General features: G+C 37.6%; 2 protein-coding genes across 4 annotated transcripts; one reads left to right on the forward strand and one right to left on the reverse strand.

Moving 5' to 3' along the window:
* Positions 1-6,634: 6,634 nt before the first annotated feature.
* On the reverse strand, positions 6,635-26,176 carry UBLCP1 (ubiquitin like domain containing CTD phosphatase 1). Its single transcript, XM_032337156.1, has 11 exons — positions 25,903-26,176; positions 22,482-22,679; positions 21,620-21,711; positions 21,134-21,219; positions 20,935-21,050; positions 19,832-19,930; positions 17,244-17,281; positions 16,636-16,734; positions 13,544-13,660; positions 9,305-9,432; positions 6,635-7,730 (listed from the first exon to the last, which is right to left on the reverse strand). The coding sequence occupies exons 2-11, from the start codon at positions 22,633-22,635 to the stop codon at positions 7,703-7,705; spliced, it is 957 nt and encodes a 318-aa protein (XP_032193047.1). The 5' UTR covers positions 22,636-22,679; positions 25,903-26,176; the 3' UTR covers positions 6,635-7,702.
* Positions 26,177-66,447: 40,271 nt separating this feature from the next.
* RNF145 (ring finger protein 145) lies at positions 66,448-120,930 on the forward strand. 3 transcript variants are annotated; one of them, XM_032337157.1, is made up of 12 exons: positions 66,448-66,561; positions 68,455-68,489; positions 72,376-72,578; positions 81,065-81,173; positions 93,011-93,102; positions 99,216-99,451; positions 102,153-102,328; positions 105,804-105,944; positions 108,907-109,089; positions 115,659-115,806; positions 116,685-117,041; positions 119,311-120,930. In XM_032337157.1, the coding sequence occupies exons 3-12, from the start codon at positions 72,395-72,397 to the stop codon at positions 119,692-119,694; spliced, it is 2,010 nt and encodes a 669-aa protein (XP_032193048.1). In that variant the 5' UTR covers positions 66,448-66,561; positions 68,455-68,489; positions 72,376-72,394; the 3' UTR covers positions 119,695-120,930. The 3 variants fall into 3 exon arrangements, with proteins under 3 accessions (XP_032193048.1, XP_032193050.1, XP_032193049.1); XM_032337158.1 differs by lacking the exon at positions 66,448-66,561 and adding an exon at positions 66,679-67,551; XM_032337159.1 differs by lacking the exon at positions 68,455-68,489 and having other exon boundaries at positions 66,466-66,561.
* Positions 120,931-144,179: the final 23,249 nt, after the last annotated feature.

Here is a 144,179-nt window from a genome sequence, read left to right on the forward strand (position 1 = left end):
ATCACAGATAACTGGTTTGATGCTATCCTTTGAAAGACTCAAGTTCAAAACTCAAAATTATCTACAGTCTAAGGAGTTCTTAAAAGGGCCATGATTTAGAAAGATTGAAAGTAATTATAAGGCTATTCATTGATTATCACCAATGATTTTGACCAGGATCATCATTGACATTCACTGCATGCTCACGATGTCCCAGGCACCATGCCAATATTTCATAAGTGTTATTCATTTTGAATCTAATCACCTTGTGAAGAATTTTGATACCAACCTTACAGATTAGCATCAGGGATTGTGGCAGAGAAACCATAAAATAAACCTCAGTGATTCTATCATTCTATCTCCTGGTGTTCACACCTTTGTGTAATTCCCTCCCCGAAGGGTGGGAGGGATTTGTCACTGGATTCTAACAGAATATGGCAAATGTGATAAGATGTTGCTCCCAAGATTACTTCATATTATGTAAGACAACTCTGTTCTGGCAGACTGGAGTCAGAGACTCTCCTTGAAGGCTGGATGAGGTAAGTAGCCATATTGGAGAAGCTTGTGTGGGAAGGAATTATGGGAAGCCTCTAGAACCTGAGAGCTCACAGCCACTGAAAAGTAGGGGGGCCATCAGTCATACATCCAGCCATATAGCCTCAAGGAAATGAATTCTGCCAACAACCCGACTGAGCAGATTCTTGGGAAACAGATTCTCCCCCAGGCAAGCGTTCACATGAAATCCAGCCTGGCCAGCACCTGATGATGCAGCTTTGTTAGACCCTGAACAGAGGATCCAGCTAAACCGTGCTGATCATGGAAATCGATGAGATAATCAGTGCATGCTGTTTTAAGTGCACTGATTATCAGTGCAAGCTTGTGGTAATTTGTTATGCAGCAATAGAAAACAAACACGGGGAGGTTAAGCTTTTAATCCTAGATTCCCCCAGAAGTTATGGGACTGGCTGTCTAACCCAGACCTATTGACTCCCAAGTCCATGCTTATGGGCGCCATACCCCCACCTACTGCCCCCAAGTGCTGCCTTCAAGACTGCATGAGATCCCAACCTGCACTCCAAAACGTGACTTCGCTGAGTTCCTCCAGTCACTCAAACCACAGGATCATCCGGGGCCCAGATCCCCCAGGATATCCATTTTTTCTCATATGCCAAAGCTGCCTGATGCAGCAGCAATCATATGGGGCCATTTCGGGCCCTATTTGAGAAGTGTCAGAGCTCAGTGGCCCTGGAAGGACTTCCTCAACACGTGGGCTCCCATGCACATTCACAGCCCTCAGAGTGCGGCTGGCTGTGTGGACGCTTAGTTAGTTACTCAGTGAACTGGACGGTGGCAGGCAAATTGCAGCACTTTGCTTTCAATGATTTGCTGTTCAGTGGCATCAGTATAAAACCTACCCATGTCCTATTAATCAGAACAGACAATCATCTAGTCTTGAGCTCCCAGAATTCCCTGAGAATATCAGTGTATGAGAAATAATTATGACATTAGATATGGTGCTCTGCACTTCTATTACTGTCTGGTGAAGGCATCTGTAAACCACATGAATCAATTTACTACTACACTAAAGGCAAAATGTTATCTAAGAGACGGATGAAAATATCTCTCGTATATCACGGAAACCTAAGACTATAGTAGTTCACCCACCTAACATCACTGTATCAGTAACCAGAACTTACAAATTTCTTCTTTACAGTAAGCTTTCATGAAAATATTTTCCTTATATCCTCCTATATCCTCCTATTAAGGTAGATGGAAAAAATCAATACAGGGATTGATTCTTTTGCAGGGATACAAAACAAAAGGGAAATAAATACATGTATTCTATTCCATCATGAGTCGTGTTATAGTTGGAAGCATTTAAAGAAGCAAATGTTAAAAATAATGACATTAAATAAGTGCATATTTTATGGTTTGTTTATTTACACATCTGTTAAATTCTTATTTGTCACAGGTCTGCCAAGTTCAGAAATTTACTACGTACCTGGAAGGAATACAAAAGCAATAGAAATGCGATCTCTGTTTCCAGAGCCTTTTGATTATATGTACCTAAAAATAACCACACAGGCTAATTCAAGCACGAAGAGCCACTGAAACATGTCTAGCCATTCCTATACAAATATTTCATCAGTACACATGGATACAGAGAAAAGCCTGGAAGGAAGTGCATCACAATGTTAATTGGGTCACCCCAAGATGGTGAGATTATATATAATTTTAAAAATTTATTTGTATTTCTCAAATAAATAGTCCTTAAAAACAAAAACAAAAAGTCTTTTAATTAGGTCTAACATTGACTAAACAGATTCACCAAATCCACCAAAACAATGAAGCACACTCATCCTTCTTTGAGCAAAGAACCAATTAGGGGGAAATAAAGAATATTCACAGTCCCATATTCTTTCTCTTTAATTGTCTTCTTAAAACAGTAAAATCAGCAATGGCGCTTAAGTGTTCATTATTGCCCCCTCCGCAGAAGCTCCGGCTTAGTTTTTTATTTTGTTTATGCTTTGACTAAAATTTCAAAGATTTTACAGCAGTGATGCTCTGAAAGACTGGATTGTAACGCAGCACCTTTGAACCTGAGTGTTGGAGGAAGGGTGTCTGGGACTGAGAGTTGAGGAAACATCTGGCAGCAGAATTCAGCCACCGACTGAGGGCACCCATTGAAGCCCCATTAAATGCTGGGGAGGAAGCGGTTATGTTGAGCATAAATACAAAGTCCTCCGTAAATGACTTTCTCTGCTGCCCATGTACCAAACAGTAAGAAGGATGTTCTGTATTCCCTGCAACACTCCCTAGAGAAATGGGAAGGGGTCTTTGACCTTTCCGCCTGCCTGCTCCCCTCCACACCGTCCCAGGTCATGCATGCTCACGCTGTCCGGGTCACCACAGGGCCAGCCTCTACCCACACTACTCTTCTCCATAATATTCTGAGTGATGCCTCTTTGCATTCTGGTCTTCCCACTCTGGCCCATGCTATTGACAATCACCAACCTCCTACTCTACTTTCTATCATATTGTTTTTATAGCACTTCTCACTCTCTGAAAATTACTATATCATATTGTTCCCTTTACTCAAAGACAAATTCTGTGAGGGAAGAGAATCTTTTTGTGATTACCTCTGAAGAACGGCACTGACACGCAGTAGGTATTAACAAATGTCTGTTAAATGTGGACTGCCTGGTTCCTGCAGTTTATTCTGCCAAGCCTGTCCAGAAAAAACTAGTATCTACCTTAGTACAGCTTTACAAGAAAAATGTTTAAAAAAATTCTTATTGCTTTGGAATTATTATTTTTTATATGCATAGCAAAATTAGTTAGCTTCTGTCTGCAAACAGCTGTTCCCAAAATTTTCCACTATCACAAATAAGTGTGAAGTGTGTGATTTTATATATACACATATATGTGTATATATAAAATATATAAAATTATACACTTCACACATATATACGTGTATGAGTATATATATACAAACACATATACATGTGTATATATATACACATATACGTGCGTGTGTGTGTGTGTGTGTATAGTGTTAATATTCCACTATACAAGCTGTAATTACCATGCCCCTAATGTTTCAAACATACCTATTTTGAGGGGGTTAGGAACAGAGCTGGCAGATCTTCTAGTCCAGACAATTACTAAAAGCAGCTGAATACTTAGAAAAACATGTAAACTGTAAGAAGTTGTCCTCATTCTACTTTCCTTGTTTGGAACTCTCAGAAAGCCATGGTGATATTTGTAAAATATACGTATTTACAAAAACATATACATATTTACAAAAAGTTTTCCTTTTACTACTACACTCTTGGTAATTATCACTTCAGGAATGATGTAACTCAATCACAGTTACATCCTCTGAACCACTTCTAATAACATCTAAGATTCACATAAGCTCGATCTCCTTCAAAGTACTTCCCCATGAATTCTCATTTGACCTTTGCAACAGCCTATGGCAAAGAAAAGTGTTATTACTAGTACTTTTTTGAGGAAACAAAAGTTCAAAGAATTAGAGACTTGTGCAAGATCCCACTCACTGTTAGGAGGGATTCTAGCCAAGGGTTTTTCTGACAAATCACTTGCCTTTTCTTCTTAAGGCCTCATCTGGGAAACTATAGCTGTTGCTACATATTATGTAATAAGTATTAGCAATCAAAAGTGCTCCAGGGAATTAAGATTTGGTAATAGGATTAAGACGGATTTATGGGGCGCCTGGGTGGCTCAGTGGGTTAAAGCCTCTGCCTTCAGCTCAGGTCATGATCCCAGGGTCCTGGGATCGAGCCCCATATCGGGCTCCTTGCTCAGTGGGGAGCCTGCTTCCTCCTCTCTCTCTGCCTGCCTCTCTGCCTACTTGTGATCTTTGTCTGTCAAATAAATAAATAAAGTTTAAAAAAAGAAGAGGGATTTATATTCAATTAAAACTGTACACTTCATTTTAATAATCTGTATTTTCGTAAAAAGTCCTCAGCTTGGCCTTTACTCTCACAAATTACACACATACAATGTAACTCTTTGTTGTAGCCATACTGACTTATACTGACTTATGGAAATAGCACTATGTTTAAGCAATCTGTTTTTGTTATTTTTAATGACTGTGTTCCCACTGTTTACAAATGGTTTTATAAACAACAGGTTGAACTTTTAAAGGAAATAAGGTTTTAATAAGTAACACTTTATATCAGAAAGTTATCTTTATATCAGCACTTGAGAAGTACTTGCTTACTTCCAAAGAGTTTTTAAAAATCATTAGTGTCAGAGATTTTGTAAGTTTTACATTCTACATGGAAACTCATGGATATTAAGTAATTGACAGTCTTTTTTTTAAAACCCACAGGATGTTTGACATTTCTTTTCTAGTTCTTATCATGCATTAATTTCTCATAAGTCTTTGATAAATCTGTCAAACTAATCTTCAAGGATTTCTCCTTAAGCTCTAAACACTTAGCATTCCCATCAAGACCGACACAGCTTCTCCAAAGCAATTCCAAAAACTAGTATATCCTTACATAAATTTCTAAGTGTTTATCCTCTAGAGATAACTCTTGGGCTGTTATTCCAGTTAATAAGAGTAAATTCTGATGTAAAAAATACTTCAGGGGAAACTGCAACAATTTCCACCTTGAGAGTTCTGTTGATTACTTGGGATGTGAAAATCCCTCAACCAATTTAGTCACTATTTGCGTGTTTTATTACTATTCTTGGCAACCAACTGTCATTTTAAAACCAAGCAATAACCTAAGTAATTTCCGTTTTCCTTTTTTCCTTTTTGCATATCCTTCTTTCCCAGTCCCCCTCTCTCTACACAGCTCCACCTCCTCCACAAACTGTGAGTCATTTCACTTTCTGTGAATTAAGAACATTTCAGTTGCTCACTGTAATGATCCATGTATCTATTCTTTGCCTTTAAAACGGAGTAACCCCTATGGGTATCATTAGTCCAAATAACTGATTTTCATAAAGGACTTGAGGAGCTACTAGATCTCAAAGTGCTCTCTGAATCAAAGTTTTAATGGTGTTCTGCAATTTTTAGATTAAATATACTTTACTAAGAGCCAACTGCTTAAAAGTTTGGAACGTAATATATCATAGAACTAACTTGCTGTTTCATCAGCCTATGAATCTGAATTAAGTCATCTCCTGGTTCTGTGGTATGAGCCACATACACAGAGATAGACTGATTGATCTGCTCAGTAAATCATGAGATGCAGAAAACAAAGTAAAACTCCAGTACTCTATTAGAAAACACGTGATCTCAGTAAATGACAACATTCCCCCAGAACTGCTAAATTGTGCTTATCAGCTAATAAACTTTGGTTTGAGCACCACCTAATGGCAGAGGATGTTTTTTTAAAAAATCCTACTTTGCTTTCTGAGGCTTGCTCACCTTTGTATTTTTTTTTTTAAAGATTTTATTTATTTATTTATTTTATTTATTTAAAGATTTTATTTATTTATTTGACAAGTAGGCAGAGAGGCAGGCAGAGAGCAAGAAGGAAGCAGGCTCCCTGCCGAGCAGGGAGCCCCATGCGGGGCTCGATCCCTCGACTCTGGGATCATGACCTGAGCTGAAGGCAGAGGCTTTAACCCACTGAGCCACCCAAGCGCCCCACACCTTTGTATTTTATATTCATTTAGAAAACGTTCTGTTCTTTATTGAACTGAAGAGTTCTAAGTGTTCAGTTTTCTCAACAAGATTAAAGCCCTTTCCATGCCTACCTTGGAATGATAAACTGCCTTTTATAATGGGAAAATGCCCCAGTGAAAGGAATATTCCAAAAAATTCTACTCCATCTTTAAATATTTAAATTTAGCCTCATAATTTAGTAATGTGTTTTTAATTGAATCATTTTAATTATTTAAGTGTTCTCAAACTCTTCTGCACCGTATATCTTTATAATAACTTGTCACAAAGAAAACAGCTTATCTTCTGGAAAACATGGTACTTACTAGAACTAAGTAATTTAACATATCTAAGTAGCTGCTAAAACCAATTCTGAATGAATAATGATAGGCACACTTTTAAACCATACACGTTCAGTTTTTTTTAAGAGGTCCTGCTTCAGCCTAAAGTTTGTTTCACTTTGTGATTCAACAAAGAGGCAAAATATTTGGGACAGTAGAGAGCAAAACCAACGTTTTAAAAAAAAGTATTTATTATTTACACCACTGAAATAGTCCCGTAAGAACAATATACACCAAGTTTATTTGAAAGGGTCAGATTCCTTTCAAATACAAGAACTGTATAAAGCAATACTGTCAAGACAAAACAGTGGTCACATTACATATCTGCAGGCGTAAGCATTGCAAATAATTTTTTTTAATCTTATGGCTAAATATTTTCACTGAGACACCGTGTTTGCACTTAGACAAGATATAGGTGGAACAGAACAAAAACTTTTTGTTCATGCTTTCTAGGGCTGAACCAGTGAGATGTCCCCTTAAAAATGTATTGCCTTTAATTGCTCTTATGACAATGGTTTTAGGCAGAAGTGCTTCTACTTAGCCACCAAAAAAATAACTTTTGTTCCTTAGTTTTTATTCTTCAGTCTTATGTTTTCTATTTCTCATACTATGAGACACACTTGTATCACAGCTGACGTTTTCCAGTTTTACTCAAAGAACACAGACACACATATAGACCAAGCTGAGACAGCTCAAAATTTAGATATGTAAATAGTGCACAGTAAGAAGAGAAACTGTGTCTATGACAAAAGAATAAAAAATTCTTGGTGATTTTAAGCATACCAAACTAGATTCCTTACACACAAAAAATTTTTTTTGGTTTTAAAGGGAAAAGCAGTAGTTTCAAGATGGATTTGGTCTTAGATTAAGTCAGACAATAACACAAGGAGACAAAAAAACAAGACATAACTTGTTTCCAAAGCCACAAAATGACATTGTTGAGTATACATTTTTGTCGACTTGTGTGTGTGTGTGTGTGGGGGGGGCTCAGTACTCAATGCTGGAGAAAATATTTTTTAAGAGTAACAGTATATTCATATAGGGGAAAAAAGGATTTTTTTAGCATATTGCTATGATCTTCAAAAAATATAAAATTAAATTTACAAAAAACTGGAAGACCAAGTATAAGCAGTCTGATATTCACTGCAGTGTCCAGCACTATCATAATGATTTCTAGCATAAAAGCAGGAAGTTCGTGATCTCAAGTATCCTCAATAACTGCCAGTACAACTTGTAACTACTGTCCTTGCTTCTTTGACAGATACCTGCAAGAAACAAAGATGTCTTAGCTGTATCATGATATATTCACAATAACAATCTAACTCTCCTCCCAAAAGCAGAGGTTCATTTTAATAATAAAAGTTATCCAGATGAGTAATAATGGTTAGTAATCGCTCATATCTGCTGACTGTTTTTATGTGCCCATCACTATTTTAAGTACAGGTATTAATTCATTCATCCTCACAATAGCTCTATGAAGAGTTTTCTTTTAGAACTTATTCCTATTTTACAAGCACAAAGAGGCTAAGCAATTTGCCCAAGTTCAACCAACTAGAAAGTGGCAGAGCTGAGATTCAAAACAAGGCTCTGAAAACTGCGCTCCCCTCCCTTTGTACTGCCCGAATTTCTAAAGTGAAAGTGATCTATCAGCAGTGTAATATCTGAAAAGAACCTCAAACTCATTTAAAGATCTTATTTTTCTTGAGTAAAGATTGTGGGAAACAGACACTAAAGGACTCTGATCAAGAGTGTAAAAATAAAAAGACGTTTATTTACTAAGTAAACAATTTTTCCCTCATATTATTTTACAGGAATCTACCATTAAATTCAAATTTTTACATTTCTATTTCTCACATTTACAAATTACTATACTCAGTAGTATGGGGGGTGGAGAATGAGGTCTTAAAATCAGAAGACCTGGACATGTTTTAATGGAGCAAAACTTGCTTTACTTTGTGGCATTTATTAACTTCATGCCTTTGTTACATCATCAATAATAAGATAAGATAATAATAATAAGATAAGATAAATAATAAGATAAAATAAGGATAAAAATGCCTGCCTTACCTTCCTAATAGGATTATGAGAATCATCTAATAAGAAGCTATCTATCAGTGATCTGAAAAGCTAAACTGTTGTTATTACATGAATAATTTCTTTTGTTGCTGTATTAATGCAAGCAGATCTTTAAAAATCAAATTCCAAAAACTGACTTGCAGTATACTATAACCCTGTCCACTTCCCCAGAGGTATTCCCTGCTTCAGAATCTTGATGTTCATATGCATGCTATATGTAAATGTGTGCATATGTTTGTGCTTAGAAAAAAGACTAGAAGACCACATATCAAGATGATGATGGTGGTTCTCTTCAGAAAGGAAAATCATTAAGTAATTGTTTCAATACTGAATTACAGTTTTGTAATTTTTCTGCTATACAGAAAGGTTACCTGTAGAGTTATTTTAACAGGAAACTTTTCAGTCTGTTTTATTGTGACTTTATTTTATAGTATGAGAACAGGGACTACCTTCCCATATGATTCATAAAAGTGACCTATCCAGTGTCACAAAATACTTTGTAAGTAGCAACACAAATGTATACCAGTCTCAAATCCTCTCTCCTTGAAGTATTAAAGATCTTAAGAGATGCAGATTTATGAACAAGGTAGAGAATAAGATGAAAGGGAAACAAACTTTTAGGAGAACAGTTACTGCATTAGAAAATAGTTTTAGAATTCACCCATCTTAAATAAAAGTTCAGAATTATGTGTATACCAGGGTCACCAGACAATGTTTTCATTCACTACCGTGAAAGGGAAATGAATAAGCATTTAGCACTTACCTTTCCCAGTATTTGTGATTAAGGTCCAAAAAGTCATCTAATTTTGCTATCTCCTTGAGGTACTGAGTTAACTTTAAAAGTTCTTTGTCTTTATCTCGATTTAGGTGCGCTTTCATAAAAGGCCTTATCTGTTAGAAAACAAATATTCAACACTTCACATTGCAATAAGGAAACTAGCACAAATCTACACTATCCTCTCATTCAAATTCAGTTAACACGATGAAAATATTACTAAGGATGTCAGTACTAAAAATGACTTATGCACTATCTCAGTGTAATAAACTGATAGTCCATGTACAACATTTACAGTGCCCACTTAAGAACCCTTCTACCTCATGTACCTTATTGTTATCTTTGCAGTTTGAACCTGACAACACCAACTTTCCTTTAGCATTTGAGCCCTATGTGGCTTCTTAGTTTACAAAACTGCTAGATTTTTTTCTCTTCTATCAACTCAGCTGCTTCTTACTAAATAAATACCTTAAATTATGTCACCCAGTTTATAAAAAGTTAACCCAAATAGAAGCATGATCCAACAGGGGAGTGAGATAAATTTTAAGAATAATGATCTTCATTTCAGTATTTTTCTATAAAATTTTATACAGTTAATATATCACACATTTATACAATGTGTCCTCTCACATTTTATCACATGATCATTAAAGTCTCCATAAAAATATTTTTTAATTATATAAGAATTTTCCCATAAAAAGAAGTCTATTTTCCAAATTTTAAAGGCTGATATATTTTATGATTAAAAGTATTCATTTCAAAAGCATGAAAGTCAGGATGGTAGAGCAGAATTGTAATTAGTAAGGGATATTAATACCTTGACTTGAGTATTAATTATAGATAGATAATAATCATTACCTTCATAATGATTTATTAAATTACAGATTTTTTTAAAAAGATTTTATTTATTTATTTGACAGAGAGAGAGAGCACAAGTAGGCAGGAGAGGCAGACAGAGAGAGAGATGGAGAAGAAGTCTCCCTGCTAGGCAGAAAGCCCAATGCAGGGCTCAATCCCAGGACCCTGGGACTACGACTGGAGCCAAAGGCAGAGGTTTTAACCCACTGAGCCACCCAGGTGCCCCTTAAATTATAAATTTATATATATATATAATTTTAAGCACTTTTCTTTATGTCACAGTTCAGTTTTGCTTTTTCAGATATCAGCTCAAATATGTTTATAAAACTCAAGACAGCCTTCCAAAAGTTTTTAATTAATTTCAGATAAAATGATATTCTGGGATTTGCTTCAAAATATTAGAGAGGGAAGTAGGTAGCATACTGAGCAAACATAATCATCTGTGAATTAATAAGTCGTTTACGCTGAATGATGCATAGGTAGGAGCTCCTTGCATAATTCCTATACAGTTCTATTTATATTTGGATTTTTTCATTTTATAAAAATTATTTTTTTATAATCATGCTCCTAAAACACACATATAAGGACTAAATAAATCATACTTAGTAAGGCATTAATATATCCTTATTGTAATTTAGAGAAAATATAAACTGCCTATTAGTTATTAATTTTACACAGTAACACTGAAAAATAGATGACATTTAATTCTGTCTCTGGTTGAGAACAATGAACCTAAAGAAGTCCATACCCTATCAAGAACAGGAAAGGTTTTAAGTATTTCTTATATACTTTTCTATTATTGGAAAAACACACCACTATTCTTCCACATGTTCTACTCCCATCAGAACAGCTTGGTGCCAGGGACCTCCACAGCTATCAGTCAGCCAGGCTCCCATAACTTTAAGGGCACCAGAGTGAGTCTGTGCAGAAGCAAGCATCTGTAGGAGATCCTGCTTCCAAATAGGGAGAGTGGGCAGTGCTGCTTCACAGCAGCAGCAATGCATGTGGGAGATCAAGACAAGGTTCTCTTGAAGAATCAGACCCTGCTTAAGTCCTGGGGCTGGAAGTAAAGAGGCATGATATCATGATTTGTGAAATGAGCTTCTACATAATCCTGAGTAATATTATAAAATTTCAAAGTATTCCTTCATTCAAATAAAAACTGTAACGACAACATGGTAACTTTTAAACTATTAAGATACAATGTACAATGTGATCCCTAATTTACCAAGGCCCTGCTAAGTTACTTTTACTTTCTATACATTTGGTTGTAAGCACTATAAAATTGCAAAACTAAAATATTCCTATGACTCTGGATTCAAAAGTTAAACTAGTTAAGTGGAAAAAAGTCTACTATTCACTTAACTTCACTTGTTCTAGCATAATCACTTATTACTCTATCATTCTTTAAAAACCATCTCACTAGGGGCGCCTGGGTGGCTCAGAGGGTTGGGCCTCTGCCTTCAGCTCAGGTCATGGTCTCGGGGTCCTGGGATCGAGCCCCACATGGGGCTCTCTGCTCAGTGGGGAGTCTGCTTCCCTCTCTGCCTGCCTCTCTGCCTACTTGTGATCTCTCTCTCTGTGTCAAATAAATAAATAAAATCTTTAATTAAAAAAAAAAAAAGATCTCACTAGTAGGGCAGAATATATATGACCACTGTAGTCTCATATCAAAGAAATTTTTTTTTATCTCATATCAATTTTTAGGAACTTAAGATAGTCTAGATTATCTGCATTCTCTTATATCATCATTTCCTTATATAAATAAAAATGAAATTTTCAGGGTGCTGATTAATCCACGACCAAAACTGAAGTTTTTTTTAGTTCAGTACTGTGCTCATAATTCACAATGCCTTCTATATTCTGTGTCAAACTTTAAGATTAGCAAGTTTATATTATTAGAAGTTTACTGTTCTAAAAATAAGCAGTCATCTTTAAGATCTCTGTGAAATCTCTTCTATCAACATTATGAAACCATGACAATAAAACACAGAATAGTTCTCAATTTCAAAACTGCTTCTATGTCAATGTGGGCAAATCATTAATAACTACCTTGTTAAAAGAGGTCTTCAAAAAGAGACATGTGAGAGATTATCAGTGAAATGTTTAAAAATACCTCCCCTGAATTAAAATTTGGGGGGATTGTAGACATGTATTTTTAGAAATTCCTTCAATGATTCTATGGAATACCTAGTTAAAAAAAAAAAATCCTGCTCTAAAGCAATATGAAAAACTAGACATTTATATCACCTCTACCTCCAGAGATAAGTAGTGCCTAAATATGGGCTGGGAAAATAAAGTTTGTTCTAAACACATATGAAACTAATGACTTTTTTTTTTTTTAAGATAAAGCTTTCCTCAAAAAATCATCCTTGAAGATCATTACTTCATCTCTTTTCCTGAACGGGTATTAAACATTAGTTTCAGAGAGAATTTGGTTTCGAGCAATTGAAACTTTTCTCAAGAATTTATTCCTATACCTCACACCTGGTAAACTACCCACAAGAAAAACACTTCTCCCAAAGCCTCAAACAGAAACCATTTTTAGAGAGCAACATAATCACCAATCCACCTCAAGTTCTCTTCTTCCAAGTCAGCAGCTTTCATAATGGTGGCAATTCACTACAAAGATCAGCATTGTCTCTAATCTTTCCTCACACACTGAAGACGACATCCAGAAATGTCAAGTTTCAAAAGTTTATCTTACCAATTTTATGATGCTACCAGTATTAAATATTACTATCATGCCTACACAAGATTGCATATGACTTCTTGCTAAGATCATCATTGGCCTTAGGAATCAAGTCACTTAAGATTCTAACTCAGATTCTGTCACCAACCAGTTACATACATGATTTTGGGCAAGTTACAAATTTTCTGATCCTCAGATTTTTATATAAAGTTAAGAAGGGAGACAAGGTGTCTGAGATTCCTAGCTCTGGCATTTTATAACTCTAAGATATCCAACTGTCCTGTATGAATTTTCAAAAACCTTAGTTTCAGTTTAAAAAAGAAATAATAAACCCTTACTGCCAGCTTTCCAGCTAACCAGAACATCAGAAATCCTAAGATTTGTATCCCTAATAAACTGTCTGCTGCTTTCACTTGAGATGCTGAAAGTCAATGTGAGTAAGCCTATGTTGTTCCACAGACGTAACTAAACAGAAATAACCTGGGTGAGTTGGAAAACCAAGAAGATATCAATGTGGGAGAGAGAATGTTCAACTGTACATGAATTTTCTAAAGATGTAAGCTTTCTTGCCTGTGACCATAATACAATACTTCTGAAAACGTATGAAATTCAATAGCGCTCAAGTTCTAGTATAAACTCCAGATTACACAGGCATAGCAAGCAAAATTATGTCTTACCTTTAGTCCATTCTGTGGGTTCATTAGAAAATTTCTTCCTATGTCATCAAACATTATGGTGTTTTTTTTGCTGTAAAACTCTGAAAACTTCCCCCATATAACACCAAGAGGCTTTACCTTAGAACAAAAGTTTAGATTTAACTCAAATTTTATCAATAGTTCATCCTTTCTTAAAAGCAGATATACTTCAAAATGCCCAAACTACATCAGAGGACTCTGTTCCTCCTGCAGGACCACTCGCTGTGTGAACAGACCACAGCTGAGACGCAACACACCGGAAAGCACAATGCATCTCACAATGTTAACTTCTGAAAGGTCTCCTCACGTCTACCTAACTAAACCCACTACAAGACTTCCCATAATTTTAACATGAAGATTTGGGGACAAAGGAGGAGTAATTATTTAAAATATAAGAATTTAAAGTAATTGTCTAATTGTCTGCTGAGCAGTCACATGACTTCCTAGGCTAATACATGCCCCTCAGAGCTTGAGTGTCACATGCGGGTGTGTTTTCAAAACTAGCAAACCGTTAATAACAAACAATGTGCCCGGTTCTATTAATACAGAACTTAATTATTTTGTAGAGGAAAACCGACTGTCTTAAATTCAGTGGCACAGGTGCACAATTTCCACAGGGCAACTGGTTAACTTCAAAAGCACTATAATTTGCAAATTATTACTTCTATTTCTGAGTTGTTAAAATGAGCCTTCAAAAAGATAACTCCTTACATATTCTTACCTGTTGGTACTTGCATAAAGTCTCTGTAAGACCACACAAGAACAGTAGGAAGAGAAGACTAAGTGGCTAGGACCAGGGGGAGGAAGACTTTTCATTACATACTTTATTTTTATTTTTGAATCATATGAGTTTATTTCACACAATCAGACAATTTTTTTTAATAAAGTAATTCTTTTAGAAAGTACTTTTTGCTGAAGACAAGAGTCTATTTTATGATAATATGAAGTTATATGAGAATAATAATTATAGGAGATTAAATGGTAGTAAATAAATGGTTAAAAGGTTGTCATTTAAAAATGTTTCTTTTTCTTTCTAGAACTTATTTTAATATAGAGAGACACTTTATTCTTAGTGTCCTAGCTACCTTAAAAAATGTTTTTTAAAATTATTTTATTATTCTAAAATATTTTCATTTGCCTTAGTTTTTACTCTGTTTACTACTGAAACAAACCCCCCAAATACTTCAAGATAAATATGGAACTGACACAGTAAACCAGAGTCTTCATTTTCTTAGCTAACAAAAGCTTCAAGAAATAGGACAAGAACTTTAGTTTATGACACCCAGGGTTAAAATCCTACATCCTCTTAAATAGTGCTGTCATATTCTAATTATGCCAAGTGCCAAATGTGGACTACTTTGTTCTCAGTTAAAGAAATAATACTGCTGACTGTTAAAAAAACAAAACAAAACAAAACAAAAAACTGAAAACACAGAAAAGCACACAGGAAAATTTTTAATTACCTATAATCCAGTCATTACCAAGGATATATTTACCTCTGGTCTTTTTTTTCTTTTATTTTAGAGAGAGATATGGAGAGTGCAGGAGCAGGGAAACGGGTAGAGGGAGAGGAAGAGAGAAAATCTCAAGCAAACTCCATGCCTACCACACCCCTGTGGGGCTGGAGCCCAGAACCCTGAGATCATGACCTGAGCCAAAACCAGGAGTCCAAGTTTAACTGACTGAGCCATCCAGGTGCCCCTCCTCCACTCTTTTTTATAAACATCAATAGCTTAGAATTCATAGATCTTTTGTTAAGGGGAAACCAGAATGGAATAAAGGTTAAAAACTACTTCTAGGGGCACCTAGGTGTCAGTAAGAGTGTGCCTTCGGCTCAGGTCATGAACCCAGGATCCTGCAACAGAGCCCCGCATTGGATTACCTGCTCAGAGGGAAGCCTGCTTCTCCCTCTCCCACTATCCCTGATTGTGTGCCCTCTCTCACTGTCTCTCTCTCTCTGTCAAATAAATAAAATCTTTACAAAACAAAACAATTTCTAACAGTCTGCAAATATTGCTAAGTACTTCTTTATGAAGAATCATGAAAAAATTTTAATCACTAAATATTCTGTTATATCAAATGGCTTCATTCCATTTTATGGATGAACAAAAATTTTTATATCCAACTCCCTACTACTAGATATTGAGGATTTATTCATTTTTTTCTTTAAGTATAACAATCATACAGTGTTATATCAGTTTGAAGTGTACAACATAGTGACTGGACAATTCTATACCTTACCCCATGCTCACCATGATAAGTATAGTCACCATCTGTCATCATACAACGTTATCACATTACTGACTACATACATTATTCTGTACTTTTATCTCCATTATTTATTTCGTAACTGGAAATTTATACCCTTCATCTTTTTCATCCATCCCCTCACCTATCTGCTCTTCAGCAACCACCAGATTTATTTTTATTTTTCTAATTTTTCACTATTATAAACACAACTACATTTAACATTCCCCCAAAAAACAGTGACTATCACAACACCTTCGAGTAAGAACTCAATAATAGGACTGGTTACTTGATGAGGAGTAAGAACTCAATAATAGGACTGGTTACTTGATGAGTAAACAAAATAAAGAACCCTCATCTTTTTAGCTCAACCCTTTTCTCTGATGGTTATTGTTGCTCTTCTCCAGGGTTACACATATATCACACCATGCTTTCTGCTTTTACTTATCAGTTTTATATAGGACAGGGTGAGTATGTTTTGGTTTGCTTCTAGTATCTTCCTTGATGGTATTTCAGTATTTTTTCTCACCTACTGTTTTGAGCAACACTGTGCTACCATCATCAAGGGACAATTATCCATGATCATTCTTGACAGTCTTGCTCAAGATCCTTAATTCTATCATTAATATTCCAATCTATTAACCTTACATACATCTTTCCATGTCCAACTCAACTGATACTTTACTATCCACTGATAGTTAACTGATACTTTACTAGTATCCAGATGTACTTCTCAACTTTTTCTGTACTTAACTGCATCAACATAAATACAAAAAGTATACTAGAAAATAAACAAGTCTTTAAACAGAAGTAAAATGATTTCTTACATCTATTAATCCTCTCCTTGGAGTATGCACGGTTATCATAGCAGCACTGTCCAACATGAAGGTAATCTTATAATTTGCATTTGTGCTCACTCCCAGCTCCTATAAATCCAAATATCCATGTGGTTAAAATATAGTATGAAAAATTCCAGGTTTTCTGAATATTCCAGCTATAATTTCCCACAATGCCAACTTCTTACCCAACTGGCCACCACACCTTGCTCAACAACTACCAAGTTTGTTAGTTTTGTTTAAGCCAACAAATCACAGTCCAAAGAATATAAACTAGAAATAGATTACATCCCATTATATATTTCAGAAGAACATCATTTCTTCATTACACACCAAAGCAAAAGTAGGGGGAAAAAAGGCATTGTTGTAAAATGGGGGTAAAAAGGAGTGGAGCTCTGCTGTACTTTTTGTTGAAAAACACTTAATTACACAATACATTCCACCATTAATCAGACTTTAAACACACCTCTACTCCTGGTAATGGCAACTGTTTATCTATTAAATGCCCTCCAATGAGAATGAGATTAATTCAACTTGGAACTTCTAAAAAGACATACGCAATTCCAAAACATTCTTAAATGGATTGTCTTAACACTTACTTTCATTTTAGCTTCAATCCACTTCATATTTGTTGCGGCTAAAATATGAAGAATGATAATACGATACAAATGAAAAGCTTGAATTTCGTTTAAAAACTTTTTCTTCTGTATAAATAAGTTTTCTAAGCAAGATTAAAAGTTCAACTGCATCACAAATAATAATTCCTAATATATTTAGGATATAATTAAATTTTATTTAGGGTAAAATATATTTATATATAATTCCTAATATATTTATGATAATTTTAAGTTTTTATAAACTTACTTTTAGTGCATCAATGCAGAACAGAATGTTAACAACTTTCAACTAAAAGATACAGGTAACCAACGTTCAAACAAATTTTGAATCTAGGAAATTTATAAATCAAGACCTAAATTCCTGTTTAAAAACAGCCCTGACACAATTCTCACCAATCCACATATATATAGGGTGCCTGGATCTTCGATTTACTTCCATGTCGCCACGGCCACACAATGCACTGGCATATATGTCAATATAAGCAGATTAATGTTATGTGCCAAAAGTTGATGTTAAATATCACTAGGTCCAGGGGCACCTGGGTGGCTTAGTGGGTTAAAGCCTCTGCCTTCACCTCAGGTCATGATCCCAGGGTCCTGGGATTGAGCCCCGCATCAGGCTCTCTGCTCGGCAGAGAGCCTGCTTCCCCCTCTCTCTCTGCCTGCCTCTCTGCCTACTTGTGATCTCTCTCTCTCTCTCTGTCAAATAAATAGATAAAATCTTAAAAAAAAAAAAAAAATCACTAGGTCCAGTAAAAATCAACATTTTGCCAGGCTCAGGAAACTTACTCAGTCTAGGAGCTTTAAATAATGAGACTGAGACAACTAAATTCATAAATTCTGTTACATACATATCTGCTCACTGTCAGACACCACGGAGTTTTGAGATCACTGATATTAAAATTCAACCCTCAGTTTTACATACCCTTCTGGTCCCAAGTTACTGGATTAAACTACATAGCTATTACCAAGTAAAATGTTTAAAAACGGAAAAGGAGTTAAAATGTTTACAGCATGTTTATGTGTGCATCTATTTTTTTAAGGATGAGAGAGGTACACGAGTTCTCAAAATAAAAATCTTTAGTACACAAACACAAACTGAAAGAATCACATTACACATGAAACTGGTCAGTTGAACTAAAATTTTAGAGACTAATATATCTATGATGACAAGTCATGAGATAGCAAAAAACAATTTTTTAAATTCACTATCTATTTTAGGTCTACAATTTCCAGATGAAAAGCAAAAATATTCATAGCTAATAAAAAGGGTTTCCAATTAAGTAATTATTATATGTCAGACATAGTACTAGTTGCTATACTGACACTTATTTTTAAAATTACCCTATAATACAGTTTACTTATCTTCATTTCTAATGAGGAACTTACGGCTCAGAGATAATAACTGACCTGTCCAGTATCGCAAAGTAAGGACAAAGTCAGAATTAAAACTTTAATTTATTTAGCTCCAAAGTGAAGTGCCCCTTTTCAACATACTACCATAAGATATCATAATTTACACAAATAACTTATTTTAAATATAAGATTGTAAAAAATTTTCTAAATTTCTAAGTCTACTTTAATAATATTTAGAAGAAAACTTTTTTCTCAAATGTTATCTTAGGTGTCAGCTGAAGAAAAATTTGTTCCCAAGAAGCTTTCCTCCCTTAAATTAAAAACCAGAAAACCGGTATTTATTCTAAATGGTTGTGAACTCATATTCATACTGAACAATGGAGATACTCTGATTAAAAAGAAAAGTACAAAGAAAATTTAAAGACTGAAGTATTATCTTTGTGGTCACTCATCTAAAACCTAGTACAACTAAATGTAGCATTTTTCATGAGATTTTATTTAATTCACAATCAGGATAGCTCTTTTCTGCCTACGGCTTGCCAAGAAGCAACTTTAAATGTCTGTGGGTAGGTAAGATATAAATTAATGCACTGTTTTCCTTCTCAATAAACTCTTGCCACAACAAAATGTCCATTGAACTAAACAGTGTGCTCAGCAATGTAGTAAATTTAGTTTCTGGAGCAAACTCATGATCTTATCACAGACCTGTTAAGTTCCTGGAATGGTCCACAGACCACAATTTGAGTAATACTGCTTTAGTCCGTTTAATTTTCCTTAAGTTAATTCATATTCCTTTAATTCTGAAGAACATCATTGTGATTTTTTTTTATACATCTTTCTCCAAGTGTTTTGAAACTAGAGTAATAAAGAAAGGATAAAGCAACAAAATCCTGAAGCATCAAAGATTCTATAGTAAAGATAAGAAAGAAAAGGTCCTAATCAAGGTGGGGTTTATGAAAATAAGATCATTTTTATTCTGACACCACAATCTACTCTTTTCCCATATTTATCTACTTCAGTGGTACTGGCAAATACATGTATAAGTTTATATTGTGATGCAAGAAAGTCAAATATGTTTCATCAGCAATTTGCTGAGACAAACGAAAAATTTATCATATTTAACCACAAGTCATTTTAAGTCATATTTTACATAGCAGAATAATTTATAGAACAAGTTTATTTGCATGGAAATCTAAACAAAAACTATAGCTTACACCAAATAACAATGTCATAATCCTCATATGCAGATGTTAGGAACTCGTGAAGATATGGCCGCATTAATTCTACTCCAGTCTCTGCACAAGACCTATGGTCTAAAAGAAAACCAGTCATAGATGATTACTAGTTTGTTATCCTGGACAAGTACCTGATATATGAAAATTATGAAATGTAATATAAACATTCAAATGCAAACTACTTGAGACTGAATTATATTGGTTGACAAACAGAAGTCTTTGAAAACATACAATTTAATATCACTGTGATTCAATTTTAATTAATCAATTTTATTTATTTTGGAAAGAGCAATACCCAGAATTCAGGCTTATATAGTAAATTGCAACAGTAATAGTAAATTGCAATAGTAATAGTAAATAATCTATAAAATATAGATGTTATTTTGTGATATGAAAAACAAACTGCTTGTGTTCTGTCAAATAAATAAAATATTTTAAAAAAAAGGATCTGAACATAATTAAATGAAAAATCAGTGGAAAAATATATAAAATGTTTTTTAAATAATCCTCAAAAAATTTAAATGTTAATCAACCAAGAATGATGTGGCTAAATTAAGATACACCCATAAACTAGAGTAGTGGTGACCAAAAAATATGTAACTTTAATTCATAATGAATTAATATTAAATGACTGAGATACTCAAAATACGATTAAGCAAAAGTAAAAAGGATATACATACAAACACACCCTAGAAGATACACTTCAGAATATAAGAATAGTTATTTCGGGGGTTTGGGATTACAGCTAACTTCAGTATCTTCTACTTCTCCTTCTATATTTTTGTAATAATGTATTAATTTAAAATATAAGATATTTTATAATGGAAGGAAAAAGATGAGCAAAATGTACTTCAAAATATAATATACATATACATATACACTTCAAAATATAAGAATAGTTATTTTGGGGGTTTCGGATTACAGATGACTTCAGTATCTTCTACTTCTACTTCTGTATTTTTATAATAATGTATTAATATAAAATATGAGATATTTTATATTGGAAGGAAAAAAACGAACAAAAGGAAAAAAGAGAATTGTTATGGGTAACAGAAGATGAAGCACAATTTTAGCTGACTTACCAAATAATGTATAATCAACATCTAGTACCAAAAGCTTTTTTCCTTCCCTGGGAGGATTCAAAATTTCCACTTTATACTCTTTTACTCTGCGAGAAATTTTCAGTAGGTTTTCTTCCCTAATGGAAAAATAAAATCAGGTGAAACATTCACTTTTTTATCACACTACAACCCATTTCCTTTTATAGTATAAAGCACTTACCTATTTTCTACTTCAACTACTTCATCTTCAATATCAAAGTCGTTAACAACATCATCATTGTCAGGAGGTGGACCTAAGACATCTTCCTATTAAGATGAAAAAAAAAAGTTTTGTTTTACTAGATTGTCTCCAACATAACAAATACATGCACAACATAAAAAGCAAATAAAAGATACAGTCTGAGTTCAAGAATCTTTCAAACACACACTATGAGAAAATTTCCATATTTTGTAATTCACCGTACACATTTACTGGGCAGATTAACCACGTTAAATTTTACCATTTGTACTACTACTATGCTTATGGCTAACTATATAGTAACAAGTTCCCTAGTATTTATTTTCTGCTGAATTAATACCACGTACACTGAAGTTTTTTTCACTGACTGCCAAACTGACAATTTTACCATAATTAAAACCATGATACAACAATGTAATATAAATCATATCTTCAAAGGGACAAATGGTAACAAAAGTAAACATTTACCAAGCTCTCCTCACGAGTTCCCATCATCATGATTTTAGTATTTGGTTTCAGTTTGAGAGCTCCAAGCTTAACATCATTTTCTGCAGGTTTGCCTACAATACAAGCAAATGACTGTTTTCTCACTAAAGTTCAGGTGCTAGTTTCACTATCCCATTATACAAAACCCTAACATTAAAAGTTTTCGTACAGATTTCACAGCAGTTTTTTTTTCCTTAAATTAACAAACGGTCACTGCTGAATTAGCAATGCCTAACACACTAAGAAGTAGCAACTAATACAAGATTTGTTTTTTCCCCAACTCCATCTCAGAGGAACACCTTTATTCAACCAGCTAAACAAAATAAATCCATGTTTTATTTTGTTATTCAAGATGAAGATGTTCTCCAGAAAGTCTGAACATTGAGCACAAGATAAAACTAGAATTTACTGCTATCCAAGATTCACCTTTCAGTGATATGACAAACACAAACACCATGAAAGTCCCTTTCAGACTGGATATGAGCACTACTTATAATTTTTAAATCATCATTTTAAATCATCATTACTTCTGAAGCAAGAACTAAGCTGTAATGAAAAATCTGTGCTAGAACACAGATGTCAGAAATTACACTGTTTTACCTGAGACTTCGTGGGCCAAAGATTTAACCAGCAAACACCAACTGTCACAGGAATCAAAAGTAATCTTAATAGTGGTGATATTTTCAAGTAATTTTTAATATTCTGACTTTTATCATAAAACAATTTTAGGAATATCCCTAACAAAGAAATCTCCAAGGGGAAAACTTAATAAAGAGAAAAAATAACTAACATAAAAATTCATAAATATATCAATGCAAAAAGTTTAAAGTGAGGAGAGAATTACCTTTAACTTTAAGTCCAAGTAACTTTTGGCGTTCTGGTAGCACTCCTGTAAGGGTCTTCAGAAACTGCTTGAGATCTAGCACGGTATCATCTTCTGAAAGTGTGGTCACTGAATATTCCTGTCCACCCCATTTTACGATGATTGGGAGGGCCATCCTTGAAACATATGATCAAGCAGCTTTCCCTCAGAAAAAGATACCTAAAAAGAAAGGGACATAGAAGTAATTAAGTTAAAATAGATATAGCAAAGGTGTAGCTAAACTTGTAATTAAGTTTTAGGAGCAATGCAGTTTGATGGTGGAATTTACAATTTGATGGTGGAAAAATAACATTTTCTCCTTACAGAAATGCTACTAGAACACCCAAAGTACTTAGGGCTCAAAGTTAAAATAACTCTACCCTCCCAATTTTTGGCTTAAAGTTACTACTTCCTAAAGATCTGTCCAATTCTCCCTGTTCGATTGTTAAACTGCAATGATCAGCTACCTATCCCTCCCTCTCTGACCAGGTTTATGCTATAGGTAAGTTCCTCCATGATGGAACTTTCATACCCATTTAACGCTTGAGAAGTGGCACAGTGAGTTGTTAAAACTCTAGAGCCAGAGTACCTAGGTTCAGATCCCAGCTACCCCACTTATTAGCTATTTGACTTTGGGAAGTTGTCTAGGTTTCCTTATCTGTAAACTAAAGATGAGAATACTATCCACTTTGGAGTTCTTACGAAAATTAAATTAGCTAATATTTTAATTGCTAATATTTATAAGTCACATAGACCTGGCACATAGTAAGCACTACATAAATAAGTACTGGCTAGATAAATTTTCTTAACAACTTGAGCAGAAGTGTTCCAGGCACTGTTCTAAATGAAAAGTACAGCCATTACGTGTTTCATATTTAACAAACTGGACAGTTTTAATACAATGTCATTTAACAAGGTTGATAAGAATTGTCCCTCTTTTATAATTAAGGAAATGGGACTTCAGAGAGGTTAAGTAATCTGCTCAGGGGCACACAGCTGGTAACAGGTCTTCTGACTAAATCTCATGTTTCTTCCCCTACATCACAACTGCTTTTAAATTGGGACCTACAGGAGGCAAGGTGTCAAAGATCAGTAAATACAAAACCCACAGGCACAGATACAAGCACAGATAAGTCAAGTCCTGGGTGTTATACTCATCAACAATAGCATGTAGGTCTCTTCTTCCTTGAAACTTTCTATCAATTTTCCTAAATCCATTCCCCCACCTCCAGTTCAGAGAACTGAATTTCCTAATCTCCATTTCCAAATGTTATTGCTTGTTTAATGAAATATTTGATGGCACTCTCCCTGGATTATGACCAGCTGCAGGAAGGCAAATTGTGAATCATAATATGCAAAAGTAACTTAGAAACTTAAGATGTCTTCAATATGTCCATTGGAAGAGAACACCAGAAAAATCATTTATACTTATGCTCTTATGTGTTTGTTTGTTTTTAAATATTTTATTTATTTGACAGAGAGAAACTAGGCAGAGAGGCAGGCAGAGAAAGAGGAGGAAGCAGGCTCCCTGCGGAGCAGAGAGCCCGATGTGGGGCTCCATCCCAGGACCCTGGGATCATGACCTGAGCCGAAGGCAGATGCTTTAACCCACTGAGCCACCCAAGCCCCCCCTCCCACCCGATACTCTTATGTTTTATATGCTCTACTGAAATTTACATAAGGGGTTAATTTAGGGCAATGTATTGTTAGAGATAACTTTCCCTAGCAAATGTTATGATTCTCAATAAATAGCCAAAGAAGCCTTTTGAGCCAAACTAAAATATGGTTTAAATATTACTTCTCTGTGAAAGTGGAAATAAAAATGAAAATCTCTAAGAGCTGAGAGTACAAAGAGCACTTACACAGTTTATTGGGGGCGGGGGGGGGGTTGGAGATCACTTGAGCTCTGTCTGGGTGAGCCTGGACAAGTCATTTCACCTCTAGACCAGTATTCTCAAAGTGTGGCCTCAGATCAATCAACAGCATAACCCTACACGGTAACTTGTTAAAATTACAGTTGGGGTTGGAGAGAAAGGACCTAGCAATTTGTGTTTTAACAATCCCTGCCCCAGCCTCCCCCTCACCCACATCTCGAGACATACTAAAAGTTTGAGAGCCAGTGCTCTAGACTTCAATTTTCTCAGCAAAAAAAAAAAAGAAAAAGAAAATATGCCAGATGGCGTGGGCTCTGCATGCTTAGTAAAGTAGTACACAAATGTTATACATTGTACACCTACACCTCTAGTGGGAATTCCAAGTTGGCAACTGCCCTACAGGACCAAGCATAAAAAAAAAAAAAAACCCACCCAAATTTTAAATGCACAGTCCTTAGAACTGCTTTTGAATCTCCTTTCTTCAATATTCAGATCATTCACAACAAAACACACAAAGCAAATCCCTGAGTCCTTTTATGTTTTCACATTTGACCTTCTTACTCACACAATTCGAATATTTTGTATCATTCTAGACCGTATCAGATTTATAAACGGAAAACTGATTGGGGGAGGGGATGGGAGTGGTTGGCAATTAAACCCACACAAGTAAGGATCTCATCTTTACGGTGAACCTCGAGTCAAGGGCAGCTGCTTGGATTAGTACTTCTGCCTACCATACTGTACTGACTTGCCTAGTCCATGCCAAAACTCCTGCCTCGAAATGAGGCGACTGATAGTTACTTAACAAGAAGAGTTGCTAACGCGCGAGGTACCACCCGTGACAGCACTTCGCAAACTCTGCAGACGAACGGTGGCGGGGACGGAGGAACGACAACATGCTCAACAACCTATCTCCCTTGGTTTTCGCAATCCTCATCTCATGACTGCTGTGCGCATTAGACACGTTAGAAAACTGAGAAAGAACACAACTTGTCCCAGACCACACGACTAAAACGTACAGCAAAGGCGAAAATTTGAAAGTAACAGCAGCAAAAGTTAACAGCTGGGGGACTGAGAGGGTAAGTTCTCCACAAGCCAGCAGCCCGCCGCGAGGTAGCGCAGAGACGACAGCTGTGGGGAGTGAGTGGTCTCGGACAGCAGCATAGACGCAGGGGAGAGGCTCAAAACCCCCGAGGCCGGTGAGGGTGAGGACGACGGACGCACAAACCCCAGAAGGAGGGAGGAATGAAGTTAGGGGATGCAAGACCCACTGGGGATCGAGAAGCCCACGACAGAAGCGAGAAGGCCGGATGGGCGGGCGGAGGCCCCTGCGACGAGGGGGCCGGGGCCGGACGCCTGGGCCGCAGACTGGGTCGGACGCGGCCCAGGGCGCCCAGGAGCAGCCTCCAGCCCGCCGCGGCCCGCCGCAGTGGTGGCCGCGTCGCGCGAACAGCGGTACTGCGCTGCGGTCCCCCGGCCCCAACGGCCTCTCCATGGGCAGCGCCCCGGGGTGTCCTGCGTCCCCTCACCTGGAGCGCGGCGGAACCGGCAGCAGTGGACGCAGGAACCGGCCGCAGCGGAACCGAGGGCGACCGGAAGTGAAAAACGGGGCCCGGAACCGGCTCACGAACCGGAAGTTCAGGTTGGAAACGGAAACGCGCTGGAGACCGCGCGGCAATTTCCCGCGTTGGTCTTTGGTGGGGGTAATCCTGGAGAGCCGCTGCCAGGGATCTCCTCACCGGGCGAGGGAGCCAGGCCTTTCCGAGACTTTTAACCACGGTGCAGATAGCTAGGGCCCCGGCCGGCTGCCGGACCGCCCCTGTTTGGCGCATGCGCCCGGTAAGGGGCGCCGAGCTGGGCGGGTGCTTCAGGTGTGTGACGTCTCTGGTATTGTTTCGCCGAAAGTCGGAGGTGGGTCCGTGGCGGTACCTTGGCTTCTCAGGTGTGCGGAGACCTTCGTAGGACTCGTGTGGCTTTGTGCTGTTCCGGATGAGGGATGAAAGGTGACTTTTAAGACTGAAGACTTCACACACACACACACACCACCGCCACCCTCCCTCCCGCCCCCGCGCGCCGGCACCGGGGCCTCCAACATGAGTAATTTTAGGAGCTTCGACTTCTACCCATTTTAAACAAAGCAAGGGTAAACTGAGGACCTGCGGGGAAAGGGAAGGGGCCCACCTAAGTCACTCAGGAAACCAAAGACGCAAATCTCAATACGGCAGCTGCCTTCGAGATCACTAAAGTATTGTATCGAATTTTATCTCCCCTTGCCCATCCCCGCCTCACCTCTGAATTTGAGGAAGCCAGTTACAAACCCTGACGAAAGAATTGTAGACTTTAGTGGAAATTCAGAGCAGTCCCCGTCTGATTCGTACAGCAAGCTTTCAACGTGTATCACTTTGCCTTTCGGCAGAAGAAGAAAAAAATCATGGCAGCTAGATTGTTCTATATGGCACCAGACAAGACTTCGACTTTGAAAAGGAAGAGGAAATGCGAACATAGTATTGGCTTCAGATATGCACCCGTCTTTGAGTTACGTATATTTTTCCTTCTCCTGACGGTGATGTAACTGATTCATGTTTCCCTTTTGGCTGTGATGGAAGGGAAGCAAAGAGCCAAGTTTTGTGTCCTAACAGTTTTTTAGTTAAGACAAACACTATTTTATGTTCTCCTTACCTCTGTCCGTTGGTAACTTTTATTGCATGAGTAGTGCATGAGAAGCTGCTCATTTTTTAAAATGAAACATTTTCAGTGAAAATAAAAAAGCACCTTCTCCTTAAAAGGGGCGGGGGGTAATGTCTGAGTGGTTCGGTTGATTAAGCATCCCAGTCTTGATTTCAGTTTAGGTCATGATCTCAGGGTACTGAGATAGAGCCCCCCACCCCACCCAACCCTCTTGGCTCTATGCTGGTCTTGGAGCATGCTTAAGATTCTATCCTTCCTCTCCCCCTCCACCTTGGCTCCCAAGTAACCCACACAGATACAGACACACACACACACACACACACTCACTCTCTCTCAAAAAAAAAAAAAAGGAAAAACCCCAAATTAAAAGAATTTGTAGAAAAATCACACTTTAACAGTCCAGTCAAAAGATTGTCAAAAAACAAGGGACTGAACTTCAGAATTAATTGTAGTTTTCTTTCAACCCATTCTGTTCCTTGTTCATGTGCTAACCAGCTGCTTGGCCACATTATATTTTTTAATGTTACTAGAGAACCTTGGTTTTGTTAATCATAAATGTCAACTAAGACCATTTAAATTTTAAATTAAGCAAAAGAATACATAAAAAATTCTTTTTAATTATAAAATAGCCATTGTGCAAAGAATCTGATAAGTTTGATGTTACTCAAGTGTAAATAATTTAATGATTGCAAGTGTTGAACAATGATATTTCTTAGAGAATAATGGTAGCAGCCTATTTTGGACAAATCATCCATTTAACAGATGATTTGTCCCTATCTCTGTTTTTCCAAGTCCATTTCTGCTTATCTAAACATTCATGAAATAAAAAATTATCTTAAGAATAAAGGAGCTGGAAAATTACGAAGAAAGAAAACAAATGTTGGTGCAGATGGGGAGAAATGGGAGCCCTCTTACACTGTTGGTGGGAATACAATCTGGTGCAGCCACTGTGGAAAACAGTATGGAGGTTCCTCAAGAAGTTAAAAGTAGAGCTACCCTATCGCCCATTCTACTACTAGGTATTTACCCCAAAGATACAAATGTAATGATCCAAAGGGGCACGTGCACCCCAATGTTTATTACAGCAATGTCCACAAGAGCCAGACTATGCAAAGACCCGAGATGTCCATCAACAGATGAATGGATAAAGAAGATGTGTTACATACACACACACACGCACACACACACACACACAATGAAATACTATTCAGCCATCAGACAGGATGAATACTTAAAATTTACATTGATGAGGATGGAACTGGAGGGTATGATGCTGAGGGAAATAAGTCCCTCAGAGAAAGACAATTACATCGTTTCACTCATATGTGGAATATAAGAAACAGCACAGAGGATCATGGGGAAAAGGAGGGGGAAATGGGAAGTCATCAGAGAGGGAGACAAACCACAGAGAGTTAACTATAGGAAACAAACTGAGAGCTGCTGGAGTGGAGGTGGGTAGGGGCTTGGGTGATGGGCATTAAGGAGGGCATGTGATGTGATGAGCACTGGGTGTTACATGCAACTGATGAATTACTGAACTCTACATCTGAAACTAGTGTAATATATGTTGGCTAGTTGAATTTAAAAAAAAAAAGGAGCTGGACTCCTGGTAACTAGTAATAAATACAAAATGAACTTTAAAAAAAAGTGCTCAGAGCAACTCACAAGTGTCGTTAGAAAGAGAATAATTAAATTTCTGCCTCCTGTTGCTCACTAGATCTTTCCTTCTAATGTGTGGAGAGTAATATACTTATGCCTCACTCGTAATTCTTTGCAACAACTAAAGATGCCTAGGAATTCTTCCCTAGGTTTCACTAAGTTGTTAGTTCTAAGAGACTAGAGGAAATATGGAACTGATATAAAGCCAGATGATAAACTGCTGACATCACTTTGATCATGTTTGGATTAGAAGGCTAAAGGACTTTTCCTGCACACAAACCAGAAATCCACCACCACCTTACTTTTATCCCCACGTTCCCCTAACCCATTTATTTCCTTACCCTTTTCTCAGGATATTTTCACTCTCCTCCCTATTGAAAAACTATCCTTTCTTCCTCCTTCTCTTTCTTCTCTCTCTCTCTTTTCTTTTTTTCTTCCTTCCTTCCTTTCTTATTTAGTTACTATAGCGCTTAGTTTTTCCTGATACCTGTTCCCTTGCCTTTTCTCTGACTGCAGTCAATGTGCTGAAAATGATTAGAATCTGCCCCGTAGGGCACACTCTACAGGCTCTTAATTCAGCCTGGCAAGTTTACTATCTTTCTCTTTTTAGCTTGCTTTCCCAAATGACAACTTAAAACCACAACTCTCTTTAAACCTCAGATCTTCCAGTTTACATCCTTGTTCTTGGCAGATGACCTTGTCTCATATTTTTTTATAAGAAAATAGAAGGTCTCTGGGCACCTGGGTGGCTCAGTCAGTTAAATGTCTGACTCTTGATTTCGGTTCAGGTCATGATCTCAAGGTCATGGGATTGAGCCCCATGTCAGACTCTGCACTCAGCAGGGAGTCTGCTTGAGGTTCTCTCCTTCTCCCTCTTCCCCTCCCCGCTCAAGAAAAAAAGAGAAAGAGAGAGAGAGAGAGAGAGAGAGAGAGAAAATAGAAGATTTCAAAGAGGAATTGCCTTAACTTCAGACCTCTGAATCTATGAACTAAGTTACATCCTGCACCGGTCTTTGCTTATTTTGCTTCTGTTTTTATATGGCAATTTCCTTCTACCTGAAACCAGCCCTTATACTCGTGCTCTGGCTCCTTCCTTGTCAGCCTTCTTTAAATCTGGCACCTGTATTTTTAATCTTTCTACTGGCTCATTTCCATCAATGATAAGCATGTGATGGTATCTTGCCGTCAAGATATCTTTCCTTTCACAGTTGGACATTTCAAAACATTGTTTACCTTTGTCTAAACTTGACACAATCTGTAATTCCGTGTTTATTTCAGAAGATTATTTTTAGTGGCAGTCTCTCACTGTACTGTAAGCTTTGTGAGGAACCAGACCATGTCTGATTAATTCACCATTATATTCCCAGAGTCTAGCATGATGTGGGTTAAAGCAATGGATGAATGTTCTTGAATAGAATGTCAAGTAATGAGAGCTTGTTATATAGGGTGCATATAATAATGCATATCCATGAATGATTATAATATGTATATGGCTCCTGATGCACAGGAGTTCTGAAAGTTCTGAAATATACACCAAAATATTAACAGTTCATGGCGCCATAGGATACATTCAGTATTCATTAGTGAGTGAATTGAAATTATCTCTTGATGGTATCAGAGCACGTGTTTTTTCATCTTGTTTATGTTTTGCTATATTTGGATTTTCTACAATAATTTTGCATTCTTTTTCTTTTTAATATAAAAAAATTCATGAAAGCATTTTTTTTAAAATTCAAATAATACAGATATATCCTTAACACATAATTTTATGCCTATCTTGCAAATCTTTTTTATACTTTAGATATATGTACATTTGTATATACAGTTTGTATATACTTTTTAAAAATAATTATAGATTTATAGGAGGTTGCAAAGAGAGAGATCATGTGCACCCTTCACCATTTTTTTTCTAATTACTATGTCTCTCATAGACTTAGTATCAAAATTTGGACATTGGTACAATAGTATATGCTTATAATTCTATATCATATGTTATCAGACATAGATTTACAAAGCCACTACAATCAACATACAGAACTCTTCCATCACTACAAAGATACCCTTGTGCTACCCATTTATACCAACCCCCACCCCCATTCCTCTTACCATTTCTAACCCTTGATCAATAATCTCTCTCCCATCTTTACGTTTTTGTCATTTCCAGAATATTATGTAACTGGAATCCTACATATATGCCTTTTGAGATTTTTTTTTCACTCAGTATAAGACACCTGAGATTATTCAAACTATTGTCTGTAGCAAAAGTCCATTCCCTTTTATGGCTGAGTAGCATTTCCTGGTATGGATTTACCACAGTTTGTCTAATTATTCACCTGTTTGGATTTTTTTTTCAGTTTTTGACTTTTATAAACAACATAGACCGTTTGTATGTAATATAATTGATATGTTAAGGCTTCCAATTCATTGTTTAAGTCTGCCAATTGTTTTCTATTTGTTCCTTCTGTTTTTGGTTTTTCTGTTTTCTTTTTCATGTCTTTCTGTTGGTTATTTCCACATGATTTTGCAATTCCACTTTGATTTGTCTGTAGTGTTTTTGAGTATATCTCTTTGTATGATTCTTTCAGTGGTTGCTCTAGGTATTCCATTACATATACCTAACTTAGCACAGTTTACTGGTGATGGTGTTTTACTAGTTTGAGTCAAGTATAAAAACCTTAACTCCAGGGCGCCTGGATGGCTCATTTGGCTAAGCATCTGCCTTTGACTCAGGTCATGATCCCAGAGTCCTGGGATCTGTCCAGGGATTGGTCCTGGGATGGGGCCTGCATTGGGCTTCCTGCTCATGAGGAGCCTGCTACTCCCTCTCCCTCTGTCACTCCCCCTGCCATGCTCTCTCACTCCTTCTCTCCTTTTCTCTTTGAAATAAATATATAAAATCTTTAAAAAAAAAAAAACCTTAACTCTATGTTTCTTTACTCTCTACGGTTTATAATTGTCTTAAACATTTCTTCTACATACATTGAAAGCCGTATCAAACAATATTACAATGTTGGCTTCAATCATCGATTATAATTTAGAAAATTTGAGAAGCAAAGTCTATTTTAGTTACCCATATTTTCACTCCTTCCATTGTTCTTTCTGCCTAATGTCTCAAGTTCCTTCTATCATTCCCTTGTTGTTTAGAGAACTTCTTTTAGCCATTCTGTTAGGATAGGTCTGCTGGTGAAAAAATGCCTTGAGACTTTCTTCATTTGAGAATGTTTTGACTTCCCCTTTATTACTAAAGGATAATTTCACTGGATTTAGAATCTGGGTTGATATTTCTTTTGGCACTTGAAAAATGTGCCACTCTCTTCTGGCCTCCAAAGTTTCAGAAGAGAAATCTCATGTGAACTGTCCTTTCCTAGTCTTTGTAAGCTGTTGTTTCTTTCTTACTGCTTCAGGGTTATTATTGCTATTATTATTTTTGTCTTTAGTTTTCAGAAGTTTGACTAAGATGTGTCTTGGTGGAATACAAACTCATATCCCTGCTAGGCCTTCTTTGTTACCCCCAAGTGAGTAGGAAAGGGCACCTCATTACTGTTGTGTAGGAGTGGGAGTTCAGGTTCTCCACCAGGCTTCCACTGACGCCACCCGCCTAGTTGGGAGATTGAAGGATGCCTCATCATTACTCCCTACATGGCCTCCACTGACATTATGGGTAGTGTGGGGGAGGACCTCATTACCACTGGAAGATGGTAAAAGTTCTGGCTTCCCACTCAGCTTTCTCTGACACTATCCTCATAGAGGGGTTGGGATAACTCATTATAGTATGACATGAGTGAAAGTCTATGTTCCCCCAGGAGCTATTGCTGACGGAGGTGTGGGTGGGACCATGACTTTTTCTGTGATACTTGGTTGGAGTATGGCACTGTGGTGGGGGTCTCCACGAACACTCTTGTGTACTCACTGGACTCAATGTACGGTTGTATTCACTGATGACATTTTCAGCAAAAGGTTACAAAGCACAATCAACAAAGGGAAAAGTTTTATAGAGTGAACTCGAGCCAAAACCAGGCACAAAATTCTAAGAGTTCTCTCCCAATAGAATTGCCCAGGATGCACTTAATTTTTCCATCAGTGAATTGGGGCAACAAGTATTGAGTATTGTATTCCAGGGAGGTTTTTATTTTTAATTTTTTGGAGGGAAGTTTTTATTTTTTAAGATTTCATCTGTTTATTTTACAGAGACCACAAGCAGGCAGAATGGGCAGGCACAGGGAAAGGGAGAAGCAGGCTCCCTAGGGAGCCTGATACAGAGCTCCACCCCAGTGATGCCCTGAGCCAAAGGCAGATGCTTAACTAACTGAACCACCCAGGCACCCCGAGTCTTGCAGGAAATTATTAGAGACTCAGTACCAAAGGGTGTTTAGTTTTGTTTTGTTTTGTTTTGTTGCAGTGTCATATATATACCCACTGCCTAGCACCAATCCCAGACCCCCAGAAGGAAAGCAGGTGTACAGCATAAACCATTATCATTTGCATGAATAGTCTAGGCATAGTGAGACATCCATATCATTTGGAGAAAGTTTAGTATCAATGTAGGGAACAGTTTAATCAGTGATGCTTCTAGACTGTCTAAAGGCCAACCTTCAAGCAAGATTTTCTATGGCTCAGGCCTCCCCTGTTAATTTTTTTCTGCATGAGTGGTTATTAAACAAATGTTTTTGTTTTTGTTTTTCCTTGGTAGGCTGTGCCTTTCCCGGTCCTTTGTCTAGAGAGAGCAGGCTTTTGGGAGCATTTTTTGTCGGAGCCTGCTGACATTTCTAGGATGCCTGCATCTGTAGCACCCAGTCTGAGGAATATGAAGCAAAAGGAAAACCTAGGGAACTCACTGCCATGTCTTTTGAGGTAACTAGCCAGTCTGCTTTGTCTCTATCTTTCAGAGTCTTCATGTTTTTGTTTCCTAATACCATCCAGAGTTTTTAGTTGTATCTAAGAGAAGGAATGGGGAGAAGAGCGACAACTCCATCTGTCTGTGACCCGCAAGTCTCTGTATTACTTTTATAATTAAGAAAAAAGAGATTTTAAAAATTTTCATTGAAAACAAAATGTGTATATGACATAGATTTAATTTTTTTTATTGAATTAAGAACACTTAACATGAGATCTCTCCTCTTAAAAAAATTTCAAGTGTACTTTATAGTACTGTTACCTATAGGCATAAAGTTGTGCGGTTGATCTCTAGAACTTAATTTTAAACCTAAAATTGATAGGCTTAATTTAATATGGGGTCTAAAAATTACCAGCTGTAGGAAAAAAGTCATGATTTGATTCTACTTATGCTAATAGTAAAGTTTATTTTTCCCAATTATGAAAATCATACATATTCATCATAGAAAGTTGATTTTATTTTTCTTTATTTAGTAAATGGAATGAGACTTTTAAAGTCAGGGTGACAGATGATTCAGATTCATTTAACTTTGCCATCATCTTATAGGGAAAATATTAAGAGGAGTTGAAGTATAAAAGTTGAAGTATAAAAACTTAAACACAGCCCCATAGTTGACTCTGCAGACAGTTTCCTATACCAAGTGTTAATAGCAAAACCTGTGCTTCTTGTTTATATCCAAAGTTCATGCATAGGAGATAATACCTTTTCAATCATGGGAGAAATAATTATAAATGTCCGTATCCACCAATTCTAGACTAATGAACTATTTCTGAAATGAAAATTTTAGTATGATATATTGCTAACTAATCAACATTCAACTTGAAATCTTAAACAAGAACATCAAATTGTCATTATGTTGTAGCATATCACATTATGAGGACAATTTCATTTATTTGTTTTTTATATCCATGGTGACTCATAAGTGGATAAATTAATATCTCCCATTCTTCAAGATATATTAATGAAATGTCTAGACTGTTAAAATCTAAACATTTACAGCATGACAAAGCAAGCTTTGATCACCAATAAGCTATCTGTAATGAATAGGCTACCATTATTTTATTCATTATAGTCCTAATTGTCAGGAAACATTTCTTTAGCAATGTGTTTATGTCCAAAGAGCATTAGACAGGGTTCTAGAAGCATCCTTGCCTAAAATTATCCTCCTGACCTTGAGGTAGTCAATTTCCCCTGACCTCAATCCCTGTTTATAAAAATGAGCTTATTGAATAACCAAAAGATTTTTTAAAATTCTGTATTTCAGAATCTCTAGGGTTTAATTCAATAGTTCCCAAACAAGTTATAGACCTCTACTAGATTTTAACATAGTTTCCATCAGTCTTTCACTTACAAAATGAGAAAAAAAAGATCATGTAGTGCATTGGTCATAAAGCCAAATGGAAAAACCATGTTCTTTCTTTTTACTGATAACTATTATTACCTCTCTCATCCACATTTATCTTTCCTGGAATTTCCAGAACTTCATTATTCATTTTGAAATAAACTTCATAGAGAATCTATATTTACTATTTAGAATTTCATTGGTAATGTAAAAGTGGTACATTTTTTGATGCTGTATATTACTTCAAATGATTTGTTTTGAAATATTTTTTTCTGATTTTAAATAATAGAAACTTAATCAGCTAGCTTGGGCTAAAAAGATGGGGCTGGAGAGAGAAGAGAGGTGTCAGGAGGGCACAGTACCCGGCATAGGGAATTCACTGAATGTTGTTGAACCAAGAGCCAGGGCAAGTTTAAGGTCCTTAACAATAAATCTATATAACACCTGATTTATCCTTAGAGTACCACTACTAATATCACTCTGTCACTCTCTGTCACTCAGCTCCAAATCCCTAAATCCTGAGATAAGATCTTAGTAGCCTAACTTAGATCACACTGTCTCTGAACTGATCACCTCCTCAAAGTGCATCCGGTTCTGACTGAGCCTGCCCCTGATTACTGGGGAGGGTTTTTGGGGAAGAGCCTTCTCTGCAGGCCAAACAGCCATTCCTGAAGTGGCCTCTACACTGACAGTTAATGGGGTCAGTTCTCTTCCTGACCATTCTCAATATTATTCTTTTTCTCTTCTTAGCATTCTAGCTAAGTCAGTATTCATTTTTCCATTCTCTCGTTTAATGATAGTTACAATTTATCGATAAGCAAATCATTCATTTTCTTTCTCTCCATCCATATCGCAGCTTTTGGGATTTACATTAATTTTAAATTTGCCACCTGCAAATGTATTTTATGCTGTCACTTACTAGCATTTATAAGAATTATTGAACCATTCCAAATTAATTCATGGTTCTCAAATATTAAAATGTTTCATATTTTAAATTAATGTGAGTCTCTCCGTTAACTCTTTCTTAGAATTGTGCCCTCTGAATTTGATTACATTTTAATCACTTCAATTTTGCCATGAGTCACGATTACTATTCTCTTTTTGGTATAGTGAATCTGACCTGTAGCTTTTTTCTCTTCATTACTTTCCCATAATAACATTTCTAACAATGATAGATCTAATAATGATATTCCTGCAAGCACCATATTTGTGTTATTTCATTTAATTATCACAGCAGCATTCAGATTAAATTTTTTTTGTCCCAAAACAAAAAAAGGCGGCAAACTATGTTCTGAATTTGGCTATGGTTTGAGAAAATCATTGGCAGCAGTCTGTTTAAAACTAGAATCAGTTGCTTGGTACTCTGCTTATGACCTTGGTTCAATTCAGTTTCTACTGGGGAATGCAACCTTAGGACTCCAGTTAACATCCACAGATATCTCATTGGCATTGCTTTTTACATGTATTGATTTTTATTTACAATCAGCTGTTAGCACATATGATGTTCGATACCATTCCTTCCAGATTTCTTTCATAAAGAACTAATATGGACATGGTACTTTTATGACCATATTACTGGGAAGTTTAAGTTAAACAATTGAAATACTATCTTCAGACTATCTAGACACAGAAAAAATGACATTCACTTTTAAATAAAATTATAAACACTATCTTAAAAATTACAGTTCTATTGAGCTTCCATTTGCACAGTTGTGTAATCACATAATGACAGCAGAAAGACTAAAGAAGGGAAAATTGAAAAATACTTTAGGAGACAAAATTATTGTGTTTTTCTGAGTCAGTAGAAGAGGCTTGTTGAGTAGCAACATCAAAAATACTATACTTTATGTAGAAATTGAATAAAATGCAAGCAATTTACTAATGAAATTCCCATTTATGTATTGTATATTTGTGAAACACTGTCCTAAGAATTGTAAGTCTATCATGTTTCCACTTGAGCACTTGTGTATCACTTAACTAATGGTAATAAAGCTAAAAGAGAAAATACTCAAAATTATTGTATAAGATAAAATTCTTGCTGTGTTCCTGGATTATTTTAGTGGACTTGTCAACAACAACAACAAAAATAGTGTAATAACCATACCTACAAACAGAATAAAATGGAAGCAATTTCCTTTTAAGATTCATGTTTACATAATCTACAGTGGTAATACAGTATCTTAAGATTGGCAGTTCTCTCCATCTTCCACTTGAAGGCTGGAATGATCACTTAATAGCAGTGAAACTAAGAGAAAATATAAAAATTACTTTAGGAGAAATCAAAAGTGCATTTTTCCTATGATTCTGATTTTCAGAAATATTAGAAAGCTAGATAAATTATGATTTCTGTTTTCATGTAGTGTTGGCAAAAAAACAAAAAACAAAAAACAAAAAACAAAAAACAAACCCAAATCCAGCACTTGTTTAGAGGTGTTTCTTGTTGCCAGTGGAAAATGTATAGGCTATGACTATCCCTCTGTGGAAAGGATTCTTGGGGAGACCCAAATTGGATTTCCAGAAAAAATGACCATGAACAGGAGGTCTCTTGTCAGGAACCGTTAACTGGGACCCACCTGTGATACCTGACCTCTGATAGGCGGATGACTTAGAAACTGGGTCAACTGCCTTCCATTCAGGTGAGAGGATTGAATTTGGCATATTTAAATGGCCAAAATCATATGTGTTATCTTTCTATTGGCCTGTATTTCTGAAAATTTTATATTTCTTAGAGTTGTCCAAGGAAGATCTTGAGCTTGAGGCCAGCATGAGGAGCACCAAGACAAGTTTTTTGTCTTGCTGTTATGTTCTGTCTTGCTGTCTTGCTGAAATGTGTCAGGATGGAGCTGGCCTGATTTGAGGAATGTGATCCACACAGGCACAAGATTCTGGATCTTTGAGCCATCATAATTTAAGGACATCCTTCTTTATACCAGGGAATTCCAGCACCTCTTTGAACCTCTTCGAAGTCTTCTTTTGGAACCTCAGGGACATAAAGATACTTTTTGCAAAGTTGAGATTTAAATTCTTCCTAAATCATTATTGCTCTGAAGTATGGATTTTATTTTCTTACTGAATTTTTTTTTAGCTAACAGGTACCTCACCAAATATCATGAGCCTTTTTTCTCATGATAATTGATAGTCAAAGACTCAATGATTCCTTCTGGTTTTCTAAAAGGATTTGACTTATATTCTGTAGGTGTCCACCTCTTCGCATGCATAAAGGATATTTTCCTCTGCTTTGGACAGATTGTTTTCTTCCTTTCCAAAGTAAATCACTTTAGGTGGAGTGCTCCATAGTCATTTTACTTTATTGATACAGTTTAGAAATTACTAAGTTTCTGCTGAAGCTCTGGAATCTCATTTTTCTTTCTTTCTTTTTTTTTTTTTTAAGATTTTATATATTAATTTGTTAGAGAGAGAGAGAGGCACATAGAGGGAGAAGCAGGGAGCCTGACACAGGACTTGATCCTAGTACCCTGGGACCGTGACCTGAGCCAAAGGCAGATGCTTAACCAGCTGAGCGACCCAGGTGCCCTCCAAAACTGGATGTTCTGACTGCAGTGAAGCTTGTGAGTTTTTGCTGACTACTTAATATGATCTCTAAGTACACTTACAATTTTTACTTCTTTGGATAATTTAATGTATATTTTGTTGCTTTTTTTTCTTTAAGTCTTTCAAGTCACATTTACTTTAGCCACATAAATCCAGTTTATTCAAAACTCCAGTTGGCCAACATAAATAAATCTTCATGACCTTAGATTAGGCAGTGGTTTCTTAAATATGATACCAAAAGTGCAACCAACTAAAGGAAATATTGGTAAGTTTCATTTCACCAAAAGTAAAAACCTTAATCAAGGACAGTATCAAGAAAGTGAAAAGATAATCTACAAAATGGGAGAAAGTATTTGCAAATCCTTTAAATCCTATATCTCATAACAGTCTAGTATCCAGAATATACAAGGAGCTCTTACAACTCAACAGCATAAAGACAAACAACTCAATTACAAATGATCAAAGGAGCTAAATATTTCTTCAAAGAAGACATATAGATTACCAATAAACTTTAAAAAGATGCTCAACATCATGAGTTGTTAGGGAAATGCAAATCATACCTATAATGAAACTTCACGCCCATTATGATGGCTATTAAAAAAAAAAAGAGGTGCCTGGGTGGCTCAGTGGGTTAAAGCCTCTGCCTTCGGCTTAGGTCATGATCTCAGGGTCCTGGGATTGAGCCCCGAGTCGGGCTCTCTGCTCAGCGGGGAGTCTGCTTCCTCCTGTCTCTCTGCCTGCCTCTCTGCCTACTTGTGATCTCTCTCTCTCTCAAATAAATAAATAAAATCTTAAAAAAAAAAAAAAGATTAATGTTGGCAAGGATGTGGAGGAAATGGACCCTTGTAAACTATTGGTCAGAATGAAAAATGGTACAGCTAGGGAAACAATCTGGCACTTCCTAAAAATGCTAAACATAGAGTTACCGTATGATCCAGTGATTACGCTCTTAAGATGTATACCCAAGAGAATTAAAAACATATTTTGAAACAAAAATGTATATGTGAATGTTCATAGCATTATTCATCATAGTCAAAAAGTGGAAACAACCTAAATGTCCATCAGTGGATGAATGAGTAAACTGTAGTAGATCCATGCATTGGAATAGTATTTGGTCATAAAAAGAAATGGGACTGATACATAGATAAACCTTGAATGCATTAGGTTAACTAAAAGAGGCCAAATACAAAAGGCCACATATTGTACGATTCCATTTATATGAAATGTCCAGAGTAGGCAAATCCATAGAGATAGAAAGCAGATTAGTAGCTGCCAGGTGGTGGTGGGGGCAAGACTGGGGAAGCAGTCGAGTACTTATTGAGCCTGGGGTTTCTTTTTGAGGTGATGAAAGTGTTCTGAAATTAGAGAGTTGGGATGATTACACACATTGTGAGTTTAGTAAAACATTGTAAATTGTAGTGTTGTAAATTGTAAACTTTAAATTGGTGAATTTTGTGTGAATTTTACCTCAGTTAAAAAAAATTGTTAATATCCTATGAACTCTCCATTGTCCGATGCATTCATTATATCCAGTTCCAAGATCTTATTCATGTTCTTTTTTCTAAGAACAGCAACCCTATCTCCCATCTTTTGCAAGTTTTTTTTTTTTTTTTAAGTTCATTCACTCTTTCTTTCCATCCTTTAGCTTCTTAGGGAAGCAGATTTATGCTTTGCTGCAGGTATGCATTTTCATCCAAATCATGCTTTATTGCCACTTTGAGTTGTTCATTAGCTGTTGTATTTTTAATATTGTTTTGGTTGCAGCTACTTGAAACTGGATTCGTTCTGATGCATTTTTTTTTTTTTTAAAGTAGGCTCCATGCCCAGTGTGGAGCTCAACGGGGGAGAGTAGGGGGACCGGGGGTGATGGGGAGGGCATTGAGCTCACCATCCTGGGATCAAGATCTGAGCTGAGATCAAGAGTCAGATTCTTAACCAACTGAGCCTTCCAGGTACCTTGTTCTGGTGCATTTTTAAAAGATTAAGTCTCTCTTATAATATCAACCATCCGCTTAACTTGTTCCAAATGCTTCGATAATCTCTTCAAAGTCTCTCTTTTAGCCCCAAGTAAAGAGTTGGTTATTTCCCGGTATTAATTAGTGGCCACCAGTTTTTGTATTGATGATCTTGTTGTCAAGCCGGGTTTACAGTAAAAAAGATTGAAGATCCCCAAATTCTCTGTGAATAAGGCTAAGCTTCTGAAACTATTGATGTCTTTTCTCCATAAGGGCAGGAACTCTGATGGGCAGTCTTTTGTTTTTATTTGCATAAAACTGTATTTTTAATGAAAATCTGACTATGACTAGAAATACCATTATATCTCACAGTTACTGGTGGAGATCTGTGAGAAGCGTTGTTCTAATTGACTTTCATTCTTCAGCTCTTAGCTCAAATCCCTGTTCCTCATGTAGGCTTTTGTGAACTCAGAGACTAGGTGATTATGAGCTCCAGAGAAACACAATCCTTTCCTTCAGAAACTTACCATAGTTCATAATCACATGCCCCATCTCCACTGAGAGATAGCCATCCTCCTGAATTTGGTGTTAAGCATGCCCTTCTTTGCTTTAGAGCATGCCACGTATGTATGTACTTCTAAACTATTATTCAGTTTTGTCTATTCAGCTACATCAGTTAAATCGTGTATGGCATTCTCTGACGACCTTTACTCTTTCAGGGTTCAGCCATTTTATGGGTGTGCTTGTATTAATTTTCACAGCTGTATAAAAAAATCCATGACATTGATAGATCTCAATTTTATTGTTTATTTTATTGTCCATAGAAATTTAAATCTTTCCAAAGTCTTTGCCTATTGGGAACTATTATGAGCTATTATACACTGGAGTTTCTTATGGTGTCTTTTGCTTTACATGTAGATAGATATTTTAAATTGATACTTAGGGAAAGAATTGCTTGGTATATGATCCGTGCTTATTTGACTTTACTGGGTGATGCCACATTGCTTTCCAAAGTTGTTCCAACCTTTATTTCCATGGAGAGAATATGAGTTCATCCTGTCCTAAAAACCTTGGTAGTGTTCCATTTGTGCCAGTCTAGTGAGTTGAGTGGTTTCTCGTCATGGTTTTAATCTGCACTTCCCTGATTACAGATGGGATTAAGCTTTTCCCCCCCCATTATTGACATTTTGATTTCTGCTTCTGTGAAGAATCATTTTGCCTATTTTCTATATGGTGGTTTGTCTTTTCCTTATTGGTTTATCGGAGCTGTAGATTATGGATACTAATATGTTGTGCATTGTATGTGTTGTGAACGATCTTCTTCCAGTTACGCTTTTCCTTTTCATTCACTTTATCATGTCTTGTTGAACAGGAGTTCTTAATTCTGAGCATGTTCAGTGTTTTACCTTTTCCATTATGGGTTGTTCTCTTTGTATCTTGTATAAGAAATTTTTCCTTAGCACAGGTCATAAAAATATTCCCTATTTTCTTTTAAAGCTTTTAAATTTACCGTTTATATTTGATCCATGGAAATTAAATTTTGACTATGGTATTAAGTAGGAATCCATTTTTACATGGTCTTGTTTCTCTCTCATGTAAAACAAGTCTGAAGGTAGGCAATCTAGCAATGCTACTCCAAGGTATATACCCTGGAGAGAGAGAGTACTGGACAGATGGACCAGGAGACATGAACAAGTTCATTGCAACATTATTCATAGGAGCAAAAAAAAAAAAAAAAAAAAACCCTGGAAGCAACAGAAAGAATTTAGTATTTAATATGGAGAACTAGTTTAGAGCAAAGGCAGAGCTGAAAATGAGGTGAGGCATCTCCAATATCAACAACTGCAGGGAGCTGCAGTCTTCCCTAGGGAAGAAGAAAGACAAAAGGAGAGAGAGCCTAGGAACCAGGGTATATGGCAGGATATGGAGGTTAGAGGAAGAGCCTCCAGCACCACTGGAGCCTAACTATGCAGTCAGAGTTGCCCCCAAATGCAGGAGCCATGGTAGGGTATGGACAGCAAGAGCTGGACTGTGGTCACTGCCAGAGCTGCTGCCCAAAGCAGAGAGGTAAGGAGAAATACTCTGCCTTCTCCCCCTCGTTCTGCCATCTCTTACCTCTGTTGGTCAAACCTAACCAGAAGCTAGTGGGTAAGGCAACCCGAGAAATGTGGGCTATGAAAGTCAGCACCCTGTGATACAGAGGTAAGCAGAGGGACAGGGAATGGATCTGAGCACTAACAGGCCCATAACAGGCACAAGAGACCTCTCACTTCTGGCCCTGATGTATCTTCCTTCTCATTTCTATCACTCCCTGCCCCCTTGTACTATTGTCTCAGTCATGTCAGGTTACTCAATGTTTCTAGGCTATTCTGTGCACATTCCCATTCTCTAGCCATTTGTTCAAACCATTCCCTCAGCTTGGAATGCTTCCTTGTTTCCCTTGAAGTCTTACTCATCCTTCAAATATTAGTTTATGTCCTCATCCTTGAAACCTTTCTTCCCAATCACATTTCTGTTTCTCCCCTTTCAAACATTTTTTAAGTATTGGAGTTCCTAGGATTCTGTCTTTGGTCCTCTTTTTATCTCATGTTACTGGGTGACCTTAGTGAGTGATTTCATCCATCCCCATGACTTTCAACTTCCACTAAATAGTGATGATTCACAGATTGTGTCTTTCCTAAACACCAGACCCACATATATAGCTACTGATTAGACATTTCCACTTGCCTTTTTAAATAATGCCTCAGACTCAGTATATCTAAAACTGAACTACCAAATTTCTTCTCCTTGTATACTTCTACTACATTTTACTCAGTAGCCCATGGCCAATATTTAGAAATCTCCCAGTGCTACTCCTTTCCTTTGACCCTTCCCCAACTATAATCAGTCATACCAGGTTCCATCATTGCTACCTCATTTACATTTCTCAAAGATGTGCTCTAAAAATTTGGCAATGTATATTAGGGGTCTTAAATATATGTCATGGGTTGAATTTTGTCTTCCTAAAATTCATATGTTGGAGTCCTAACATTTAACACTTAAGAATATCATTTTTTTTAAAGATAGGGTTATTGTAAATGAGGTCATACTGGAGTAGGGTGACCTCCTAATACAATATGGCTGGTGTCCTTATAGAAAGGGAAATTTTTGACACAGAAAGGCAAATAGGGAGAATGTCATGTGAAGATAAAGACAGATTGGGACAAAGCAATAGAAGCCAAGGATGGCCAAAGATTCCCAGCAAACCACCAGAAACCAGGATAGAGTCATGGAACAGATTCTTACACACAGCCTGCAGAAGAGATCAACCTTCTGACAGCTTGCTCTTCAATTTCTAGCCTCCAGAACTATGAAACAATAAAATTCTATTGTTTAAGCCTCTTGGCTTGTGACACTCTGTTCCAGCAGCCTAGAAAATGATTATAAATATGTGTACTCTTTGACTAGAATTATCACACCTAGTAATTAATCCTTTGAAAATAATTGCACAAATGAACAAAGGACAGCAATAGTGTTCACAATTGTATAATGGGAAATAAGTGTCTTAACAGTGGGACACCAAGTTCATCAATTATAGTATATTCAAACAGTGGGATGCCATACAGTTTTTAACAGTAAAGTACATATAATGGTTAAGAGAAGAAAATATTCACAATATAATTAAGTTAAAGAGGGCTACAAGAGCTATTATGAGGCTCTTGTGTTTTTGTGTAGCTTAAGTGTATGTGTGTTATAAGTGCATAGGAAAAATTCAAAGTATAGTAGACATATTTGTGTCATTTAGTATAGACATTATTTAGAGTAGTAGAATTTCAGGTAATTCACATTTTCATCTTTTTGTTTATCCACCTTCTCTTAAGAGACGTGGTTTAAAAATTACCCAGTGTTTCTAGTTTTCTTTCCCCACTAGTCTTTTATAAAAAGGATGTGGTCTTTGCCTGGTTAGAGTCATAATCTCTCCCTATCTTGGGAAGGAGGAAGGAAGAAAGAGTAGGAGGGAGAGGAGAAGGGGAAGAAGGAAAGGGAACTTAAATTGAGTAAAGAATTAGGATACAAAGATTAGGGAATTTAGAAAGCAGACTTGTCAGTGTGAACTGTAGGAGAAAAAGTTTTGGGGAGGTAGAGTTATGAATGAGAGAATCCAAAGCAATACAGGTTGTGGGAGAAATGTGGAAGAAAGAAAAGGGACATAGGAAGAATGCACCTGGGGGTCAGAAATGAGATCCTCTGAGGATGCCTGGGTGGCTCAGTTGATAGAGCACATGACTCTTGATTTTGGGGTCATCATGAGTTCAAGACATTGAGCCTAGAGCTTGTTTAAAAATGAAAACTCTAGAAGAATAATAACAACAAAACATCAAAAGGGGGGGGCGATCCTCTGTAAAGATTTTTGAGCAATGGCAATTAAAGCTCAGAATTTCATTTCATTTTTTAATCATTCTTAGCTGTTTAGACTATACTTTTTTTTTTTTTTTTAGATTTATTTATTTATTTATTTGACAGACAGAGATTACAAGTAGACAAAGAGGCAGGCAGGGAGAGGAAGGGAAGCAGGCTCCCCGCTGAGCAGAGAGCCTGATGTGGGGCTTGATCCCAGGACCCTGGGATCATGACCTGAGCCGAAGGCAGAGGCTTTAACCCATTGAGCCACCCAGGTGCCCCTAGACTGTACTTTTTTGAATGCAATGTCCATTGAGAGAAAAGACCCAATGAGTCTAGGATTTATAGTTTATTATCTTCTATAATAAACATACAGACTCCAGTTCACAAACTGAAGTATGCAAGAAATGTGACTTTATTTTTCTTTATCTGAGCTTAATTTTTATTTTTTTGTAATTATGCTACCAGTGGGAGATGTTGCAAGTTTTCTGTGGTAACATTTAAGTGGAGGTAGGGGGTAATCACAGGCTTAATTAGTGTGATCATATAGGAGGCCCACCTGGCCTTCAGTTCTTAGGACAGTGGCATCTTTGAGATGGGCATCATCCCATCTTCTCTTTGGTCATCTGTCCACCCATGTCTTTTCTGGTCTGGTGAATCTCTTTGCTAGGGACATGCTGTTTTTGAGGCAAAGAGGACACTCACTGGCTCTGCTTTATTCCCTGAACCACACTGGGCCATTTTTACTTTACTCCTTACCACATTGGGCTGTGGGTAAACTCTGGGGTCTTGTCACATTCAGAGCTTAATATGGGACTGGAGTAGAGGCCCATAAATCCACTTAAGTTACCAAATGAGAGTCTGTCACTCTCAATTCTTTCTAGGGTTTCTGCCATTACATCTTATACTCCCTAGCAACCTCCCAGCACATGCCATGAGTCCTTCTGACTTCTTTCTCAAGGACACTTATCAATATTTATCTCTTTTGCATTATCTCCAATTCTCCCCTGCCCCTTGGCCCTGGGAAGTCTTGTCACAATTTGTGCTTTCTAAATTTGTCTTAAGCTTCTGAGCATCCCTTCAGTGTCTCTTTCTTAGACTTTTATTCTGTCTTCTGTCCATTGAATACTCAGCTTCCTAGCATTCCATCATTGGCCCACCATCTCCCTGTTTTTCCAGGTTCCTCTTCCACTCCCAGAGATTTAACTCCTACTTCTATGCTGACTCCTGAACGTACAGTTCCAGCCCAAAATCAATGTCCAGTTTTTATATATCTCTTCTTGATCTTCCACAAGCCAATAAAAACTCAACTTCTTTCTGTCTTTGTCCTGCATATTCTCTCTCTCTCTCCCCGCCCTCTCTCACTTGGATATGATTTTAAACGATGAGGTTATTAAGGAAAAGTGCTTAGTGCTCTGAGGGTGTTCAATGGAACTATTTGTTGGAGACAGGGAATGGGGATACAAAGAAAGGATTTCTTACTTAGATATAACTGCAGCTGGAGTTTCTGTACCTGCACAGCTCAGGAATCTGGCCATGTAATTTCTTTGCTCTATAACTTGAGGAAGAACATACAGTGGTCTACCCAGGGGAGTGGCCACTTGACAGGCTATTTTATCTTGTTTAGAATTGTTGGTGATGTAGTCATTCTTAGTATTGTTTTCAAATATTCCATAGACAAATCACCCCATTTTTGTCTTTTGGTCCACCCAGGATGGACCATTCTTTTTTTTTTTTAATATTCTATTTATTTATTTGACAGAGAGAGAGAGATCACAAGTAGGCAGAGAGGCAGGCAGAGAGAGAGGAGGAAGCAGGCTCCCTGCTGAGCAGAGAGCCCGATGCGGGGCTTGATCCCAGGACTCTGGGATCACGACCCGAGCCGAAGGCAGAGGCTTAACCCACTGAGCCACCCAGGTGCCCCAGGATGGACTATTCTAGTTGCCTTCTCTTTGGTATGCCATTGAGAACCTGGAGGTCTCCAGCCTCTTCTCCTTATTCCCTTCTGCCTTTCCAGTAAGGATCTGAAGATTGCTTTGCTATTTCTCATTTCTCTGGTTTTTATCATGCTCTATCCTCTGCCTGAAACTCCCCCATTCCATATACATACTTCATCTGGTTTCCCCCTACTCTTTAAGATTAAGTTCAGTGTCACCTTCTCCAGGAGGCTGCCTCACTCAAATCTGAGCCCCTTCTTGGGCTTCCATAATACCTTCTAAATACTGAACTCCTGCATTGTCCACATTGTACTCTTATCTGTTCATGACTCTGTCTTCCTTGGTTATTATGCACAAAACCAAGACAGTCTTATTTATTTATATCTCCAAGATCTAAGGAAATACTTGTCACTTAGTAGGCCTTCAACAGAGGCTTACTGAAAGAATGAGAAAATGAAATTTTTTATGTTTCACTTTTTTATATTGATTAAGAGTTAACACATTTAGTGTTTCTGAACTATTAGATGTACAAGCTGACAAGAAAGGGTGTTCAGTATTATTCTTAGGACATAGGTTATAAATTCTACAGAACACTTATTTTCATGGAAAAAAATGTTTGGAGCAGTCTTAGTATCTTAGATACTTCTTTTCCTGATGCCTTTTTAAAACCCTTATATGAACTTTCCACATATCTTTTTAAGGCCTGGGTCAGTCTTTACACAGGCTTCCTTGATTCTGCAACATTCACAAACTGGAGGACATTTTTGAGTTTTAAAGAATGTTCTCTAGATCTCTACAGAGCTTTTGTTTTAGCAAGACAGTTATGCTCAATGACTGAAAGTTTGGGATTTAATTATTATTCCATTCATTTAACTATACCAGTAAATGGTGATAGAATTCAGAATTCTGAGCTACAATAAAGTGAAATTTTAAAGAGACACTTGAAATCGACAGCTGAAGCAGGGAAATTTAAAATACACATGTCAGAGAACCAAATTTTGAAATATTCTCTTTGTAATCTTCTCCAAAGAGATGTGCTTGGAAATGACTTCTTTCTCCAGGGGAGAAAATACAATCTGCTTCTCTTTCCCTATTGCTGCCATTAAGAAACCACCAAGTCTTAGAGATTTTTTTCTCCCAGTGTCCCTCATAACTATCTCATGTATTTTAACTACAGCAGCCTTATGAATGTTCCACCACTTACCATATTTTATGTAGTGATTCTTTAGTGTTGAAATATTTTTAAAAAGCTGGAAGCAGTGGTGTTCTAGTAAATATATCACAACTGGCTCTTTGGGGAAAGAAGCTCTGTTTGTAGCACTTGCCAATTTCCATGGTGTAAACACTCCCACCAAGGCAGATTTCAAGCTACCAACTTAATGTCATTGAATGAAGAGTTGGAGAGAGGTGCAAACATTCAGCTTTCACGAGCCAGTGCAAGCCGCTACAGGTCCATTCCAGCACACCACTGTCTGGAGATTAATTTTTCTCAAGCACCATTTAAATCAGGCTACTCTCAAATTCAGGAATCTGCCTGGACATCTAATGCTGATTGTGGAAACTGCAAATATGGTCTGTTCACTTTTCTCTATCACAAGTCCTATGCAGGCCACTTGACTGAAGATTGCATTAGCCATTTAGATGACCCCTCCCCCCACTCTGGCTATAAAATTCTCCAGACAGCACCCAGAGTGATCTTTTAAAATGCCTTATTTGATTATGTCACCTGCAGGGAGGCAGTGTTGTGCCAAACCAGGGACTCTGCCAGCTGTGTTCCGTGAAGTTCTGTAGCCCCCAGGCTATACACTCAGCTTTACTTAGCACCTCTGGCCTCTGCTTAAAATCCTTGGTGGGTTTTCTTACCTTTGGGATTGTGTAATACTTGTATTTGTGTAATAGATGGTGTAACGTGGCCTCTGAGGAGCTATATGATCTGATCTAAGGCGCCTCTCAATCCAGCTCCGTCTATTCTGTTCCAGCACATCAGGCCTTTCCCAGGACTCCACCTGGAACTCTCCTCTCCTTGATCTTCCCATGGCAATTCCTTTTTCTGAAGTCTCTGCTCTTGAGACACTTTCTAAGGGAAGCCTTCCTTGAAGCCCTAATCTAAATTAAGTCCCTTTAATTAGTTTCCTTTTTCTTCTAGACAAAGACTATTTATTAAAAATATGAATAATTTTATTTTCACAGAAGAAGGCTTTGTAGTTTACTGTTGTCTGTTCTTACATGTAAGTTAAAATGAATGCAGGGGCTCCTGGCTGGCTCAGTCAGTGGAGCCTGTGACTGTTGATCTCAGGGTTGTGAGTTGAAGTCCGATGTTGGGTGTAGAGATTTCTTAAAAATAAAATCTTTAAAAATAAAATAAAATACAATCTAGGATTTTTTTTTTCTATTAGTCTCTTCCATGACACTATATTCTTTCTCTTCCAAGACACTAGAGTGGGTACTGTCAGTGTGAGTTTTTTGGTGTCAATGGCAGTTATGTCCCGAAAAGATTATATATGATTAGTTTTTTTTAGTATTTTATTGATTTGTTTGACAGACAGAGATCACAAGTAGGCAGAGAGCCAGGCAGAGAGAGAGGAGGAAGCAGGCTCCCTGCAGAGCAGAGAGCCGGAGGCAGGGCTAGATCCCAGGACCCTGGGATCATGACCCAAGCCAAAGGCAGAGGCTCTAACCCACTGAGCCACCCAGGTGCCCTGATTAGTTTGGTTTTAAAAATTAATATTCTCCTTAAGGTTATAAGATCAAAAATCTATTCATCTATAAGCTTTTAAATTCCAAATTAAAATGACATCATTCTATTTATAAGTAAATAAGACTTTTAACATTCCCCTTTATTTAAAAAAAATTTAATAGCCAATACACAGTGAGTATTACATTAGTTTTAGGTGTACAACTTAGTGATTTGACAAGGTTATATATTATTAACATTTGCTTTTAAGAGGGACTTGATTAATGTGTAAGCCCAGTTACAAACTTAAGTTTCTCAAACATCTAAATTACATTTATAAATTTAATGTAATTGTTTTTACTTGAAGACATTCAGTGCCTAACAAAGATACCTTAAGTAGCTGTAATATATTAAACACATAGATATGGCGAATATGAGGTTCTCTTAAACATTCCAATGCTGTCTTTAATAAAATTTTCTTATTAACTGAACTTAAAAATCACAAGTCTAATCAACTGTTCAATTACATAGTATAAATTGAAACCACAATTGTTTGATTCATTAATATACTAAATTCTCTAAAACATAACAAGTATTCCAAATAGTAAGCATACCCCTATTATTCCTCTACTTACCACGGATATATAAATACAAAGGGTATGAATTAATCAGTCATCATCATTTATCCCATTATCTTTAATCTCAATTCTAAATCTTGCTGGAATTAAAATGGACATATAGAGCAGACAGTTATACTAAACCACACAATTTAGGGTTATCTTTTGAGGAGGAGGGCACTGGAGATACTTTGACCCATGATTTGCCTGGAACTCGGGACTTTGTGTTCTCCCAACACGCCAAGGCCTGAGTTCACAGTAACAGGGATTCCATAGCCAGCAAGGGTCCCATGTGCACTTCTCTAATTCTTGTCAAATCTGAATCTATAGCCCTTCACCTAGGTTGTTTCACTTAATGATTGGATTCATTTAATCTCTTAAATTGTTTTCTAAATTAAGTTATTTCTAAATTCTTATTCTTCCTAGCATGCCAGACTCAGCTCTTTCTGATATTTAAATAGGATTTTACCTATCTCCTGTAGTTTTGTTCACTATTTAGTCACAGGGTTAGATCCCAATCTACAAACTCAGGTACGCAAAAAGTCTTACTTTTTATATATACATAACACCTTAATCAATAATTTGACTCTTCATTCAACCAGGAATTGAAAACAATATTTGAGTCAGTACTCACCCCTCCTTTTCTTCCTGGGGTTTTATCTAGGTTCCTGGGAGCTTATTGAGTGCCATGACATTAGGGAAGAGGAATCTAGTCTCTGACAGCCATCCATTCAAGCTCATCTCTGCTGTGAAGTCCCTCGTCCCCTCAGTTTCACAGGAGCAGCTCTGCCTTGCTCCTTCCAAACACCCTGTAGACCTGAGACGATCCATTCTGCTGCTCCTGCACCTTGCTGAGCTATGGAAAATTCTTTGAAAATCCTTCTAACAACCAGTGTGTGCTATGATAAATAAAAGTATATGTATTTGGCCTTTGTTTCTGGTTCCTGGCACAGTGCTCCTAAAACTCTAGAAATTTCCTGATAGTATTTAGTGTCTTTTGTCATTCATAACAAACCCCTTTCCACCATACCTGAATTTATTCTAATGAGATGATTCTTGGCCTTTAGATAGCTCCAGGATGGGGGCTGTTTACCAGAGGAATCAATTACATGATTAGAAGGTTGGAAATTTCTGCTGCAGCCCCAACCCTGGTCAGAGGAGAGGGGCTGGAGATTTGAGTTCAATCACTAATGCCCAATGATTTAATCAATCATGCCTCATCATTAAACTTCAGTAAAATCGCTAGAACAACAAGTTTGGCGATCTTGCAGGTCGGTAAACACATCATTGTGCTGGGAGGGTGGCAAGACTGGAGAGGACATAGAAGCTCTCCTTGCCCTATGCATCTCTTTCATTTTGCTGTTTCTGAGTACATCCTTTATAATAAAACTGTATTGGTAAGTAAACAATAGTTTCCCCCCCTTATCTGTGATTTTACTTTTTGTGGCTTCAGATACCTGTTGTCATCTCTGGTGGTAACCACAGTCTGAAAGCTGGTCTTCCTTCTGATGAATGATCAGGATGGTAGTAGCCTAATGCTATATCACAATGCCTATGTCCTTCACCCCACTCCATCTCATCACATAGACATGTTTTCATATCACATGATGACAAGAAGAGTGGTGAGTATAGTACAATAACATATTTTGAGAAAAAAACCACATTTATATAACTTTTTTACAGTATATGGTAATAATTGTTCTATTTCATTATTGTTGTTGCTCATTTCTTACTGTGCCTAATTTATAAATCAAATCTTACATAGGTATGTGTGTATAGGAAAAACACAGTATATATAGGGTTAAGTATTATTTGTGGTTTCAGGCTTCCCCTGGGGGTCTTGAAAAGTATCCCCATGGATAAGGGGGACTACTGTAGCACTTTCCTGAGTTCCTTGAGTCATTCATTCCAGTGAATTAACAAACCTGGGTGGGGAGGGTTCATGGGAACTCCCAAACGGGTAGTGCCCTGGGCAGGTGCAAGTAGCGTGGGGACCCCATTTGTGGCAGGCATGTGAAGTAGGGTCATTTTTGTGGGACTGAGCTCTCAACTTGTGAGTCTGGCTAACTCTAGGTAGTTTGTATCAAACTTGAGATGGATTGTTGGATGGCCAGTGAGTATTAGAGAATTAGAGAATTAGTCATCAGGAAATAACAAGAGTTGCTGTCAACAAAACAATACAATGCTTCTTTGGAATATTACTCCTTTTTAGATCACTTTGGGTTTCTGCACCAATGGGCAGCACAGGTGATTCTGTGGGGCTCTAAGGGTCAGGTGCTTAGACCTATCACAAAGCCATTTCTTCTCTGAGGGTCAACTTTCTGAGAAGGGGAGCATTGTTCTTCTCCACTCTCATGTGCCAGAAACCTATCTTGGATTTCTGTCACTCAACGAAGTATGACATGGGCAAGGAGATAGGATTGAGGCTCCCTTTTCCTGAGATCCAATAGCACCTAAGCTCTAATGACTTTCCTTCTGACCTACCTCTCCTCCAGTCTTTGGAAATATTTCTAGTCTGTAGACCCAGAAGCCTTTCTGACTCATCAGGTATTTTCCTAAATTGCTGTTCATCCCATGTTCTGTGCCTTCTGAGACTTAGATTTTGAAACTCAAGAGCTAGGACAAGATTCCTGTTAGTTGTGTATTGTATTCCACTGTGTCATACCTTTTTTGAGTCATTACATACAGAACACTGGGCTGAATGAATGGCTAAGGGCCAAAAGGAAACAGATAGTACTAGGGATAAAAAACACATTGATTAATGTTACAAAAATATTAACTTAGCATACACTTTGGCAGTTTGTTTGGCAATTCCAAAAGTTCACAGAATACTAATATTTGATGTCAGGGTTACACTAGATTATAAACATTGTGAGGGCAGAGATCATGTCTCTTGTTTATTATTGTATTAAAAATACCTAGAATAGTACCTAACACAGTAGAAATTCAATATTTGCTGAAGTCATAAATAAACTTAAACCCCTTAGGTTGGTATTCAGTATGTTTAACCAAATGATGATAAATCCTTGCTTTGATAAGCTAATTTTACTTCTGTATTGACCAACTTTCCATGTCATAGTCTAGTTATAGCCTCTGTTTGTCACTTATTCAAGACTACCATCACTATTTTGTTTTCCTTGCTAAAATTATCTCTCCTCTTTAATAGTTAATCAGCTTTTCTTCTTTCAAACTATGCCTTAAAACTCACCTTCAAAAAACTTTCTGTGATTGACCTTACTTGTCTACTAACTCAGTTTCATTCATTCTTCCTTTTAAAATATATATATTAAACAGTTGCTATGTATTAGACAATTTGTGGCCTTAGAGACAAATATAACATGGAGAAAGCCTTTGTTCAAATAACCAAATACATAATTAAGGTATTTCCAAATAGTAGTGAATGCTTTTAAAACAGAAACATAGGATAGCGTGTTAGAAAGTGACTGGGCATATAGCATTAGGTCAGGATTTAGGTTGAGAACTTCTTGAGTGATGTTTGAGGTGATATTTGAGCTCATGGGAAGATGTGACGGTGCAGCATTTTCAACAGCATTTCTGGAGTGAAAGCGAACAGGTGCAAAGTGCCTGGTACAGGTGTAAAGTGCTCCTGGGAATGCAGGGGTGAGATCATGACTGGAGCTGCATAAGCAAGAAAGGGAGTGGTAGGAGTCAGGGTAGAGAGGCAGACAGTGCTGGATCAAGCAGGGACCTGTTGGTTAAGAACAGGAGTGTGCATTTTGTTCTCAATATAAGCTGGCATTTTGGACTCTTTGAAACTTGGGCATGTCACGTTCTGATTTATGTTTCAAAAAACTCATTTGGCTTTTGGGTTGATTATACAGACTGCAAAAGTGGAAGCAGAAAGACCACGTAGAAGATACTTGCAGTCACTTGTGAGATGGAACTAGGGTGGTAGCGAAAATGGAGCAGACAGATTGGGGACCTATTCTAGAGGTAAAGCAAATAGGCTTCCTTGGAATTGTTGGGGGTGGGTGGGAATGGAGGCTGGGATGGATGTGGAAAGAGCAAAATCAAATTTGATTTCCAGATTTTTTTTTTTTTTATTTGAGCAACTGGGGGTTGGTACCATATACTAAGATGTGGAAGCAGGGAAAGAAAGATTGAGATGGAAATGGTGGGGGGGCGTGTCAAGCATTCTATTTAGTTCATGCCTATGATGCATATTAGACATGTAGGAGCAGATGTCAAGTTTGAAGTTGAATGTATGAGCCTGGAGCTCAGTGGAAAGCCAGAGTACGTAGCGGTCAAGAGAAACAGCTATGGATCCTGCCTACCAAGTTTTAAATCCTGGCTCCTTTTATGTGGGCTTGAACAATTTACTTAACCTCCTTATGCTTCCCTTTCTTCATGGGGGATAAAATAATATGCCACAAATTTGTTGTAAGGATTAAATAATTAATATACGATTAACTACAAGCTTACAAGCGGGTCTGGCACATAGTAAGTATTCAATAAGGGTTAACTACTATTAACAGTATGGGTACAGGTAAGGGCCAGAACATAAATTTGGGATGATGGAACATAAAATTCCATCAATGGAATTTTAAAACTGTGGGATTAGATGATATCCCTCCAAGAGAGAATGTATTTAGAGAAGGCAAGGGGCCCTGAGCCAAGTCTTATTAGGTACCTACAACATTGCTGAGATAGAGGAAGCAAACTAGCCCCAGAAGGAGAATGGGGAGGAGCAGCCAGGAGGAAGGAGGAAAACCAGCAGTGTGCAGTTACGGAAGTTATATTGAGCTGAATAGGGCTTGCCCCAAGTCATGCCCATCTGGAATCTCAGAGTGTGACCATATTGGGAAATATAGTAGTTAATTCAGATAAGGTCATATTGGATAATGGGATAATGGTGACCCCTGAATCAATGACTGATATAAGAAGGCCATTTGTGACAGGCAGAGATTAATGTGTTGTCTCTAAGTCGAGGAATGCCAAGGATTTCTGGGAGCCACCAGAAGCTGGAACAGGTGATGAGTGGTTCTTTCTTGGATCCTGGCCCAAGAAAGAACATGGCCCTGCTGATACCCTGATTTTGGACTCCCAAGTCTCCAGAACTGTTGAGAGAATAAATTTCTGTGGTTTTTAGCCTCCCGACTTGTGGTTCTTTGTTACAGCAGTCCTAGGAATCCACTGCAGAAATCAAGAACTGGAAGTGTTTTCGAAAGAAGATGACAGACTCTCTGGAATGCTATTGATAGTAGAAGTGAGTAAGATGAGGGCTGGCCAGGGACCACTGGGACTGCTGATGAGGAAGTCTTTCATGACCATGCTGGGAATGGCTTCAGTGAGGTATTTAGGGTGAGTCCACCCTAAATTGAGTTCACTTCAATACCAAGTGAAGTAGGTTGAGAGGCAAATGGAAGGGGAGGAAGTTGACACAGTGCCTGTAGACAACTTCTCAGACAACTTTGTACTGTTTTTGGGGTGGTGGTTGTAGGACATGAAGTTAAGGGAGGGATTTTTTTAAAGCTTGCCATCCTAAGCACGTTTGTATGCTGGTGGCAGTAATCCATTAGAGACGAAGAGAAGTTCATGGTACACGGAAGAGGGGAATTATTGCAGGTTCTAAGTCCTTGAGACAGCAAGAGAGGCTGTGAGCCAGATGGCTAGCAGAGGGTATGACCTTTAAAAGGAGCCAGGAACCCTCTCCTACAGAGGAGAAGGAAGGCCTAGAATATCACCACAAAAGCTGGTCAATCATAGCAGAAAGACGAGGAATTTGATTGACTGTGTCCATCTTCTTAGCTACTTACTAAGCTACTACTACTAAGCTACTTACCACGCTACTACTTGAGTGGAGGAGAATGGGTGATTTTGGAGGTTTGAGAAGAAAGCAGAGTGAGCCACTCTGAGGAGTAGAGAACAGTCTTACCAAGGCAATGCAGTGGGTTTGTAGAGCAGTGCTGAAGGATAAGCCTTGAGATTCATGGTTGCTTTTGTGGTTTATCCAGAAATAGTAGCCTCTCAGGTGCAGCTGCCCAGCAGATGGTGGGGAAGAAAGTTAAGGACCTTTATAAGTGAGAAATTTAAAGGATACACTGTAGAGTCTATGCTGGGTAAGGAGAGATGTAAGGACATAAATGTATGTAAAGAGTTGGTAGGGCCAGTGGATTAGAAACTTGAGGCTGAGAAGAAAACATGAGTATATATAGAAAAGAATCACAATATTTATAGGAGTGATCAGAGAAAAAGATGCTCAAAATTGAGGGTTTGGAAATTGATGTTAATGACAGTTTAAGACATAACTATGAGAGAAAATGAAAGGGAGGAAAAGATCATTTAAGTGAGAGGGTTAAAGGAAGAGATTAAGAAGGGGAGAATGAGAAACAGCTGCTTAACAGGCATGGGGTTCCGTTTGGGGGCAATGAAAATGTTTTAGAACTAGATAGAGGTGGTGTTTGCACAACATTGGGGATATATTAAATCCACTCAGTTGTTCACTTTAAAATGGCTAATTTGACGTTAGGTGAATTTCACCACAATCACAGCCACAACCCTTTAAAAAAAAAAAAAAGAAGGAAAAGAAAAAACCCTATATGAATTATCTATGTTGAAGTCAATAGGGTAATTATCTTCATCCTAAAAATGAAGGAATATAGAAGTCAAGTCACTTGCCCAGTGTCACACAACTAGTCAAGAGTAAAGCTTAGGGGCGCCTGGGTGGCTCAGTGGGTTGGGCCGCTGCCTTCAGCTTAGGTCATAATCCCAGGGTCCTGGGATCGAGTCCCACATCGGGCTCTCTGCTCAGCAGGGAGCCTGCTTTCCTCTCTCTCTCTCTGCCTGCCTCTCTGACTACTTGTGATCTCTGTCTGTCAAATAAACAAATAAAATCTTTAAAAAAAAAAAAAGAGTAAAGCTTAGATTTAACTGGAGTTAGGGTTCTAGACTCCAAGATGTGGGGGCACCTAGGTGGCTCAGTCAGAAGCATCTGATTCTTGGTTTTGGCTCAGGTCATGATCTCAGGGGTCCTGGGATTGAGCCTCCTGCATTGAACTCCCTGCTGAGTGCAGAGTCTGCTTGTCCCTCTCCTTCTGCTTCTCCACCTACTCATCCTCTCTTCTCTCTTTCAAATAAATAAACATCTTTTTAAAAATTAAAAAATAGACTCAGATGCGACTCTGCAAATAAACTAGTTACTTCTTCTGGTATGGTTAGTCTGATAGGAAGCAGGGTACAGTGTGGTAATTCATGTGAACCACTTAGTACAGAGCCAAGAACACAGTAAATCCCCAATAACTATTAAACTCTCTGGCACAAACTCCTCAGTATTGCTTCATTTCCAGTTAAAGGCAGACTCCATATCATGGCATGGAAAGTCTTTCCCCAGGTTCTAAATAGACACCAGTTTCCTTCATCTCTCCTTACATTCCCTCTGTATACAAAATCTTATATCTGGTCATAATTGTATAGCTTTTCATTTCTTGCATGTACTTTACACTCTGAGGGGTATCTGACTTTGTTACTTGCTAGCCCTTAACATTTTTATTCAGAAAATTTATTTTATTTTCCCTGCCCTCCAGTGCAAACTTGGACAGATTCCAAGACTTCTTAATTAATAGGCAGTCCTACTCACTTTAAGTTACAAACCACAGTCTTGATTTGGTAATTAGAATGTGTCCAGTCAAGAGATTAATTAAATGCTTCAATCTCCCTTCAAACATTGAGGGTTCTCTCCATATGTGAAGTGGTGGACTTCTGCTCTGTCCCTACCTCCTTCCTTCCTTTGTACCAGCAGCCCCATCAGACCCCACCTGGGTGGAAGTTGCCCCAAGCAGGGCAGGTCAGGGATGGGGAAGTTCACACTTGTTGGTGGCCTTCAACTTCTCTGAATCTGGCAGGTAGCTAAACTTCAATCTTTCTCTCTTGGTGCCTGGTACACATTCTTCTTCCTCCTTTTTTTTTTTTCCCCACTAGAAGCTGATTGAGAAGGATATATGGATAATACACCAGGAAGTGACATAATTGATGAGAGAGGACCCACAATATCTCTGATTTGCTAATGGCTCCAGGATGCTAGCCCATGCAGTAACTTAGAAGGAGGACCTGGTTGTAAGTGTACTTGGGTTGCTTCCAGAGTGGTTACTAGTTATTTTGTAGAGTTGGAACGATCAGTGACTGCTACTGATATATCAACTAGGAGAAGCTAGCTTGTGTTTTATAACTGATCAACTAAGGCAAGAAGCTGGTGACAATTCATGGGTTGTTTGAAGATTCCTCATTATAGTATCAATGACCTCGGTGGAAGCATCTCAATTCTAGGTGGTCACATGTGACCCTTGAAATTTTTTAAAATCTCTATCCAACTTCTTACTGTCAGGCCCCTCTTCTTTTTAGTCCTGTTGTACAGGACCCCAAACAACTGGGGCCAAACCTGTTTCCCATGTGGTGCACATCTGTCCCATGGGAAACACCCACATACGTCTTGCTTCCTTTGACAAACTCTAACAATGATCATCTCCACCAAGTCAGCCACAGGTTGCTTTCTCTCTCTCAGATGTGCAGGAGGCACCAGCCCTTTGCAGGGGACACCTTTCAAACTCTGTGAATGGTCCCATTGAAGATCTCAGCATCATTAGACCAGAGGAGGAGGCAGTGTCCCCCATGATGTCTCCTTTGCTTGGCAGTACTGAGAGCAGTAGCTCTCTCCAAAGAAACCTTTACCAAAAGTGCTCACACTTTTACACCATTTAATAACCTCATCTGGCTAAATCGGTCCAGGAATCTTGAAACTAGCTTGCTCACATTCCTTTTATAAATTATGCCCACAGGAGAATTTGCTTCACACCCATGCTGACATCTGATTCTATTGTTTTGGCACCTCACTTGACACCAAGGCAGGAAGTGTCCCATGCTAACATCCTGAAACGTGGATGTGAAATATGTGCTCTTCCCTTCCTTGCCTCACTCTTTCCTCACCAGCTGATTCCTATCTATTTTTCAACACTTAGAATGCCTTTCCCTTCCTTCCACCACAGGACCCCACTGAGTGGGCAAGTCCATCCCATTTGCATTTCCATGGTCACTTTTGCCCACCTTAGTATAACCAGTCCATTTCACCTTATAGTAAAACCATTTATGTATCTGTCCCCAAGCCCAAGAGATTGGAAGTTGTTGGGAACAGGGACTCTTGAGATTTATTGTTACATATTCAAAGACTAACATAAAATGTAAATTACCATTAGCAGTAGCACCCAAAACATAAAATTCCGGGCACCTGGGTGGCTCAGTGGGTTAAGCCGCTGCCTTCAGCTCAGGTCATGATCTCAGGGTCCTGGGATCGAGTCCCGCATCAGGCTCTCTGCTCAGCAGGGAGCCTGCTTCCCTCTATCTCTCTCTCTGCCTGCCTCTCCGTCTACTTGTGATCTCTCTCTGTCAAATAAATAAATAAAATCTTAAAAAAACATAAAATTCCTAGGAATTAATGTGATAAAAGGTAATATAAGATCTCCAGGTTGAAAACTAAAAATCTCAACTAGATCTCAGGAGACTTGACAAACTTGACAAGCCAAAATTCTAAATTTGATTCTAAAAGTGACAAGAAAATGAAAAGAACCCCTTCTTTCTCTTGAAGAAAACAAAATAAAACAAAAAAACTCAAGGGAGAGAACTTGCTTTACCACTTCTGAAGAATTCTTGTTTAGCTATAGTAATAGAAACAGTTTGGTATCCACACAAAGATAGACAGAAAAACCTGTGGGATGGAATATTAAGTTCAGAAAGAGACCTACTGAAATATACACACCAAACTTGGGATGGCACTGTGGAGCTGGGGGGAAACAGACTCAAAAGAAGCATTCAACATAAAAAATACATTAAATTAAGAATTTATGTTCATTAAAAACACCATATAAGGAAAGAAAAGGAAGTTATGGAACAAGAGATTTCTGCAGTGTATATATTTGACAAAGGGCTTGCATTCAGCATATAAAGGCTTATAAAACAAAAAGCAAAAGACAACCTAGGAGAAAATTGAGCAAGAGACCTGAACAGTTCACAAAAGAGGAAGTCCAAAAGGCCAGTAAACATATGAAAAGGTACTCAACCTCATCAGCAATTGGGGAAACGCAAGTTTAAAACCCCACTAGAGTGTTTAAAATTTGGAAGACTGACAATATCAATTGTAGGTTAGAATATAGAGCAATAGGAACTCTGAGGGATTGCTGTTTGGAGTGTAAATTGGTGTAAGCACCTCAGAAGACAATTTGGAGTCATGTAAGAAAGCTGAATACCTGCAGACTATGGCCCAGCCATGCTCTTCTAAGGAAATGTGTGCCCATGTGCACTGGAGACAAGTGTAAAAATGTTGATAGCAGTGTAATTTGCAGTAGCCCCAAACAGGAATTTGGGTGTTCGTGAACCCAAATGTTCATATATAGCAGAATGAATCAATACATAATGTTCTCTGTGTGTGAGAGAATTGTATGGTGTGATGAAAATGACTGAACTACAGTTTCATATAAAAATATAATTGACTATCAAACACAAGGTTAAGCAGAAAAAGCTGGTCACCAATCATACATACTGTGTGAGTCCATGTATATAAAATTAAAGTACACGCAAAACTAAACAACATTGAGAGATTCACACTTAGGTGGTTAAACAAAGAAAAGGAAGTGACTATATTAAAGTCACTTGGTGACTTTATGGTTACCTTTGTGGTGAGATATTGTTATGGGAAAGAGTATGTGGGGGATTTTCCAGAGTATTAGCAAGCTTCTATTTCTGGAGAGTGGTTAAATAGTTGTGTCTTATAATAAATTTGTTAAGTGGTACAACTGTGTTTCTACTTATCATAATTTTTTAAAGTTAAATCCTATGTAAGAGCATATTACTCTAACAAATTAAGAGGATTGAATGCCTTAGGATTCTTTTAACTGCAAATAACAGAAAACACAACCCAAACTGACTAAATAAAAAAAGGTAATTTATCAGCTATTATAGTTAACAAACAGGAGGGGGGACATGCTGGCTTCAGATGAGTCTTAGAACAGGACTCAAGACACTATGACCAGGTCCTGGTTTCTTTTTATGTTCTTTTACCTGCATTGAGACATTTTCAGATTCTTACCTTTTGGATCCAAGATGACCGCCTGTAGTCCCTGAAATTATAGGATTCCTTTTTTAGATCTAGCAGGAGAGAGAAACTTTGTTCTCTCAATAGTTCAGTCACAAGTTCTGGTGTTAAGTCTTGCCCTGAATGACTCAGTTCATGGGTCTTTCCCTGGACTAATCCCAGATGGGATAAACTGATTAATCCACCAAGAGATATGGCTAGAATCTTCAAGGTGGTGTTAAAAGAGAATAATAGATGTTGCAGAGGCAACTACAAATGTCTATGACAATCAGTATCCACTTTATTTAACTGAATATCATCATGCTTGAAAAGCAACACACAATTTTGTATTACTACCCATCTCAATGTCCATCAGAATCAATACAGAGAATGTGTCTGGGTTAGGATAGAGGTACAGCAGCAGAGCTCAAATCTGAAAATAACAACATACATTTTCTGCCCTGGTGATGTTAGTGATTCAAAACAGTGACAAGCACTCACGTTGACTAAAAGGAAAGCTGGTTTGTGTAAGGCGTACCAACTTGAAATGAGCAAAACTTAATTGGATCTTGGTTAGGACAAAAGTTAACCTTTAACAGTTATTTCAGGGAGAGCTGTGGTAGATAAGTAGTTAAAAGTAGTAGGAAATTAGTAAAAGATTAGGGAATTCTAATTCATTTTTTTAGGTGTGGTAAGGTCATTTGGTAATATTGGAGAAAGCTGTTATTTTTAGAAGAGGCAGGCTGGAGTATTAAGGGGTACGGTGTGATGTCTGCAACTTACTCTCAAATAGCTTAACAAACAACACACACATACAGATAAAGCAAATATTCAAAACTTACAATTGTAGCATCTAGATGGTGAGTATATGAGTGTTGATTGCAATTTTAAATTTGCAATTTGAAACTCTTTAAGATAATAAGTTGCGGCAATAAAAAAAGTTTGGGGGAAAATCTGAAAAATCCAAACCAAACAAAAATAGGACCTGTTTCTGTATATTTTTTTCTTCCTGTAGTCTCGGGCTTTAGGTCTACAGGAGGTAGAAAAAGATAAGTTTATTTTGTTATTAAAACAGCATAGGGGCGCCTGGGTGGCTCAGTGGGTTAAAGCTTCTGCCTTCAGCTCAGGTCATGATCCCAGGGTCCTGGGATTGAGCCCCACATCGGGCTCATTGCTCGGCAGGGAGCCTGCTTCCCCCTCTCTCTGCCTACTTGTGATCTCTGTCTGTCAAATAAATAAAATCTTTAAAAAAAAAAACCCAACAACAGTGTAAGTTCTATTGCTTTTCCAGTTGTCTATGGAAAGTATTTATTTAGCATCAACTGTTATTTAGCATTTCTTACTGTTAATAGGGAGTTATTTTATCTCTATCTGATTTTATTACAGAATAAATGTTGCCAACCAGATGCCAAAGACAGAGGGAGCCACTAATAACATATATTGAGGGCTTATTTTGTGCTAGGAATATTAGCATACATGGTTTTATTTTTTATTGTAATCCTGTGAAATAGTCATTATCCCTGTTTTACAGATGACACATGGAAATGTTTGTAAATTATGAACACTTGGCATAACACTTGGGTCCCATGTCTAACAGGTAGGGGTATATGAATCTAAGAGTAAATCTCTCCTCATACACTGCTGGTGGGAATGTCAACTGGAGCAGCCGCTTTGGAGACTAAACAGTTCCTCAAAAAGTAAAACATAGAGTTACCATATGAGCAGGTAATGCAGTTCTACTCCTAAGTATATATCTAAGACAAATGAAAACAGGTGTCTGCACAGAAACTAGTACATGAATGTTTATAGCAGCACTATTCGTAAGAGCCAAAATGTGGAACCACCCAAATGTCGATCAACTGATGAATGGCTAGGCAAAATGTGATATAGCCATAAAAGGAATGTTACTTGGCAATAAAAAGAAATCAAATAATTATACAGGCTACAATATGGATGGACCTTGAAAACATCTTGCTAAGTGAAATAAGGCAGACACAAAAGACCACCTCTTGTATGACTTAATTTATACAAAATGTCTGGAATAGAAGGATTAGTAGGTGCCTAAGGCTGGAGAGAAAGGAGGTTACTGTTAAGGGATACAGGGGTTTTGGGGTTTTTTGTTTTTGTTTTTGTTTGGAAGGGGGGGTGGTGTAAATGATCTGAAATTGTGATGGTCGCACACCTCTGTGAATCTATTAAAAACCATTAAGGTGCACACTTTAAAAGTGTATTGTATGGCATGTGAATTATATCTCAATTATATGGCAAAAAGAGTTAATTTACTCTTTACTGAACCATGCTGCTGAAGAAAATATAGTTTTCCTCTTAGAACTGACTTTCAAAATCAAACCATGAGGGTAGTCAGGTTGAATGAAATTTTTATATTATCATTTAGACTCTTCTATTCAAGAAAGGTAACTAATTTTGGAATTACACAGAGAAAACCTCAAGGTGCCCAGAGGAATAAAGTGTGGAATAAATGAATAAATAAGTCTCATTTCCCCCATATTTCCAGTGTTGGCTGTCTGAGTTTTTTGGATTTGGGCCCCATTATATGAAGTCTGTTACATGAGCTCTTATTTCTGGATCTAGAAGGCATAGTGAATTGGCTTTCAGTTATCTGCAGATTTTCAACAGAGGACAATTTACATGGGATTATTAGCAATAGTTGGTTTTAAAAGGCATTGAGGGATTAGTCTTTCGGAATGGCTAGGGCTGTAACAAATACGCTCTCTTCCAAACTTTATGCTGACTTCCTTCTCAATGTTGGATACATTTAGTGAACAGGAAGATAACCTTTGGATTCCTGAATGGTCTTCCATTCCACAGTAATAAACATTCCAGTTCTTTCCTTCTAGCCCTGAAGCTAATTCCTTTTATGACTAAGTTGTGGCATTTGGGCATTTTCTTAAGCCTGGCCCCAGGTACATTTTGTTTCTGACCTTTGCTGTTTTGGGTGCATTTGGGTGCCTCTAGAAAGTACTTTCTACACTGTGACTGCTTTGCATTTGAGCTGTCTTCTCTACAGCCCCACCCCCAATTTTTCTCTCTGCTTTTTTCCTTTTTAGTTTGATTTGGTTACCTGCATCTGGCAATGGAGAGCTTTCCCAAAACTGGATTAGCAGCAATATAATAGCAGTAACCCTTTCATTACCAGAGTAATTGTCTTTACTTGTTTTGAACTTTAGCATTTATAGGCAGCTGCTATAAAATTCAAAGGTGAAAAAAACATGTGACTTTTTCCTGTTTTTACAAGTCCAGAGTACTTATTAGTGAGGGTTATAGGACTTTGAAGCCATTTTTTTCCTCTTTAAAAAAGTAAATGTGAGAGCTGAGGTAAACTTTTCCTCCATTTAAACAAAACATACAAATCTGGTAACCATACTAAAGGAATATTTTAAAGATTCTGCAATTTACCCTAAAAGTATAAATAAATCCAATTAGAATTTAAGGTTATGTAGATTTTGACTTCTTTGTAATCTGTTTCTTGCCTTACATTTTCTTGCCTGAGGCAATAGTAAAGTTGTTAAAATGGGAAGGAAACCAAGGAATAAGGCTTTGCTATCTTGGGCAGTTTTCTAGTCTAGTCATTAGTCATGTGGCCTCTGTAATTTCTTACTTACTGGGGTACATATAAAGAGACTCATAAAACTGCCCCTCTAGGATGTAGCAGCAGGCTTGATTATTCTAAAGTAGTCTAAGGCACCAGGATGGAAGGTCTCTCTAGAGAGTTATGAACACACTTCCCAGAAATTCTAAAGCTTCATTTCTATAGAGCTATCAAACTAGTGGAAGTTCCTCTGAATCTGATTGATGCCTCCAGAGTTACATTTGCTAAATGTAGAGCTTGCTTTTACAATTTTAGTAAGATACAAAGGTTTTGAAGAATTGGAAGTTTAACATTTTAAAACACAGGACAGAGACATGAATTTCCAAGGAGGGACCCCAATGCAGAAATCTAGATTAAAGTACATTAATTTCTCTAGTAACATGCAGAAGTTGAGGTTTCACAATTTCAGGATGATCCAATATAGTGGCAACCTTTTACCTACTACTGGGTGTGTATCTTCTGTGTACAGAAGTCTCTGCCAACATCAAAGGCCAGACTAGTTTCTAGTAGCGACTGGCTCTCCAGGAACTAACTGAAGACTCAGCAAGGAACAGTGTAGGGTTTTGTTTTGTTTGTTTGTTTTTTTCCGGGGAGAGGGGGTCAGGTGGGGGTGAGGAGTTTGTGGAGAGTCGGTGAGGTCCTAGAAAAATTGGGTAATAAGGAGTCCTGGCAAAGCTCAGAAGGCTAGCAACATTCTTGTTTTGTTCTGTGCACGCACAACGTGCTTCAGGGCTTTGTTTTGGGAAGTGGGGAACAGTTTCTGCCCTTAAAGATATGCGGACATTTAAATTAAGGTAGGCATGCTGGTCAGTGGGGCCCTCGGGAAGGGGTGTATACACTGATCTGTTTTGATCCTTGAAACAAAATAAATACTATTTAATTTCATACTACAGTAAATTTCTTTGAACAAATTCTTTAAACCAAGGGGCGGAAACTTAAAATTAAAGATCGTGAACATTTACAATTCATTTATTCATGCACCCACTCACTTAATTCAACAGAGGCTTATTCTGTGCTAGGCATTGCCGAGCCATCACAGACTTGGTCCCTGACGCCATGGAGCTGACAGTCTAGCCCAGTCAGTGAGGGAGTTAAAAAGAATTCTGGTATCATTGGTACTGCGGTTGCACCGAGTGAAGATCAGCCCCTCCAATTCTCCCACGTGGTCCCGGCAGGTGAGTGTGGGTGTGAGCGCGTGTGGCTGCCGGTGTTTGAGGAGTGTGAGAGCACACGTGTGTCAGAATGGCGCGTGTCACAGTGCGCGTGCAGGTGTCGGCGTGGTATGCGTCTCCATAGCTGCCTGAGCCCCGCGGCTTGGGCCGCTGGAGGCGCGTGTCTCCCGCCCACGTACTGGGGGCGGCACGGGAACCACCCGGCCCCAGCGATTGTGAGTGAGCGCGGGCGCGCGCGGGTGCGCGGGCGGGCGGGGTCAGGGGGGAGGGGCGCGGTGCGCGCAGGCGCAGAGCGCGAGAGCGGGCAGCGGCCGCCGCAGAGCGCCGGGGGCGGGAGGAGCGAGCGCAGTAGGCCATGGCTGCCACCGGCTGCTGAGGGGCTCGGCCCGCGAGCGCCTGCCGCCGCGGACGATGGTGACCGCACGGGTCGGGCCGCTGCCGCCGCCGCTGCCGCCGCCTCCCAAGACGCTGCAACCAAGGCCCGGCGCGGAAGAACCGCCGCTGTGAGCCGCGCCGTCCCGGCCCCCGCCGCCCGAGGAGAACGGGAGGGCGGGCGAGAGAGCCGGGGAGTTGCGGAGCCCGCCTGCCCGCCGGCGGCGCCGCCCTGCGGGGAGGGAGGCCACAGCCCGAGGTGACCGAGCCGTCCGCCCCGGCCGGCCTCATCTCATCCCGGCGCGTCCCCGCCCCCCGCCCTTCGCACATCCTCCCTTCTCCCCTCCCCCACCCCTTTGCGGGCTCCTTCCTCTTCTCCCCCTTCGCCCCTTCCTTGGTTCACCTCCCTCCTTCCCAGCTTCGGCGGCGTCCCCATCCCCTTTTCCCTCGTTGCGTCCCCTCCCTTTCGTCTGTCCTCCCGCGGACCTCTCCCCCGCCCCCCCCGCTCTTTCCGACTTTGCCTTCCCCTCCCGGGGACCCGCACTAGAGCCCCCTCCCCCAGCTTTGGTCCTTGTGCGCCGCCTTCCCAGCTACCCACCCTCCTGAACACATCCCTCACCTACCGCGGCGTTCCTAAGATGCTCGCTCTCTCTGAGCTCTGCTCCGTCGCCTCCCCAGGACCCCATTTCGAGGCCTTTTCTAAGCCCCTTCCTGAGCTACCCATTTCCTAGCTGCGCCTTTCCAGTTCCTTTTCTCCAGTTCCACTCCCAACTTTACGTCTTAGGCGTCTTTGTCCACTTTGCTTCCAAGCTTCCCTCCCATTTTTCTTTAGACTTATCCTTCTTTGGTCTACTCGGCCTCCTCCTTTCTCTTTTTATGCGGTTTGAGGTTGTTTGGGAGTTCGGAAAGGCCTGCCAAGCCATTCGAATGGGGGCCCATTTGTTTTGCATCCCATCTGTCAGCCCTGTTTTACCGTGAGAGCGCTCCTTATCCTTTCCTTTTTGTCCCCATCGCTTCCTCTCTCGCCTGCCATCCCTTCCTTCTCCACCTTATTCCTGTTCTGCTTTTTCCACCCAAGACCCTTGCCCTCCCTTTAGGAATGAGTCCCCTAGCTACTCGGCGATGATGAACTTCGCCCGCGTCTGTGTTTGCAAGCTTTTTGATGCGTGGCGCCGCGGAGCCAGCACCCTTGGCCAGACGAAGGGAGCTCCCTGGCACGGGCCTCTCTACTGGCGGAGTTTTTGCGAACGTAATCCCCTAGCCCCGCGGCGGCAGCGGCCCTGCTGCTGCGCTGCCTGCTTTGCAGCGAGCTGGGTTGGGGTTACTATAGTTCAAACGCCGCTGAGATCAGCAGGCAGGGCGCGGGAAGGGGCGGGGGAGACGGGGGAGGAGGTTCGGGGAGAGAGGAAGGGGGCTTTGCAGTGAGAAGGCATCAAAGATTAATGGATGGCTTTGCATCGCCGTCTGCAGTAAACAGGAAACTAGTTTGAAAGGAAAGGAGAGGACTGTGTGTCTTTATTTTTTAAAACACGGACTGTGCCGTTCTACTGAATCTTGAATCGTGCCCAAAGGATGAGCTGTCGGTGCTGCAGTCGTGACCCAGGCTGAGCGCCCAATGGCAGAGATAGCAGTTTTTATTCCCTGTCTGGCCTCTTAAGAATTGAAAGATGGTCCGGTTATTCAGAGTGGACTTCATATTTTTTGCCACTTTGGAGATACCGAGAAACCACAGAATTGCTAGTAGTTTATGTGGAAATCAGGTACATACAAAGTTAGCTGGCAATAGTGTGGGAGTGGGGAGGACCAGCTATATTTAACACATGTGCCAATGCTTATGTAAGACGTGGCGTTCTCCTCCCGGGTATCTCTTTGGGGCTGAGTTTACTTAAGATTTTAGCCTCTAGTTTTGCCCTCTAACATTTTCAGGGCTTACCGTCCTAACATATGGACAGCCAGAAAACCTTTCTTGAGATGGGTTTTAGCGATGGTAGAATTTTTTTTTCATTGGATGGATAAAGAAAAAATGATGATTTTTTTCTTTTGATGGGAGAATAAGGTGTAGAAACTTCCAATCTTAAATTTTCTATTGTACTGAATTTAAAATTGGATCATACAGCTTTCTTATATTTGCTTTTTTCTTTTTTTTTTTAAGGAGTTTATCTAGGAGATGTGAATATCCTCTTTTTGGTAAGATTGAATTTTCTGTTTCTTTTTCTTAACATAATTCTTCAACAGACAGGCTATGACTTTAAAAATGTACATTTTTCGAATTGTTCAGGATGATTTGTTTGATTTCTTCATATTCAAAACCAAAACGCAGTGTTTTTAGGAAAGTGTAGAATGAGACTCCTGTGTTTCTTAACCCACAGATATGAATGGTGAACTGTGCAATGTTATACTTGCACAGGACATTACTGTGTAAGTAGTGATTGCTGCTTCCAAGCCTGGGAAAGTCATTTAGGGAAATCATTGTGGTCCTGTTTTTGGTTAGCATTTGTTGAGTCTTTTTTTGCTGTTTTTTGGAAAGGATTTTTTTTTTTTTTTAAAGCTGTCCCACTGTGTAAACCATTTTTAAGTTTGAGTCACATTTAGTTTATATTATTTGCTGAGATGTTGTTTTGGCATATTACTTTCCCAGTTCTTAAAACATGTAAGGAGAAAATACAAAAATCTTTCATGGAGGAGAAAATTTGTGTGACTGTACAGGGCAGGAAATAGCTTATATATTTGGCTATAGGACTATCAGGGCTTTAAATTTTCTTTGCATTCAGTACCTCTGCTTATTTTTAAGGGTTATCTAGTATTGTTTTGATTTTAAGAGAAATTTAAGCTCCTTCTGACTTGGAATATGCTCATTAGTTCTGAGAATAAGTTTCAGAAAAAAATAAATTAGGCTTGAACCAAACATCATAGAAGTACAATCTTTTTTACCCCAGGAGAGAAATCTCCATTTTTCCTTCATGCTTCTGCTAGAGTGGCTTGGCAAATGTGGATGATTTTAGTGATTTTATTTTATTTATTTATTTTTAAAAAGATTTATTTATTGAGAGAGGGAAAAGGGGTAGAAGAAGAGGAAGAGAGAATCTCAAGCAGACTTCCTACCGAGTGGGGAGCCCCAGTGGGAGGACCATGCTGGGCTGGATCTCAGAACACTGACATCATGACTTGAGCTAAAATTAAGAGTCAGACACACCAACTCAGCCACTCAATCACCCGATTTCAGTAATTTTAAACAAGATACACGTTTCCATGTTTTGTTTAGATGTTAATTTAGTGTGGGGTGCTGGAGTGTAGTATGTGGTATTTATTTGTGATGGTGATCAATATATCATGTGGCCCTTATACTTCAGAAAGGCTCAAAATTATAAAGTTCAGAGGGGATTTTTTTATTTTAGTTTTTAAATTTTTTTTGGTCTTTCCACAGCTTTTATGGGTAGCATTTTAGATTTTTTTTTTTTTTTAAAGTAAGCTCAACATCCCGTGCTGGGCTTGAACTCATGACCCTGGAATCAAGACCCGAGTTGACATCCTGTTGGATGTCAACTTAACTGACTGAGCCTCCCAGGTGCCCTTATGGGTAGTGTTTTAGATTTGGTTTTCCATATATTGAATTTGTTTCTCCTGTGTCCATATACAGGGCCAGCCAATGACTTGCTAAAATGTCACTTACATACAGAAATAAATGAAATGTTTAATGAGCAGTAGAGTTGTTATTAAGTGGGCATATTTCTATCCAAGGTCCTCCTTAATTCAGACATTTGAGTCTTGGATATACTATACAGTAGAATTTGGGGATCATTCTCCAGTATTCTTCGGTAATGAGAGCTTTAGGAATTCAAAATTTTCTTTTTATTCTATTTTTTAGGCAGGAATGGTGATAATTGAGAGGGGACTTATCCTCTGCTAATGGCCCACTTGTAATAGAGATGATCTTGTGTAAGAATTAGGGAGCTTCCCCCGCCTTGTTCAGATCTTGATTTATGATACAGGAGTGGTTATTTTTTAATTTTTTTTCCTTTCCCCTTTTGAGAGCTATAGCAAATGGTGAAAGTGGGTATATTTAAAAAAAGAAAAACATTAAAAAAGAGATAAGGCTCCAAGACAGATGAAATAAATACAGACTACAAGTATTAACTGAGTAGTAGTCCCTACCAAAACAGTAGTGATTAATATTGGATTCTAGAATATGGGAAGAGTTACTTTTCCGTTATAATATAAAGCCTCTCAGTGATGTTACTATCTCAGTCTATGATGATTTTCACACATGCCTGGTGGTTTGTGAGAAATATCTGTTGTTTTTTGTACTTTGAAATAAACCTAGCTGAGTTATCTGTTTGACTACCTGAGTAAGTAGTTAGGTTCTGTGTGTTTTCTTAGTCATCTAGATAGCTTAGATATATTAACACCTTTTACAAAGGAATTTCTATTTTTGAAGCCCAGTAATGGATATTCTACAACATTTGGCAAACAGAAAAAGAAGGGAATAAAAATCACCGTAGCCCTACTATTGAAAGGATGTTAATGTGATACTTTGGTGTATTTCTTCTCAAAAAAAATTTTTTTTTTTTTTTTTTTTTTTAGTAATATCATGAACTTTGAGAAGTTGAGGTTCCCCAATGCTGTAATTTGCAATAAATGTTGATTAGAGTTTTTATTTTTCAGTGCTTTTTTTCCTGTTAGGATACAACATTCAGTTTTGACTCACAATATTTTTTTCTTATGTAGGAAAATTATTAAAGTGGTCTTGTTCATTTAAAGTAATCAGAGTTTAGTTTATGAAAATGTTTATTTTGCATTCTTGGATATATCACTTTTGAGTAATGGGAATGATAAATGATCACTCAGTGATCAGTACACTCAATCAGTTTCTCAGTGAATGAAGAACTTATAATGGTTTGTTGAACTTTTTTTTTTAACTGAGCTAGGAAGCTATGAAAATTAGGGGGTAAAATGGAAATACTGACAAATATTTAACCATAGCATAGCAAACTGTCACTGTAATTTTCTTCAGAAATAAATGTTTTCATTTGTCCTGTAATGTCTGAAATTACTGCCAAAGCCGGAAATTTTAGCTCTGTCAGCAAAATACTTAAAAGGATACTTTCAGAGCCAAACAATCCAGAATTATCATTAGTCTTAAAATTGTCTTTAACCCACTTCTGTTTGCCTTAGTCTCATAATTCCTTGGATTTGATTTAAAGCTCTGTCTTATAAAGGAGTGTTGCACAGAATTGTCCTTTAAATAATGGATTGTCCTAGATATCTTTCATTACCTTTCTGCCTCCCCACCTCACTTTTTAAATTTTTTTAAAAATTCTACTCCTACAACTCATCAACAGCTGAGCAAAGATAGGGCTACAGATTCCAAAGCCTGACTTCTTCCATGTGCCAGCATATCTCTGAATCACAGGAAGAATTTGATGAGCATTGTTTCCCCACTTTGAAGGCAGATTATGGGAATTTCAGATGGAGATTTTAACTTTAATATTGAAGGAAACAATATTGCCAACTATGTTGTCTTTACCTGTATCATGAGTTCTCTGAATTATACCTATGTCATGTAAATTCATTACTTCAGTTTTAGTTGTAATACAGCAAAGGATAGACTGTGAGATACTGCAAACTAAATATGTAATCATCAAATTTTTATTGAATCTTCGGCTTTTTCATATAATAACCACTTAAAATTTGCTCTTTTTTTTTATGGCTACATAAATCTCAGTTTTTTAAAGAGCTACATAAATCTCAGTTTTATAGGAGTGAATTTTTCCTTTCAAGTTAATTGGACAAACGCTATAGTATTATTAGGGTGTTTTATTGCTAGTGCCCAGAGTTGAAGTTAAGCTTTTTAAAAATAAATTTTGAGGCCTTAACACTTAAACAGATGGGAAGACCTAAAAGAGTCAATGTGAAAACACAATACAAGGCTTATTTTATGGATACCTGGAAGTAATAGATGTGATTAAGAGTTTTACACGTTGTATAGTATGTGACAATCCATTAGATTCGTAAGAGGGTATCTAAAAGCTATTTGAGGTGACTTATTTTTGTATATTATGTCTCCTGAATTTAGGTCTGCTCCAAGAAAAAACATGGCTGCAAAGGAAAAACTGGAAGCAGTGTTAAATGTGGCCCTGAGGGTGCCAAGCATCATGCTGTTGGATGTCCTGTACAGATGGGATGTCAGCTCTTTCTTCCAGCAGATCCAAAGAAGTAGCCTCAGTAATAATCCTCTTTTCCAGTATAAGTATTTGGCTCTTAATATGCATTATGTAGGTAAGTGTCTATATTACCTTTTCTTTTCTTTTTTATTTGTTTGCTTATTTTTTTAGAGAGAGGGAGCATGCTTGGGGTTGTGGGGAGCAGAAGGAGAAGGAGAGAGAATCTTAACTAGGCTCCATACTCAGCACAGGGCTCCATCTCACAACCCTGAGATTGTGACCTGAGCCGAAATCAGGAGTCGGACACTTAGCCGACTGAGCCACCAGGCACCCCTACATTACCTTTCCTAATATTTTAGTGAGCATTCTGATTGATGTCTATATAGGTTTTAAAATTAGAGTAAAACGAAATTTGTTTACATTGAGATGACAGTGATACAGTCATTGATGAATGATTAGGAATCTTGTTTGTAGTATAATTTGTTTTACCATTGCATATGAGTTATTAAGGGTAGAAGAAAACAGAGAGTGTTGGATTTATTTTACTGGATGAAGCTAGAAGGCAAAAAGAAACATTTTAGATTTTAATATGATGAAATGTAAATAATGAGAACTACCTTTTAGGCATTTGGCCTGTTCTGATTTGTCTGTTTTGGGTTTTGTTCGTACTTCAGAGCTTTTTAAATGTAACTTTCTTTATTGTCCCAGAACATTAACATCAGTTGAACACAAGGCATTTATTTCAGTTAAATGAAATGTTGGAAATAACATTTATAATATTTAAAAAAAATACTCCTTGGAATATAATTGATGTGATTTGGAGTTAGTAGTAAAAGCAATATTGAGAGGTTAAAGAGGTTAAAGTCAAGAAAGTACAGGCAGGCGGGGCACCTGCTTGGTTAGTCAGTAGAGCATGTGACTCTTGGTCTCAGGGTTGTGAGTTGGAGCTCCTCCCCCTTGGGTGCAGAGATTACTTAAAAAAAATCTTAGAAAAAAGAAATACAGGCAGGAAACAAAAAACTTCATCTAGAATGAAAGTCCAGATTTTTAATTTTTAGGTTAATTTTTCATTTATATGTAATGATAGCAATAATATATTTTAATTTGACATTGCTGTTGTAGAACCAAAGATGCGGTTTGAGTGATGTACTATAGTGGCTTAATAATATCTTTATTATTAGAATTGCCCATGCAGGTATATGTTTTATAAAATTGTGAAGGGTTTGTCCTGTTTCTATGAGATTTATATTTATGTATAGAAGGACTTTTAGGGTTCCAGATCTTAGTCCTGAAACTCCCTTATAGCTCTAAGAGATTTCCAAGTAAGCCATTGTGGGAAAAAGTGTGGTATAGTAGAAAAGGCAGTGCACTAGAAGCAGAACATCTGGGTACAATAAATACTTCTCTCTTAGGTGGCACTACGTTGGGAAATTCTTTGAAATGAGAAGGTTCTTTTATGCTGCAAAACACTATAATTCTCAGCCCTTTATTAAATGCTTTGTATGTTAGCCAATTTATGGAAAATAATTCCAGTCTGTTATAGAAGAACAATTGGGTACTACTTGGCTTAGATTTTTAGCTTAATCAGCAAAGTAATTCACACTGTGGTTTTAAAAAATGTGCTTATCACATACATTATTTCTGAATAGATTGAAATATTTATTTTAAAAACAGCTGCCTAATAACCAGAAACATTAATTTTAGCAATTGAATGGGTTATCGTACATTAAAGTTCATACTCTGGCTTATAACTTTGGGAACTCAACTGAGCCTTCTTAAATACACTTATTACATGCTGTGGTAGAATAAGCTGAGTGATTACATGAGTAGACATTTTCACCTTGAACAGTTTTTTGGTTAGAGTAACTTCTGTGTCAGAGTATTTAGGTAGTTACATAATGTTCCAGTTTACTAGATTTCACCCTTAAATACATTTTTAAAATTCTTTTTTTTTTTTCAAAGATTTTATTATTTATTTGACAGAGATCACAAGTAGGCAGAGAGGCAGGCAGTGAGAGAGGAAGAGAAGCGGGCCTCCTGCTGAGCAGAGAGCCTGATGCGGGACTCGATCCCCGGACGCCGAGATGACCTGAGCCTAAGGCAGCGGCTTAACCCACTGAGCCACCCAGGCGCCCACATTTTTAAAATTCTTTTTTATAAAAATTAGTAATGTGCTTATACATTTATGTTAGAAAAAAATCAAAACATAAAAAGTGTTGAGTGAAAATTGTGTTCCTCCTTATCTCTGGTCATCATCCACTAAGTTTTCTGAGCCCAAGCAAGTAGCTATTTTTATTTCCTTGTGAAAAATTCTAGAGATCTTTTTATGTACATATGTCAATATAAAGATATTGGTAAATATAAATATGTAGCAATAAATGTATGTATGTCTTCCTGTATAGATGACAGGATAATATACACTGTTCTTGACCCGTTGTTTAACTTAATGATGTATCACAGAACCATTACTACTGCTTATATTATATTTCATATTCATGAAATAAAGCTTTGTACTCTGTTTTTATGTTGACTCTTTCTATTATGCCAAATTTTAAGGTTCTGATTAAATGTTAAGGCCTCATTCTCCCCCCAGCCCTCTAGTTCTGTTTCTTAGTGGCAGAGTATCCTTGTGTGGTTATATCATAATTCATTGAACTAATTATTCTTTTTTGCTTTTTCATTTAATGTTGTACTAAATAATTTTATATAGCTATAATTTTGATAGGTACAAATATAGCCTTGAGATAAATTACTAGAAGTGAAGTTTCTGGATGATAGAGTAGACACATTTGTAATATTGACTGATACTGCTCTCCATAGGGTTTTACTGTTTTGTACCTATAACAGACAGTGGTTGAGAGTTCCTGTAGTTTTATATCCTTACCGAAACAGTGTTATCAAACTCTTACATTTGGTTACTCCAGTAGGTGAAAAATGGGTGTGTTCTAACTAGTTTTTGTTTGTATTTCTCTTAGTATGAGAAAGATTATATTTATCCACATGTTTAAGAAAAATGTGTGAGAGTTGTCGGTTTATGTCCTTTGTTCATTTTTCTATGGGATTTTAGCCCATCCCCCCTTTTTTCACCAAAGGCACAGGCAGCGCTTTATATAGCTCAAGCTGAAAAGAGACATGGCACCAACAGAGAGTAGTTAAGCTGGCCTTCTCTGGATTTTAACTTTTTCTTGCTGATTTGTGGGAGTTTGGTATACATTAGGGAAATTAGCCCTAATGTAGGGAAATTACCGGGTTGAATTTCAATTTGGGTTGAAATTATTTTTTCCAGTGTTGGTTGTCTTGATTTTTGGTTTATGATATGTATTTTTTTAATGCAGAATTTGTTTTAATGTGGTCGAATTTTTTTTTAATTTCTTTTTTTGTAACTTGGAATTTTGACTCAGTTACTAGAAAAGACTTACCATGTTCTATTCCATTATTTTTGTTTCATTATTTACATCTTCTCTTCACTTAGGATTTTATCTGCATGTATATTGTGTTACAGGTAAAATTTTTTTCCTCAGATAACTATCTGGTAGTCTCCATGTATTTATTAAGTAGTTCAGCTTTTCCTAACTGATTATTATATATTAAATTGTCATATCTATTTGGTTTCATTTTTGAATATTTTTTTCTTGTTCTTTCAGTGTGTGGTCTTACTGAATACCTAGACTATTTTATTGTCTGGACTTAGTCCCTTTGTCTTTCGGAGTTTTTCTGACACTCTTTGCTATGTGAACTTTAGAATTACTTAGTCGAAGTTAGGACGAAGAGATAGCTTAAAGATGCTAACTCTACTCTGTATATGAACATAGAGAGCCTCCCTATGTTCCAGATTTCTTTTGAGCCTTCTGGAGTGTTTTAAAGTTTTCATAATAGAGGTCTTTGGCATTTATTGTTAAGTTCATTCCTAGATATTTTATTTTTTTTATTGCAGTTGTGACTTTTCCTTTTCCCCTTTTTATATCCTTTGTTATTAAGAGCTTAAAAATCAAGGTGGGGTGTGGTTAAAAGTTCATGTTTATGGAATATAATTGTACCTTCAAATTGAGAAGCTTTCCAGTGTGAGTTATGAGAATAGCAAAAAGAAGTGATTGTTTAAATATAATTGGTGGAATATTAATTATTGAATTGTATTGCAAAGTGTAGGATATAAAAAGGGAAACAGAAATAATGTTGAAATGTATTGGGTATTACACTTAATTTGGTGGGTAGTGATGGTCAGCAAAGGATTTAGAGCAGGTGAACCGCATTTTAAGAAGAGTGATTAGTGTTGTACAGACTGCTGGTTTGGGGGTGGGGATGGGGGGGCAAGTGGAGAAACCAGAGGTAAGAAGACCAGTTAAGGGGCGCCTGGGTTGTTCAGTGGGTTGGGCCTCTGCCTTTGCTCCGGTCATGATCCCAGACCAGTACCGCATAGGGCTCTCTGCTCAGTGGGGGACCTGCTTCCCACTCCCCCTCTGCCTGCTTCTCTCCATACTTGCGATCTTTCTCTCTCTGTCAAATAAATAAAAATAAAATCTTAAAAAAAAAAAAAAAAAAGAACAGTTAAGATTTTAGGCAAGAGGTAATGAGAGCCAGAATTAGCCTTCTTGAAGTTGGAAGGGTAAATGTGGGTATGAGAATAATTCCACTGAAACTGCAATCACTAATGTGATTAGTGACTAACCTAAAATGTAAAACTTGAGCTTTATTTGTGTCCTCATTCTGCAGACCCTCCCATGTTTATGAAGTTGTTGACTACTTCCTCAGAATAGTGTTTCTGTTTTCTAACTTTCTGACCATTCCTTCTGACTCTCTTGGTTTTCTCTTTAGACTTCTTAAGTGTTGATAGGGCCCAGACTTTGTGTTTAATTTTCATCTTTTGTTGTGTGTGTGATCTCACATAGTTTGGGCTGTAAATCTCTATGTCCACTTTCCATTGCTTTTTTGACCACCTACTGTGTTAGTGTTCCTCCACTATTATCCAGTGGTACCCAGTTTGTACCTCTACTATGCTGCATTCTACAAATCCTTGTGTTATTCTACCTTCTTAACTAGATTGTGAGCTCCTTTAAGGTAGGAATGGGGTGGTTTGTTATCTCAGCATTCCTAGCACCTTGCTAGTGCCTGGTACTGAATGGATTTCTAACTACTGTTAGACATCTTCACCTAAATATTCTGTAGATGCTTGAGTTTATGGTCACTGAACTCATCATCTTTACTTCAAACCTCCTCCTCCTTCTGTGTCTCCTGTCTTAATAGCAAAGCTGCCCTCTTGATTACTACCCAAGCTAAAACATCAGAATCATCTTCACTTCCTTGTTCTCAGCCACTCACCCATAGATCTCCACTAAGACTTATTTAAATATCTTATAGCTGACCCTACCAACTCCATACCAAAGTTGCTGATTTATTTCAGGTCCTCAGTTTTTTTCCTCACTACTAAAATCATCCATAAATAGCAGAAATTCATACATGGTGTTAGAAACATTCATTAATGTTATTTTAGGTAGGTCATCATTTTTAAGTGCTGCTGGTCTTGGGTTTTAATTGTAAATTACTGTTGCATTAGCTTCATCATTATCAGTAGAGTTTGTTGTAGTTTGTTAAAGAGTGACTAGTGATGCATATTTGTGTTAGCCGTAGTTTTGGCATTTATTTTTCAAGTAGCTAGATTACATACATGTTGTAGTTCAGATAACTAATTCATATTGTTCTTGGTTTAGCAGAATTCATCATTGCTTAAGAAACTTCTCGTGTGATACATTTTGTAGTTATCACAGTTATTTTCCCACTGGAATATGAAATGGGGATATAGGTGAGGCATAGCGTTTTTGTTGTTTTGGTTTTTGTCTTTTTTTTTTTAAGATTTTATTTATTTATTTATTTGAAAGAGAGTGAATGAGAGAGCATGAGAGGGGGGTGGGTCAGAGGGAAAAGCAGACCCCCTGCTGATCAGGGAGTCAGATGTGGGACTGGATCCTGGGATTCCTGGATCCTGATCTGAGCCGAAGGCAGGGGCTTAACCAACTGAGCCACCCAGGCGCCCTGTTTTTTGTATTCTTACCTCACCTATAGTGTATCCAAAGGATTTGAGAACTGATGGCCTAGTCTGCACTCCTTTATTATTGTGTACGTTACTGAAGTGTTTAGTCACCAGTTCTGTTAGATCATCTGCCAGTACTTTTTTATTTTATTTACATGAAACTCTAGTGTAACCTACAGAGTTAATTGTTTTCTGAAAATATCCTTTATTTTTTTTAATGGTTTTCATGCCTGCTATTCTCTTATCCAAGAATGCTGCTGCTTTTTCTTACCCTGGTAAAGATCCATTCACCCTTCTAGGTCCAGGTCATACTTAATCATCTAATCAACCACAGCCCTTCTAATATTTGTTTATTGTAACACACTTCTGTTCATGTTTATTTTTGCACTAGACTATGATTACTTTATTCTTTGATCTTCCATGTCTGGGAATGCATATGGGTCATACTTTACATGTAATAATTGGTTGAGTGACTGGATAATTGAAAGATTGAATAAATCAATATGTTCAGTCTATAGGATCTTTTTTTTTCTTTTAAGATTTTATTTATTTATTTGACAGAGATCACAAGTAGGCAGAGAGGCAGTCAGAGAGAGAGGGGGAAGCAGGCTCCCTGTTCAGCAGAGAGCCTGATGCGGGGCTTGATCCCAGGACCCTGGGATTATGACATGAGCAGGAGGCAGAGGCTTTAACCCACTGAGCCCCCAAGCGTCCCATGTCCAGAGGATTTTTTATGAGATGTGCGTGAGAAGGGAAAGATAAGAATATCTGGAAAGGAAAATGATAGTTCGTTAAAAGAAAATTTAAGGAGAGATTTCATGCAGTAGATTGAATCCTTCAGCTACAACCACTGAACATGCTTGCTTAATGTAAGAAACATCCTTTTAAATACCTCTGAAGTCCTTTGAGATGGGGATTAACAAAATAAATTGGAAAAATTATTTTAGGAAATTAAAAGCAAATAGGAATACCTATCTCTAATTTCTGTTGGATTGTTCTTAAAGTTTGGATGTGCAAGAAATCTGAATTCTACCTGTTTAGTCTCCAGCATATTGCTCCTGTTTCCGTAGCTCTAAGCATGATTGATTTCTTAGCTTTAATTATGAGAGGAGCCCTGGGTACTGAGAAGAGATAACCATGCCCTAATAAAGACTCATTAATAAGTAGAAAACAGAGAAGATTAGACTGGAACCAGATGTCCTAGGACTTAAAGTGTCAGACTGAAAAGTTAAGAATTTTTGAAGGTTTTTAGAACAAGAGAGTTGTCTAGACAAAAGGGTTGGTTTTGTACTTAAGCGCAGGATGAATGAGGATGGAAAGAGATTGCAAGAAGTTGGTACACTGCCTATTACAGAGTGCACTGGGTAGGGCATAGGGACTGGAAAGGATGGGTGACACGAGAGACTTATGGGGAAGACTTGGTGGTGACAGAAAAGATAACTTGGGTTTGAGTTTGCGTGAATGGGATTTAGGAGAAAAAGAGGCTGAGCTAGCCTGTTGAGGGAGGAGGGGGGGAACTCAGTTTGTACATGTATGTGAGATTATTTAAGCGGTATATGTCTGGCATCATGAGACATGAGATGTCTTAGAATAAGAAATGATGCCTTTTGTGTGTGTGTACTAAGTAGGTTCTCAGTAACTGTTGATAACATACCTTTGGAACAGTATATTTGAAGGAACAACAAATTCTTTGAGTTAGATACTTTTTGGAGAGAAAAGCAGTTGTTCAGGGACTAAATTTCCTGTGTTCATTTGGGGGAGTAAAAAGAAAGTGGAGGGGAGAATTTGGAGGTTTAAAGAAAATCCAAGGAGCCAGTTTTGAGGGTGGCTGCTTGAGGTGCTGGGACAAGGATAAGCAGGATGTTTTAGATTTGACAAGTAAGCAGTTGACTGCTGAGGTTTTTTAGAGTGGACGTTAGTAAGCAGGGCTCTGTAGAGTTTGTAGGTTGTAGAGAATAAAGAGGGAATAGTGGATGGCTAGAAAATGGAAGCACTAGTAGAGATAGTTTATAACATTGTCTGTGGAATGAGAAAAATAGGTAATAGAAAAAGGAAAAATCAGCACGAAGAGAACTTTTTCTTCAAGATTGGAGGAAGAGCATTATACATCCATTGAAAAGAGAGGTGAGCATTGGTGTCAGGGAGAAGGAAGATGTAGGAGATAGGGGGTGTTTAGGAGTTGGAAAAGTAAGACCTTGAGTCAAGTGGAAGAGGCAGCATTAGGGACATTCAGGACAGTTCTTCCTCTGGACTAGAGAATAAGAGAATTGATACAGAACAAATAAGCAGACATCAAGGAAGGGTAGATCATGAGAGGAGTCCTTTTGTACCTTTTGTGTTGTTTTGATTATAAAGTAGAATAATCTACAAAAAAGTGAAAAATGCTTTATTTTCAACAGATAATCCATAGCGGTTTTTACTGTATTAAACTTATTTTGGTAGTGAAGTAAAAAACTCAAAGTTGTTGAAACCTAATTGTAAAATAATTTACTTTAAGCTCTTTTTTTAGTGTGATTAATTGGGAGACTAAATTAGAATCATATTTTATTTATAATCTCTTTTTATTTCTATTCCAGGATATATTTTAAGTGTTGTGCTATTAACCTTGCCCAGGCAGCATCTGGTTCAGCTTTACCTATATTTTTTGACTGCCCTGCTCCTCTATGCTGGGCATCAAATCTCCAGGTAAGAATGTGATCTCATTTTTGAAATGTATGACTGAATTTAAAGTTTTTCATTACTGAAAACATAGGTTTCATGAACACTGTTAAGAAGCTATGGCTTTGCTAAGTATCCCAAACTGTTTTTTTAGTATTTGTTTCCTAAATAAATATTTTTGTATTGAATTAATAGCTGGGGTTATGCTTCACATTTTATTTCTGCTTTTAAAAAACGATCTTAACATGAAGTAAGCTTTGAGATTATGTTTACAGAGATACTTATGAGCTTTCTAAATTACCTAAGAAAAGAATTTATAAAGACAAGCTGTAGAACATTTGAGCAATTATGGACTTGATTACTTTCACCATTTTAGGAAGGCAGTTTATGCTGCTTGAGAATTGGTGCAACCACGTATATAGTGGATTTATATAAATTATTTGGTGAGGTTCATGGTATAGCCCAGATGTTCTGCAACTTTTAATACTGTGTTAGCTTAGGTCTGCTAGGATTAATTTTTAAGACTGTGGTCTGCTAGGGAAAATGAGCTTCCTCCTTTGGAACAGAGTGTTAAAACACAGGGAAACTAAAAGCCATACAGTAAATGTAATGGGCAGAAATAAATTTGCTGGGTATAATTTCTTTTCTTTTCTTTTCTTTTTTTTAAAGAGAGTGCATGTGTAAAATGTGGGGGGAGGGGAGAGGGAGAGAATCTTAAGCAGACTCCACAGCCCGTGCAGTGTCCCATGCAGAACTTGATCTCACAACCCTGAGATCATAACCTGAGTCAACATCAAGAGTCAGACACTCAACTGACTGAGCCATCCAGGCACCTCTAATTTTTTTAATCTTGTTTGAAATGTATAACCATAATGAAATACATTCCCAGTCCTAAAAAGAATGATGGTTACTTTGCATATTTAACAAGATGTAGCTGTCTGGAGGTCTGAAAAACAGATTTTGGTGTGGGCTTGAAAATCTTAAAATAGCATTTTTATATTACTAGAATTGAATGGTAGAAACTGTATTTACTCTCTGATTATAAAATAACACTGTTCACTATAGGTGTCTTGGGAAATACAGAAATTTAAAGGCAGTAATAGTCAACTGAAATTACACCACCCAGAGACAGACCTGTTAAAATTTTGGCATTTCCTTCCAATTATTTTTAATATCTTCCAGTTTTCACCACTTTCATGGATATGAAAGAGTGAAAGTAATAAAAGTCACTGACTCTTGTCTCTTGTTGTTCAAGTAGGACCTTCATCCTCTTTAATACTTACCCAGTTATTTCTCAGAAGCACCAAAGTGCTCTGTAGAAACTCAGTCTTCTCACATTCCATTCCTCTCTTCCTGTCTGGTCAATTTCCTCTACTCAAAATGGTACTTGGAAGGTGGTGTTTTGCTCACTGACATCTGCTGTTTTGCCCAGGGTATGTCCTCAGGTGTCAAAGTTGCAAAATCTGGAGCTACCAGGGTAGTTCTACATTTCTTACAATCCTAACAGTGCTTCAACTGAGCTGCATTTTACCCTAAAGTGAAGACATGAGTTTTCTAATTTTGTGTCACACGAGTATGTCTTTGTGTCTTGGACTCCTTCATGGGAACATGAAGTAGATTTGTAGCATCTTTTTCCACATAGCTTAGAGTAGGAGTCCAGGGGCTAGTACTAACACAGACAACATGATGTCCTTCCCACTGCAGCACCACCAGCCCCAAACCCTACATAGTCTCTTCCTGTGGCCTTTCCCAGGACACCTCTGAATCTGAGCTCAATCTCCAGAGGTAGAGATACTTCTCTATCTTTATTCATTTTTAAGCAAAAATTGTGTCTGTAGAGTATAATACAGTAGAGTATATATGCTTTTGATTCATCATTTTTGTGTGTAGATGAGTGCCTGGCCACTTATAAGTGCCATATCTTTTGGATAAGTGGATGGGTGACTGGAGAGTTTCAAATACCATGTTCCTTATTTATTACTTTATAACCTCAGTGTCACTTACTAGAAAGATAGTTCTCAATTTCCTTACCTGTAAAATAGTGGTAATATCTTAAGGGGCTATTATAAAGATTCAGTAAGATAAAGCATATAAAGCTTTTAGCATAATTTTTGACATGTAAGTACTCAGTGAATCTTTTTCCTTTTTTTGAAAAGTTTTTAAATTCCAATACAGTTTTAATATACAGTGTTATATTAGTTTCAGGTGTATAGTACAGTGATTCAACAGTTATGTACAGTACTCAGTGCTCATGATAAGTGTACTCTGTAATCCCCATCACCTGTTTCACCTGTTCTCCCTCCCTCTGCCCACATCCCCTCTGGTAACTTTCAGTTTGTTCTCTATAGTCTGTTTCTTGGTTTGCCTCTCGCTCTCTTTTTTCCCTTTTGTTTTGTTTCTTAAATGCCACATATGTTTTTTTAAATGTCTTTCTCTGTTTTGCTTAGCATCATACTCTCTAGCTCTATCCATATTGCAGACGGCAAGATTTCATTCTTTTTTATGGCTGGATAATATTCCTGTGTGTGTGTGTGTGCGCACCACATCTCCTTTATCCATTCATCCATCAGTAGACACTTGGGCTGCTTCTGCAATTTGGCTTTTGTAAATAATGCTGCAGTAAACGTAGGGGTGCATATATCCTTTTGAATTAGTGTCTTTGTAGCCTACTGTGAATACCCAGTAGTGTGATTACTGGATTGTAGGGTAGTTCTATTTTTAAATTTTATTTTTTTAAAGATTTTATTTGACAGAGAGATACAGCGAGAGAGGGAACACAAGCAGGGAGAGTGGGAGAGGGAGAAGTAGGCTTCCCGCCAAGGAGGGAGCCTGATGGCTGTGCTCGATCCCAGGACCCTGGGATCATGACCTGAGCTGGAGGCAGATGTCTAATGACTGAGCCACCCTGGCTCCCCTATTTTTAAATTTTAGAGGAACCTCTATACCGTCTTCCGCATTGGCTGCACCAGTTTGCATTCCCACCAGCAGTGCAAGAGGGTTCCTTTTTCTCCACATTCTTGACAACCCTTGTTGTTTCTTGTGTTTTTGATTTCAGCCATTCTAAAATGGTATGATGGGATATCTAGCAGTTTTGATTTTTTTTTTTTCCCCCTGCTGATGAGTGAAGCTGAGCATTTTTTCATGTGTCTATTGGCTATCTGTATGTCGTCTTTGAGAAATGACTGTTTGTGTCTTTTGCCCATTTTTTTAGTTGGACTACTTGTTTTTTGGGGTGTAGTGCTCAGTCATTTTTTTTTTTTTTAGAGAGCAAGAGCTCGAGTGAGCAAACGGGTTGAGGAGCAGAGGGGGAAGGAAAGGGACAAGCAGACTGTGCACAGAGCACGGAGCCTGCCATGGGGCTTGATCCTGCGGCCCCTGAGACCACGACCCAGGCGAAAATCAAGAGTGCTCCCTCTGTGCTCAGTGAATTTTAACTAACATTCTTATGTTTTGTTTTTATTGAGCAGCAGTGTTTTATGAGCATTCTTTTAAAAATGACTTTAAATCAGAGTATTTCATGGTACCACTATAGAATGATAGCCCTTTAGAGTTGATATGGTTTCTTTGATTAATCTTCAAAATCCTAAACTTGAAGATAGAGGTATGAAAATTGTTGCTTTTATTATAATTCTGGATGAGAAAACAATGATCCTACCCTCTCCCTCATGCTTTTTTGGTTTCCATGTGGTTTAATGGTGTAGTGATGACTGAAAAACATGTAGCTTTGTTTTTATATATAGTATTACCATACAGACTTTTTTAGAGGTCAAACTTCTGTTATGTAAGGATAAAGAGAACCCTGACAATGTCACAAATGAAGACCAGCCTCTTTCTGACCATTCTTCTGGTGGAAGTTTTAACTTTTTATTTTTAATTTATAGGAATGTTTCTTCTAATGTTTAAAGTTTATTTTTATTAGAAAATCAAACTTATTTTAAGTAAAAAGAATTATAATAAAATTTTACAGTATACAAAAATATTTCCCATTTTTATAATAATCCTTTTGGATTTATAGAAGAAAAAACTGAAGTGGGCAAATAGCTGGGAAGGAACAATCTCAGACTTTAACTTGAATGTAAGTTTTCTGATTGTTAGCGTATTCCTCATAGGGAGGCACATTGTTAAGGGAAAGAAAATGAATTTTAAATTCAGACTGGGTATGAACTAGTTTCACTACTTAGTATGTTACTTTGGTAAGTTGCTTTTTTGAAAATGTAAAGAAAGACAATGCCCATTTTATGGAGTTAGTTTTGTTATTAAACTAACAAATTTCAAGATGTTTTAGAATTTTCTAAATTCTAAGCATGTTTTAGAATTTTATTATGCTGTATAGTATATGGTGCTGTCTCAAGTTTAGCAAGGATGTATTATCCTTAAATTCATAATATGTTACATTAATAAATATTGAGGCTTGAATGTATTACATTTATGAAATACTAAGGAAATACTAATTATGAAATTCTAAGGCTGAAGTTTTTAGTTTTAAAAAATGTAATGGTTCAGATTTCATGTGGCAACTTTATAACTATAAAGTTATAACAGCTTTTTTTTTTTAAATAACAGTTTTTTTTTTTTAAAGATTTTATTTATTTATTTGTCAGAGAGAGAGCGAGCGAGAGCGAGCACAGGCAGACAGAGTGGAAGGCAGAGTCAGAGGGAGAAGCAGGCTCCCTGCGGGGCAAGGAGCCCGATGTGGGACTCAATCCCAGGACGCTGGGATCATGACCTGAGCCGAAGGCAGCTGCTTAACCAACTGAGCCACCCAGGCGTCCCTAAATAACAGTTTTAATGAGATAAAATTTACATACCTATTTAAAGGATACAGCTCTACAGCTCAATGGTTTTAGTGTGTTCACAGAACTGTGGAAACCATCACTATGATTGATTTTAGAACATTTTCATCACTCCAAAAAGAAACCCTGCACCCATCCATGGTCACTCCCCATTTTCCATTAATCTTCTTCCCCTCAAGTCTAGACAACGGTCAGTCTATTTTCTGACTCTATGGATTGGCCTATTGGGGACATTTCACAGAGACACAGTATGTGGTCTTGTGCCTTGGCTTCTATCACTTAACATGTTTTTAAGGTTCATCCATATTGTAGCATGTATCAGTACTTTTTCTGTCCAAATCATATTCTGTTATATGAATATACCACACTTTGTTCGTCTATTTATTGATAGACACAGGTTCTTTACACTTTTTGGCTAATATGAGTAGTGCTGTGAACATTATGGGTAGGTTTTGTATACTGTTTTTTCTTGGGCATATACTTTAAGGTGAAATTGCTGGATCATATGGGATCTGTGTTTAACCTTTTGAGGAACTGCGGTACTATTTTATCTTCCTCTTTTTTTTTTTTTTTTTTAAGATTTTATTTTTAAGATTTTATTTTTAATCTCTACACCACATGCAGCTCCAACCTACAACCCCAAGATCAAGAGTTGCATGCTCTACCTGCTAAGCCAGCCAGGTGCCCCTGCCATTCTATTTTCCAAAGTCGTACTATTTTTACCAACAATGTATGAAGGTTCAGTTTCTCCATATCCGTGCCAACACTTGTTAAAATCTGTCTTTGTTAGTATAGCCATCATAGTAAGTGTGACGTGATATTTCATCTGGTTTTGATTTGCACTTCACTGTTGGCTAATGATATTAAGCATTTTTTCATGTGTTCATTACCATTTATAAATCTTTTTAGAGAAATGTTTATTCAGATCCTTTGCCAGTTGTTTAATTGGATTGTCTTTTTTAATTATTGGGTTGTAATACATCTCAATTCTAGATAGAAGTCCTTTATCAGTTATATGATTTACAGATATTTTTCACCATTCAGTCTAGTTATATCAAGGCAGAGTGTAGTATGGTACTAAGAAGGAAAATCAGTATTTGGCTAATTTAAGTAATTAATTATTTAAGTAATTCATTTGGTACTTCAGAAACTGGCTATATAAAAAGTTATTGCAAATTGAAAATTTCATAAGCTCTTGAAAAGCTGGGTTTCTCTTTTCCCTTAAGGCATGTACTCAGATAGGGGCACCTGGGTGGCTCAGTTGGTTAAACATCTGCCTTTGGCTCAGGCCATGATCCCAGGGTCCTGGGATCCAGCCCCACATCGGGCTCCCTCCTTAGTGCACTGAGTCCGCTTCTCCTTCTCCTTCTGCTCCTTTCTCCACTCAAATAAATATATCTAAAAAAAAAAAAAAAAAAGACATGTACTCAGATAATGAAGCTGATTACCCTTAAGTGAATAAAAACTTGTTTAGAATATGTCTAGAATGGATATTGCTTATAGTTCAGAGGAATTAAACTTTAGAAAATCTGTGACCTCAGTTGATGTAGTATGAACATTTAATATTTTATTTTCTATGTTTCAGGTTCCTTAACTCTTAAAATTACTAAACGTGTTTTTCATTTTGAGTAATGTAAGGAATATATTTTCCAGGATCAATCCTACTTTAAAATTGAGACTATCCAGAACTATAGGAGAAAAAAGAAAAACTTGACAACTGACATGACCTTTCCTATGGGGGTATGGTCTTGATTTACATCACAGTTGTGTGTTTTTCTCTAAAATTTTTAAGCTCTAGTATTCTTTTTTTAAATTATTTTTTAAAGATTTTGTTTATTTATTTGAGAGAGAGAATGAGAGAGAGAGAGAGCATGAGAAGGGGAAGGGTCAGCAGGGAGTCCCCTCTGGAGGACGATGTGGGACTCGACTCAAGAATCATGACCTGAGCCAAAGGCAGGCGCTTAACCAGCTGAGTCACCCAGGCACCCCTAAGCTCCAATATTCTTAAATTCCTTGTTTTATTGTTAGATTTATGAACTAACATGTCTGTTTTGTATGTGTGTAAGTTGAATTAGGAGACCCTGGGTTTCATAAGATTGAAAGTATACTCCTTTTCATCCTGGACTCTGGTATGTAAGTAGGATTTCAAATGTAAAACTTCCCCAAAAGTTATTTGTATGTAAAATACAGATAATAAGCTCCCCATTTCACGAAAGTTTGTCTCACTTAAGGTTTCTCTGTTACAGGACTGTTAGCATTTCGGGCCAAGTCATGCTTTGCTCTGGGGACAGTCTTGTGTATTATAGTATGTTGGTGCCTCTGCTCCCTAGATCACAGAGCACACCCTCTCCAGCAGTTGTGAAACCACACAGTATCCCTAATTGTCAAATATGCTTACCTGAGGAACAAGATTTTCCTCTGCTGTTAATAAATGATATAAATGAATTTTATCATTCTATACCCAGCTTTTAATTTTGACAGGAATAAAATTGACACATTTCAGTATTTTATATATTTTCTTCTTTTGAACATTATCTGCTCCAGACACTAAATATTTCTGTAGGGGGTCACAAAGAAGCTAAGAAAGAACAGTGTAAGTAAATGAACAATTACTAGCATATTCTTTAGTGTATAGTAGATACTCAAATCCAGTGTTAGAACATCTCAGTATCTGGGATCCCTTAAATTGCAGTGCCTTTTGTTTGCACATATTGCATAAGAAAGCTTTGAGAGCTCACGGCTTAATTCTCTGTAAAAGTAGATTAGGTTTCTCTGGAATTAACAGTGTGAAAGCATTAAATGGCCAGAATGTACAAATTGTTCTAGGTTGTTAGGTTCCTTAAGAGATTGTTACTGGGTCAGTTGGTGAGTTTTGGTAAGCTTCTAGATTTTGTTGTTGTTACTTTTTTTTGTTTCTTTTCTTTTTTTTTTTTTTTTGTAATTTGTATGCTTCTCCTTATAGCAAGAATTTTTCTAATTGCAAGCTATCCTTGAGGCCCTTTTCATATATCTCACACATTCTTATGCCCCCAAACAGTTTTAGTCACTGGAGAATAGGCTAGCACAGGGGATCAGAGAAGTAGATTTTCAGTGTTTACTAGTGGTCGGGGTTGATTGTTGTATTGCACAAATTGCACAAATGAAAAAAGTTTAAGAAAGGAAGGATTTTTTTCAGTTATAAGTAGATGGCAAGGATTCTTGCTTCTGACCAGTCTAATATATTTTACTATTTAAATGTTCTAGATTTAAAAAAAAAAAAAAAAACCTTTTAAACAGCTTTAAAAAAATCTAAATTGAAAAATCAAATACTGCTTTTAAACGTTTCATCTGATTCAGTTTTTTGTTTTTTTTTTTGACAGACAGAGACCATAAGTAGGCAGAGAGGCAGGCAGATAGAGAGGAGGAAGCAGGCTTCCTGCTGAGCAGAGAGCCCGATGTGGGGCTTGATCCCCGGAGTCACGACCTGAGCCGAAGGCAGAGGTTCAACCCACTGAGTCACCCAACTGCCCTCATCTGATTCAGTCTTAAAAGAATTGTTAAATTTTTTTAAAAATTAGAATTTCATGGTTATTGCATCAGATTAATTTTTGGCCTAAAATGACTCATGGAATTTTGCATAATACCTTCTCTGGATCCTTCTTATTTGGCTTACCATCTTATTTACATTGTGAGTGACCCACTCTGTTGAGACACTTGAGTAATCAAGTTTTCATTCTCAGTGTGGGGTGCTGTGAAGTCGTTCATAACTTAGATATAGAGATCTTTGTTCAAACATTGATCCGTGTTTTAGTTCTTCCATACAGTTTGGGATGCAGTCCAGATGCTTCTTTAGAAGGGACAGGTCATTGTTCCTTCTGAGACCAGTAGTTCAGCCCTCACTGAAGCCACTGCCCTGGCTCTGGCAAGCCTAGCTCAGCTGGCCCAAAGAGGGATTACAGGCTTTCTGGGCCTGGCCCTCTTTGCTGAGGTGGGGCTTACTGGTGCGTCAGCCAAACAGGGAGGATTTTGAAGGACCGTCTTGATAGATAGGAGTTGAACAAAGCAGAAAGGGTCTAAGTTGTCTAGAGAAGATGTTAATTTCTATTGGTTCAGTGGCTCAGGTCGCACATTAATAGGGGAGGTTGCAGCATTGAGGAGAGCTATTCTTAGGGTCCTAGAGGATTGCACCACAGAGAGCTAGTGGGAGGAAGCTGCTTAATACCATGGTGTTGTCATTAGGGCCTGAAGGTTGGTTATTCTTCTGGAAGGCACATCTCCCTTAGTGTCCTATAATCTTGTCAAATCACAAAGTCATGAAGTATGGATACCGAAAAAGAATTAAAATGAAAATCATTCTCTGTTTTTATAGCATTTATCACAACTGTAATTACTTATTAGATTAAATAGTATGTTTGATGTTTGTTTTTCCTTCTGGTTTGTTAAACTCCATGGCTAACAGGTTTGTGTCTCTCTTGTCTGTTGTAGTGTTCCCAGAGAGTAGCAGTGTGCTAGCAACATATTATGTATACAGTAAATTCTTTTTGAGGTTAAAAGAAAAAGTAAAGAGAATATTAATTTTCTTTACAAATTTCATTATGTGAAGTTAGAATTTCTTAAAAGGCAAAGAAGCTGTAAAAAAAGGTAAACTATAGTAGGAAACAATACAAAAGAGTTAAATGTTTCAGCAATAAGAAATTGTGAATAGTGTTTGCTGTGTTATATATAAAACATCACTAATATGATGACAAAAGCAAACAAGGGAGAGAGGACATGTCAAGGAACCCAACCCTGCAATTTCTCTTCCCTCCCCCATCCCACTTGAGATTGCTCCTGGGGACTGAGCCCTTTGGGAGCAACTTTCGGCTCTTCCTGAGAGAGAGAAGTAGAGCTTTTGTAGGTACCCCTATTGCCCTTTTATTGAATTGACATAAAATTGAAGTGAACAATTCACTGGTATATATTAAATTGGTATATATTAAATTCGTAATGTCATGCAACCATCACCATTATCTAATTCCGGAATATTTTCATCACCCCATGGTAAAACTCAGTACCTGTTATGTGTCCTTTCCATTTTCCTATCCCCCAGCCCCTGGCAAGCATCATTCTGCTTTTTGTCTTTGTGGGTTTTCCCTCTTTGTAATTGGACCTATTGGAGAGGGTTCTGCTGTGGCCACAAAGAAATTATTTGGCTTTAGAGGCCTAGGACTCAGGTTAGAGCTCTTTCAAATATAGATTTCTTTCTTTAATAGTATTTTCAAAGACTTCATGAATGTTAAGTGATATTTTATGTATATTTTAATTTATATTTCATAATTCTCTCAATTCTTCAGTTTTCTGTCCCCAAACTTTGTAAAATATGATAAATTCACATTGATAGTTACCTAGTAATGTAGTAATCAGGTATGCATATGTAATTTGCATATATAGCATTTATGCCTCTCACAGTTTCAACCACTGACGTCTGGACTGGGTAGTCCTTTGTTGTGGGGCTGTCCTATGCACTGTAGAATGTTGTGGCAGCACTCTTAATCTAGGCCCTCACAGCAGCCCCAGCCCTTCTAAATTGTGACAACTAAAAATGTCTCCAGACATTGCAAAATGTCTGTCAGGGTCAAAATCACCCCTGATTGACAACCACTGCATTAAAATCATTGTTCTTGAGAATTTCAGTAAAAAAGAGACTATTGATTTATTATTTGCTATAAATAGTCATCAAAGAATGATAGAGAATTGCCAAATCACCCATGAATCTAGGTCCTTTATTGATTTTTTATAATTGTCTCCCAAACTACTTCCATTCATAAAATATATTTTAGTTTTTAATTTTGATTTTTTTTTTTTTGGCAGTACTCTCCTTGCGGATTATGTAAGGGTCATGTCTTATTTGGCTGTGCTACCCTAAAGGATTTCAACTTTATTGCCTAATAGGAAGTAATTTCATGAAAAAAGTAAATATAGCCATGGGTTTGTTCAGATATACTAGAAACATTCAAACTGTTTTAAGTACAATGAACAAAACATTCAATAATTGAAGAAGAGAATTTTTTTACACAAATTTCCTTATCTGTTGTCAGGAACTTAAGACCATAATCTTCTAGTGTTACTACTTAGCTTACTGATAGTAAGTTAAGTTTTTCTTTCCTGTGCTTCCTGGATGTGCACTGGAAGTTCTGTTTTCTGTTTGTAAAAGCTCTTTCCTATTTATACCTTATTTCTCAGTACTCACATGTTAAATGAATTCAATTTAAAAAGAAATAGTAGATGTGATTTAAAATTTATTACAAAATGGGGCACCTGGGTGACTCAGATGGTTGGGCATCTGCCTTCAGCCCGGTCATGATCTCAGGGTCTTGGGATTGAGCCTGGCATTGGGCTCCTTGCTCAGCAGGAGGCCTGCTTTCCCACTCTCTGTGCCTGCCTCTGCCTACTTGGTGATCTCTCTCTCTCTCTGTCAAATAAATAAATTTTAAAAAGTCTTTTGAAAAAATTTGCTTCAAAATAAATCTTAGCTTTCTTACATGTTATAAACCTAATTATAGATTCTTGAAAGAGTCAAAAGTGACAGTTTTTAAGGGTTGTTCTGCTGTGAGCCAGTTTTCTAACTAGTTTGTGATTTACTTGTAACTAAGTACAAGTGAGGATAAAACTTTGGGGAAAATAAGATAGGCAGGATGGTGGAAGGGAGCCAAAAGAGGGGAAATTTGATGTAATACTATTGATGTAGTATTATCAGTTAAGCAGTAGGGTTGAGGGATGGTGTCTCAGTGTTTTTTTTTTTTTTTCCACTGGGAATAGTTATTTAATAATGCCTTGGGAAGAAAGAAAATCCCATAAAGTAGTGCTTTGGCTGTCTTTTCTACGTCATAAAATTCACTTTTTGGTAAATTCCGATCCAGTGCATAGAAGAAGGAAATGAAGTCCATCCTTACATAATTCTTTATACATAATTTTTTTCTCAGTATATATACGGAGAGAGATGTCATTAACATAATACTATGCTTTTTATAAGAATACTGTACTTTAGCTGCTTTTCTTTTCCATATGTGCTTGGAGTGTATCTAAAACATTTTTACTATTTTACTTATTTAGGGACTATGTCAGGAGTGAACTGGAGTCTGCCTATGAAGGACCAATGTATTTAGAACCTCTCTCCATGAATCGGTTTACCACAGCCTTAATAGGTAAGTATTATAAAAGAATTAAAAGTATAGGTGGGGATCAGCTAGTTTTACTGTCTTCTTTACATGCTTAAAATCATACATAGTCTATAGGTACTTGTGTTTTTTAATGATATTTTAACTATTTGGAAGGTTAATAAAGCTGGTTATTATTTTGTGAGATTAAAATTAAATATATAATGTTTTAAAGTTATTTATTGTTATTGAAAGCCATCACTGTGGTCAAAAATAAATTGCCAGAAACATCAAGAACTTGAGACATGATTGAAGTATTTAGGTAGCACAATGTTAAAAATAGGCATGTTGGCTAATAACCCCAAACAATGTAGATACAGTCCAAAGTGACCCTACCTATGTGACAATTGCAAAAAAGGAAGTGAGAGAAAACCTATTTTGTGACCCTTAAACTCATCCATCTAGAGGATGATAAAAGGTTGAATATTAGAAAAGGAGGATTTCTGTAGAGAGCTCTTTTCTCGGAAATACCTCCCCAACCGTTCACATGTCGAGAATTCAGCAGTAGACTATTTGGAGAGTCACATGTCTTCTGTGGCTTAGGGGGGATACTGTGAACTGGTGTCTGACCCAGCCTGTAAAATCTCAAGCTGCGCCATCTAAAATTAGCTACATGTAGCTATTGAAATGTGGCTAATCCAAATTAAGATACGCTGTAAGTCTAATACACCCAATTTCTAAGACTTCGTATAAAAAAGGTTGCAAAATGTCTTGTTAATTTTTTAATGTATGTTGAATGTTTATATGATAATATTTGGGGTATATTAGGTTTAATAAAATATATTGTTAATTCCACCTGGCTTTTTTTTGTTGTTGTTCTTGTTTTATTTTTTTATAAAATGAGGCTACCAGAAGGTTAAAAATTAAAAATGTGGCTCATAATATAATTCTAATAAGATATCAGTGCCAGCAGTGGGCTGGCTGGCTCTTGAATTTTCTAACTGTGGATGTAGTGAAAATGTCTTGTGGAGTTCTCTTGTATCTTCTAATGTATGTGGGCGAAGGGTATTAGTTTCCTGTGAACTAGAAAAGGGCCCCCAAGAGTCCATGGGATTTTTTTAGGTCCTTCTAAGAGAGCCTTTAGAAGAATAAGAAGACTTCAATGGGGATTGAATTTTCAGGAGTTAAGACAAGAACTGAAAACGGAGGGTATATAACAAGCAGTAAGGTTAGGAGAGCCACAGTGATGGGAACAATCTCAGAAGAACCCACACAAATGCACAGGAGAAAAGACAAGGAGTTAAAAAATTTTTTTAAGTCGGGGGGCAGTACGTATGGGGAGTGAGTGGAGGGGCAGAGGGAGAGAGAATCTTAATCTAAGCAGGCTCCATGACCGGTGCAGAGCCCAGCGCAGGGCTCTCGATCTCATGACCCTGAGATCATGACCCGAGTAGAAATCAGGAGTCAAAGCTTAACTGACTGAGCCACGCAGGCGCCCCAAGGCGATTTTTTTATGCTCCAGCTTCATGTGCACCCACACACCCTATCATTGTAAGAGCATAGGCAAGTAAGAATTTCCTACTTCTCTCTCCTTCTTCCCTACATGCTTCAACCCTGGATAAGTCAGGAAGAGTGGGCAATGGTGCTGTTAGAGAAAGAAGACAAAGCCTGTCATAAGCTTCCCACCTCTCTCACAATTGTGGGTTTTCAGTCTTTAGCCCTGTAGGAGGCCTGAGCTGTGGAGTTAAGGGAAAGGCCTCAACTTTATTAAATCAGTTTCAGAGTATTGGCTATTGTTCAGTTGAGACTATAACCTCAGCTAGATGAGAAAAATTACAGGACTTGCCTTAGGGACAGGGGAACACTAGTCTTCACAGAGTGGATTTTAAAAGACAATAAGAGAAAAAAAATGCTGAGTTATGACTGTATCCTAGGAGTTGGTATATTCAGTAGTGGTGACATACAAGTGTAAAAATACAGCTGACCCTTTAACAACACAGGTTTGAACACGTGGGTCATCCACTTAAAATCCAGTACTGTTAATGTATTTGCTTTTCCTTATGATTTTTTAAAATAATATTTTCTTTTCCTTAGCCTGCATTATTATAAAAGTACAGTATGTATTACATATAAAACACAAAATGTGTATTAATTGACTGTTTATGTTACTGGTAAGAATTCCAGTCAATAATAAGCTATGTTAGCAGTTAAGTTTTTGGGGAGCCAAAAGTTATGCAGGTGTTTTCAACTGTGCAGCTTGTTGGCCCCCCAACCCTTGCATTGTTTAGATGTCAGCTATATTTGCTAGGTCAGAAAGCTTGTCAAGTATTATTTTTTATTCTGTGATGGATGCAATATAGTATAAATTTGAAACATCTCCTTAAATTTTCCTATCAGTGGCTATGATCCTCTGTTTACCCAATTAAGATTCAGTTAATTGGAAATAAAATCCATAAGTAAGTACTTTCTACTCATTTTTTCCATTTCATTAATGAACTTTTAATGAAAAACTGAGTAATATTGATATGCCATCATTTCTTAGAGTTGTAGACTTCTTGGAGCTATTTCTAATAGTGGAATTTTGACATTAAGAGCTTACTTTGTGGTTTTGATTTATTCAGAATTGCTGATTGGAATAGGCACATCAACTTAAACAGCTTCCAGTTCTTCTGTTGCTGCAGGAAAGATTTCCACTCCTTTTTTTCACCTAAATAGGAGGAGAAGTGGTCTTCTCTTATAGAGGATCCTAGACTATGAGTCATATTCTTCTATGAAAGAAGATAAATGAAGGCTGTAACCCCAGAGTTGAGTACTGAATGTGCTGGCATAGACTTGGGGGAATTTTCGGAGTGTAAAGGAAGTTTACATCATGCTGAACGAGAAAATTTAAATATCAGCTATGAGTACAGTGAGAGAAATAAGATATGCCAGGGTAAAAATTCCTAATCATTCCTAATGTTAAAAGCATTTCCTCCAAGTACTTTCTTTTAGAGTTTTTGCTAATTTTTTTTTAAAGATTTTATTTATTTATTTGACAGAGATCACAACTAGGCGGAGAGGCAGGCGGTGGGGTGGGGTGGGGGGTACAACAGGCTCCCTCCTCAGCAGAGAGTCCAATGTGGGGCTTGATTCCAGTACCCTGAGATCATGACCTGAGCCGAAGGCAGAGGCTTAACCCATTGAGTCACCCAGGCGCCTCGAGTTTTTGCTAATTTTTTAATCCAAGAAATACACTTATTTTTAAAAGCCAAGGCCTACCACAATTTTATGATGAAAATTGGCTCTCTCCTGCACCACGCCTCTCTACAGTCCTGTATCAATTCTCCAGAGGCCTTTCTCCTTTCTAAGTCACAATCATATCTTCCCTGCTATTACCTCTTTTGTTCTCTGGAAATTCTGTCAACTCCTCCTACATTGACTCCCTAATTTCCTTACTATTCTGTTTTCCTTCCTCTCTCTCTGTCTTTTCTTTTACTTTCTGAGGTTTCCCAACTTTATCTTCCATCCCTTTTGTTGTACTTTTTTTGTTTCATATTTTTAATATTCAGGAACTTGTTTTTGTTGAATGCTTCTTTATACTAGGACAGCCTTTTTATTTCTTAGATATATCATTTATCTATTTGAAGCTCTCTTTGATTCCTTGAATTATCCATTTTCCCTGAGATCTTTCTTCTATTTGTTTTGGTCGTTGTGTGTCATGGGATAGTAGTGTTTCTCAAACCTGGATTTGAAACACCTGGTTATATTAAACAAGGATTTATAAATCCTGATGCCTAGGCCTCACTGAGGCTTATTAAAGCATACGTTTTACTTAAATACCTAGGAGTCCTTGACTGATCATTTGTATTAAAGTAAGTTAAGTTGTTGATTGGAATCTTTAGATTTACCAACTGGCATGTTTAACAGTTGATGTTCAAGTGGAATTGGCTGGTTTTGAGTATTTGTTTGTGTTTTTACTTGGACTTGATCATCTTCCCAGAAAAGGAATCTTTCTGTCTGTCCCTTGTAGGGGAGGCTGTTGTTAGAGACTAGAATGTGTGACAATAAACATGGCAGCAGTGCTTGGATATCTAGAGAGATCTTATCTCTCAGGGTGCAGGCTTTTGTGTTAATCCCCTCTTTTCATATGGGCATCTCACTTCTGCTTTGGTGTTCTTGTTCTCTTCAAGGTGTAGGCTTTGGTCTTCCTTCTAGGGTGTGGGAAAGAGTAGTGGCTGGTAAAGTTAATTGCCTGCTATCTCTTTATTCTCTGTTCTTTAAAATGTTCTCCTAATTCAATTGATGGCCTCTCCTCTGCTTTTTGTTTTTGTTTGTTTTTAGTAATATGGGTTTTCCTTCTTTTATGCCTTTATGGCTACTTTTCACATTATTTAAATATCAGCTCTTTAAAGGTGAAGATTAATACTTTGTGGAAGAAAATACCACATGTTACAACATGGTCGATTTTTTTTTTTTTTTTTTTTACAACGTGGTAGATTTTTAATAAATGTTCAGCTTTGTGTAAAAATGAATGCCATTTTTGTATTCTTTTTTTTTTTAATATTTTATTTTTTTATTTGACACAGAGAGATCACAGGTAGGCAGAGAGACAGGCAGAGTGGGGGGGGTGGGTAGGCAGGTTCGTTGCTGAGCAGAGAGCCTGATGTGAGGCTCGATCCCAGGACCCCGGGATCATGACCTGAGCCAAAGGCAGAGGCTTTAACCCACTGAGCCACCCAGGCGCCCCCATTTTTGTATTCTTTTAATAGTAATATAGACAACACAAAACTAAAATCTCAGAGCATTGTTTTGCTTTTCATTGGCAAGAAGGAAGAGAAATTGACTCAATGATTCTCAAGTTAATCTGGCAGATAACAGGTTCAGGGATTTTCACAAAATTCTAAAGGGATCTATGGAGGTTTGTCTAGTGAGTGAAATGGAACAAACAGTATGGTACTGTCATCAGAGTAGATCATTGAAAAGAATAACAAGGGGCAATCAACAGCCATATGTTAGTACTGTGTCATATGGATTTAGTGCAATAAACCGTACAACTAAAAACAACCATGTATGTATACTTCCTGGTATAGAGAGAGACATACATGCATTATATGTATTACCTGAAAAAAACTGATTGTAAAATCGTACATACACTGTAATCTCTTAGAAAACATTTTGTATGTTCACATGCATAGAATAAATCTGAAAAGAGTAACAGTATGAATAACTGATTTTTAAAAAATATTTATTTATTTGAGAGAGTGAGCGAGCAAACTTACATGAGCAGGAGGGGCAGATGGAGAGGGAGAGCCAATTTCAAGCCAGCTCCGCACTGAGCGTGGAGCCAGATGCCGGAGCTTGATCTCACAACCCTGAGATTGTGACCTGATCTGAAACCAAGAGTCAGACACTCAACCACCTCTGCCACCCAGGTGCCCCCAAATACTAATTTTTATTGAGCATACCTAGGTTTCAGATACAATGCTAAGGCTCTCTATGCAGTGCTTCATTTAATGGACCAAAGGTATTAACAAGCTTTTTTTGTGTGATAGGATTATAAGAGATTGAATATTTTTCCTGTTTTTATTTCTCTGTATTTTCTAACTCTTCCATAATGATCATACGTAATCCTCTGGGAAGAATTTGTTGCTTGAATTTTTTAGTGTTGACTTTCACTATTGAGTCATTTAGAAAGAGGGCTTGCATAGTTCTGTAAAAGCAATTAAAGCTTGAAAATCTCAGAATGAGTTTTGTTGGAGGGTGATCTTAGAGAAGTAACTGTATCTCTGGAATTTTATGCTATCACCTATAGACCAGGACAGTTAAATATTGAGGACCCTTGTAAATAGAGCTGTATATAAACAGTAGTAACTGAATAACTATAATATTTAGTTAGATATTAAAAAAGCCTTTTTCTGTATTATGTATGTCATCCAAAATGTGGTGAAGACCAGTGGATATTTTTGCTGCTTTTTTCATATCAGTACCTAGCTAGGGAGTTGATGCTCAAAAGTGACAGAACCTGTGAACATGTGATTTTGGTCAGGTGAGGTAAAAATTTGATTTAAGTTATTAACTAAGAGATCTTAATTAGACTTCTTCAACAGCTGTGTCATCATTTTCTTAGCAGTGTCTTTTTATTTTGTGGATACCAAATCTTAAATATATTCTCCCCATTTTAGGTCAGTTGGTGGTGTGTACTTTATGCTCCTGCGTCATGAAAACGAAGCAGATTTGGCTCTTTTCAGCTCACATGCTTCCCCTGCTAGCACGACTCTGCCTTGTCCCTCTGGAGACAATTGTTATCATCAACAAATTTGCTATGATTTTTACTGGATTGGAAGTTCTCTACTTTCTTGGGTCTAATCTTTTAGTACCTTATAACCTTGCTAAGTCTGCATACAGAGAATTGGTTCAGGTAAGACTGACAACCACAGACAGCTAGATAAAATTCTACATAAAAATTAGTTCTATTAAAGATTTAGTTCATTTCACAGTGGTGGTCATGGTAACGTTCTGTTAGACAGTTTCTAAGTAGCAACTGTTTTCAACTTAATCAGGAGTATCTGCGATTATGAAGAAGTGTTCTGAAGAGAGGCAGTGAAGTAAAGTGAATTTGTGGAAGCAGAGTGTCTGGGTTTTTATTCTGGCTCTACTCTTTACTAGCTGTGTAGCCTGGGGATGACGGGTAATCATTTAAGTTGGCTTATTCAGTAAAATGGAACTAATAGTAAGAGTCCTACTTAACTTGTAGGGCTTCTGTGAGATTTAAATGAGTTCAGTGCAGCAGACAGTATTCAGTGAAGATGAAAATAATACAGAATTGAAAACCTAGAGGTAAAAATCTGTATTTTTCTTCTGTTTAAAGTCCTACTGTGATTACAGGTTTTTTTCCTTGTATTTGCCAGTTTATGTAAACTGAGAAGTTAAGTAGTTCTGGGCTATCATGTGATGGATTTTGTTTAGATATACTGATTTTGCCAACAGGATATGCATCTGCCTTTCCTACTTCTTTAGCCTTTGCTCTAAAACAGATTATTCCCAGATAGAAACAATAGATAAGTATTTCTATTTGACTTAATGTTAAGTATAAGTATGTAAAATAGATATTAAAGCTGACATTGATATATAAAGAGTGCTAAAATGGACATTCTTTTCTACATTTTGACTGTGTGTATATGACCTTAAAGTACAGGAGGCTCTCAGATTGATAAACTGAAACTACTGAGAGAAGTGGGTTTTTTTGTTGTTGTGCTCCAGGGCAGATTTCCCAGAAAAATTTCCCTGAACTCTTGGCTTTAGGCTGATTCTGCCTTCTTTGTTCATCTTATGTAATGATTATCTTGAGCAATTTTCTTGAAAGTAGGTCTTTCAGAGAAGAGGAAGTTATTTTCATACTCAATGAAGAGCTTTTTCATGAGGAATGGTTATAGTTGTATTCAAAGTAAGAATGACTAAAATATGTATTTTTTCTTTGAAATCAATCTACCCTAGCTTGTGGGAAACAGAAGACAATCAGTAATCATTAATTGTATACTGTTTATTTAATCACTATAAGGACAGAGCCCTCATTTCTCAGTGTCCTGTTTACCTTTTTGTTGCCTTAAGATTCATGCATCAGTAGATGTCATGGTTGAAAATAAATTCTAGGTTATGAAATCCACAACTTGGAAAGGATTGGATAGGTAAGGAATGGAAACTATCAGGCTTTTTAGTCCTCTTTTCCTTGAATGGAAAGGAGAAGAAGTGCCCTCTACCTCTCAATGATCAATTTGCTGCTAATAATAATTTTGCAACTAGTTGGACAACTTGCTTTTTCGTTCAATATTTTTTAGTAGGGAAAAAATATAGAAGTTAATCTTTTTTTTTTTTTTTAATTTTAATTTTTTATTTTTTATAAACATATATTTTTATCCCCAGGGGTACAGGTCTGTGAATCACCAGGTTTACACACTTCACAGCACTCACCAAAGCACATACCCTCCCCAATGTCCATAATCCCACCCCCTTCTCCCAAACCCCCTCCCCCCAGCAACCCTCAGTTTGTTTTGTTAGAAGTTAATCTTGACTGGATTTTAGAGAAAGCATTTGATTTATAGATCAAAAATTTAAATTTGGATTAACTGTAGGTCATTGCATTTTAACTTAATAAAAAGATCTAGATCTACCTAGAAATAGGTGTTAATTAGAAATCAGAAAAACCTGAAGTCCATGTATTTTAATTTAAGATAGTTGTATTTTTTTGAAACATTGTGCTATCCTGTTGAGAGTTCTGGCAAGATGATTTGGCTGTGTAGTTTAGAATTTGTAGCCTGCCTTGCAGAACCCTGTTGTGTTACCAGGGTCTAGTCCCTGGCATAGTAACTCTAGAAACTTGGTTACATGTATGCTCTTAGGCTTAATCAGATTATGAGAACTAATTTCTCCTAATTAATCGCATAAGAGATTGTTGTACAAACTGGAAAGCTAATTTACTGATTAGTAGATTAATAAACCTTTTTTTAGTTGTACCTTTTTTCCTGGTGTTAATGCACTAAGCAAATCAAATAAATTGAGAAGTGTTTGATAAATACACAGAAGTAGCAAGGGGAATTGATCTGTCTGGGGGAAAAGACTTGCTAACTATCTCCAGTGGAGTAAACTCCAATGTTTATTCTGTCTTCTGTCGATCAGTTTCTCCCCTGTGACATTTCTTGAATACACCCGGAAAAATTCTTCCTTTTACATTGCCCCTTTTTCTGGCCATTCATACACTATTGCTTCATTTATGGTAGTCTGGATCATTTTGATTTAGAGATGAGTAAGTTTAAAAAGTCTACTCAACCTACCTTTGATGTAGTTTTACTTTGAAAGTAACTTTACTCTGAACTGTAAGGGCAGTTTATGGTTGTCATTTGATGAGTGTGTGCAAGTGTTAATAAGAACACAAAAATCAGTGAATTTTAGAGAATGTACTAACTGTATGTACAGAGCTAACTTTAAAGGAATTTAATTGAAACAATCTTAAAGTGAAAGAAAAGCAATTTAACTTCTCTCTTTAAGTACTTTAAACTCTTTTGTGTTTAAAAGTGTTTATTGAAATGATAGAAGATGTTTTCCTATCTCATTTTCTTATTCAGGTAGTAGAGGTATATGGCCTTCTAGCTTTGGGAATGTCCCTGTGGAATCAGCTTGTAGTTCCTGTACTTTTCATGGTTTTCTGGCTCGTCTTATTTGCTCTTCAGATTTACTCCTATTTCAGTACTCGAGATCAACCTGCATCACGGGAGAGGCTTCTTTTCCTTTTCCTGACAAGGTAATTAATGGGGACATGTGATACTATACATAACCTTAGGAAGAGAAGACTTTGATCTAGGAATAGCTAGTTTTGCAAATTTCTAGTTACATTAGAGTGTACCCTATATTTAATTAAGACGGGATTTTCACTTGGTGGATGCCTGGGTCTGGCAGTGCAGGCAGGTGCTAAGGTAATGGTGGTATAGGTGGCTTTACCAAATGATTTGTGGAAAGATACATAGCAAATTTTAAAAATATTTTTCTAATTTCAAGTTAAATTATTGGATGGGTAAATAAAGTATATGTTACTAAAAATAATTGTCAATTATGGAGTATTTAATATGTGCCAGCCACACTCGTAAACACTTACCTTCACACATAATCTTGACCACAATCCTGAGAGATAAGTGCCTTTATTTTTTATTTTTTTATTTTTTTTAAAGATTTTATTTATTTATTTGACAGAGAGAGATCACAAGTAGGCAGAGAGGCAGGCAGAGAGAGAGAGAAGGAAGCAGGCTCCCCGCTGAGCAGAGAGCCCGATGCGGGACTCGATCCCAGGACCCTGAGATCATGACCTGAGCCAAAGGCAGCGGCTTAATCCACTGAGCCACCCAGGCGCCCCGATAAGTGCCTTTATTATCATTTACCATTTTCATAGCTGAAGAGACTGTCCTGAGAGTACTTTGCCCCAGGTGTCAGAACCCTTCTGAGTTCATACCCTATGACTTAATCTTGCGGCTAACGCTGTGTTTAATGTTTTGCTTCATTCGATATCGTCAAATAATTGGAGAAGTGAGTATATCACAATGCTTTGCTGTTTGCCCCAAAGGAATTCCAAGACTTGGTTTTTAAGATTTAGTTTAAAAAAAAAAAATAGCCTTAAGTCATCGGAGTCCTTTTTTTTACTGAAGTATCTTAGTTGGGAACTATATCCACATTTGTCATTTTTCCACTCTTTGAGTTTGAATCTCAAGCCCTCAGACTCTAGCACATGGCTGTCTATCTTCATTCCCTATACAGACAAGAATAAAACTCTGTCCTTCAGGAGAGTGCAAAAGTACAAAAGCAGACAAAAGTGTTGAGTTTTAGTTAATAGAGCCATTGTTTCTCAGCCAACCAAATGGTGGAGCACTGTGCAGTAAGGGGCGTAGGAAAAATGTTACACAGTGTTAGATATCAATAAAAATGTCATAGGGCAGTACCTATTTCAGTAAATAAGCAGAATAAACTTATTGGCATCAAGGCAGATTTTGTACTTTCTAAAAATAACACTTCTGGTTGATAAGTAGCTTCTGTAAGCATGCAATAAATTGATACCCAATACATTTTAATACCCAGTTCATTATTCATGAAGTGTCACTGCTATTGTTTTTTAATGTAAATAATATGGAAATTTTGTGAAGAATTTTTAAATGATCCAAAAAGTAATTCAGTTTAAAGAGAGAAATATAATCCTTTGATTAGGATAATAACCCAAGTGTGGGAGTGGGATTGGTCATGTTTTAAACCAGATTATTACCCATTAAAAAGCACAGTCAGATCAAGTGTAGCATAGTGTAATAGGCTTCACAAATCAGTAAGCCTGTGAATGAATTTAAACTTATTTACAAAGTTTGAATGTAATACTGAGATTTTTAGATGAGGTTTAGGTGTCTTTTCAAAATGATTTTTCTCTCTATTCCTTTTTATACATAGGCTAGATTACCCCTTCTCAAAATATGAAGTTTAAATTTGGTTTTTAACAGAGAAGTTTCCTTATGGTTCTTCTGTTAATTTCCATTCCTGTAAGCGTTCATTGTCCTTGATGCTCCTTCCAGGTTACATTGGTGTGTTGCCTTGCCAAGAACAACTTATTTACCAAAGGAAGATTGCAAGTTTATCAGCATACCCTGACTAAACAAACTGACTAAAAAGCACATGTAAACAAAAGCCTTGTTTTTGCAGCCAGAAAATAGAAACTAAAATCAATAAAACATCTCACTAAAGAGAGAGAAGAAGAAAAGTTTTATCAAGTTTTCCCAATTCTTTTACTTCCCCCAAATTAGATTGAAACCTTTTACTTTCTTAAGTATGTTCTCTTTTGAAAAATATCCTCTTGAAAATATAATTAAATCATACGGTTTGGATGTAAAAGGTTTCTCCAAATATGGAGACAAGAATAGAGAAATAGTATGGAACATCAGTAAAATTTTCAGACTTCCAGTGAGAATGAAGTAAAATTTTTAGTATATTTTTATTTATGATTATCACTTTTTAGTTACTAGACAATTTGTTTAAACATCCTATATAGGGATTTCTCTGAGAAGAGGTCACATCTTGGGAAATTAGATTTGTAAGAATGCCATACAGTCATTCTTTTAGCTATCAGCCACCATAATTTAAAGATATTTTGACTCCTAAAAGAAAACAGGACATTTTTTTCTCATCGTAATGTACATCGGTCTTTGGAAAAGTAGATATTTTCATTTAAGAACTTACTTATAAAGCAATTAATTGTGTAGGAAGAATAATTATGTAGCAGAAGCACAGAGCTACATAGTAAAAGATAGGTATTGATTTGCCTGAATGAATTCCTCATCTCCTGAATGAAGTTCTTAACTGAAATTCTAAAACTTATTTGAACATTTGTTAAATGCTGTATAAATGCTAAATCCAAATTATTAGTACATAATACTACATATGTTTGTAAAATACTTAATAAGTTAGTATCTAAAATGTTCAGTGAAAATATTGAATGTATTGCCATAAAGTGTGAAAGTATTTACAAGCTTTAGGTAGTGTAAGGTTTTCCAATTCTTCTTGTAAGTGGTATTCATAGCAAACTTTTATGAAAAAACGATATTAAAATTATTTTTAAGTGGTCTTAGGCTATATTCTTGGATATGCTTTTGAAATAACCCAGAAAAGAATGCAATTATGTAAACCTAAATTAAATTAAAATTTAAAGTATCAATAATATGGAAAGTACAGTTATACTGAGAGGAGTTGGGAGCTGCAAAGTCAATATGGGCCTTCCCTGATAGCAATTTGGTCATATAAGGAGTTTTGACTATTAGCACAAATTGTTTACAGTCTGAATAATTTGAATAGCTAGCATTTTTCAGAAGGAACTATGGGCAACTATACGAGTCTTTTTTGAATATTATCAGCATGTTAATTATATGTTTCTTAGGGTTTGAAGAAAATTTAAGCCATTACTGCTTTTGAAAGAGATGATAGATAAATAAAAATAGATAAGACTTTGTTTCAGATATGGTGCTATGTACGGAATATTTGCCAGAGATTTTTTTGTAAAAAGTAGGTTAGGATAATACAAGAATGAATTTAAGTTATTAATGGAATGGTTAGGTGATTTTTACCTCAAATTTTGGTGTGGGGTGTTTTAATTGAAGAGGATCAGATCAAGATTGGTGGTTTTGAAGGCTTAAGATGGTGTTATTTCAAGTGGAAAATTTTTATCTGTCAATATTTCCCCACCCCCCTTTTTCTAGTATTGCTGAATGCTGCAGCACTCCCTACTCGCTTTTGGGTTTGGTCTTCACGGTTTCCTTTGTTGCCTTGGGTGTCCTGACGCTCTGCAAGTTTTACTTGCAGGGTTATCGAGCTTTCATGAATGATCCTGCCATGAATCGGTAAGTTCTTGACTATGGATATCTCTAGACATTAAATATTGTATAGAACTTGAAGAAATAGTGATGAATTTCAAAGGAAACGGAATTTTGAGATTTGTTTTTTCTTGAATGGTTGCAACTGTTTGGATTTAAAATACTTTGAAAATATAACTGAATTTCCATTTGTAAAAGATGGATTTTTACTGTATGTACATAACAGTATATCTTGGACACATTCCTAGATTTAAGAGATTTTGGGGGTAGGTGGGGAGTAAGGGGCAGAGGGAGAGAGAGAATCCTAAGCAGGCTCCACACTCAGCACAGAGCCTGACATGAGAGGCTCAATCTCACAACCTGAGATCATGAGTTATGAGCTAAAATCAACTGACTTAACTGACTGAGCCACCCAGGTACCTTGAAAGATTTTTGATAGCCTGCTTTTTCCCATTGAAGTTTAAGTGTAGCCCTGTTAAAATCAAATTTCTATATTTGATACTTGAAAAAATTTTTTGTGTGTGGACATAATTTTGATACTGATTGAAGTTTCAAGGGATACATTAATGAGAATGTAGAATGGTTAATATAGTTATTAAATCACCAAGATCAGATATTGGGAAACGCTATTTCTAGAACTTATCACAATTTCTGTTAATATAGGAATTTTTAATGATTTCATTTATATAACTTTATATAAACTCTTAAAATTTTAAGTCTTTATGGAATGTTTAAGAATTAGTAGATGGGGGTACCTGAGTGGCTCAGTAGGTTAAACCTCTGCCTTTGGCGGCTCAGTCATGATCTCAGGGTCCTGGGATCGAGTTCCGCATTGGCTGTCTGCTTGGCAGGGAACCTGCTTCCTCCTCTCTCTCTGCCTGCCTCTCTGCCTACTTGTGATCTCTCTCTGTCAAATAAATAAATAAAATCTTAAAAAAAAAAAAAAAAAGAATTAGTAGATGGTGAAGTACCTTGTAAATTGGAGGAAACTTTTTTTTTAGTGTACATTATTTTTTTAATGACAGAAGAGGAAAAAACCCTAAGCTTTATAATCTTCCTGCTAGTCCCAGCTAACACCTTTATAATGACAAAAGAGGGAGAAGGGCAAGAAAGCAAAATAATTCATGTATAAGCTCATAAAATTCACACCATTCAGAAAATGTGAAATGGGAAGTGACAACTCTTTTCCCCCTGCTTGCCATTTCCTCTCCCTAAAGGTAGCAGCTTTTAATGGTTATTTTTAAATTTCTTGTGGGGAAAAGTACGCATATATATTTTTGCTACTCTTGTTGTTTTTATTTCATTTCCACATAGTATACACAGTTTGGCCCCTTAGTTTTTCACTTAAATATGTTTTGGATTTTTTTTATATCAACACAAAGACATCCTCATTCTTTCTGATAAAGTCATAGTATTTCAAAATACTAATGTATTTCTTTTTTTTTTAACCCTTAATTAGGAAACTTTCAAATTAACCAAGTTGAGAGAATAGTAAAGTGAACTTCCATATACCTGTGACCCATCTCCAGTAATAACAGCCAGTTTTCTTTCATGCATGCCCCTATCTACTCCACTTACTTTGTCCCCTCCATAATCCGCAGCTGCCCTTGGTGCAGATCCCAGATATAATATCATTTTACCCATAAATATTTCAGTCTCATTTGAAAAAGCATAACTATAATAGCACATTCATTCCCAGTAAGAGAATTCCTCGACATCGGATTCCCAGTTGTGTTCATATTCCCCCCCCTTTAAAAAAAAATTTTTTTTTTTTTTTGTTTGGTCAGCTTCAGATCTAAATAAGGGCCATATTGCAGTTGGTTAATATTTTTTAAGCCTCTTTTTTAATATTCAGGTCCCTATTGTGTCTGTATTTTTTCCCTTTCATTTTATTTGTTGAAGACACCAGATTGTCCTGTTTAATTTTTCAGAGTTTGGATTTTGCCAGTTGTATTCTTGTGATACCACATAACATGTTCTGTTATTCACTATATTTTCTCTTACATTTAAGTTTTTTGTAGTACATCCATAGGGTAAATTATTACCAGTAAGATCATTGAATTGAAGGGTATATACATTTTTAAATTTATTAGTGAGTTTTTCTGTAAAAAGGTTTTATCTGTTTTATCTCAATATTAGTCTCCCCATTTTTTTCTCATAATTCCTTGTTGGTGGTTGGGTCATCAAACTTTGATATATTTGCTCATTTGTGGTTTTGAAAAACTAGATTTAGCCTTGTTCATTTATTTGTGAGAGTTCTTTGTAAATCAAGTGATTAAGATAAAAAAGATCTCAGGATTTTGTACAAATTTTCCATATGGAAACAGAATTTCAAAAAAGTTTATAGTCTGCTTAAAGAGACCTTTCTACTCTAAGACTATGAAGATGTTTACCTGTGATTTTTTTTTTAATAATCAAGATATAGCTCATAACAAATATGCATAATTCAGTGAATATCTAAGAATGGGAGAGTATCTGGCTCATTAGCAAAGCCTGGTTAGAACACTTTTATTTATCTTAGAAGTTGCTTTTTAGGGGCACCTGGGTGGCTCAGTGGGTTAAAGCCTCTGCCTTCAGCTCGGGTCATGATCTCAGGGTCCTGGGATCGAGCCCCATATCCGGGCTCTCTGCTCAGCAGAGAGCTTGCTTCCCTTCCTCTCTCTGTGCCTGTCTCCCTGCCTACCTCTGATCTCTGTCTGTCAAATAAATAAATAAAATCTTTAAAAAAAAAAAAAAAGAAGTTGCTTTATATCTCCTCATTGTATGCTCAAATAATAGCTGTTAACGTTTTGCATGCATAAAATGGTGTATTATGACTATATATTACTATTATATTGGTATTCTATAAAAGTTAATATTCTGATGAGGTTTGTTGTCTAAGTCAGACCAGATCACAAATACGTAACAATGTAAGTCTTTGAATTATTTTTTCTTGGAATGAAATGAGGTTCTGACTGATTGCTTTTCTGAAAACATATGCTTTTTCTAGGGGCATGACAGAAGGAGTTACGCTGTTAATCCTGGCAGTGCAGACTGGTCTGATAGAACTACAGGTTGTTCACCGAGCGTTCCTGCTCAGTATTATCCTTTTCATTGTCGTAGCTTCTATTCTGCAGTCTATGTTAGAGATTGCAGATCCTATTGTTTTGGCGCTGGGAGCATCTAGAGACAAGTAAGAAACTTCCTAAAAGAAATTTTTATAATATTCTTTATATGAGTTTGTTGTCTAAAGATTTAGATAATGTTTAGAGACAGAAAATGAATGAATAATTGGTATTAGCTTAAGGTGACAAGTTTACCTTTTTATTTTCTCTATGTGTTTTGACTTTTCTGTTTTTTTCTCTCAAGAGTCTTATAGTTAGAAATCACATCAAAGGCCAATTACAAGTCACCTTTTTCGTCAAAGAAATTTAATGCTTTTTATGTTTGTTCAGTTTTAAAATGAAGGATGGAGAGAATCAAATTTAGTACAGGAAATATAGTAAATAATAGATTTTCTGTGTAATGCTAAAGCAGAGAAAGCACTGAGAGAACAGAGAAAATCATTTGAAGGAGAGAGAAATAAAGGCTCTTGGGCAGTCATAAAGATAGGCATTTATGGAATAACGGCCTCATGGGATGGCCTTTAGACAGTTTTAACTTACTGAGGTTTTAGTGGGGATTCTTGACACCTTATGGGACCAGGCAAAATTAATAGCTGCATTTATGTTCATGTCATATTACAGAAGTTTTCTTAAGGAATAAAAGTCATTATTTAGGTGCGTCTGGGTGGCTCAGTGGGTTAAGCCTCTGCCTTCAGCTCAGGTTATGATCTCAGGGTCCTGGGATCGAGTACGGCATCCGGCTTTCTGCTTGGCAGGGAGCCTGCTTCCCCTTCTCTCTCTGCCTGCCTCTCTGCCTACTTGTGATCTCTTTCTCTCTGTGTCAAGTAAATAAATCTTAAAAAAAAAAAAAGTTATTATTTAGCTCTCTAAGATAGAATTAGGCTTACTGTAGCTTCTACAAGGGCATTCTATAACGAATTACTAAAAATTCAGCACCGCTGTTTTGCATCTGTTGGTATTCCATTCTGCTGAGTTTTGAAATACCTGAATTTATTGCTTCTTCAGTAATGTTTTATGAGTAAGGGAACAGGCGATCTTTTGGGAGATAAATTTTTGACAGCAGATTTTTCAGAACACTTCAAATCAACATTTTAATTACAGTTCATCAGATTTGTCTTTTTATCCCCATATCCCACATTGCTGAACATTCTGAAAATTTTCTCAAATGGTGGCTGCAAGAATCAATTTAATTTCAATAAGCTCAGAGCACTTTGATTTGTTTCAGATAATCATTTTAATTATAGTTATTTGAGGTTTGGTTCTGAGGTCTAAGGCATCTCAATAGGAGCATTTCAGTTGTTGAACTCCGCTGTGAGCTCGGTTAAGTAGCCATTTAAATGGGTTGTTTTGACCTAAGTACAACACTACTTTGTCATTTCTGACAGTATCATTTAGTAGTATTACTTATACAAATTAATTTAGCATATACTGATAAGACTAATATAATACTATAGAAAATATTAGAAAAGAGAAAGACATATATAGTTCCACTACCATAAGAACCAGTAAATCGAGTTCTGATTTCCACCAGGATGTTTTTTCTTCAAGGTCAAATGGAGAGGAAGTTTAGAAAGGAAGGGAGAAGCCCTGTGTGTGGGTGGGCGGTGGTTATTTTGCATTGATGTCAGTGGTGTTGGTGTCCGCTGCAGTGTTAGCCTAAGCCAGAGTGGCTCTTGGCTATGAAAGCATGAAAAAGGGTTGAATTGTTAGGGTTAGGTTCTTCTCTCTACCATTGCCTGCAGTAAATAAGAGAGTCCTATCAACAGCTATATGCCAGTACTTTTTTAAAACAAGTGAAATGGAATAGTATGAGAAAAATGTAACTTACTAGAACTGACTAAAGAATTTAAAAACTTGGATAGTTCTGTAGCTGTTAAAGAAGTGGAAGTAAATGGCAAACCTCTCAACCCAGATGGTATTACAAGCAAGTTCCAAACTTTGAAGGAACAGACTATCCCTATTTGAAATACACCCTTCCAGACAATAAAAAGAATACTACTTAACTCAATTCTTTGAGGCTAGTATAATCCCTGTTTTGAAATCAGACAGACGACTTGAGAAAGATAAAGTTTTATTTTACTCGTAGTAGGAGGTACTATGCAAATTTTTAGTATTAGCTGGAGTATAGACGGCTTGAGCACGGGAGCAGAGAGCCCCCAAACAGACCCATATATGTTGGACTTTGATATATGACAGGGGAGGCATGTCCAATGAGTAGGACAGGTGGCAGTCTTCCATAATGTTGCTGGAAAAAATGGTTTCTATTTGGAAACAGATGGAATGGGTTCCTCTCTCACACTATTAAACAAAGAATCAGCCCTGGAATGTTAGAAACCTAAAATGTCAAAAACAAAAAATTAAATCTCACATAGGCTAATATATTACAGACTTTCAAGTAGGAAACACTTTCTTAAACTGACTGCTGTGGAAGAGTGAGAGTAAGTATTAAGACGGGCCATGGTTATGAAAGGGAAGAGTGATAAATCTAATGATTACAATTAATAACTTTTTAGACCTAAAGTTAACTTCACAAACTGGGAGAAGATATTCATAGTATTTGTACTTGCCCAGGAATTGGTATCAAAATACAAACAGCTCAAATGAGCAAGAGAAATGGATGAAAAACATTTTTATCTTTAGGTTTTTAGTGAGAGAGACACCTGGAAATGAAGAAAGGTTCAGTATCATGTAAATCAAGACCACTCTGAGGTGCTGTTTTAAACCTGTGGGATTGTCAAGGAATAAAGGAAGGAAGGAAGAAGGGAGAGAGAAAGGAAAGTCAACTGATTATCTAGAGTGGAAGAAGGTCTAGATGACACAGTATCCCTGGTTTCTGGTGGGAGTATCAAGTGGCATAATCACTTTGGAAATAGTGTGGCCATCGCTCCTCCTACGTATATACTCAAGACATTCTTGCACATGTTCAGTAAGGACATACAGAAGAATGTCCAGAGCACAATTCACAGTAGCAAAAATCCAGGAACAAGCCAAATGACAATAGACAGGAAAGTGGGTGAGTAAATGTGATAATAGTTACTGTGGAATGTTAGAAATACAGTGACACAGAAAACAATATGCATAAGTCATAGCATTATAAAGTTAGAAAATAAATCCCAAGAGATGACAGTGTAGCATGTTATTTTTATGTTAAAAATTTAAAATATACCCTTTAGGAATACGTACAAATTAATAAGCAAAACTGTAAAAAGGAAAGCAAGCGAGAGTAAAGAACACAGATTCAAGTTAATGCTTTCAGTGGGTACAGGGAGGCAGGATGTGGAATAGGCAGGCCTGCTATATGGTTAATCGTGGTTAATTGTCCAGGCCCTCACTTTTGTATGGAGAGACGGGTTCGTGAAGGCTTGTTACAATATTTAAGATAGCTAATTAGATTACTAGCTCAGTAGAAAGAGGGACACCCACAGACCAATGGTGACAATGCATCCTGAATCAAGGATTATGACTAATTCAGAGTACTAGGGATTGAGAAAGGAAATGAAAAGTATCTTAATTCTCAAATTAGAGAAATAATTAAGAGATAATATTGATAGTTCATAATAACACTGCTTCTGTTATTTAAGAAATAATTATTAGAGGGAAAAATGCTTCACATGTCTTTGGAATAGCTTAGACTAGATGTAATTTCCAGTGTTTAACCTAAAAAGGTGTCTCAGATTTAGCCATAGAGATAATTGTTGCCTTTATCTGTAAATTTTATTCAGTTTTTAACAAGGAATTTTAGGATAATGGTCTACTTACTCAAATTATGTAGTAGATTTTCAAATGACAAACGTTTTTAAAAAAATGGATTGGGTGAATGGAAAATTTTTTTATTTTATAGTGCTTATTAATGGGATAAGATTTCAATGTTTTCTGCTATTCATTTTATATTTAATTTTAAATTAGATTTTAATAGAATTTTAACTGCGTAAATAAGAAAATAAATATATCTGTGTATATAATATACACACTATGTGTGTGTGTGTGTTTGTGTATATTCATACTTATGCCAAAATTAGGCATAAATTATAACTCTTGGGATAATAGGTGTTCATGCTTCTCTGTGTAATTAAAAATACACATTGTGTCTATATGTAAATATATTCCTATTTTATATAAATGGATCACCGCTTAATTTTGAAAAATATATTTAAAGCTTTAAGGCAAATTAGCCTGTTAAAGAAAATGATTTATAATTTAACATCTAATGAAGTATAACTACTGTTACAGTAATTCCTGCCTGCCTGCCTTTCTTTAAAAAAATAAAATAGAACTTTTTATGTTTTGGATCTCAGAGCAGAACTACCCGCAAGTTTATGTTTGTCCCATAACTTTGGGAGGTGGAAAATGTTTGCAAGAAAAGGTGTAAAACAGTTCCAAAGTACCTAGCTTTAATTTTTACTATAATAATAATTCTTCTCTGAATTATTAATTATAGAAAGTCCCATACAGTCTAGCATTTAACTTTGTGTGTGGTTTTTTTCCTTATGCCATTTTTTAAAAAATCTCCTTCAGACTGCATGGATTTGAGATCACATATAATGATATTTAATTAAAACTTAATTTTTTTGCAGCCATGAGCTCTTAAACAATTTGGTTGAAATCTACATTTCCTCAATGATTAAATGAATAAATGTTCATGTTTTATAGGAAGTCAGTAATAATTTTAAGTCTTTGTTACTCAATTTACATAGATTTTAATTGCGTTTTGTATTTTGAGAGGGAAGAAATCGGTTTTGGAAATGAGAGAGGAAATTTGTTTTTGTGAACCCCACAGTGATTTCTTTCAAGATTTGTGATCAGTGTGTTAAAAAATTACCCTACCTTTGGCTTTTATTTACCCACGAAATGGAAATATCTATTACCCTTTTTAAAAATACCTTGTGGCAGCCCTCTATCTTCATAAAGTAACTATAAGTAAACTTAAAGGGGGTGGAATTCCCCTTTTCTCTGTTGTATGGAAAGCTTTTTCAAATTTCTGCTTAAGGCACTTGTTAGGGAACAACCTAACTTGTTAGGTTTGTGTATCTTTTAAAACTTGGTATACAATCTGTCTTAAATTGCGGTGTATTTAAGGAATGATTTAGTAGAATATTTTGATATGTGAAGAGGTACACAAGAAAAAATTATGTTCCTCCTTCTTTTGCCATAACTGGGGCTTCTTCTGTATATGTATTCCACCGTTGACAAGTGGGGTTCAAGTGGAATCAGAAACTGAAATCTAAGTCTGAGAAGTCTCTTGATTTGTTGGGTGTCTTAAAAGCATAAAGTCTTATTGTATGTAAAAAGTATACATATAATATATTAAGACACACACTAAGCTGTATATAAAGTATATGTATACATTAAGCTATGTATATGAAGTTATATTTTACTTACATATATAGTACTCCCCTTGATATAACCATGATCACTTTTGTCCTGCTTATATCATAGGGCTTTGCATTTGGGTGGATAGATAGGTAGGTTTAAAAAAAAAAAATAGATGGCAGTAGATGGAAAATAATTTGAAAATATCAAGCAGAGAAATAAATTTTCAAATTTTCTTTGCCCCTTCAAACAAGTTGAGCTTAAAAGCTTGAGTTATGTGAGGAAGGAGATATTGTTCTTTTTTTAAAGGAGTGTAAATTTGGGTGATAAGACATTTTTATGTATATGTACATATGTATTATTTAGATAATAACTTTAGATAAAAAATAAAGTATAAATAAAAATATTTAGGCATACAACATATAAATATCTGTATGATTGAAACAAGACTATAATTTTGGTGTATGATTGCTGGTACCAGTATTCTGAGAGGATCAGTGATTCCTGGAGAAGGGATTCATGCTACCTGATTTGTTCAGCTTGAGCTAGCTTAAGGGGTTTAGAACAAGAGAGAGTGGGACAGAGGCATTTCTAGTGGGATGTAAGAGTGCTTTGTGTTTTTCTGGGAGTACAGTTAACTAACCATCTTTGTTTATAGTGAGGAATAGGGATTGACAAGTTTGGACCAAAAAAATGGGAGTTGAGCTCAGATGCAAGGCTAGGAAGTTTAGAGAAGGCATTGACAATATTAATGCTAGTCGAGCTTTAGGAAGATTAATCAGGCAGGCAGTATCCAGGATAGACTGGAATTAGGGGAGGAAGACCAACTAGTAGGTGCTAAAACACAGTGGTTCATAGTTTTTCCGCCCCCAGCCTTGACAGATGTGAAGATTAATATAGCTGTTGGAGAACCATTCCTCTTAGTAATACTGTGCTTACGGTAGCAGAGATTTCCATCACAGTGCAACAGGTGGGAAGAAGATGTCTTATGACTTAAGATCATACATTGTTGTGAAGGGTTAATGCTCCAAAAGCCTGAAATCACTTTGAAATTTGTAGGAATGAAAATGGAACTGAAAGTTAACTATTAAAACTGATGGTGCTTGGGAATTTTGACTGAGTGGAGAGAAAAGGTGACTCAGGTGGCTTTGAAATACCAGGCCTATGACCCTTGTCCTGAAACCTAGTCTATAGTGACTGGCAAGGAGAAGGATGCTTAGTAAAGCATTTGGGAAATGTCAGCATGGTCCAAGACCTATCCGTTGCTAACACGATTGTTGTGGTCCTGGGTGACAGGTGCTTTAAAGGACTGTTTTTGTTTCTCTAGGAGTTTATGGAAACACTTCCGTGCTGTGAGCCTTTGTTTATTTTTGCTAGTGTTCCCTGCTTACATGGCTTACATGATTTGCCAGTTTTTCCACATGGATTTTTGGCTGCTTATCATTATTTCTAGCAGCATTCTCACCTCTCTTCAGGTAAGCCTAGGAATAATTAACTTTACATAATAATTGAATTTACTTATTTTTCCTTCCAGAAAAAGAATTAAACTTTTTCAAGATGAATGATTATAAGTGACCTGTTTAGGTGATTGCTTCCTACCTTACTTATCAGAATAACATTACACTGATATGAACGTAGAGCTTAGATAGTAGGTTATTAAAATATCACACCTATCTGTGTCACTGTATTTTTTTTTATCAAGGTAATTAAACTTGCAAATGTTTAAAATGATACAGAGCTATCATGTAAAGCTTAAATTGATAAGTAACTATAAAATATTAAAGATTTTATAGCTTGTCTGGAGCACATTTTCTTAGTAAATACCCACTCAAGAATATTCTTAGTTTCATGATTTATGTGAATATGTGACATGTGTAATATACACATAGATACATACAACAGATAATATTGCCCTGGAAATAATAAGCTTATTGTAACTTGAAAGTGGATCTTTGCTGCCTGATCAGTAAGAAGTAAAAGAAAACATAACACTGGCAACAAAGATTTATTCATTGTTACTTTAGAGATAAAGGTTCTTTGAAAGTTGACTACAGGATTAGGAAAATTTAGAGAGAGTTTTAATGGGTTTTGGTGATGTCTGGGGAATGAAAGGAAAGGGTGAGTCAGAAAAGTGATAACTAGTCAGAATTATTTTAAGAAACTTACATCTCAAGATACGGCTTTTTGGTATCAAATGCTTGGATCACTGAGATTACCTGCATTTTAATTATACCATGGTTTTCTCTGATATTAAATATGGCATCCTAAAACTGTTAGGAATGTTATTGCTTAAAGTCTATGAAAAGCCTTTCTTAGTGGTCATACTCTGTTTTAAAATACATGTATTTTACAGGTTTTGGGAACACTTTTTATTTATGTCTTATTTATGGTTGAGGAATTCCGAAAAGAGCCAGTGGAAAACATGGATGATGTCATCTACTATGTGAATGGCACTTACCGCCTTCTGGAGTTTCTTGTGGCCCTCTGTGTGGTGGCCTATGGTGTCTCAGAGACCATCTTTGGAGAATGGACCGTAATGGGCTCAATGATCATCTTTATCCATTCCTATTATAATGTGTGGCTTCGGGCACAGCTGGGGTGGAAGAGCTTCCTACTCCGAAGGGATGCTGTGAATAAGATTAAATCATTACCCATTGCTACAAAAGAGCAGCTGGAGAAGCACAATGATATATGTGCCATCTGTTATCAGGTAACTCATACAATAGGAATCCATTTGGGTGGGTTGGTGTATCACTTGGGACTTTAACCACATTAACCAAATTTAAGTTAAATTTGTAGGCAGAATTATTTCCTTGGTTAAAAAAAATAGGTCTCAGAAATTATTAAAGACCTGATAGAATATTTCCATTTTATTTCTGAGTTAAGTTTTTAATTTAGTCCCTCAAGTTCTAATTTATTGTTATTTTCAACATTGCTCACCAATAAATAAAGGAAAAACAGGTCAGGTGTATTTTATATTTACTCCCAAATATACACACACAACACACCACACACACACACACACATCCTGTCAAATATATACGATCGTTCAGGAGTCAGCAACTTCTGAAAAGTGGTGTGCCAAGATTCTGACACTTTTCCTTCTGGTATTTCCAGGATGGGAAGAAGTATTCATTTACTTAACATAGGTAGAGAGAGTATATGTTTACCTGTAGGTTGATGACTACCTGAGATGGATACAAGCCTTTGTGTCTGGAAGTGGGAACTAGAGGGTATGAGAGAGTCACCTAACCCATATGCCGTTGCAGTTGGCCTTCCTGGCATCTTTGGCATGTGTGTTATGAAGAGCTGATGTCTGCCTTCTATTAAAATTGAAACGTAGTATTGAAATGAGTTTGGAAATACCACCGCAAAAAATAGGCCTACAGTTTATCGTCACCACTAACTTGGGCAGGGGGGTGGTTGAGGAGCAGCTTTTTATAGCTAAATTGTGCTATTGGAAGTATGGATAGAATAAGGGCAACAACAGACATTGTTTAAAATCCCTCTTAAAGAGTGTAGGCTGGTGGACTAAAACGAGATAATAGTGTCAGTCAGTATGAGGGAATGGTCTTTAGCCAAGGTGCTTTACAGTTTAGATGGGAGTGTGTATGTATTGGTGTGTGTTTAAGACTGCCTAGCTCAAGAATTTAGTCTTAAAAATAAGATGCAACTACCACTTTTTTATTCTTGTTAGAACATACCTTTGGGTACTCACAAAATAATGTCTTCCGAGTTGTTTTTGTATTTGGGGGACTAAGGACTATTGTAGGTTCCCCCCAAGTGAAGTGGCCATTGTCTTAGTTCTGCTTCCTTTGTGCTTGGTAGCATCGTTGTATGTGGGAAAGAGCACGTCAAAGACAGGGCACATCAGCTTCAGCAGCCAATGTCTAAATATTCCAACTCCGGGATTTAAGAGTCTCCTTTTTGTATTTCCTGTTGCCACATCACTTTTTTTGAGGTGCTAGAACTACCTGCTGATATCACACAGAAAATGAAAGTCAAATTGCTTAACTTCCCAGCTGGCTGCTTTTCCTTGAATGGCTTTCTGCTTAAAAGTTGACTTCCAGGTGTTACCAGTTCTTGGCAAGGAATTTCTGTCACAACTACAACTCCTTGTTTTGGGACTTTAAACAAAATTAATGGTTGAGTCACTAAATGTATATTCTTAACAATTAAATCCTGTCCTCAGCCTTCCCTCCCCGAATATATATTCTGCAAGGAACATTAGTGCAAAGTAAACCACTTCTTAATCCGGTGGTTATCAAACTTGAGTGTGCCTAAAACTTACATGGGTGGCTTGCTGTAACTGTAGATTTGTGAATGCTGTCTTTAGCTATTCCAATTCTGTAGGTCTTGGGGGGCCCAATAATATGCCTGGTTATTAGCAAGCACTCTGGGTGATTGTGATGCAGATCGAGAAGCTGTGGCTTATACAGACCCTATCTTGAAGACTGCATTACATACATTCTCCCTAATGAAATTGCCACTTCCTTGCCAATACCCTGGTGTTATGTGGCTGATTTTGTCTCCTTGCCAGTGATTTCATCATGGAATAATCTGTTTAGCTGTGTTGAAGCATAACTGTGGGAAGTCCTGTCTTCATCAGATTTTCTTAGGTTCTAATTACACGCGTGCCATGCGGGGGGAAACCCAGCGATCACACTGCAGTAGTTATGTGATGCTCATGTTCCATATGAAGGCAGAAGCCAGTTAAGAAGTTTGTTGCTTTCTCATTTTTTATTTTTACTTCTTTTAAAAACTGCTTAGCCAGTGGTTCTTGCATTGTTGGTGTAAAAGTGTCTCTGAAGGCAGGAGGATTATCACTGTAATCTAAAATGAGTTTTATTCTAAAATCTGTGTTATACCTTTTCTATGGGGAATTGTGGGAAAGAAATCTTGGAACTAGAACTTTTGGGATTAGCAGCAAAGATTTTAGATAATGGGCATTTATTGAGGTATCTTTCCCTCCCTTCTAGGACATGAAATCTGCTGTGATCACACCTTGCAGTCATTTCTTCCATGCAGGCTGCCTCAAGAAGTGGCTATATGTCCAGGAGACCTGCCCTCTGTGCCACTGCCACCTCAAAAACTCCTCCCAGCTTCCAGGGTTAGGAGCTGAGCTGGTTCCACAACCTCATGCTGGAGTTGAGCAAAATATGCTTCAGGAAGGAACTGAACCTGCAAATCAAGAGCATCCTCCAGGGACTGGGATGCAAGAAGGTTCCAGGGACAATAATGAGTGTATTGCCACTAGATCAGATAGCCAGGAAGGGACTTGTGATCCTAAGGAATATCCTTCTAGTGCGAAAGATGAAGCATGTCCTGTTGAGGTCAGCCTAGAAGAAAAGAAGCAGAAATAATGCTTTGATACTCTGGAGAAGTTAACTCACTATGAAATTTGAGCTCAGATTTGAGGAATGAATGTATGAGATGATGAGGCAGGAAACTTGACATTCCAAGGGTCTGATCCAGGAAGTAATCTCAGTGGAGACTGCTTGCTTTCATCCCCTTGACATTGTGGGAGAAAATTGCAATGTATGCTAATCAAAATGTATTTATATAGCCCATGCTGATATTTTGTAGAGGTCTGCCAAGAAAACTCAACCTTAACAACTTCAGAAACTGCCCCTGATTTGAAAGGGATACATAAAATCAGATTTGAGTGCTTGCAAGGGGCTAAAGAAAGGATAAAGAGCATGAAGACAGCATGGGAAGAAGCAGGCAGAAGCGGAACTGACATTTAACTTTCTGTGGGACAGAATCATTCTTACTACAAAGTATGAGTAGTGACCAGCCCTTTTCACCACCCCCCTTTCCCTCAGTTAATTGGAACTCAGTCAGGTGATAATTGAGTTTTGTACAGCACTGAAATGAAATCAAAGATGTAAGAGCATTGATTGTATTCCAAGATTGAAGCACGCTCATACTTCGTATGTGCTTTAGGGGAGGGGGTGGGTGGGCACTGGGCCTTGCGGGTGCATTCATGTAATCTGAGACTCTTGAACTTTATGATGGAGTCTTCAATATTTTGATGTATATGGAACTTTTGTTAATATATTGTATACTGTGTTGGCTGTGTGACGTAAACTAAAACTCTAATGAACACTTTGGGGTCCACGTTAGTGTAGGAGACCAAAGTGGGAGGGGTTTTAGGGCACTGATAAAGGCCCGAAGTGTACTTTTCAATCCTGTGTAATGTTTAATTCTTGCAACTGAATCAAAACAGTGTTAAATTATGGCAATATTTGCACTTGGGGAATGAGTACATAACTGTATGATCACACTCTGCAAATGCCACTTTTAAAGCTGTTAATAGACTTTGCACCTTTTCTTTGACAAGTTTGTGTCATATTTAAATTTTTACATTCATCATGGCTACAGGTAGAACTGGGGAGGGGGGACTGTAATTTTTTATGGGAATTTTGATATGAAAAGAAACTAGTCATTTATTTATACAATAGGCTTGGCTCAAAAAGTGTTTTTCAGACTCGATATTCCTAATGTGGGATGTGACTTTATTTTATTTTTAGTAGCAAATTTGGATGTAGACTGACAGACATAGCTGAATGTCTTAATAAATTTAAATTTGAAGATAACTGTGTTTTGTTCCCGTGATGATTATTATTGGAAAGTGAAATTCTGTTCTTAGGTTTTGTTTTTATCCACCCAGGTTTCTTATATCTATTTCCCTGTCAAAATGCCCTGCAGGTGGCAAAACGTTTTGATTGAAAATGACCAGCTCTTTGAAATCTACACCAGTGGAAGCAAACCTAGATTTGCATTAGATGCCTTTGGGGAGTTTTTTTTTTTAAAGTACACATTTCATGGATGGACCTAGAGGGTGTTATGCTAAGAGAAATCAGTCAGACTGAGAAAGACAGATGCCATATGATTTCACTCCTGTGGAATCTAAAAAACAAAATATGAATAAGCAGACAAAAGCAGAATCACACTTAAAAATTGAGAGAACTAATGGTTGCCAGACCAGGGGGAGAAAGGGAGAAGGGCTAAATGGGGGAAGGGGAGTTGGAGGTAGGGCTTCTGGTTAGGGAATGAATAAATCACAGGGACAAAAGGTACAGCACAGGGAATACAGTAGAGAGTACTGTTGTAGCGTTGTGTAGTGTGCACCGCAGAACATACGGAGATGTGGAATCACTGATGTACACCGGAAACTAACACAACATTGTGTGTCAACTATACTCCACAAATTTTTAAGAATTACACATATATGAACCTGACTTCAGACCTACTGACTCGGGCTTTGGGGGGTTCTGCGAATGTGCTTTTCAAAGCTTCCTGGGTTATACCAGCAGTTTGATGTTTGGAAAAGAAGTCTAGAGTAGAATGCATTTCTCCCTCCGCCTCACTGAAGTGGCTCACCGTCGTTGGCAGATGGCCCCCTCTAGTGGTAGGCTGGCAGTAATCTCTGATTTAAAACTCGATCCTTTGAGCAAAAGGTGCATGTTCAAAAGTGAAACTTTTTGGTTCTTTGTCTGAAGGGAAAAAATAGTTAAAGTTGAAATCATTTATGGCATAGCGAACTTGGCCATTTTCTTTTTAATATTTTATTATTTTATTTATTTGACAGAGATCACAAGTAGGCAGAGAGGCAGGCAGAGAGAGGAGGAAGCAGGCTCTCTGATCAGCAGAGATGAGTAGAGATGGGGGGCTCGATCCCAGGACCCTGGCAGAGGCTTTAACCCACTGCATCACCGAGATGCCCCTGAACTTGGCCATTTTATTTTATTTTTTTAAAGATTTTTTATTTATTTGACAGAAATCACAAGTAGATGGAGAGGCAGGCAGAGAGAGAGAGAGAGGGAAGCAGGCTCCCTGCTGAGCAGAGAGCCCGATGCGGGACTCGATCCCAGGACCCTGAGATCATGACCTGAGCCGAAGGCAGCGGCTTAACCCACTGAGCCACCCAGGCGCCCCGAACTTGGCCATTTTAAAAAATTGTTTACACTTCCGTCCAAAGGATTCTGTTCCTACAGACCATAGGGAAAGTAGTCACCTGTAAGTAGAGACTTCTTTGGCATCAGTTTGACATTTAATACGATTTTTACCTCCTCCTAGCATGGAGACGCCAGCTCTACTTACCAAACTATATGGCCTCTCTGTTCAGCAGTCCTGGTGGACAAAGAGCATTCTGTTCAGTGTAGGTATCCTTTTGTTTCATTCAGGAAAGCTATATTATGTAGTAACAACGCCCCTCCAAATCTCAAGTGGCTTTAAAGCATCCAAAGTTTCTGTCTCGCGCACCCTGCCTACGTGACTCCGGAGTTGGCGGGGTTCCCCGTGCAGGGCAGACACTTGGATGGAGGCTGCTGGAACAGCCACTGTTGAACTTTCCTCATGGTCATAGCTAAGACGAAGGGCTGGCAATTCACTGGACGTCTGCCCCTCTGTTCATCCCCCCCACAGCCTGAACAGTGGACTCACCAGCACAGGAGGCTTTAGAAGTTGGGTGTCCCCGCTGGGGCTTGGACAGAGAGCACGTGAGCAGTGCTGAGGCCCACCACACCGTGGCTGAAGCAACGCCTAATCGTCCTTGCATGGTATTCAAACTTTGGGAGCACACCTGTTCGAAGTACACTGGGAACCTCTGACTTCATTTACTCCTTGCTTTGGTAAGCTGGGATTGTGCCACTGTGTAATGCCATCTTTATTTCAGATGTTTTTTTTTTAAGATTTTTATTTACTTATTTGACGGACAGAGATCACAAGTAGGCAGAGAGAGGGTGGGGGAAGCAGGCTCCCTGCTGAGCAGAGAGCCCCGATGTGGGGCTCGATCCCAGGATCCTGAGATCATGACCTGAGCCGAAGGCAGAGGCTTTAACCACTGAGCCACCCAGGCGCCCTCAGATTTGTCTTTTGATCATTTTTGGAATAGTTTACAACTCATAGACTTTTGACTTAACACAAAAGTTTAACCATCTCTACTACTGAAGAGAAAAAAAGTTAGATTTAATTTCTCTTCCATTCCACTTGATCAAATTTAAGTGAGAAACTATTATATCCTTTTTGGGGGGGCACCCTTTCTGTGTCCACCTACTGATTTCCACTGTTTTTCAGACCATGAGTACATATATTCACTCATAACCAGTTTTCTCTTAAAAGGCTTTTTATCACCTTACAAACTTTGACCTCAATGTTAGTACTCAACAGTCTGAAGAGTCATACCAGTTATTAACATGCATTTCCACTTTGTGGTGTTTTCATGCTGTAAAACTTGTTCCAGGGGCGTCTGGGTGGCTCAGTTAGTTAAAGCTTCTGCCTTTGACTCAGGTCATGATCTCAGGGTCCTGGGATCGAGTCCTGCATCTGGCTCTCTGCTCAGCGGGGAGCCTGCTTTCCCCTCTCTCTGCCTGCCTCTCTGCCTGCTTATGATCTCTCTCTCTGTCAAATAAATAAATAAAATCTTTAAAAATAAAACAAACAAAAAAACAAAAACAAAGAAAAAAAAACTTGTTCCAGGGATCTAAACCGTACTATTGGCACAGTGTGTCTCGAGAAGTCCGATTTTCAAACACTGGCCCAAACACAAGGCTCTGAGATCCCCTCATTGAGGTTCCCGTGTTTGTCTCTGAAGTATACCATGTTTTCATGAACACTTGACATCAGAGACATTCTGCTTTCCCTAGAGGTTTTGACGTTATGTCAAATTGTGTATTTAATTAGTTAGTGGAGAAGGAAAATTTTGTAGTTTTCAAGTTTAAAAGGGAGGCCTTTTTTCCTATGGCTCCAGTAATTGGACAAGAGCCTTACAGAGATTGAAAGATTAATAACTTGAATATCAGAAGTTTTGGGAAAAACACGTTTAAGAAAATCAGTTTTATACTCTAGTTGTTTCTACTCTGGCTTTCATTTTAAAAAAAAAAAAAGCCTAATTCTAGAATCATGGCAGGTTGAAGGTAAGAATTACTGGGTTTCAATTATTTTTTTAAATCTTATTTTTTAAAAATACTTCATTTTTAACACTAATGATTTAGAAACAAAGTGGTTTTTTTTTTGTTTTTTTTGTTTTTTTTAAGATTATTTGAGAGAGCATGAGCAGGAGGAGAGGCAGGGGGAGAAGTGGGCTCCCCACTGAGCAGGGAGGCCAACGCAGGGCTTGATCTCAGGACCCTGGGATCATGACCTGAGCCGAAGGCAGGCGCTTAACTGACTGAGCCATCTGACGCCCCAAGGAAATCAAAATATTTAAAAAGAGTAAAAATCACCCATAATTTCACTTTTGGAATTAGTTTTTCAAACAGAACTCCCTTTTGTTGACAAGTACACGCCCTCTCACTTAGGAGTCATTTTTGCTTCTATTTTTAAAGTCTGCTGCCTGTTGTTCCAGTTCTGAAGTTCAAGCACATTCCAAACAATTCTGTAATTCGTCCATTAAAGTACACCTGTTTCTCCCAACTTTGAATGTATTGAATGCTATGCCTAAAAGTTGCATTTACTAGATAATGCTTGCTTGGAAAACAATAAAAAATACTAGGAGCAGATTACAGAACTAATTTTTCTTGTGGCCACTCAGCAAAAGACTTCTTTCTCCAGCAGATTTGACATTCGGTTGCAGTATGGTTCAGAGCAAAATCGGGCATTCCTAGTAAAGACTGAGTAAACACTGCTATTAACCACACTTCCAGAGTCCTATCCATTTTCCTTGCTCTTACTAAAACTGATGTTGGTGTTCTTCTCCTAATCTATTTTTTATGAATGTTGACTGTTTGACCCTTAGTTTTTCTTTCTATTCTTAATAGATATAAGTAACGCCTTGCTTTTCTGTTGTTTTATATGTTCTAAGGTAAAAAGAAAATGGCTTCTGACCAGCAGGAAATAATAACCCAGATGAATCTAGAAGAACTTCTGTGTCAGCTCTAGGTGGAATATTCTATTACTTTCCGACTAAGAATTTGCCAAACTGAAGTCATCTCTCTGAATGGCACTGAGCCTGCTAGTTTCCTCTGACAGTCATTTACTGGGCTCCTTGGATTTAGGAAGATCAGCACAGAAGAGATGAGACGAGGCTTGACTAAAAGCTAGAGCTCTGGGCTATAATTTTTATTCCTGTATGAGCTGTGTGATTCTTTTTTTTTTTTTAACATTTATTTTATTTATTTATTCGACAGACAGAGATCACAATTCAGAGAGAGAGGAGGAAGCAGGCTCCCCACAGAGCAGAGAGCCTGATGCGGGGCTCGATCTCAGTACCCTGGGATCGTGACCTGAGCTGAAGGCAGCGGCTTAATCCACTGAGCCACCCAGGCGCCCCTGAGCTGTGTGATTCTTGGCCAGACTTTTTTTTCTGGGCTTCAACTTCATCTGGCAAAATGATCTCTGAGGTATCATTCTGCTCTTAAGATTTTGCTTATCTGTATTTTTAATCTTTACCATGGACTGAGTGATAAATAAGCTTCATGTTTTGTTTTCTTTTTCTTTTCTTTCTTTTTTTTTTTTTTTAATGTGTTGTGTCAGATATTAAACGTAGCAAAGTTTTGGGTTACTACGATGTTTCCAGTGCCTGGGAAAGAGCAGCACTAAATATCACTAAATATCTGAGTGAAGAAATGAACTTTATATGTGACTCCTTGTATAAACCCCAGAGTTTAAAAATGGCAGAGAACTCTGTTACTTCTAGGGGCAGAGAGCGTAACCCTACATGGCAGTGAGATAAGGTCATTTCTGTGACTGGTTTTTGATTACCCGACTGAATTCAGATAGAGAACTCAGAGCTTTCTAGAATAGAGATTACAAATTTGGGGCATTCAGGTGCAATCTGGGCTGATGAATTCTTTCTTGGCTTTTTTTTTTTTTTAAGATTTTATTAATTTATTTGACAGACAGAGATCACAAGTAGGCAGAGAGGCAGGCAGAGAGAGAGGAAGGGAAGCAGGCTCCCCGTTGAGCAGAAAGTCCGATGCGAGGCTCGATCCCAGGACCCTGGGATCATGACCTGAGCCGAAGGCAGAGGCTTAACCCACTGAGCCACCCAGGCACCCCTTCTTTCTTGGTTTTATTGTTTGGCCTCAAAGGTGCACTTTTAAGTGACTTAAAAAAAAAAATTTGAATTAGTTGCCAGCCATTTAAAAATTGCAAGCCTATACATACAGATCCAGTTTCTGGCTTTTCTTGGAAAATCGGAAGAGCTGGCTGCACAAGGTTACCCATTCCTGACTGACAACAGTCGGCAGGAGCAGAAGTGGGTCACGTGGGCTCTCCCATTGACCCCAGTCCCCCTCCCCACCACTACCTGCCCCTAGAAATTTGATTCTTATCATCAGACTTCTGTCCAAGTAGGAGATGACAGCTCAGATTATTGGCAAGTGTGGCTTCTCATTTAATGACATTCTAGAGTACAAATATTCTGTATGAATCAGAGCAAAAAAAATAAAAGAGAACCTGGAACACCGGATAAATTTGATGTTCACTTGAGAAAGTGTAGAATCTGTATTTTCATTTTTCTTTAATGATCGTCATTATTAAAAAAAAAAAAAATCAGCGACCAAGTGTCTCATTTGAATGTATTTGCAGTTTGTGTCTACACTTGACGTTTGTGTTTCCACCGCATGATTGCATAGACCTGGGCCCGTGCTCCTCCCTCATTGCCGGGCACTGGAATCTGGCGGGAAGCTTGTGAAAACTACAGATGCCTCGGCCCAACCCCATAGATTCTGACTGGGTACGTTTGGAATGGAGCCCGAGTACTTGTTCTTTTTAGAAATTTTGTACATTCTGGTCCATCAAGATGTGAGGGCCTTTGATCTAGGGCAAATAATCCTGCTATTTTGGTGGTGAGGGGGGCAGTTTCTTGTTATCAGAATCACTGCTTTTATGGAAGAAGTTTCTGAAAGAAGAAATACGCATCGAGATGTGTGCCTCCAGGGAACATTTATGGGTGAGGACTCCAGCAGCACACAGGGTTCCCACAGCCAAGCGGCAAAGCCTGGCGGGCACGTCAGCACAGGTGCACATGAGACCTGACCTCGTCTACCAACCACTGTGGTTGATTAGCCACCCAGAAATGTCTGAAACTATTTATATTTTCAGTTTCACATTTTCAGGGTTTCCTCCCCCCGCCCCCAAACATAGAGAATTAAAGAACCGTAGAATTTTGGAAATAAACCAGCCTTCAAGAGATCTAAAGCCCTTGCCTTATTTTAAAGAGAGCCCACTTTTCAGCTTGTCCAAAGCCACACGCAGCTGACGGCTGAGCTGGGGATAATTCTTAGATCTCTGAATCCCCACCTAGGGTTCTTCCTATTTCTCCTGCTCACCTCAAAAAAATATTGAAATATACATGTGTGTTCAGTTGTATTCAAGAGAGCTGCTTTGTTAAATATAAAGGGATTATACTTGAGCTTTGGTGAAAAGACGAAACTGCAAAAGTTTCTGAGGTAGTATATTATTTAAAACTATCAATCTGACATTATTTTTAAATAAATTATTTGAAAAGAGAAAACAAGTTAATAAAATTTAGGCTGCGGAATGAATCTTGATCTGTATGGCAAGCCACAGACCATCAGGACATGGAAGTTGGAAACTTGGCTATCAAATGTCCTTGCACCACTTAACAGGAAAATGCTCTCGGTGTAGTTAGAAGCCACCAAAAGGCACAGACCATGCAATCGCACTGTTTGCGGGAAGAGATGAGGCAGTGTTTGGGACTGGGGAGTCAAGTAAGCCATGGTTTGGAGAATTTTAAAATATAAAACTACTTCTTTCCCAAGAGAGGTATTACATCACTGAGAGGCAACATGTGAGGGGTAGATACATTATAAATTTCCGTTTTCTTTCTAGTTGTTTAATAAGTCTTTTCCAAAACCCACTCATCTTCCCTAAATTACTCTGAAACTCTTCCCTCTCCCTTAGAAAAGATGAAGCAGTGCTGAAAATTTAAGGGACACTTTTTGTTATTATGAGCTATATTTCGCAACTTGCAAAGAAGGGAACTCGGAAGATGGGAGCCTCTGTGTTTGCGTGTTGCAGCCGGTAGAGGACTGGTTTCTGAAGGATCATGTGTGTTTCTCCCCCACCCGACCCTGAGCCTTTGTATTCTCAATGCCCAATCTTCTCAGTCTCGGGCAAGCTGATCACTGAGGCCTCTGCCAACGTTCCGGCTCAGAACTGGTAAGATGTCGCCTGGGGGAGATCAGTCTCACTGGAAACATACTTTGTTTTGCTTAGACAATGTTTCTAAAAAAATAGAGCTAACATTTAAAAATTGCAAGCTTTCACATTAAAAAGTCAGGGTTCTTGAGTTCTCTGGAAAAATCAGAAAATCTAAGTCCATTCCCATGGTAATATTCGATAGAAGCTTAGGAGTTCCTGCCCCTTAAACTGACATCTACTCCCTTCCCCCTAACTACCCTCTTGGTGATGCAGCTCAATAGAACATTCTATGATGACGGAAATGTTCTGTAACTGCCCCTGTCTAACGGGGTTAGCAGCCTTTACCAAGTATAGCTTGAGCACTTGAACTGTGGCTAGTGGGACCGAAGAGTTGAATTTTAAATTTTATTTAATTTTTGTCAATTGAAATTTAAATAGCCATATGTGGCTAGTGATGACCATATTGGAATGAGTCTAGCTGATTATTGCTGAGCAGAAGTGAATGTGGGGCCAGTGTGAACAGACGTTCTTTTTTTCCCAGAGCATCCAGAAATTCAGGTTTTTAATGAATTATCTTCCATTTAAAAATTTGGCTCCATTTTAAAAATGTGAAAGCCAAACGAAACACATTGATGGCACAAATTGTGGCCTGGGACCACCCATCGATGCCCTCCACCCATTGGATTAAAGAGCAGCCCAGGGCAGAGAGAAAAGCAACTTGTATATCTGCCCATGGAAATCAAAAGGCATAGTTAAAGCATTATTATTGCTCCAAAATAGAGCCTTACTTCCACAAATTAAGGTTTGTTGAAATTGTGTCAGTGGCAGAGATTACATGCATCCCATCCTATAAAAGCGCTTAATAAAGTGCAGACAAAGGACAAAGAGAAGGTCTTTGAATAGGAGGGAACAGCAAGGGCAAAGGCCCAGGGGCAGGAAAGGGCATAGTTCGTTGGCAACCTTAAGAAGTTTCATGTATCTGCTTTGTCCAATATGGTAGCCACTAGCCACATGTGACTATCTACACATAAATTTAAGTGAAATTTCAAAAATTAAAAATGCAGGTTTGCAGTCAGATTAGTCACCTTTCAAGTGCTCGATAGCCATGTACAGCTAGTGGCTACCATCTTGGACTTTTGAGATAGAGAACATGTCTCTCATTGCATGAAGGTCCCCAGACAGTCGTAGAACTTAGATCCGGAGATAGGCCAGAGAGATACTTGAGGACAAGGCCATGAGGTCCCAAGAGGGCCAGCGCCCCACAGTAGGAAGTATGGACTTGGAATGAAGATTCTCTTTTAGGAAGGTCATGCTGCTGTCATGTGGAAAATGGGTTGGAAGAATTCACAACAGTGAATGGAAGAGCCCCCGTTAAGAGGCTGGGGCAGTGTGGGGAGGAGATGAGGCTGGGATCTCATCTCAGACATCATCCATTCATCTCCCACCACATCGTGCTGGGCCCCGGACCTAGAGGGCAGTCATTACCTACAGTGCCAGGTATAGAACACACACCCGAAACAGCTCTCATCTGCAGGCGAGACGCCGGGGTTCATAGTAGTTAAATCAATCAATCCCACAGACCACACAGCTAGGAAGTTCCACAACCGTCGATTGCAACCCATGCCTCTTTAGTTCCAAATCCTCAGATTATTTTCTATTTTTCTCTCTATATGATTTTTGCGACAACTTCCCCCCACATCCAGTGAGTCGCTTTCTCCAGCTGGATCCTTGCCCTTTTCTGTTCCTTTTGAGACGAGAAGGATATTTCAGAGCAATTTTTCTTTCATAGCTTCTACTATTCCAAATTAAGGGTAATCACAGCTGGTTGGTTCAATGCCAGAACCCAACCTGGGTAAGAGGCCTTCGTACGTGATGATATTAAATGTGTGAGGTTTTATAAAAGTATCTGAGCCTTTGAGGAACTCTTCAGACATCTGGGGAATTTAAACGAGTAATTTAGAATAGATTTCCTTGACTAGCGTGATAATTCCCTAATGAAAAAAGTGGTGTTTTACCTCTAACTGTATGCAGCGGTGGGAAGAAACTTCGTAGCTGAGACTTTGAAATTCTCAAGCCTCTAGGTGAGGATTTACTGATTTGCTTTGCCCCTGTTTCATTTATTTTTCAATAAATAAAACATTTAAAATCTCATAAAACTTTATTTCCCCCTTTTTTGGATGTAATTTCAAACTTAACAGGAAAGTTGCTGGAAGAGTTCAAAGAACCTCTAGGTACCCTTCACTGGGATTTATCATTGTTACCATTTTGCCATGTGGGCTTATCGTTTTCTGTTTCAACACACACACACATTATTTTTGAACCACTTAAGAATAAGCTGCAGACATAATCATGCTTATCCCTGAATATTTTAGTGTGCATTTTCTAAGACAAGAACATTTTCTTATGTAACCAGAGTAAAATGATCAAAAGAGGATATCTAACACCAGCATAGTAGTAGTATTTAGTCAACAGTATCCAATTCACAGGTTGACGCAAAGTTCATCAATTATCCCATTAATGTCTTCTTAAAAAATATTTGTTGATTCATTTTATTTTATTTTTATTTTTAAAAAAAGATTTGATTTATTTATTTGACATACAGAAATCACAAGTAGGCAGATAGGCAGGCAGAGAAAGAGGGGGAGGCAGGCTCCCTGCTGAGCAGAGTGCCCGATGTGGGGCTCGATCCCAGGACCCTGGGATCATGACTTGAGCCGAAGGCAGAGGCTTTAACCCACTGAGCCACCCAGGCATGCATGTTGATTCATTTGAGAGAGAGAGAGAGAGAGAGAATAAGCACTGGGAGAGGTAGAGAGAGACTCTGCGTTGAGTGCCAAGAGGGGGGGCCTTCTCATGACCCTGAGATCACAACCTGAGCAGAAACCAAGACTCTGATGTTCAACCCACTGTGCCACCCTGGGGCCCCCCATTAATGTCCTTTATAGCTGTTTACAGCTCCTTTCCCCACACCTTGTGCAGAATCTAATCCAGGATTATGCATTAGACTGAATAGTCACATCTCTTAAAATGGAACAATTCCTCATACTTTTTGAATTTTGTGATGTCTATATTTTTGAATAGAATAAATAGCAATAGGGATAAAAAATTAATAGTATAAACCTGTACATAATCTATAATCTATTGATTATATAGTCCTATATACAGACTTATATTATATAGATTATAGTCTATAACCTATGCATGAATACATAATCCATATACTCCACATAATATTTTACATATCATGTCTAGTATAAGATACATACATGAATATGCTCATGAATTCTTACACACTATCATCTATCGGGAAGAGATCTTCAAATGAGAAGAAAAAGAGCAGAGAAGCAGAGGCAAGAGAGGACATGGTTGGTTGGGAATCTGAAGAAATTATGAAATTATGGTAGCCACAAAGGATATCTGTATGTGTAATCTATTAAGTAGAGTATAATAATGTGTAGGAATTCATGAGTCTATATGAATAAATACCTACAAACATAAATAAGAGATGGGAAAAGCTTTTCTTTCAGTAAAATGATAACTAATAAAACGTAGAACAGTGTGACGGAACTGGAGAAGTCCCAATTTGCAACCATTACCATAATGAAAAATTCAGGCGAGAAATGTCAAAGGATACAAAAACTGGTGGCAGAAAGTTTGAAGAAGAAAAAGATATTTATATTTTAAATTTAAATTTAAATATTTAAATATAAAAATAAATATTAAATATTAAATATTGCCCCACAAATCACTTATTAGTTAGAAAGGAAAGGGCAATAACTAGGAGATAGCCTCTTAGCCAAGCAGTCAAAATGAACATCATCGGTGATGGACGATGTCAACTCGTGCCTCTTGATATGATGCCTAAGAGGCACGACTTCACCTATGTTGTATTCCCGTTAAAAATAAATCTGTTCATGAGGACACAAACCCAAACAGGGATGTTCTATAAAATGTTTTTAATGAGAAACTTGCTTAAACCAAGGGTTGCATCCAGAGTTGCACTATCAAGAAAAACCACTAGATGTCACTGTAGTTTCGCAGGTTGCTCACGTCTTCGCTGTTGTAGTAAATACAAATTTCCTTTGCGGCCTGCCTCCTTAAACTTTGACACTATCGTGGACACGACGCACTTCGCCAATTCCAGCGCAGAGAGCTTTTGAGAAGGCTACAAGTTAAGTAATGGCAAAGCAGTGGAGGAGGAGGCAACAGGCTTAGATGAAAGCTTTTCTCTGCCATTACAAAATCCCAGGGCAGTTCTTCGCAAACCCTGGTCTCCCTGAGTCTTGTTCTCTGCCTGAGGTCTCTGCCTGAGGGGATTAGGATTGCTGGCTCCTAGTCACCTCTAGCTTTAACAGCTTATGATTTTAAGCTAATGTTTTCTCAACTAAAGTCATTTCAGGACCCCTTGAAAGATTTTTGCTCAACCATATTGGACCCACTACTGATTTCTCTGTTTTGTTTTTGTTTTTGTTTTTGTTTTCCACTCAATACTCTAATTTATCTAATGCTTGTCTTTAAGTTGACTTGGTTTTTAAAAATGCAAATAAAAAATAATTTATGGGTCGATTACAAATGGAAACCAGTTCACTTGCCGTAAATAGAGGGTAACCACAAAAATAAATATAATAAAAAGAGCATAATTAAATTTGAGTAGATGTTATTGTCTGCCAAAGGCTCAGAGCCTTTGGCCTGCTCTGTTTGTCCTTTTTAAAGTGAGGTTTGGAGGTGTTAAAGAGAAGCTGAAGACAGATTAGCCCTGAGAATTCCCTCTTGATGTAAGCAAAAGAATCGAGGCTGAGAAGATCTGTCTTTGTGGTTTGGTATTACTTAAATTCTGTATCTGTAACCAACCACAGTATTTCATATACCACCTAAAACCAGGTCTTCATTCCCATAAGCTGTTCTAAGTTTGTTCATCTTTTCTTTTCTTTCAACTCTTGAGTCTTCAATATTTCTAGTAGGCTCTAAAGAGTATGCTTAGAAATCACACGTTATTTTTTCTTTTGATCTGTATTTAAGCTTTCATTTTACTTTGATACTCCTTTCCGTTTAGTATTGGTTTAGCTTCCTTCTCGTGTTTCTTTAAATTTGCTTTTAGAGTCAATCTTCTTCCATTTGAAACACTCACTCCCTTTTTCGCAGACGGGATGATGTATGTCCGTCTGCTGTCAATGTCAAGGCAATTATAAGCCACCAAATGGCTTGTGATTTGGCATCTTCTGCTGATAAAGGCTTATGATAGATAGGATGTGGCAGAGGTCAGGAATTCTGCTGAGTACAACCTGAGGGTACGCTTCAAATTGCTAGAGCTTTATCCAAATCCCCTAGGACACCATCAGAAAACTGGTCCCCTTCAATTTTGGTAGAGCGCTTTCTTCTTCATTCTTCACAGAGATTCCGAGTGAAGATGTCTAAAGCTGGGCCATCTAATTGCACGCTTTGCTCCCTGGCATTCGTTGAGTTCTTTCCTGCTTCGTATAATCAGCTATAATTACTAATTTGCTGTCCACAATTAGCATAGGGAGTTTTAGAGGAGCAGAGACAATTTCTTAGCTACCCAATGTTACTAAATAATTTAAAAGGGGAAGACAAAGGATTTCTATCAAATGTGTTTTGTTTTCTGAATGCCGGTGTTGCCATTAAGGAAAACTCAAAAGGCAAAAAATAAAAATCAGGAAATTGATAAAGATCAAGACACCAAATATTTCCTGCATTGTAAAAGTTATTTTTTTATAATTTAATTTCCTTGGTGAGGTGAGTTTAATTTGCCACTAGAAACCCAGAAGCTGAGAGGTCAGTTTCACTGTTTAATGGGACAGAATGCTTTTTGTCTCACATGAAACCCTGTTCCTATCTGCAAAAAAACCTAGAAGGATTTCTATTCAGAAGAAATTTTCATTTAAAGATTGACTTTGAATCAACAGAAACTTAAAAAAAAATTTATTTATTTATTTGAGAGAGAGAGAGAGAGAGAGCACGCACACAGAGGGAGAAGGAGAAGCAGGCTCACCGCTGAGCAGAAGTCCAAGGCTGGCTCCATGCCAGAACTCCAGGATCATGACCTGAGCCAAAGGAAGATGCTTCACTGACTGAGCCACCCAGGTGCCCCAGAAAAATTTTTTTCTATGTCAAATTTGGTGGAACTATACTCTTACCACCCATTCACCCCAATTCAGCGTAAAATCCCACTTTTCCCCCTCTGTTCATTACTGTACCTAAGTGGAAATCCAAACTACAGTGAGCACATATAAGATTTCCCAATGCATATAGGAGACACTGTCTATGCTAATGATGATCAGATATGAAGCATGGTTATTTTCTGGGGAGCTTCGTTAAGGAATTCTTCAGGTTTCCTTTAGCCCTGTTTGTTCCTAATGCTGATTCAGGTTTACGTTTACAGATTTATATTTACAGATTCCTGTCCCATCCCCCTACAATAGTCACTCAATTATTTTATTATGTGTTGACGTCATTCTCAACGGAATGGATGGTGCTGTCCTGGCAGAGTCTCCTTCCAAGTTTTGCTGAGTATCACTAGTCAGTGTACTTTGAGCCAGTTTCTTGAACTATATCCCCAGGGCTGCAAATTATACTTTATTTCATTGTTTTAAAGTGTGTAGAGCTGACATGTGTGTTTGAGATACTGAGTCAAGTACTGTCTTCCCAGCACATCTAGAACTATTGAGTCCTATGAGAGAGGTCCCATTATATTTGTGCTTTTCTTCAGACACAGCCCCCAAAGAGGCATTAAAGATCCTTTCATCCCATCTGGTACCCAGCCTTCTGTGGTGCAAGTAATAAAAACCAACTCTGGGGGGCGCCTGGGTGGCTCAGTGGATTAAGCTCTGCCTTTGGCCTGGTCATGATCCTGGGGTCCTAGGATTGAGCCCTGCGTGGGGCTCTCTGCTCAGCAGGGAGCCTGCTTCCCCTCCCCCCATCTCTCTCTGCCTGCCTCTCTGCCTACTTGTGATCTCTCTCTGTCAAAGAAATAAATAAAATCTTTAAAAAAAATAGAAAGAAAGAAAGAAAAAAGAAACCAACTCTAGGTCAGTTAAACCAAAAGGGTATTTATTTTATGAATACAGGGTGGCTCCTAGAATTAAAAAAAAAACCAAATTTTGAAGAACCAGCTCAGAAAGATTAGGGCTGGTGTGGACTCTGGGGATCTAGGTACCAGGAACTAACTGGCAATGTCTTTAGGAATTATCTACTGGTGACTCCAAGGGTATTTTACAGGGAGCTTTAACTTCCCCATGCCAGTTCTTAGTCTGGGTTGTTGAGATTTCTTACATTTATTCAAAAAGCTATGTAAAAGTAGATAAAAAATTTCCCCCCAAACTTGCCCTCCCCCAGAGGGGCACCCCCATCCTTTCTACACAGAAATGTTAAGGCTGCCACTTACAATAGATAAACATTTGCATTTTCCACCATTTGTGTGATTGGAATCCTAAAATGTTTACTGTTTTTTGTTTTTGTGGTTTCTTTGATGTTTCAGAGTTACTTTGAGATTTATCTATGATATTCTCTGAGTGAGCTCATTCTTTGTTTGTTTTATTTAGTGATATTCTCTGGATATACCTCTATGATATACCATTATTCCTTCACCTGTTTAGGGACATTTTTGACTATTGAAAATAACACATATACAATATCTGTGTATAATTATTAAGCTGGGGGAAAAGGCTTTTTTTTCTGCCTCAAAGCAAATCTTTATTAATCATGTATGGTTCACACATGTTCTCTTTATTTATTTATTTAAAGATTTTATTTATTTATTTGACCGAGAGAGACACAGTGAGAGAGGGAACATAAGCAGGGGGAGTAGGAGAGGGAGAAGCAGGCTTCCTGCTGAGCAGAGAGCCCGAGGCAGCTTGCTCCCAGGACCTTGGGATCATGACCTGAGCCAAAGGAAGACGCGTAACAAGTGAGCTACCCAGGCGCCCTCACACATGTTCTCTTTACAAAAACCTAGCTTTCTAGGGGCACCTGTGTGGTTCAGTCACTTAAGTGTCTGACTCTTGATTTCGGCTCTGGTCCTGTTCTCAGGGTTGTGAGATCCAGTAAATCTCCTGGGGCTCTGCACTCAGTGGGGAGTCCACTTCTCTCTCTCTCTCCTTCTGCCACGCCCCCACCCACCGCCATCACACGTGCTCTTGCTCTCTCTCTCCCTCAAAAAAAAAAAATCCTAAAAACAAACAACAAAACCCCCAGCTTTCTAGGAAAGCACAATCTTCAAGGATGGCTTCAGCTATGCATCGTGAGTCTTGTATTAAAAGAAAATTACAGTGGTAAAATTTGTTTATACTATGATACCTCCTTTCTTTTTCTAAAGTTTATTTATTTATTTTTAGTAATCTCTACCCCCAACGTGGGACTTAAACTCATGACCCTGAGATCAAGAGTCACATGTTCCACCGACAGGGCCAGCCATGTGTCCCTATATTATGACGCTTTCTAAATGAACTTAAACAACAACAACAAAAAGTCTGGTTGATCTTTCCTTAAATGTTACACAAAACAGATATAAGATAGACAACAAAATAGAGTTTATATTTACAAAAAGCTGTAAGTGCAAACAGTTCTAGATCGTGCATGCCTCATTTAATCAGTTTAGTCTGAAAGTGGTTACCTGGTACATGAGTGTGAAAAAGACATTTAAAATACTCTAAGGGTTAATCAGCATCTTCCTTTCTACAGAAGAAAACTGTGGTTTCGGGTCAGAAACAGAATACCCATCCAAACTCATTCCTAAAGTCTTGGTTTCCTCGGTGTTTCTCTCTCTCTCTCTCTCTCTCTTTTTAAGATTTTATTTGTTTTATTTGACAGAGAGAGAGAGATCACAAGTAGGCAGAGAGGCAGGCAGAGAGAAGAGGAAGGAGGCTTCCCGCTGAGCAGAGATCCCAGGACCTTGAGATCATGACCTGAGCCAAAGGCAGAGGCTTTAACCCACTGAACCACCCGGACGCCCCTCTCCGGTGTTTCTAGCCCTGCAACCTGGTGCACGGTACAGCTGAATGCGAAGAACCATTCTACCGAGAGAGGGGACATATTATGGCCAAGGCTCCTGGTGTTAACATGCTTTTCAAAGAGCCATTCCGAAAATGAAGAGGTGCAGAATTGCTTTCACATGGTACACAGTTAAGACGATGACTATAAAAACACTTGGCGCCCCTGGCAACCTCACCTCAAAGTATGAGGGGCCTACCTGAGTTCTGAGAGTTCAATGGTCACAAGTCCTGCCCTCTTCCTTGAGCAGGATTTGGTCTTCCTCGATTTTCACTCACTGTCCCTCCCTCTACTTCCTTGAGTTCCTCCAGAGCCAATCCTTCAGATGAGGATGTCAGCCTGCAAGTTCCTCTCATGTCACTCTCTCCTTCTCCAGATGTTTCTGAGTTTTGAACTTGCCTTCTCTCTGTGGGAGGCCCTTGCTACCAATCTTCATAGGGCCCACCCTTTCTTGGTCTTCAGATCCTGGTTCAGATGTCATCTCCTCAGAGAGACCTGCTCTGATAATCTGGCTCGAGGCCCTCATTCTCGATGCCCGCCTCTACCCACCATCTCGCTTTTCAGACTCTTCAGTGTAATCCGAAAATACCTTTTTGGGGGGCTTACTTTTTGCTATCTCTCTTCCCACTGAACTGTAAGCCCCGTAATAAGAATAGAGAAATTATCTTCTTATTACTGTATACTTACTGTCCAGAACAGTGTCTTTCATACCAAAGTTGCTCAATAAATACTTACGGAATAATTAACAAATAATTAACAAATTAGTAGCATGTTTTATACAAGTTGTACTATAAAGTGTAACATACATAAAGAAACACGCATAAAACTATACATATTCTTTTTTTTTTTTTTAAAGATTTTATTTATTTATTTGTCAGAGAGAGAGAGAGAGTGAGCACTGGCAGACCGAAGCGGAGGGAGAAGCAGGCTCCCTGCTGAGCAAGGAGCCCGATGTGGGACTCGATCCCAGGACACTGGGATCATGACCCGAGCCGAAGGCAGCTGCTTAACCAACTGAGCCACCCAGGCGTCCCAAAACTATACATATTCTTTAGGAAACAGTTGCAGAGTGAACTTTGTTAACCACCATCCAAGTCAAGAAATAGAATGGTCTTGGCTTCCCAGAAATAATCCGTGCACTCCATCTCTCCGTTTCTACCCACGACCCTTTCCCCTTAGAAGTCACTATATCCTCCCTTCTGGGAGAGTCGTTTACCTACTTTCCTTCATAGGATTACCACTTACACGCTCATTCCTAAACCATGTAGTTCAGTTTGGCCAGCATTTAGGAAGCCGCATGTGTAGAATGATACTGCACAAACTCTTCTGCACTTTGGATATTTCATTCAAGAGTATGTTTGAAGACCTCCAATTTCTGGCATGATAGAGTGAGAAGGCTGACAAATATTGCCCTCGAAAACAACTATTCGGGTGGTTAAAAGTTCAAACACAGCCACTGCAGCGCTCTGGCGATGGATCAGAGACATACCACACACTGATGAGCTCCCTTGAACTCTGGGTGAGATTTATGAATCTGTGACATTGTTGCAGGAGTTGCTCTCACCCTTTCCCTAAGCCCCAGGTCTGTGGCGGTTGTGCACCCCGGGGTGGAGGGCGGGGAGAGCCAGCGGCACTGCTGCCGCCACCAGAATGGACTTCTGGCTTTGGAGCATTGTCTTTGTGAGCAGCAATCTTGGTGACAAGCAGACAGGGAGTGCCAGCAGCGGGCCACTAGCCTGAGCTTATGGCCCTATCTGGGACAAGCAATGGTCTAGCAAGCTGCCCATGACTTAACAGGAATGTCTCCAGGTGACACAGTCATAGGGGCAGAATGCGTGTTTTGTTCAAATGTACATGTAACATTCTCCCATCTAGACCCTGTAGTGAGTCACAAAATAAATCTCAGTGCATTTTATTTTGATTTTTATTAACTTTTTAAATTTTAATTTCAGTATAGTTAACATACAGTGTTATATGAGTTTTAGGTGTACGATATAGTGATTCAGCAATATGTGTATATCTCACATCTTCTTTATCCATGCATCTATCAGTGGACACTTGGGCTGCTTCCATAATTTGGCTATTGTAAATAATGCTGCAGTAAATGTAGGGATGCATATATCCTTTTGAATTAGTGTCTTTGTATTCTACTGTAAATGCCCTGTAATGGGATTACTGGATCGTAGGATAGTTCTATTCTTAATCTTCATACTGTCTTCCTCAGTGGTCGCACCAGTCTGCATTCCCAGCAACAGTACATGAGCATTCTTTTTGCTCCACATCCTCACCAATGCCTGTTGTCTCGAGCATTTTTTTGATTTTAGTTGTTCTCACAGGTGTGAGATGATATCTCATTATTGTTTTGATTTGCATTTCCCTCCCAATGAGTGATGCTGAGCATCTTTTCATGTGTCTGTTAGTCATCTGGATGTCTTCTTTGGAGAAATGTTTGTTCATGTCTTCTGCCCATTTTTTAAAATGGATTATTATGGGTTTTTTGGGTGCTGAAATGTATAAGTTCTTTATACATTTTGGGTACTAATTCTTTATCAGCTATATCATTGCAAATAGCTTCTCCCATTCATTCATCTTTTAGTTTGGTTAATTGTTTCCTTCACTGTGCAGAAGATTTTTATTTTGATATAGTCCCAATAGCTTATTTTTGCTTATATTTCCCTGGCCTCAAGAGACATATCTAGAAAATGTTGCTACAGCTGATGTCAGAGAAATTATTGCCTGTGCTCTCCTCTAGGATTTTTATGGTTTCAGGTCTCCCTTTAATCCATTTTGAGTTTGTTTTTGAGTATGGTGTAAGAAGATGGTCCAGTTTCATTCTTCTCTGTATTTGGTTGTCTAATTTTCCCAACACCATTTGTTGAAGTGACTGTCTTTTTCCCATTGGATATTCTTTCCTGCTTTGTTGAAGATCAATTGACCATATAATTGTGGGCTTGTTTCTGGGCTTCCTACCTTGTTCTGTTGATCTATGTGTCTGTTTTTGTGCCAGTATCATTCTGTTTTGATTACTTCAGCTTTGTAGTATAACTTGAAATCTGGAGTTGTGATATCTCTAGATTTGTTTTTCTTTTTCAATATTGTTTTGGCTATTCTGGGCTTTTTGGGTTTCCATGCAAATTTTAGGATTATTTTTTCTATTTCTGTGAAAAATGTTGTTGGTATTTTGATAGCAATTGCATTAAATCTGTACATTGCTTTGGGTAGTGTGGACATTTTAACAGTATTTTTCTTCCAGTCCATGAGCATGGAACATCTTTCCATTTGTTTGTGTCATCTTGACTCTCTTTCATCAGTGTTTTGTAGTTTTCAGAGTACAGGTCTTTCACATCCGTGGTTAAGTTTATTCCTAATTTTCCTATTCCTAATTTATTATAGGAATAATAAATATAAATATAAATATTTATATATATAAATATTTATATATATAAATATAAATATATAGGAAAATACAAATATTTCTAATTTATTATAGGAATAAAATATTCCTATTTTATAATTTTTGTGCAATTGTAAGTGGGATTCTTTTCTTAATTTCTCCTTCTGTTGCTTCATTATTAATGTATAGGAATGCAGTGAATTTCTGTACATTGATTTATATCCTGTGACCTTACTGAATTCATTTATCAGTTCTAATAGTTTTTTGGTGGAGTCTTTAGGGTTTTCTTTGGAGAATATCATGTCATCTGCAAATAATGAAAGTTTTACTTTTTCCTTATTAATTTGGATGCCTTTTATTCCCTTTTTCCTGCTTGAGTGCTGTGGCCAGGACTTCCAGTAATATGTTGGATACAAGTGGTGAGAGTGGACATCATTGTCTTATTCCTGACCTTAGCGGGAAAGCTTTCAGTTTTTCCCCATTCAAAATGATTGATGCTAGCTGTGGGTTCAATACATTTTAAAAGATTGAAATCATACAAAGTTTGTTCTCTGACCAGAAGAGAATTGAATTAGGGATCCACAACAGAGAGAATTCTGGGTAAACCTCAAATATTGGGAAATCAAGCAACACACTTCCAAGTAGCCCCTGGGTCAAAGAAGAAAGCACAAGGGAAGTCAAAATATTTTTTTTAACTGAATGAGAATGAAAACACAATATAACAAAGGAATGTATGGGACTTAGGGGATATTTTAAAAAAGAACTATGGGGGAAAATTTTAGATATGAATGTCTATATCAGAAAAGAATATATGCCTCCAATCAACAACCTAAAATTCTTTCTTAAGAAATTATAAGCAGAAGGAGATAACTAGTAAAGAATATAGCAGAAATCAATGCAGTAGAACCCCCCCTCCCAGTAGAGAAAAGTCGATGAAACCAAAAAAGATCAATTTTTGATATTAGCAAAATCGGCAAATCCTTTGCAAGTCTGACATATAAAAGAGAAGACACAAACTACCAAAAATCAGGAATGAAGAAAAGACATCACTACCATTCCTAAAAAACACTATGAGGATGACATGGTCATACTATGAATAACTTACACCAACCAGTAGGACAATGTAGATGAAACAGACACATTCCTAGACAGACACAAATTGCCACACTGAATAAATAAATAAATAAATAAAGACTGTGGATAGACCTGTTAGAAACAAAGAAATTGAACAGCCATGTTCATAACAGCTTTATTCGTAGTTGTCATAAAGTGGAATTAACTCAAGCATTCATCAACAAAATGAATGGATAAGCCAAATATGGCATATACATGCAACTGAGCGTTGTTCAGCCTGAAAATAGAGAAGTTCGAATACATGATACATTGTGGGTGCAACTTGAGGATGGTATGTTAAGTGAAATAAGTCAGTCATAAAAAGACATTTCTACGAGGTGGAATAGTCAGAGTCATAGGAATGGAAAGTGGAATGGTAGTTTCCAGAGGCTGGGAGAGAGAAGAATGGGTGTTGTTTAAAGGGTTTCAATTTTAAAAGACAACATTCTGGAGTTTGGTTGCATAACAATGTGAATGTCCTTAATGCTACTGAATTGTACACTTAAAAATGGTTAAGATGGTAAGTTTTATGTTAGGTATGTTTTAATACAATTAAAAATAAATAAAGAAAGAAAAAAGAAACCTGCCTGGAGAGCACAAGACTTCAACACTTGCCACTCTATACATGTGCCCCCCAAATTTTTCAGAAGTGAGAAGTAAAGAAATTGAATTAGCAGGTAAGGATATCCCACAGAGAAAAGTCCAGAACCAGATAACTTTGACTGGTAAGTTATATCAAATATTTAAAGACGATATAATACCAATCCTTCACAACCTTGTTCCAAAAATAGAGGCGGAGGGAACACTTCTCAATTCATTCTATGGGACCACTGTTACCCTGTTACCAAAATCAGACAAAGACCTCACAGAAAAAGAAACTACAGGCCATTTTTCCTCATGAGCATAGATACAAAAGTTCTCAACAAAATATTAGCAAGTTAAATTTAGCAATATATGAAAAGGATTCTATGTTATGACCAAGTAGGGTTTATCCCTGGAATGGTAGGCTGATTTAACATTCATTTCTATAGAGCATATTCCTGGAAGTGGAATTTCCGGATTAGAGTGTAAAAGGCTTTGTAGATCATGCTAGACTGCTTTGGTTCCTACAGGTATGAGGTATTGCTTGGTATCATCAGACTTTTTAACTTTCACTTACTTGATGGGTATAATAGTATCTTATCCTGGTTTTATTTTGTGTTTGCCTGAATCATAATGAGGGTGCACTTTCTTATCTCATTCTAATGTCTTGTGCATGCGTGTGTGTGTGTGCGTGCGTGTGTGTGTGCGCGCGTGTGTGTGAAATGCCTGCTGGAGTGTGGGTGAAATGCCTGCTGGAGTTGATGAATCACAACAGATAACATGCTATTGAGTGTTTGCTGTGTGCCAGGCACAGTTCTAAGTGATACAGGGTCACTTTATCATCACAAGAGCTCTAGAAAGTAGGTACCATTATTATCTGTATCAGTGTCTATTTACTCTTTTGCGAGGTTGATAACATGACTTTTCTCTTTTAATCTATTAATGTGGTAAATTGTATTACTTGATTTTCATTATGTTGCATTGACCTCAAAATCAAAGGCTAAACTCTACTCATTGATGAGATATCCTTTCTATGTAGTATGTATTCGATTTGTTAATGTTTTGTTAACTTTTTTGTTTTTTAATCTGTATTCAAAGGGGTGCCTGCGTGACTCATTTGGTTGAATCTCAGACTGCTGGTTTTGGCTCAGGTCATGATCTCAGGGTCTTGGAATTGAACCCTTAGGTGGGCTTCCTGCTCAAGCGGAAGTCTGCTTCTCTCCCTCTTCCTCTGCGTCTCCCTTGACTCATGCCCTCTCTAAAATAAATAAATAAATAAATAAATAAATAAATCTTTTAAAAAAACTATATTCCTAAATAAGATTAACCTATAATATTCCTTTCTCATGATATTCTTGTTGGTTTTGATATCAATATTATTTTTAATCTTGAACTCATTTTCTTCTACTAGTTTACAGGTAACATACTCTATTTCTATAGTTTTCATTATATTTTTTTATGGGTTGGATTGTGTTCCCTCACCCTCCAGTTATATTGAAATCTTAACCCCTGGGACCTGTGACTGTGACCTGATTTGTGAATAGGATCTTGAAGATGTCATCAAGCTAAATGAGGTCATTTGAGTGGGTGCTAATCCAGTACAACTGGTGTCCTTACAAGAAGTGGGGGCAGAAACTCACA

Source organism: Mustela erminea, chromosome 3, assembly GCF_009829155.1.
Source record: "Mustela erminea isolate mMusErm1 chromosome 3, mMusErm1.Pri, whole genome shotgun sequence".
Lineage (NCBI taxonomy): Eukaryota > Metazoa > Chordata > Mammalia > Carnivora > Mustelidae > Mustela > Mustela erminea.

Excerpts from the sequence above, each read along its gene's own strand:
- RNF145 (XM_032337157.1), top strand. The coding sequence starts at position 72,395 with ATGGCTGCAAAGGAAAAACTGGAAGCAGTGTTAAATGTGGCCCTGAGG. Across the intron at positions 72,579-81,064 it reads TCTTAATATGCATTATGTAG|GATATATTTTAAGTGTTGTG; the intron begins GTAAGTGTCTAT and ends TTTCTATTCCAG. Across the intron at positions 117,042-119,310 it reads TATGTGCCATCTGTTATCAG|GACATGAAATCTGCTGTGAT; the intron begins GTAACTCATACA and ends CCTCCCTTCTAG.
- UBLCP1 (XM_032337156.1), bottom strand. The coding sequence starts at position 22,635 with ATGGCCCTCCCAATCATCGTAAAATGGGGTGGACAGGAATATTCAGTG. Across the intron at positions 13,661-16,635 it reads CAAGGAGAGGATTAATAGAT|GTAAAGCCTCTTGGTGTTAT; the intron begins GTAAGAAATCAT and ends TTTTGTTCTAAG. Across the intron at positions 9,433-13,543 it reads ACCCACAGAATGGACTAAAG|ATAAGGCCTTTTATGAAAGC; the intron begins GTAAGACATAAT and ends GTTTTCTAACAG.